The 144,179-nt window shown below is 39.1% G+C and overlaps 1 pseudogene; it reads left to right on the plus strand.

The window, feature by feature from the left end:
• The first annotated feature begins 68,839 nt into the window (after positions 1-68,839).
• LOC118834307 lies at positions 68,840-104,493 on the plus strand (annotated as a pseudogene).
• The last annotated feature ends 39,686 nt before the right edge of the window (positions 104,494-144,179 follow it).

The raw sequence follows: 144,179 nt of genomic DNA on the forward strand, positions 1-144,179 counted from the left end.
CAATGCAACAAGGCAACTTTTTTTACTACTCCTACTCCACTAACCCCAAAAGCTATTCTAAGCTTTCTCTTCTTGCTTCAAACCTCCCAAGGCACTCTCCCCAACCTACCCTATCAGCTGAGAACATTATCTACTGATCTACTGAAAAAAATCAAGACCATTCACTCTAAGTTTCTCTTCTCTCTGTCTCTTCATTGTACAACTCTTTGACATGGTTCCACTGTCTCCTCCTTTACTCCAGTCTATTATGAAGAGGCGGCCCTTCTTCTTGCCAAGACCAACCCTCCTACATGAATGAATGAAAGAAGGAATGAATCAACGAATCAGTGAAGCATTTATTAAGTGTGAAACACCGTAGTAAGCACCAGGGAGACAAATAGAAAAGTAAGCCAGCTATTGCTCTCAAGGAGCTCGTATTTTAATGGAGAAGATATTGGAGACATTTAATGGAGAAGACACATAGAAGAATTCAGCTGCAAGTCAGATGGAGAGGTCCCACAGTATTTACTGTATTGTGGCAAAGCAGATGTTAGTGCCTCTTCTTTGATATCATTCCTACTGATAAAATCATCATTGAACCATTTGACAATGCCAAAGACTTTGGTGACAAGGACCTTGGTAACAAGAATTTTCTTTTCTGGGTCTTTGGTAGCTGCAGCTATAGCAACAGTAGGAACAGTTGCCAGGCTACATCACCATAGAGATCACTTCCCAGGATGATGGCTGAAGGCACTGAACTAGAAGCATTGCTATTCCTGAATCTCTGGGGTTTGGGATCCTAGGCTGTCTCCAGCAGGTCTGAGGGGAGATAATGGTCACAGTGGTGGTGATGCTTTGATTTGCCTGGCATCTGCTGCTTTCTAGCTGGATTGTCTGCCCTGTGAGTGGCAATTGGTTGGAAGCTGGTGGGGATGTCCTGCCCCTTCTCCACAGCAGCCACCACACTGGATGGCAGCTGTGAGGACTGAGATGGAAGTAGGAATAGCAGTAATCCAGGTGTGAGGTGGGGGGTGTTGCTACTCTTGTGGTTCCCATCCTTTTGCTGGCAGGTGATCAGCAGTTTTGCCAGTAGTGATGACAAAGGTAAACCCCTTCTCCAAAATATGGCTAAAAGCCAATCTGATACCCTAGGGAATACTGTTATTCCCAAGGCTCTTGGGTTCAGGGTCCTAGATTATCTCTACCAGTGTCCAAGATGATTACGGTGTTGGTGGTGATTTGATTTGCCTGGTGATGATGCTTTCCCACTTCCCCTTGTTCCCATCTTCTCTCATCTTCTTCAGCAGGTTCACCCCCTCCCCTCCTTGCCCTGATCATACCCTCCCTCTCTATAATCTTCAATCTCTTCCTAACTGCTAGTCCTTTCCCTGCTACTCACAATCATTAGCAAATCTCTACCATCATTTTAAAACATGCCTTACCAGATCCAATGACCCCTGCTAGCCATTGTCCCATATCTCTCATCCCTTTCTCAGACTCCTCGAAAAATTTTTCTGCAGTTATTGCTTTCAGTTTCTTTCCTATTGTTTAGTTGTGTCTGATTCTTAGTAATTCCATTTGGAGTTTTCTTGGCAATGGTTTGCCATTTCCATCTCTCACTCATGTTACAGATCAGGAAGCTGAGACAAACAGGATTAAGTGATTTGTCCAAGGTCCCAGAGCAAGTAAGTGTCTGAGGCTGGATTTGGACTCAGGTCTTCCTGATCCCACTCCAATCTATCCTCCACAGAGCTGCCAAAGTTGTTTTCCTAATGTGCAGGTATGACTAAGTCATCCCTATTTCATTAGCTTCCTATTACCTATTACCGAACATCAAATATAAATAAACTCCTCTAGCATCTAAAGCTCTTCATCACGTGGCCCACATGACAAGTCATTTCTTTTTTTCCATACCTTTGAGGTGGACATCTATATCTGAAATGTATTATTTCCTAACCTCTGCCTCTGAGAATCCCTGCTGTGCTTCAAGGCTCAATTCAAGCACTACCCTCTGCACAGGACATTTCCAACTCCACCTCTCCGCAGCCTCAACACCCTCTAGTGCCTTTCATTCCAAGTTTATTTGTATTTGCTCTTTATATGTGTTGTGCACCTGCATGTGTTCATGTGGTCTCCATTATTAGATAGAAAGTCCCTTAAGTTCAAAGGCCATTTCAATTTTTGTCTTTGTACTGCTAGAACCTTGCACAGTGCCTTACACATAATAGATGCCTAATAAATGTTTGTTGATTCATTGACTGACTGATTCTGTTGGTTGCTGGATAAACTACAACATGTTCATACTGACTGTCACAATGTACAGAATTCTATTATCTCAGACCTGCAGGGGACCTCAGAGGTCATCTAGTCCAACCCCTGTAATAGTAAGACAATAATAACAATGCTGATGATAATTGTCAAAATGCCTATGTGGTTCTGTATCTCAAAGTATACGAGACTCTCCACGTAGAAAGGAGAAGTTCAGACACCAGAGAACCATATCCCATAAGCCATTTATCCAGTCTATCAGAGCAGTAAAACATTCAATACACAATATCACAACATGGAGCCTCGCCATCCCAAAACCTCTCCGACCCCCTGCTGGAGTCTTCCCCAAAACAAACACAGTACAGCTAAGTCAGCCTGTTCAGTTCTAACAATCAAGAGGACGGCCATTAGCAGCCATAACTGCTCTCTCACTCTCTCACCCTCTTTCAGCATTTCCTGTGACATAACTTCCTTTTCCTGCCAGGAAGCTCCTCCCACCACATGGGACTTAGGCTTCCTGCAATGTAAGCAGGTCATATGGCCCGTTAATGGGTGGGAAAGATCTTCAAATCTAAATTGCTATTACAACCCCCTACCTGAAACATGAATCTTCTCTAGAGCATCCCAGACCAGCCACTCTAGACCAGACTCTAGCCACTGTTTGCTGGTGACCCCTAAAATCCTTTCCTGTTCTAAATCCAATGATCCTCTCACCTCCACTGACTGAGGGGATTACAAGGTAGCCCATTACATCAATCACCGAAAACCCTAGTTCGTAAGATGATAGATTTAGACCTATAAAGAACTTGGAGGTCATGGGATCATAGACTAGAAGCAACTTTAGAAATCACCTAGTCCAAAGCTCTCATTTTACAGATGGGGAAACTGAGGCCCAGAGAACTTTATAGACTTTCTGAAAGTCACATGGAGCTGGGGATTTGAACTCAGGTCCCATGACTCCAAATCCTGTATTCTTTTCCCTTTACCAAGCAACCCAGAATCATAGAACATTAGATGCAGAGAGCAACTTAAAAGTCATCAAATCCATCCTCTTCATTTTATATACAAGGAAACTGAGGCCCTGAGAGGTAACTGGGACTTGCATCAATTCAAGCAACTTGTTGGTAGTATATGTGATAACAGAGCTGGTCAAGCTGATTCTTAAAGTATCATTTTAAAAATATCATTTTCCTTAACTTGCTACAATGACAGTATCTCATAGTTCAGAAGAAAATTTCATAATAACCAGAAAATTGCCTAGTGATTTTTTTTCTTGAATACAAATCTAAGTTTTCAGATTGTTGGCTTTGGGTTTTTTTAAAGGTTTTTCCTCTGTAGAGGAAGATTACAATAATAACACTTACATAATGCCTTTCATTTTCAAAGTAGTTTCCTGGCACAGTACTCTGAAAACTGGCTCTGTTTTGGTTCTTTTCAAAAATGTGAACACCTACCCTGGGCCCAGAATTGAACTAGATACTGTGCAGGGAGGAAGGTGAAAATTTAAGATTTAATGCTTGTCCTCAGGGAGCTGATAATCTAGTTTGGGAGACAAGGCTGAGTTGTGTGCAAAGACTAGCAGAAAAGATGAGGTTCAAATCTTAGGTCTTGTGACCTTTGGGAAAATCCCTGGACCTTGGTTTCCCCATCTAGAAGTTGGACTAGACCACATCTGAATTCCCTTCCTTGCCCTCTCTGAAGGACCAGGGCAGATATCTGCTTCTTCTCCACGCTTTCTACACTGATCTCTCTCTCTCTTCTTGAGTCTTTCATTGCAATCCCTTTGGATGTCTCCTTTTTGTTTTTCATAGCATAACTTGCATGGTAGTTATTTATGTACAGTTATCCCTCCCACATTGTGAGGGTCAGGGGGTACAGCACCCCACCCCCACCACCTGCACATACATGCACACACACACACACTCCCACCCCCATGATGTGGAAAATCCACATAAAATTTTCAGCCGTCCCTTCATACCAGAGAAGTCTGATGTTTTTTTTCTTTTTTCTTTTATAGGGTGCTTACAGCACCTCATTATAAAATTTGGGTTAAGTATTTGGTCATAGACTCTTTGTCTTCTACTGGCCTTCACTTATCATCTACAGTTTCTGCAAAACTTAAAAAAAAATTCCCATTTGCTTTCTTATGCCAACCCACAATATCATAAAAGCATCAAAACCACAATGGGGAAAGTTTTGATGTGGAAGGGATAACTGTAATTATCTTACCCTACTACAAGATTATAAGCTCTTTGAGGGCAGGAACTATGTCTTATTTCACCTTTATATCTCAGTGCACAATGCCTTTCTATATAAAGCCTTTCTTGATTCCTTCTGCCATGATAAATATTTGAAGTCTCCAAGTATATATATATATATATATATATATATATAAAGAGAGAGAGACAGAGAGAAAAACAGAGAGAGAAAGAGACAGAGAGAGACAGAAACAGAGACAGAGAGAGACAGACAGACAGAGACAGAGGGAGAGAGAGACATAGAGACAGAGAGAGAAAGAGCTTAGGAAGATAGATGCCCTTAGACATAAGCCTTGAGCTGATTTAATTAGACAAGGTTTCCTGGGTGGTATAGGATTCTAGAAGGACCTTGAAGAACATGGAAAATCCAAAAGGAATGAGGAAGATATTCTAGGAAAGAGACAGATAAGAATGACATACTGTAATTTCGATCAGCATATTTTTTCCACTCCTTGCTATCCCTCTGCCAAATGATGAGGCAGCCTTGCTGCTTAGTCTATTAGTACATCTTTATGAAGGGTTTGTCACTGCAGTTACAGAATTCAGAGGTGACTTTCAGCTCTGTTTCCCTGATCACAATCATTCACTGTGGGTCAAATTTCCCACATGTAGACTGGTATATAATCTCATGTGTCTTTAGAAATGGCCACAAGTCAGGGCTGACAGCAAAGCAAAAAACAATTATTCACAGAATCACAGAATCCTAGAATTAAAAGGTGTCTTAGAGGACATGTAGTTTGATACCTACTGAAGAGAAATCTCCTCTGTGACATCTCCAGTGAGTGATCATATGACTAATGCTTGAAGACATGGAGGGAGGGAGTTCACAATCAGCATGAATGAATTATGGGCTTATTGAGTGCCAGGCACTGTGCTGGGCACTGGAGATACAAAAACAAACATGAAATAATAGTCCTTGCCCTCCAGAATTTATATTCTCTGGAGGGAGAGGAGCATAAGTAATAATAACTACATTTACATGGCACTTTCTCCTTTCTGAGCCTCAGTTTCTCCTTCTGTAAAACAAGGATAATATTAATTGTACAGCATGGCTCACAGAATTGTTTTAAATCAAGTATAACAAGAAGTAAGCCCTTTTTTGTATTGCCTGTAGACCCAGCATGATGCTGAGAGCCTAATGGAGGCTCCATAATCATTTTGCTCCTCAATGGAATGGAATAGAACACTACGCCTAGAATCAGGAAGCGCTGAGTTCCAATCTCACCTCCAATACTTTCAATCAATCGATAAACATTCAAGCGTCTGCTATGTGGCTCACAGTGCTAAGTGCTAGACACTTACTAGTTGTAGGATACTAAAGCAAGACACTTAACCACCATAGGCCTCAATTTCCTCATGCGTAAAATGGAAATAATGATAAAACCCATCTCACAGGGCTGTCTTGAAAATAAAATGAGTTAATACTTGTAAAGCACTTTGCAGACCTTAGAGGCAATATAAACGCTAACTGTCATCATTATTATCATTAATATTATTATTAAAACAACAACTCCTTAAGGTCAATGATTATTTTGTGGTTTCCTCTTTGTCTCCCCAGACACGGGCACAATGTTTTGCATGGAGTAGGCAATAAGTCAGTCAAGTATTTATTAAAAGTCTACCATGTGCCATACGATGTGCTAAGGGCAGGGAATACCAAGAAAAGCAAAAGACAGCCCCTGCTTTCAAGAACCTCCGGTCTAGGGGAAGGCAACTTGAAAACCACTACATAAAAACAAGCTTATATGTAATTTATGTAGATAGATATACACACATACATATACATACATACACATACATATATACATATATATGTGAATATATACATGTATATACATATATATTTGTGTGTGTGTGTGTACATATAATCAAAGACACTAGAATTATGACATTTTAAATGACTGGGCTTTCCTGGAGAAGGCAGTCTGGGTTCTGCTACAGATTGCCTACATGACCTTGGATAAGTTACTTTTCTCCTTTGGATCTCATTTTTCTTTTTCTGTAAAATGAAGAGGTCCGCCTGGATCGTCTCTAAAAACCCTTCCAGCTCTAGTTATCATAATTAATGGGATGGAATGGAATTTGTACCTACCCAGGTTAAACACCACAATAGGAAAATGGGCAAATGAGGAGGAAGGGAAAAATTGGGGGCGGTGGGGGGAGCAGCCTGAGATGGAATTCTGAGGGGTTAGAGGGAAGCCCCAAAAAGTGAGGTAAGGGAAGCATGTATTGCAGTTATATCGATTACTGAGCTCTCTTCAGGGGTTTTATTCACACAGGGGCTTCAGTGACACCTAGCCTGAGCATTGGCTGGATTTTATTGTGGTGCTGTGCTAGGCCTGCCCTCCCACAAAGCTTGCCCTAAGGCTTTACAACTGCCCACAGACCTATTCTATTGTATTACAATCCACTGGAGTAGAAGGACTCCCAGCTAGCTAAATGAGAATACCAAAGGGCAGCTTCTTTCCAGCTAAAATGGGGGTTTGGAGATAATTTATGTGCAAATGTTTTGGAATTTCTAAGTGAATAGAAATCTAGGCCTCCATAAAGAGTCCAGCCTTTAACGGAAATGCAAACTCTGATTTATTGATTTAACATATCTCATTCAACAAGTCCCACCCCAGTCCTCCCCACCCCCACCCCCACCCCAAAGGCACAGCTTTTAACTTGTTGACAAGAAAGGGGAGGAAGGATTCTTCTGCCAGTGCTCATTTCTTTTTAACACCAATATTCTCCTGGGGTTGCTATAGGGGTGTGGATTTTGGAAGAATCAAAGGGCAGTGGAGAGATATATCGAAGGAGGGAGGTGAGGGTGAAGTAGGCACAATGTGTTTCAATCACGATTGGCACCTGAGAAGTAGTATTTAAGACATAGCCTAGGATAGAGTTTCTTTATTTGGCATCTCTGATTTTTTTTAATGTATCTTAATAATCCCTATGTGATTCTATGTGTTTTATTTTATGTTCTGACCAGGAGACCTCCAGAGCTAACACCACAAAGGGATTCAATTAAGATCTGAAAGGGATATTATCCTGAGAAGGGGTGCATGGGCTTTATCAGACTGCCAAAGGGGTCCGTAACAAAAACAGAGTTAAAGATTGACACATTTGGACACATTTGACTTTACATCTGTCATACTTTGAAAGAGATGACGGACAGCTGAAGGGGTACATTGATGCCCCTGAAGAATTAAAAGAACCAGAGAAAAACCAAAGGGCATTGGGTAGGAGGATATCTACTATAGCTAGCCTTTATATAGCCCTTTAGGGTTCCAAACCTCTTCATAAATATTACCTCATTTTCTCCTCAAAGGAGGGCTTATGGCTAAGCAAGGACTAGAATCATGTAGGAAGGAACAGTACCTATGGAAGCTTGGTTCCATCAAAGCACTGAAGTAAGCTGACTGCATTGAGGGAGTCATTGAGAATTTGCTTGGTAGAGACAGATACTACAGGGACAATCCTAGTTTGGTTTTTTGTCCCTGATAAAAATTAACCATTGTTCCTTCTGCCTCAGTGACCCCAAATCTGGAAGGACTGAGAGATTTAGGGGGCAATGCAATGTGATTCTTACCCTACCCTACTCTAAACTAGCTCTCTGACCTTGTATGGTTGTCACTTACCTTCAATAAGTCTCATTGTCTCTAACTTGTAAAGCCAGAGAGTCAGATTAATTAACTCAGTACCTTTCAGCTCTTAAATGAACCCCTATGCGGTGCTAGCTCTTGAGGTCTCCTGGTCAGAATGTTAACCTTAACATTGTCCTTATCTGTTTCAATTATATCAACCAAACCCTATAAAAAGGTTGGAGGAGAGCGGAAGCTCTTAATTCTTTCCCTGCTAAGGACATACATGGTCCCCTTCCACGTCTTGGGGAATTTGGGAGAGGTCATGACCTGTCATTAATAGCTTCACTACTTATTTCAATATGACAGGATGTGGAGGGGTGGAGGTGAAGCCTAGACAAAGAGCACTATAAATGTTAGAGTTCTTGGTACAACTCTGAGTTCCTGGTAACTGGTGGGTGATCCTTGCACAGTAACTATTTGGGGTAGATTGCAAAAAAAAAGACAAAAGAAAACATCTGTCAGTAAATACGGCAGGTGAGGCATGATGCGTGGCAACAAGTTCATTCAGGACAAAAATGACCCAAAAAATCAATTGTGGTTTCAGAGCAGCTAAGACAAAAGAAGGAGAAAACAAAACCAAAATCTGTGGTCTGAGGAAACTGAGCCCACTGTTCACTTCCAAAAAAGGAAATAAGGAGAGTACCCCAAAAAAAGGAAGTAGTCCTTTAAAACAAAATTCTAGTGCAGTAGTTTAAAATTGGTGAACTTTTTTTTCAAGAACTCTTTCTCTTGCCTCCTCTTTACCCCTCTAGAAAGGTCAACTCACCTCCCATCTCTCACTCTGCCTTCTTCACTTCCTTCTCCCTTCTTGGGGAAAGCCCTTAGTCAGACAGGTGCTGTTACTCAGACCTTGGACAGTCCCAGCTGCGTAGCGTGATATTGACTCATGAGGAAACCTCTGTTAGTGGCCAAGACTTTAGCAGTTAAACTGAACTTTGGGGGTCCTGAGGGGCACTGGAATGCTAGAATAAAAATGGCCAAGAGAATCTAGTTTAAAAAGAAAGAGAAGGCTCATACAGTTTATCTGCTTAGGTAACCACACTTTGTATTTGCTGCTGTTAAAATACTGGTTTATCTGGTTGGGTGAACTTGACGGAAATCTTGAGCCCATCCAGCATTGGACTTTTGTATCTGCCCACTGCCTAACAGGCATCCTAACAGGTATATGGGTGTTGCCTTAATCACACTGAGACCTGGGAAAGACCTTAGCTTAAAAAGGCCAAGTTCTTGCATTGCATCCAGGGCCCTCTGCAGTCGTCTTGATCTATATCTTGCCACTAGACCTAGGTGGCTCCAGAGGAGAGAGTGAAGCTGGTGACTTTGCACAGCCCTCCCTCACTTAAATCCAATTCACTTTCAAGTTATGGCATCACTTTCCTGATGCCATGGTCCTCTTCAAGAATAAAGGACAAACAATAACAACACTAGGGACAGCCAGATGGCTAAGTAGATAAAGTGTTGGGCCTGGAGTCAGGAAGACCTGAGTTCAAACCCAGCCTCAGACATTTCTGGCTGTGTAACCCAGGGTAAGTCACTTATCCTCAGTTTTCTCATCTGTAAAAGGGGGATAACAATAGCACCTGTGTCTCAGGGTTATTGTGAGAATTAAATAGTTGTAAAGTGCCTAACATAGGGCTTGGCACTTGGGAGGTACTATAAAAATATTAGCTAGTTATTTGGATAATACAGTGGAATTAGTACTGGATTTGGAGTTGGGGGGGGGGGTGAGATCTATATCCTGGCACTACTACTTGTTATCTGCGCAACCTTGGGAGTAAAATATCTCTGGGCCTCAATCTATTCATCTATATCATAAAGGGGTTGGACTAGATGACTTATAAGGTCCCTTTTAGGATATAAATCTATATTAGTATAGTGGAAAGTTATTTCAAGTCTACGAAGTAGTGCGAGAGGCAGTATGGTAACCTGCATCATTGGATGCCCATGTCTCTTATATCCCAGATGAGTACAAGAGACTTTGTTAAAGCTGCTCAAAATCTAGGTCAACTCTATCTTTAGCATTCCGCGGATCTTCCAGACTAGTAATTGTCAAAAAAAAAAAAGGGTAGTCTGGTTTGACTTGAGGAAGTCATATTGTCTCCTAGTGACCATTGCTTGCTTTTCTAAATATTCATTAATTATTCCTTTCATAATACATTCTAAAAATTTTGCCTATGTCATGAGACTCGAAGAGGAGGTAGGTTGATCATGTAGCATGAGCATAGGCTAACAGATGGATAGCTTATGTGCTTCTTTGGCGCCCATGAAATGTCAGGACTAAATGAAGCCCCACATTATATTTGGTAGGCTTCTATAGGGGATTTCTAGAAGCACCCTTATAAAGCATTACCAGGATAAAAAGAAAATATGACAACAAAGTTCCTAGGATTCTGAACTCATGCTGGCATGGTGCCCATAATTGACCATACTAGATGCAAGGGTGTAAGCAATGGGAATAGAGAAAAGGAAAGGATTAGATGCAAAAGATGTTATAGACTTAGAAATAACAATATTTAGCAATTGGTTGGATATATTGAGTTAGAGTGAGGAGTCAAGGATAATATTATTCACACCCTTTCATTTATGCTCCATAGAGGATCCACTCTACATGAAAGAAACCTTCCTTTTTTTGTATTTAGTAGATACCAGTATAATTTTCTGTACTTAAGTCCTACAGTGACACTTCCTTGTGGCATGGTGATGACTTTGAGTTCTTGAAGACTGTGCCTTCAAGTTGATAGGTCCTATCAAGCTTTAAAGATTTCGAACATAATACTGGTCATAGCCTCATCCTAGGACCAACTGGACTAAGCTCTAGTCTGGCAAATGCTCAGATCAAGCCTATATGACCATTACAGCACACAGTCCTGAGGTTGGATTTCAGGACTAGCCTACTTAAGCTCTAGCTCATCACTAGATCAGCCACCAAGTGATGGTCAAGAACTTTCCCCTAATCTGCAAAGGGCTTTCAGTGTCGGTAGATGGAATACCTCCACTAACAAAAGCAAGGATCCTGAGAGCATTGAATTGAGTATCAGTGTAAAACTTGGAATGTCCATTGGTTGTTCCTCACTCTCCTAGTCATGCACATTCTTGATGAAGTCTGTTACCTTTTTTTGTACAAAAGTTACTATTGATATTACATTGCTGTTTAAAAATGTAAAAGGAGTTCATCATTGGGTTCAGCTTGCTATATAACTAAGGGCAACTCCTCATTGGCTAACAACACTTCTTTCATTTCCCTCAAGTTCCCTACTCACTCCCTTGGCTCAACATTGCATATTCTAGCATTATGATTATATTAATTATATCATTAATTTAGACCTGAAAGGGACCTTAGAGGTCAAAGAGGACAAATCCTTTATTTCATAGATGTGGAAACTGAGTCCTAGAGAGAGAATATTGTCTCAAAGAGTATGGTGCAGTCAATCACTTTTTCATGGTTGTTTTGCCTATGCAAAGAAACCAAAAACAGTAGATCTTGCCAGGGAGACAGAAAGAGGGGGCTTGACAATGGAGTATTAACACTTGTTATATAGGTGATTGACTTATACTGGCTCTGGAGTCAAAGGACCTGGGTTCAAATTTCACTTCTGAAACTTACTATCTGTGTGACCTTGGGCAAGTCTTCAGGCTAGTCAATGTCTTCATCTGGAAAATGAGGAAGGTGGATTGGAAGGCTTCTGGAGTCCCTTCCAGGTTGAAATCTATGATGCTATCATTATTGGAAGATAAATAGCAGACAAAGTCACCTAGCCTGCTCTGGCCATAACACCTCTTTCCTCCCCCCTCACCCCCAGGATGTTCTAAGTCATGGCCTAGCCACTTCCAAGAAAACACTAGGCTCAGCATGGAAAGGATTTGCATTTTGGTGTGACATAGGAAACTCTGGGTGGTCCCTTAGTCATTTGTGGTCTTCGTTTTCCTCATCTAGAAAATTAAAGTTTTGAATTAGATAACCTTGAGGTTTCTCCTACTTATATATCTCTGATCCTGTGATCCACAGGCATCCCACTTAGCCCTGCCTAGATTCTCTTCTGTCATCTATATAACAAAGATAATGTAGAGTTATCCTTCTTACTTCACATGATTATGGTGAAGAAAAATTGTTGTAAACCAGAAAGGCCAAGAGACATACAAATTGCTAACCTCATTTCAGGGCAAACTGGAAAAGATATTTCTAGTCATATATCACTCACCTTTCATAGACTCTATCTTATATAAAGGGAACTACTGGTATCCCAAACTCGAACTTGTAGGTCCCACCCTTTTGCAGTGAAATTAGCCATTCTCAATGCCTAGAACCTACTCTTTCATCTCTATCTATCTTTTTCTTCCCTTTAAAACTGAGCTCATGTCAACTCCTCTGCTTAGCCTTCCCTGGTTCACCTAGTTTGTAATGTTCTCTTCATTTGCAGTTTACATTGTGCTAGAGCTCAATAGAATATAAGCTCCTTGAGGGCAAGAATGGTTTCATTTTTGTCCTTGCATCTCTAATACATAGCATGATGCCTGGCACACAATAGGCTCTTAATAAATGTGGTTTAATTGAACAACCCAATAGAGAAACAAATTTCAAAGTTCTTGGTGAGAGTCTGGAATGTCCAGATTCCTGAGGTTCTTGGGCACTCCTTTGCACTTGACCTTCAGGATTGGTCATGAGGGTCCCTCTTTGACTAATGAAAAATCTTCTCTGCCCACTAGGTTTTGATGATTCAGTTCCAAAATTACAGGTAAATGAAACCTCCTGGCAGGTGGTCTGGGAACCTCAGTGGGCCTTTTCCCAAGCCTGGTTTGCTTCTGTTTTCACTCTTTTTGAAACCAAATTTGTATGTGTGCTTGGGGAATGGGTACAGAAAGTTAGTCTTTATTCATTATTAAATTAAAACATCTACTTTTTTTACTCACCACTAGCTGGGGTTAATGCCAGTGTTGTTCTTTAGTGAGAAACTTCATTCACTGCAATTTCATTCACTTCAACAAGCATTCATTAACAATCTATTATGTCAAAACTAGAATAAAAAGAATAATCAAGATCTATTATGCAGTTATATGCTAAAAAAACACACACACAAAAGAAATATAGGAATTCCTTAAAAAATAAAAAATACCCAAGCTAACAGAAGAATAAAAAGATTAAAAAGAGATCATAAATAACCCAATCTTGAAAAAAAAAGAAATAAAATTAGCTGTAAAGAAACTACAAAAATAAAAAAAAAAAGAATCTCCTGGTCCTGAAGTTTCATGGGAAAATTCTACCAAACTTTTAAAAAATGATTAATACCCATATTATACAAATTACTTTTTTCAGAATTTGAGAAAGGAAACACTCTACCAGATTCCTTTTATGAGACAAATACATGCCTAATTACTAAATCAGAAAAGGATAAAGCACAAGAGAACTATAGACCAATATTATTAATGAATATTGATTATAAAATTTTAAATAAGATTCTGTCAAACTGACTACAGCAATTTATCTTAGAAATTATTTATTATGACCAAGTTGTATTTATACTATGAATGCAAGGATGGTTCAATATTAGGGAAACAATCAACATATTAAGAATAAAAACATCATAAACTGCATGATATTCTCAATAGATGAGGGGAAAGCCTTTGACAAAGTGCAACATTCATTTATGCTAAAAATCCTACAAAGTATAGGCATAGAGGGATTGTCTTTAATATCATAACAAAGTATCTATCTAAAATCAAAAGCAAGCATGCAATGGGGATACACATATAACTCCAACAAATATGGGAGTTCAGCAAGGATACTCACTCTCACTACTGTTATTTGATATAGATCTGGAAATGCTAGCAATAGCAATAAGAAAAGAGAAGGGAGCTAAGGTAATAAATATAAGGAAAGAGTAGATAAAACTATCCCTATTTGTTGATGATATGATGATTTATTTGGAAAATAATGGAGAATCAGCAAATATACTAATAAAGATAATAGGTGATCAAAATTTCAAACTATAGAATAAACCATCAAAAATCAACTACATTCTTATTAATAATAATAAAATCCAAAAAGAAAAAAAAAGAAAGGGAAATCCTATTTCAAATAACTACAACATACACAAAATGTTGGGAACTGATCTACCAAAACACCCAAAAGACTAATATAGATTCAGTTGCAAAGTGCTCTTTAAAGAAATTAAAAAAAAAAAAAAAACCTTGAACAGTTCAGGTTTATGACTGGGTCATGCCAATATAAAAAACTGAGAAGACTATTTCACTTGATTTATATTTTTAATGCTATGTCAAACAAATTATCAAAGTAATACACTATAGAACTTGATAAAAATGATAACAAAATTAATTAAAAAACCAAAAACAATGTACAATATCAAGGAAAATTATAAAAAGAAGTAGAGATGAAGGGGGAATAGCACTTCCAGACCTCAAACTGTATTATAAAGCATCAGTCATTCAAAATTATCTTGTATCAGTTAAAAATATATATAATGGTAGTTCAGTGAGACAGACCAGACAAGAAGAATGGGCGGGGGGTGGGGAGAGAAATGGAGTAGTAAATTACTTAGGAGAGAATTCCCTACTTGATAAAAACTATTGGGAAAATTAGAAAGCTGTGTGGCAGAAATTAGGTTGAAATCAATACTTCATACCATATCCTATAGTACCTACTAAAAGGATATACTAAATATATATATATATATATATATATATATATAGTACATACTAAATATATATATATATATACATATATATAGTACATACTAAAAGGATATGTGACCTAAATATTAGAGAGTATACTATAAAAAAATTAGAAGATAAACAGATCATATGCTTCTCATTGCTGTAGGTAGGAGAAGCATTCTTAACCAAATAAGAGAAGAAATTACATAATATAAAACATTTGATTATGTGAAATTAAAAATTTTTTTCACAGATAAAATTAATGCACCCAGGACAAGAAAGGAAGCAGTCAAATGGGAAAATCTATAAATCAAAGTTCTCTCATGAGAGTTTGGTATCCAAAACATGTATATATTGGGCAGCAAGGTGGCACAGTGTATAGTGCTGGGCCTGGAATCAGGAAGACTCATCCTTCTGAGTTCAAATCTAGCCTCAGACACTTACTAGCTGTGTGACCCTGGGCAAGTCACTTAATGCCACCTATATATTCATGTTATAGGCTTTCCCAGATCAGGGGTGGGAATGCCTACCTATCGCGTAACCCTCAGCAAGTCACTTAACCTTGTTTGTCTCAGTTTTCTCATCTGGAAAATGAGCTAGAGAAGGAAAATGCAAACCACTCTTCACTAAGAAAACCCCAAATGAGATCATGGAGATCTGGACTGAAAACAAATGAGCAATATCCAAAGTATAGAAACAACTAAGTAATATGTGTGTCTCATATGTATATATGTGTGTATTTACATTTGTAAAAGCCATTTTCTAGTAGTTAAATGGTCAAAGGATATGAACAAAAATTTCTCAAGAGAAGAATTACAAACTATTAACAATCAGATGGAAAAATGCTCCAAATCACTATGAAAGAAACAAATCAAAACCTCCCCAAGGTTTTACCTCATACCCCGCAGACTGGCAAAGATGACAAAAGATGGGAAAAGACAATGTTGGAGGGGTTGTGGGAAGATAGGCACACTGGTTCATTGTTGGTGGAATTATGAACCAGTACAACCATTTTGGAAAGCAATTTGGAAATGTGCAAATAAAGTGACTAAAATGTCCACAATATTACTGTGCTGTAAGAAACAATGTATGTGGTGAATACAGAGGAACATGGAAAGATCTACATGGGCTTATACATAGCAAAGTAAGCAGTCAAGAAAACAATATACACAGTAACTACAACAATATAAATGAAAAGATTAACCACATAACAAAAAATCAAAAGTGAATGTTGCAAAATTATAAAGAGCAAAAATGGCTTTAAAAAAGAGATACGAAGAGATGCTCTCCCTTCCTCCTCTTTGTATTAAAAGGGAGAAGTACACAAACATTACACCTGGTGCATATTTTCAATCTTTTTCAGTGTGTTGGTCAGTTGTGCTGATTTCTTTTTCCTTTCTTACTTTTGTCTCTATAAAATACTATTTGTTATATGGGATGACTTTCCGGGAGGATTAGGGGGAGAAATACCAGGGGGAACTATGGTAATGTTAAAAAAAACTTATTAAAAAAAATCCACAACCTACTATGCATCAAGAACTATCCTGAATGCTGGGGATACAAAAACCAAAACTGCCCAAATCCTTGACCTTAAGGAGTTTGTGTTCCAATGGGGGAACATGAGTGGGGAGGGGAGAGAATGTAATATGTATACAGATAAAAGACACAGATTCTTATTCTTTCTCTTGTGGTCCAAGATGAATGATACAGACAGCCTAAACTGACTACTAGACATTGCATTTCAAACTGAATGTCATGTAGGCATTTCAGATTCAATGTATCTAAACCTAGCTCATTACCCACCTGCCCCCCAACCCTCCCTTTTCCCAACTTCCCCTTTTCTAGTTATGGAGCTGATTTTTCTCCAGTCACTGAGGATCAGAACCTTGAAGTCATCCTCAGCATCACACTCTCCCTCACTCCACTTATACGATCAGGGGCCAAGACTTGTCAATTCTGCCTCCACCACGTCTCTTTCATCTGTCCTCTTCTCTCCTTAAATGGGCCCCCACCTTATTCAGGCTTCCATCACTTCTTGCCTAGACATATTGTGGTTGTCTCCTTATGACTTTCTCTACTTTTACTCCCTAATTTCTTCATACCTTCCAAAGTTCTAAGCATAGACGAGATCATGTTATTTCCCTGCCCAATTAAAGTCCAGTGGCTCCTCACTATCTACGAAGATTCTACCTACTCCCTATTACTACAGAAATCAAATATAAATTCTTCTATTTGGTATTAAAAACATTGCCATTTGACTCCAACCTATCTTTCCGGGTTTATCACACAAAGGCCTCCTTCACATGCTCTTTGGTGAAACCAAACTGGCCTTTTTGTGCTTCCTCCTGTACAACCTTCTATTTCTCTTCTCCATGCCCATGAATAGACTATCTTTAATTCCTGGAAAACATTCCTTCACCACCACCTTGTAAGATCTCCAGTTACCTTCAAAGGTCAGTTCAAATACTACCAGTTACATGAGGCCTTTCTTTATTCTTCTAGCTGCTACTGTCCCCTGTCCCAAATAACCTTATTTTTAGTTTATATGTGTTTATGTGGGTGTGTTTTGCATATATTTTTATGTACACATGTTGTTTTTGACCAATAGACTGCATCCTCCTTGAAAGCAGAGCCTTTTTTTCATTTTTATATTTGTCTTCCTAGTGCCTATCACCATGTCCGGTGCATTGAAGGAGTCTAACAAACGATAAGTAAATACAAGTAGTTTCAAGTGAAAGCACCAAGTATTAGAAGAATCAGGAAAGACCTCATAGAAGAAATGGCACCTGAGTTGGGCCTTGCAAGAAACATGAGATTCCAAGGGATAGGATTGGGGAGGGAAATCATTCCATTCATGGGGAAAATCTATGCAAAGGCATGGAGGCAGGAGATCAATCAATAAATAAACACTTATTAAGTGCCTACTACATGCTATGGACCATACTAAAAAAGTTAGCCTCTTTCTTCAAGGATCTCAAAAACAAATATATACAAAAATAAAGGATAAATAGGAAATCATTACAAGAAGGGATTCACTAGATTTGAGAGGGGTTGGGAAAAGCTTCCTGCAGAAGACAGGTTTTTGGTTGTGAATTAAAGGAAGCCAGGGAAGCCAGTAGGCAGAGATGATGAAGGAGAGCATTCCAGGGATGGGGCAACCAGAAAAAAGTGCCTGGAATGGAGAGATGGAATGCCTTGGTTTCGGAACAGCCTTAAGGCCAGTGTTACTGGATAAAAGAGTATGTGTCGAGGAGAAAAATTTAAGAAGACTGGAAACTTTAGAGAAGGCTAGGGTTTTGTATTTGATTCAGGAGGCTATAGGAAGACACTGGAGTTTATTGAGTAAGAAGGGGGAGGATGACATGATCAGACCTGCACTTTAAGAAAATCATTTTGGTGGCTAAGTGGAGGGTAAACTAGAGTGGGGAGAGACTTGAGACAGGCAGACCCACCAGCAGGCTATTGTAATAATCAAGGCATGAGGTGATGGGGGCCTGCACTAGGGTAATGGAAGAGGAGAGAAGGGGGAACATTCAAGAGGTGTTATAAATGTAAAATCAGCAGGCCTTGGCAACTGCTTGAGTATGGGGGAGGGGAATAGAGGGTGGAGATAGAAGTCAAGGATAACTCCTAGACTGTGAACTTGTGGAACTGGGAGGATCATGTAGGCCTCTACAGTTTTTGTACAGTCTTGAGTATTTTAAGACTTTGAAATCAAGGACGTGGTATTTACAGTTGGTCTCTGAATGATTCACAGAAAGGTAACCTGCAGCTCCATCATTTGTAAAGGGGTTTATTTTGAGGGACCAAGGATCAGATGTTGAAAGTTTAGACAAACTCATAAAAACCAAAAACATACCTGAAGCACACTAGGATGCATGCAGCTTTGCAGAAGGCTTTCTAAAAGTGGAAGCATTCACACACACGCACACACACACACACACACACACACACACACAATTCCTTAAGATGAACATGTTTATTCCTCCTTGTTCTCCTGATATTTGATATTTATGGACTAGTCCAAGGCCTGTTTTTGTATGGCCTAACAAAGGTTTTTACATTTTTTAATAAACTAAAACTTTATTTAAAAATATAAAAACCTTTTCTGGCTCATGGACCATTCAAAAACAGGCAGCAAACCAAATCTGGCCCAGATGCTGTAGTTTGTTGACCCCTGATTCAGAACCAAAGGTTTTGAGCTCATTCTGTTCCTGAAAGATGCTGGCAACTCCTCTCCATGTACTTGCTTACTTGTTAGATTCTGTAACTCAATGAGCATTGCCTTAGTCCCCCTTTTTTATAATAGTCATATTTTCTTTGAGCAAGAAAGGACTTAGAACATCTCTTCCAACCCCCACCCCTATTTTATACAGGAGAAAACTGAGGGAAGTAACTTTCCAAATTAGCAATAGTCAGGTCTACAACAATATCTGGCTCCTATCAGCTGACCCAGGTTTGAATTCTTTCCTACCTCAATTTCCTCATCAGTAAAATGAGACAGTTATAGTAGACTAGGTACCCTCTGAGGTCCTCTCCTACTCTAGATCTCTTATCCAAAACAATTTTTGGCCAACAGTTTCCATTCCAGTTTATTGCACAATTTATTGTGTTGAAACAGCTTTCTTAAGTAGAATATAGGCTCTTCCAATTATAATATAGGTTCCACTGGGGCAAAGATGATGTTTTTGCCTTTGTTTGTATGCCCAGAGTTTATCAGTGTCTGGAATACAGTAAGTGTTTAATAAATGCTTGTTGGCTGACAGGTGGATCTTATCACTGATCTTTGGACGTTTATTGTTCCATGGAAGTATCACTAGTTAAGATACTATTAGTAGAGATAGTGTAGTGGAAAGAGCCTTAGAGCCTTAGAATCCAGGTTCACTTAGTTCTTGGATCAGACACTTACTAAGTGCATGAAGACAAGCAAGTCATTGAACCTCTCTGAACCAGTATCTCATCTTTAAAATAAGGATAATGATACCTGTACCTTACAGGATTGTTGGAAGGAAAGCAGAGCCAAAAACCTTAAAGCACTGTAGAAATGTGAATTTTTATTATAACATGGTCTTTTAAAATGTGCTCTCTCTACAATATTAAAAGCCAGTGTATCCTGGAACACCATGATCTCAGAAGAATTAAAATGACAAAGAATAATTCCAAGGGCAATGGAATATCATGGTGGGCGTAAGCAGGCAGCAGCATGTTATCAACAAAGACTTGAGCTCAAGAAGTGGCATGGGAGAAAATAACCACTTAACCCAGTGTTTTTGCACGTAATTGTAAGTGCTAAATAATTCTGTTTGTTGAATAGAATCTAATTCTTTATGAACAAGATGTATGACCTGAAAAGGAGGTGGGCCTGTCATGCAGTGAATACAATAGATAGACAATCTGGGTGGAATATTGGCAAGCCAGAGTGATTAGAACAAGAGAAAGCCCTCTTCACCATTAGAAACAGCCCTGATGAAGAATAGATGGGAAAATATGGACAAGTACCACAATGGGGGGATGGGAAGCAAGGGGAGAGGAATGATTTGATTTAACTAAGTATGAAAGAAAATATATCTACTTTTTAATGAAATTTAATAAGAAATTAGATTTATTTTATAATCAGCTTCACTATCTAAAACAATATATAAGCATGATCTGTCTCTCTCCCAAAGCCAGAGAAAATCCATTTCCCCTTAGAGTTTTAGGATACTCTGAAGGGCTTATGGTTGACTTTTTGCTCTAGTGCCATCAACTTGAGCCCCCATGAGTTGTGTTCTCTTCATTGTTAGGGCCCTGTGACTAGCTCCCTCCAAATTCTGTTTACATCTCTTAATATCAACTATCTTTTACACGGACATGTTTCCTTCAAAGAAATAGCAAGAACAACCATAAAACCACACACAGGTGTACACCTCAGAGGATACTCTCCCTTATACTAACTCAGTCTCTAGAGGAGTAACATGAAACTTAGCTCAGTTTCTACCAGCCTTATTCCCACCACATTCATGTTGAGATACACCACAAGTGTTGGATAAGATCACATCTCAGCTATTACTGGGCTGGGGTCCTGAAGGCCACTCCCAAAGGTCATTCCTTGCTCCTCAAGACATCAATGCTGAGCTGGCTATGAAACTCAGCCTGACTCTGGGATTCTTGCGGCCCAATACCTTGACCTTTCAAAACTCCCAAACCAGCATGATGGAATGTGAGCTAAAGAGTCCCCAAATGAAGCAAAAGAGAATGAGACAAAAGTGAGCTAGCCAGAGCTAGAAGGCCCTTCTGAAGACCTCCACCAACAATCTCTTCAATATGTGACTAGTTGACTGACATGAGTTAGAGAACGTCTTTGCATGTGCCGCAGTGTGTCTAAGTCATGTCCATTCAACTTGATTTTCTTGGAAGTATGTGAAGAAACATCATCCCAGGTGCTCTGTGCCTGCAGCACATCGCCACTACAAAGAGTTATGGGACTTAAGATCATGCCACTCTTATCCTAAATTCTATGAGATCATCCCAAGCAGCATCACAAAGTGGACAGAGAATTGACTTTGAAATGGGAAAACCTAAATGCACATCCTGCCTTTGACACAAAACTGTGCAACCATGGGCAAGATATAAATCTCTGTTCCAGGCAACACTCCAAGACTACAATCTACAGACACTTGAGATTCTCTTGTTATAAATCTACTCTATCTTGTTAGTCAAGCAACAAGCATTTATTAGTCACTGTGCTACATGCTAGTAATACAAAGAAAGACAAAAACATGGTGCCTACTTTCAAGGAGCTCACTTTCTAAAGGGGGAGCCAGTATGCAAATGACCGTACACATACAAAATATATACACCGTAAATGCAACATAATGTCAGAGAGAAAGTACTTGGGGGGGGAAGGGGGGACGGAGGTCTGTAAGGTATAACAGTAAAAAAGTAGATATAGATAAGCCTGATAAAGGTCTCCTCTCTAAGCTAGGATTTGAGTTGAGTCTTGAAAGAAGCCAGGGAGGCTAGGACTCAGAGGTTAAGAGGGAGAGCTTTCCATTCCAGGTGTGGAGTCAGGAGATGGGATGTTGTATATGAGGAACAGCAAGTAGGCTCTAAGACAAACAAGGCTTTGAGTAATCAGGTAGAAAAGAGACCAGGAACTAGGAAGGAAAATTCCATGGAAGAGTTAAATTTTGGGTTGAGTCTTGAAAAAGGAGTAAGATTGAGGTATGGACAGAAAAGGGCAAAGGACTTTTCAAATAGTGTGGGAGTGGGGAAGCATGAAGACAACTGTGTAGGTTGGAAATGTGCGTGCTGAACCTCTGGAACAATGAACAATGTCCCTGCCTCAAAATTTTCTATAGTATGAATCTCTCTTTTGTCTTTATCAATCTTAAATATTACACAAATCATATTCATATGTGTACATGTTACATGATGCACACACTATAACCTCTGTGAGGGTAAGGATTGGTCACTTTCTCTCTTCCCTCTGTTCTATGCTTTTAATCCCCAAAGCTAAGCACAGTGCCTTCAGTTCAACAGTTATTAAATGCCCTTTTTTAAGTAAGGGGCTGTGTTAGGAACTCTGTGTTAGGGCCCAGAGACAAAATAGAAATCAGACAGTCCTGCCCTCAAGGAGCTAATGTCCTTCATTGAGAGTGTTGTTCAGTTGTTTCAATTATGTCTGACTCTTCGTGACCTCATTTGGGGTTTTCTTGGAAAAGATGCTAGTTTGCCATTTCCTTCCCCATCTCATCTTACAGATGAAGAACTAAGGCAAACAAGGTTAAGTGACTTGCTTAGGGTCATACAGCTAACAAGTGTCTGAGATGGGATTTGAACTCAGGAAGATGAGTCTTCCTTGTTCCAAACCCAGGGTTCTACCCTCTGTGCCACCTAGGTGCAATGGAGTGGCATAGGTGCTTAGTAGGGAATTCTCAGCCTTCTATAGATTATACAGGGGGCAGATGGGGAGACTGAGGCCCAGAAAAAGGAGGCAACTTGCCCGAAGGTCCAATAGTAAGACATAGCAGAGGCAGGATTTCAGACCATGCCTTTTATCTCCAAGTCCAGATTTCTTTCCGTATCATCCCCCTAGGCCTCAATTTCCTCAATAGAAAAACTGGGATAGTAACAATTGAACAACCTATTTCACAAAGCTTCTGTAAAGACAATGGTTTGCTGATTCAGGTTATAAAATGTTCTGTAAATGCAAGCTATTATCATAGCAGACATTCAATAAGTCTTCTGAAAATTGAATTAACTCTATATTCCATAGCAAATAGAGTTTCATAACTAACACTGCCAAACAGATTCCTTTTTTGGCAAGATGCATCTTCCACACAGGCTCATCCAGGTCATTTGTTATGGTTGAAAAGTCTAGTAGTAATGACTACCAAATGACCTTCTCTGGAATTTATCAAGTGTCACCCAAGTGAACTAAAAAAGTTAGTCACTGTTGCCAAGTGGTGGGGAAAGGGAGTCAATTGAGTCACATGAAAAGAAAAAAACTGGTTTGGGTGAGAAGTTTAGCACAATAATGTTTGCTGAATGACATTTGTGATTGGTCCTCCGTTAAGGAGTAAGTGGTTTTAGTAACCCAACGAACAGGAAGACCCATCCTCTGAAGGGAAATGGTCCCAGTTGCTATTAGGTTAACACCCACACATCAGTTCAGATTCATTGAACTCAGGAGGCCACAATGCGAGAAAATGGAAAATCAAAATCATTTTTGCTCCGTACCCCATCCCGCAAGAAACCTTAATACAGTACTTGCCATTAGAATTGCCATTCATTTTTTTATTTTATTTTTTTACCAAAACTGTAATATCATTGGCGTAAGGAATTCCTAGGAAGGATACTTCTGCAATTTATAATTTTAGAGAGTTACCTGACATGTAGAGATGAAGTGACTTGTCCAGGGTCTTTGAGGTAGGGGATGAGAATATGCGAAGCACTTTACAAATATAATCCTATTTCACTCTCATAACAACTCCAGAAGACAGGGGCTGTTATTACCTCTGTTTTATACATAAGAAACTGAGTCTAAGAAAGGTTAAATGACTTGTTCAGGATCACACTTCTAGTAAGTGTCTGAGGCTGTATTAGAACTCAGGTCTTCCAGCACTCTAGCCCCTTTTCATCATAGGTGGACATCTATCCACTGTAGCAGCAATGCCAATAAGGATTTATTCTTATAACATTCTATATCTATATATTCTACCCTTAAAATCAATGGATCATTGATTCATCAATAAATCATTCTGTTTGGGAATATTGCATAGCCAAATCAGGGGTTTGCCAGTGGTCAGAAATAGTTTACTTTTTAATTATTAAAATGGCAGCCACTGGAATAGAACTGTTGAAATGGAACAAGGGGAGGAGGGTGATAAATGTGCGAAGGGGCTTGGTAACATGACTAATAGATATTTTGGATACATTCAAATGAATGAGTGAGGCAGACATCTGTCGGTGCTAAGTGTTACAATGTAATGGTGTCAGACTCAAATAGAAACAAATACCTGCAGGCCATATATTGATGGAGAAAACCATAAATTAACATTATCTATGTCATATGGTATTTTATTTGTTTATTTAAGCATTTCCCAATTACTTCTTAATCTGGCTCATTCCAGTCCAGAGTTATGCATGTGATAGTCTGACACCTCCAGAATGGATAGTCAGTAAATGGTCATTTATTAAGCACCCACTATATGACAGGCCTTGTATCAAGCACTGAGGACACAATGAAAGGTAAAAGACAATCCCTGCCCTTGAAGAGCTCACAATCGAAGGGATGGAACACTGGAATTGGCATCAGGTAGAACTGAGTTCAAATTCTGTCTTAGACTAGCTTTTTCAGACTAAGTTTCCTCATGTATAAAATAGGGCTGATAATAACATCTACCTCACAAAGTTGTTGTGAGTCAAATAAGAAATCATATATAAAGCATAAAACTATATAAATTCTATCTATTATGAATGGTTGTTTACTCAGCCCAAAATATGACAGGCACCATCAGTGTAGTATGGTTAAAAAAAAAAGAAGCACTGGTTCTATAGTCAGACGAACTGGATTCAAATGCCACTTCTGATACTTTCAAAGACACTTGTGTATGCTTGGTCAAAACACTTAAATTCCCTCAGCCTCAGTTTTCTTATCTAAAAAATAAGGGAGTGGTTCTTGGTAGTTCCTTCCAGTTCTAGATTTATGACCCTACATAACTTGCTTTTACTTGAAGAAGGGGGAAATCCACAATATCTAACGATAGTTTATTCCACTTAATTTCACTCATTTTTAGAAAGATTTTTCCTTTCATGAAAGCTAACAAGCACTCTCTTAATTACTCTTAATTCCGCCTTCACAGGCCAAGCTGAAAAAGCTTTACTCCTATTCCATATCACAGACCTTCAACTACACAATTAGTGCTGTCATAGAACCCCAAAGCCTTCTCCTCTCTATCTTGCTCACTCTCAGTTCCTTCAGTAGATTCTCATATGGCATGATCTCAAGTCCTTCACCAACCATTCCGATCACCTCCCCCATCTTTGGACACTTTCCAAATTATAAACCTCTTTTCCTAGAATGAAGTATCTAGAATTGAGCACGATACTATAGATGTGGTCTGACCAGGGGGTAGTAGAGCAGAAGTATCGCTTTTCAAGAACCAGACATTGGGCTTTTTTCTGCAGCCCAAGAATGCTTTTTTTTTTCAGGAAGCCATATCATATCATAAGGACTCATCTCATCAAGATTGCAATCCACTAAAAACCCCCACTGGCAAACCCCTGATTTGGCTATGCAATATTCCCAAACAGAATGATTTATTGATGAATCAATGATCCATTGATTTTAAGGGTAGAATATATAGATATAGAATGTTATAAGAATAAATCCTTATTGGCATTGCTGCTACAGTGGATAGATGTCCACCTATGATGAAAAGGGGCTAGAGTGCTGGAAGACCTGAGTTCTAATACAGCCTCAGACACTTACTAGAAGTGTGATAATTCAGATGAATTATTACCTAACCATGCGTTCTCCATCTTGTATTTATAAATTTGATTTTTTAACTTAATGTAAGACTTAACATTTATCTCCATTACATTATCTCCATCAAATTTCATCTTACTACATTTGGCCCAATGTTCTATCTAGCCTGTTGAGACCTTTTGGGAACTTGTCTCCGTATGCTAACTTGTTAGCTATCCTTCCTAGTCATTGATCCATGGACTTTCATCCTATACTTTTATCTAAGTAATTGATAAAATATTAAATATTGCAGGACTAAGGACAAGTCCCTGGGACACTCATTTAGAAACTTCCCCTCACATGGAAATTTGAACCATCAGTGACTACTCTTTGAATCCAATCATTCAACCAGTTCCAAAACCACCTGTCTCTACTACTTCCTAGCCCATATCTCACTATCTTGTCCATATTACTAGCATGAACCACTTTGTCGTAAGGAAGATCACAAAGAGACCTACCACCATGGAGATTGCAAATCCTCCATGCCGTAGCAAATTGTTTCATGAGTTATAATGGCTGAAAAGTATTCTTTGGTGATATGTGGGTGATGAATTTCTTCATTTTTAACAAGGTTTGTCTTCGAGTGATAGAAAAACAGATGAGGAAACTGAAGCTAGGAGAGGTTGTTACCTGCTCAAAGTCACATAAATGGTAAATGGCAGAGGTGGGACTCAAATCCACATTTATATGTGTATATGTGTGGGCCTGTATGTATACATACATATGTGTATGTAAGTATGTATGTATGTGTGTGTATGAATATATACACTTCTTTGATTGTGCCACTTCCTTGCAGTATGACCTTGGACATATCTCTTTTCTCTGGACCTCTTTTGTTATCTGTAAAGTAAGGAGTTGGACAAGATAATTTCTAGCATTCTAAGATTTGGGGGATGTCATTGGGTCATGTTGACCTCTGAAACTAAAGCTAATATGAACCAAAATAGATGAAGTAGATTAGTCAGCTACTGGAAGACATGGTAGTTAAATGGATTGCTACTAACATGAGGGTATCTTTTAAAAAATTAATATTTTCTCTCTCTCTTCCATCCCACCTATGGGGGGAAAATTGTCACAAAGAAAGAGACAGCCTGGAGCAGGCTATGGAGAAGAAGGTATTTGAGTTTGGCCTTGAAGGATGGATAAGTGGAGAAAAACGGGTACAGAGTTCCAGAAAGTATAAAAGCCAGGGAGCAGGAATGATAGTAATAACTCACATTTCAAAAATGCTTTAAAATTTTCAAGGCAATTTTCACAAAATAGCCCTGAGGACTAACAAGTGCTATTATCATTATCCCCATTTTGTAGAGTAGAAAACTGAGTTTGGGGGAGTTAAATAAGGAATGTTTGGTCACACAGCTAGAAAGTAGCAAAGCTAGGACTCCCTTTTGTAAAAAGAAGGAAAAAAAGACACCCTTTTGTGGATAATAGTCCATTTAAAAACCATGTCATCGGGCAGCTGCCTAATCTGGCTGCAGGTTCAGTGCTTTTCCCACTGTACTAAGTATATTGCCTCCTCTCAAGTGAGGAGAAGCCTGGGAAGAGAGAATTATGTTCAGTAATATGCAAGGCTCTGTTTCTTAACCTCAGAGACCCTCTTGTCCTTGAAAAACAACATATGACAGACAGGTGCACACACTTCAGTTTTCAATGCTTTGTGCCTGTTGGCTTTTGTTTGTGTCAGTTGTACTTAGGTGTAAATGACATCTCAGATCTGGAGAAAACCAGTTTTGCTTTTGGTCTGGACTTTTTAACAAAAATGTGTTATTCCTTTGTTCTTAAATCCCACCAAAACAGCGAATGCTGAAAAATATTCTCTCTGGGCTTGAGGGCAAAGCTCTGGGCATATTCATGTTCTCTCCCAAATCCATCTGGTCCAAATCTCTGTGGCCCCTTTAGGTGTTTTCTTGGCAAAGATAATGAAGTGGCTTGCCATTTTCATCTCCAGCTCATTTAACAAATGAGGAACCGAGACAAAAAAAGGGTTAAGTGACTTGTTCAGGATCATTCAGCTAGTAAGTATCTGAGTCTGGATTTGATTAGGAAGAGGAGTCTCCCTGACTTCAGGTTCTGAGCTCTATTTATTGCACCACCTAGTGTCAAATAGAAGGCTGGACTTGGAGTTAAGAAGACCAGGGTTCGAGTCTCATGTCTGAAACATCTGGAAAGGACACAACCTCTCATCGCTCCAAACAACTTTCTGAGACTATAAGTTATATAGCAAGGGTTAGACCCTGGAAGTGGAAAGACAGATAATGAAAGAGTCTTTGCCTTTATGGAGCTATTGCAGGCTAAGGTAGAAATGGAGATCTGACATGTTCCCAGACAATTTTAATATGTTAAGGCTAAACAAGGCAAAGCCTAGCTTCCCCCCAAAAAATTGCTCTGTGGACCAAAAAAGGTTTCATAAAAGAGGAGGTATAAGATCTGAGCATTGAAGGAAGATAAGAAATCTGAAAGACATCGATGCAAAAGAACATTCTAGACCTGGAGGAAAGCCAGTCTGAATGAAGAGGGAAAGGCAAAGGGACATTGAATTTGAAGAATAATGAGCCAGTTTGACTGGAATAAAAACTGCATGAAGAAGGGTAACATGAAAAAAGGATGGAAAGAGAGATTGGATCCATATTGTAGAAGGGCTTAAATGCTGGCCTAAGAAGGTTTATTTTATCATGAAGGCAATAGGGAGCCATTGAGGTTTTCAGACAGGGGAATGACATATGCTTAGAGATATTATGTTGATTGCTGTTAGGAGAGATTGGAGAGAGAAGAGACTGGAAGCAGGGAGATCAGTAAGGAAGCTATTACCATGGGCCAGGTAAGTAAGAATAAAGGCTAAAGTAGAGTGGTAGCAAAATGAGTGAAGCACAGAAAGAGAAGAGAATGAATGTAAGAGATATTATGGAGACAGAGCCAATAACATTTGAGACCTGACTGAGGGTATGAAGGTGGAGGGAAGAGTCAAAGATGAGGAAGTCCAAGGTGAGGAATGTGCCTTCCTTGGAGGATGGTGGTATACTTGACATCAACAGGAAAGTCTGGCAGATGGATAGGTTTGTAAGGAAAGATGAGTTCAATTTTAGACATGATGACTTTGAGGTGCTGGCAGAAAGCCAGAAGAGATGTCCAGCAGATATTGGGAGAGAGAGGATTAAGCTTCTGTGGAGAGATTAGTGCTGAATACATAAACTTCAGTGTCATTTGTATCATACTGATTATTGGATCATTGGGAGTGGCTGAGGTCCCCAATGGAGTAGAGAATCACAGAGAGCCAAGAACAGTGCCATATAGGCAAGTTTAGGGAATAGGAGATGGATGAGTGTGCAGTGAAAGACACAGGATTAGGTAGCAAGTTAACAGAAAAGAGCAGCATCTTTCTCAGAAGGTCAGGAAAGAGGAAGCATCTAGTAGGATAATCAACAGGGTCAAGAGCAACTGAGAGGCCAAAGGTGAAGGTGATTTAGAGTAAGCCACTGCCTGTGAAAATGAGGGACTAATTGGACGTGGGGATTGGGAGTGTGGGGAAAGTCCTGAGTGACTCAGAGATTTGAACACGGACTAGATAATGGGGGCTGCCGCATCACAGAATCATTAAGTTTCAGCTCTAGAAAGGACCTCAGAGGAAACCAGGGCCCAAAGTGATGAAGTGATTTGCCTAAAGTCACATAGTTAGTGAAGTGGCAAAATCCAGGTCTCCTGATTTCCAGTTCTATACTCTTCCCACTGCAGTATGCTGCCAAATCAGAACCCACAGCTGCAAATCAATCCAGTTAACTACAACCAGAACAGTGGCATCAGAAACACTACTGTATGTAATAGCCAATAATAGCTAACATTTACATAACACTTAGTATGTCCCAGGCACTGTGCTTTACAATTAGCATCTCATTTGATCCTCACAATAACCTGCAAGGTAGGAGCTATTGTCATCCCATTTTAACAGATGAAGAAACTGAGGTAAACAGAAGTTGGGGACTTGCCCAAGGTCACACAGCTATTAAGGGTATGAGACCAGATTTGAACTCAGGTCTTCTTGACTCCAGGTTGAGCACTCTAACCATTGACCCATAAATATATGCGCATGTATGGCCAAATACTCTGTAACACAAGTCTCCAGGGGTAAAACACCAGAATACTAAGGAATCAGAATGGTCAGTTATCCCTAGTGGTGGTTCTGGAAACATTAATGGTGGCACACAATTCCAGTGATCGGAGATAGAATGGAAGTTTGAGTAGGAGACTAGAGACTGTGAGCCAAGTTTCAGAAGTATATGTAATTGACACACCTCTGGGAGCTGAGCACTGGGGAGCAGGAGTCCATGGGACCTCTACAGGTTGGAGACCTGGGCCCTACAGCTGCCTTCACTTTCAGTGGCCAGAGAACCTTTGCCTGAATCCAACCTTGTCATTAGCCCAGAAGCAATGTGACTTACAATAACAGTGATCCACTCTTATTGAAGGATGTCTGTTCTATCGTATCTTGGACCCTAAGTAGAAACTAGAAGGACCAATCAATGGTGTAGGGTTTTGTTTTGGCTTTGTTTGTGTGTCAGACTTCCAAAATCTTCTTCAATTTTTCACCTTGGTGTATGCATCTTCATACCTGACTGGCTTTCTCTTCTGGCTTCTTAATTAGTTTTTTGGGAGGTGGGGAAAGGAGGGGAGGAGCTCTAATTCATGGTTTTCCATTTTCTATTTCAAAAGTTTCTGAGTAAACCAGTGACTAGCAAGACAATATTAATAGCTATGAATGTGTCTGTACTGAAATAGATTCACAATCAGACTGGTGACTGATTTTTCAAGGTAAGTCGGTATATAGTGCATTGTAGTCGAGAGAGGGAGAGAGAGAGAGGGAGAGAGAGAGAGAGAGAGAGAGAGAGAGAGGAGGGAGAGAGAGAGAGAGAGAGAGAGAGAGAGAGAGAGAGAGAGAGAGAGGAGAGAGGAGAGAGAGGGAGAGAGGAAAGAGAGAGAGAGAGGAGGGAGACAGAGAGAGAGAGAGAGAGAGAGAGAGAGAGAGAGAGAAACTTCCATTTGAAATAGTTGGGAAGGAAAAGAGCTGTTCAGAGTTCTACTGTCAGCTCTAAGCAAGCTTATGGGCTTAGTTAGCATCTGCAGTTGAGGACTGTAAGAACCAGAGGAAGGATAGAAACCATCCAAAATGACAGCTCTTCATTCCCCTCTAGGGTGTACTCTGACTCTCTGGACTTCATCATGTCACAAAAATCTCTTCTCCCTGGAATTTCATTCTATTCTTGGACTTCTCACATTAGAAATACCCTCTGCTCCTATGGCTTCTTTCTCTGATCGCCTGGTTCCTTCCAGAAACTTCTATTTTAAGAATGCCCACAATAGTCATGCCTTCATTCTCTAGGATGTACTCTTGAGTCTCCAGACTTTCTCTACCATGGCTTAGATCAGTTATCTTTCCTCTCCCCTCTCTCATTTTCCTTTTCACCCCTCTTCATGACTCAATTTCCCACCCTCACTTTTCAGCTTCCTTTTATGTGTCTCTTTCCCCATTAAAATATAAGCTGTCTGAGGGCAGGGACTATCTTTCTTTCTGTTCATATTTGTATTCCTAGTGCTTAGCACAGTGTCTGGCACAAAGTGCTTAACAAATACTTACTGACCTCACTGGACAGAGTCCAGAAACTATGGGTTGTCACAGTCCCATGGTCTCTGCCATAGGCATACCAGAAAGAACATGGGGCAGGATTCAGAAAGTGTTAGCAGATAAGCAGCCATCTTCCCAGATACAATGTAAGCTTCCTATGGTTAAGGACTTTGAGTTTTGTCTTCATGTCCCTAGTATGGTGCCTGTGCACAATAAATACCTAATTAATGCTTGTAGATTGATTGACACTGTTACACATTCATTACTAGTCAGTTCTTTGCTATATTCACAGATCACAGAAAGTCATGTGTTAGCTAACCTCTGCGGCCATCTCAAGTCCAACCTGTAGCTAAGAAAAATTCTCCTCAATCATATTAACAGCAGTCTTCTGGCTTCTACTTAGAGCAGTGAAGAGGTATCTACCACCTCCTGAGGCAGCCCATCCCACCCTGGTATAGCTCTGATTGTCAAGAAATCATCTTCTTCACGTTGTTGAGCTGGTCTGCCTCAGCAACTTCTATTGAATTTCTTTTCTACATCAGTTGTTTTCAGTCATGTCTGAATCTTCATGACCTCATTTGGTACTTTCTTGGCAAAGATACTGGAGTAGTTTGCCATTTCCTTCTCATTTTACAGATGAGAAAACTGAGGCAAACAGGGTTAAGTGACTTGCCCAGGTCACATAGCTAATAAGTATATGAAGCCAGATTTGAACTCCCAAAGATGGGTCTTCCTGACTCTAGGCGTGGTACTCTATCCATTGAACCACCTAGCCGCCCTTCCCGAACATATAGTAAGCAATTAATAAATGGCTAATCTATTCATCCATTTATCTTTATCTATTTTTCTGGGCAGCTAGGTGGTATAGAGTACTAGATAGAGTACTAGGTCTGGAGTCGGGAACACCTGAGTTCAAAAACAACAACAAATCTATTTTTCTGTCTACATGCCTCTTTATCTTAAATCTATCTATATAAGCAGTGACTAAATCAACAAATATTCATTGAGTGCCTTCTCTGGGCAAAGCACTGTGCTGAGTCAACAGATGAAAGCTCATGTTCATTAGGCTTGGATTGGGAAGACTTGGTTTGTAGCCTTAGTTCTGCTACTTATTATCTGTGTGACCTTGGTCAAGTCACTTCAACCTAGTTTTCTCATCTATAAAATGTGGATACAACCATTCATATGTTCTTTCTCATAGGGTTGATATGACTGCAAATGTCAAATACTACTTTTATAATAATATACTCATTCCAATGTGTTAGACTTGTTTCTTCAAGTCAGTCATGAGGTCTATGATTGATTCACCTCTTTCATAACCTTTTTTTAAAAAAAATCTAGTTCAGAGCTATTGAAAGTAGGTGCTTAATAATGACCATCTATTTGAAATTTAAAAATAAGCTTTATAAGTAAAAGGTGTGTGTGTGCATGTACATACATATGTGGAAGGGGGCTTTAAATGGAATGCAAGCTCAATAATCAGTGTAACCTGGCAAGAACATGAATGAAGGCTTTCAGAGCAACAACTAGAGAAATTAGCATCCAGAACCAGGGAGGTAATAGTCACATAGGACTCTGCCTTGGCCAGATAATTAATTTTTATTCACTTGTTTTTCTGTCATGTCTGACTCTTCATGACCCCATTTGGGGTTTTCTTGGCAAAGATACTGGTTTGCTATTTTCTTTGCCAACTTATTTTACGGATGAGAATACTTAGGCAAACAGGGTTAAGTGACTTACCCAATGTCACACCCAATGTCACACAGTTAAAAACAGATTTTAACTCAGGAAGAGGAGTTTTCCTGACTCTAGGTCTAGCCCTCTATCCACTGTGTTACCTAGCTATCCTTTTCTGCATCACAGCCTTCAAATACTAGAAGACTACTATGCTATCCCCCTAAGCTTTCTCTTCTCCAAGTTCCATGAACCTTTATTTCAACTGATTCAAGTGATCCTCATATAGAATTGTCTCCATTCCCTTCAGAATCCTGATCACCCTCCTTAGGACACTTTTCAACTTGTCATTGTTCTTCATAAGGAGCGGTGGACATAACACTCCAAGTGTGGCCTGACCTAGGCAGTAGCTCTCAAAGGGTATCCAGGAGCACATTGGTATGCTGCACATTTTCTAAGGGAGCCATAAATTGCATGGAACTTACACTTACCATCACAAGCATGTGTGTTACCAACTTAAATGCGTGATTCCTCACAGCAAATAATAATATTCCAGGAGCCACAAAAGCTTTGGAACTACTGGATCAAAAGAACAGATCTTACCTCTTTCCTTCTGGACTCTATGCTCCTTGAAATACAGCCTAAAATTACATGAGTTTTTTGGATTCCCATGTAACACTGTTGATTCAATTTGACTTTGAACCACACTAAGACCTCCAGATCTTTTTCATGTGAACTGTTGCCTGGTCACACCTCCTTCATCTTACATACGTACAGTTAATTTTATTTTTTTTGGAGTCTCTGACCCCTAGCATCTTTCTATGCAGCCCAAAACACAAGACTTTTCCATGGACAAATAGCACTGGGATTTGAACCCAGGTCTTTTCTAACTCTAACTCTAAGTTCACTGTTCTTTCTTTATAATCCCTATCCTCAGGGAGTTTACAATCTAGTTAGGGAAATAAGACATATATTTGAAAGTTTCGGAAATAGAACAAAGTGGCAGGCATGTAAGTGTTAAGTGGATTATCAAGACAATTAAGGAATGTTATATATATCAAGAGAAAGGAAAGATGAGTATGCACGAGCTAAGCAGAAAGAAAGTCTAATGAAGAAAGTGGGCCTTGAGCTGCATTTTGATCCCTTTTTAGGGGTTTGTATAAGGAAAGGGGAAATCAGAAACAATTGAAGTTGGGGAAGAAAAGAATGAATAAAAGCTTGGAATGAGGAATGATATGAGTATACTTGGCACAGCCTGGTCTAGGTTGAAAGGGACCACAAAGATAATAAAGTCATAGAACCCTGGGATCTAGAGATGGAAAATACCTAAGATCATATAGGTAAAGGGCTCCTAACTTTTATTGTATCATAGACCTGAAAAATTAAAAGTCACAACAGTGGACTTTTAAAGTCTGCCCTAAATCCTCTGATCTAAGCATTTCATACATTCATAGATTGATTGACAGTTCTACAGGAATAACCTGATAGAACACCTTGAGACTGAAGGGTTTAGAATTCCCCCTCTTCCCCCCCCCCCCACACACACAGCCATTTCAACTCGATACATTTTAGACCCAATTGGGACATGGGCATATTACTATAGACAGAGCAGCGAAGGACTTAAAGATGATCCAGCCCAAACCCCTCATTTTACAAATAAAGAAACTGAAGCCCAGAAAAGGGAAATAACTTGCCCAAGTAGTAGTAGAATCAGGATTTGAAGTTAGGTCCTCTTTCCACTGCACCAGGTTGTCCTGTGCTTGGTGCCAATTGTACTCAATAAAGCATCTACATATTGGGCAACACGGAAAAAACCTGGCCCAACAGCAAGTTAGGCCCAAATTTGGATTTTAAGCAAAGAATTTTTTTGAAAAAAGAGAGTATGTCTGGACCCCAAATCCACTATCTCAACAAGTCACTGGAAACACTATTTATAATGAAGCCGTCCCCAAATAAAGGAGAGCTATTTATGAGTGAGAGGAAAAGTACACAACTGAGTAGAATCAAGAGTGAAAGTGATCTGAATAAATGTGTCATGGACAAAATGGTCCCCTATGCAAAGGAGCTACAGCTAAGTGGAAGAAATGCACATTCTTGGAATTTTTTTCAAAGGTCTTCCCAAATGAAGATGGAGAAGAGCATCCTGCTCCAGGAAAATGCCAAGTAGTGGCACAACAGACAGCTACTACCAATAGAATGCACACTCCTTGAAGGCAAGGCCTATGGTGTTGAGTTTGCATCTGTAATACCTAGCATAGTGCTTTGCATAGACCAGCTGCTTATTAAATATTTGTTTAATTGAATTTAATGGAGAATATAATCTACTTGAGGGCAGAGACCAATTTTTTTTTCTTTAGATCCCCAGTGTTTAGAAGAGCATCTGTCAGATAAATGAATGTTGAATTCATTAAATTCAATTCTATTCTCTAGTAGAATATACACTCTTTGAAGACAAGACCTGTTTCACTTCTGTCTCCAGTGCCAAGCACAATGCCTCACATCCAGTAGACGCTTTTGAAAAAAGGTCCTTGTTAAATTGGATTGAATCACTATCCTGGTCTGTTTATTTGCTTCTATGAAGGTAAGTGAATTTCCATAATTCTCATTTCCACAGCTCATTATAGTGATGTCCTCACAACAACACTAGAAATTAGATTTGTACTCTGGGGTTTGTTGTTGTCATCTTTTTGAGTGTAGGTTTTATCTATTTTTGTGGAGACCTGTCATTTGATCAGTTTAGGGAAATCCCTGAGAGGAAATTCCTTTCATCTGTGAAGACCAGATACTTGTCTATGACTTGTACACTTAGAAAATACACACAGGGGTACTGAGAGGTCCAGTAACTTGTCCAGGGTCATACAATGAAAATGGGTCACAGGTAGAACCTGAATTGAGTCCTGACTTCAAGACCAGTCCTCCATCCACTATGCTACCCGGCCTCTCAGTAAAGTATTATCAATCCCACTGTACAGAAGATAAAACTAAGTGAAATGACTAACACACAGTCATAGAGTTTGTAAATAACAAAGCTAAGATTCAGAGATCTGCAGCCATCGAGAAAGAATGTTCTCTCCACTACCCCATGCAAAGATCCTCCATCTACCATCAGATACTCTTCCAAATTGTATGCATGTGTCCAATACCTCTGTCTTAGTAGACAGAGATGGTAGATTATCTTATCTAAGACTCCAAAAAAGCCTGTCACAAGGTCTTTATAGGAATTCCATCTGAGAACTCACCCAGTCATACATAGGGTAAGATGTCAAGCTTACAGATAGAACAAGCCCTATAATGATAGCACAGGGTGGTAGAAAGACCCCTGCTAGGGCTTGGGGTTGGAATTCAATCATTTTCCAATCAGCAAATTTAATTCAATTTGACAAATGTTCTTCTCTATGGTCAGCATTGTACTAGGCATGAGAGCTACAAGGACAAAAATGAAATAATCTCTGCCTTCAAGGAGCTTACATTCTATGCTAACCAATGTCTATTAAGGATCTCCTATGTGCAAAGCATTGTCGCAAATGATAATAGGTTCAGCTGCTTGCTAGGCCTGTGAGGTTGGCAAGTCCAATGATCTTTCCACTGTTATTATCCCTTTTATTACCTTTCCCAGACTATGTGCATAGGCCCAAATATATGATTAGGTACTTATATGACAACTGACCAATGGGGAAAGGGAGTAAGCATTTATATAGTGCCCACTATGTGTCGGCATGGCACTAAGCACATTTTACGAATATTCTCTCCTTTGAACAACCCAGCAAGGTAGATGCTGCCTACTATTATCACTATTTTTACATTTGAGGAGACTGAGGCAAAAAGGTTAAGTAACTTGCCCAAAGTCACACAGCTAGTAGATCTGGGGCCAGATTTGAACTCAACTCGTCCTGACTCCAGACCCAGTGCTCTATCCACTGAGCCAACAGCTGCCTCCTACACATGGAAGAAGAAAACAAAGTAAAATCAAAAGGTTTCCAGATGTATATTATGGCAAATCACTTCCCCTTCCAGGGTCTCAGTTCCCTTACCAAGTTGTAAGAGTGAGAGTCCACTCAAACCTCATCAAACATAGGAGTAACAGACTTCTCTATTCAATCAATCAATGAACCAAAAATGAAAACAAGTCTTAATAACTTTGGGAGGAGTCAAGTGCCTTGTTCATTGGATGAAAGCAGGTGACGCCACATAAGAAATATTTATGATTAGTTGAAGAAAATCAGACACACCTTTATGTTTTATTGGATAAAACAGCAAGCCAGTTCTGGAATTGAAGCAGTCCATCTGCAAGGTGGTCAAGTTCTAGAAGAGCAAGATAACCTTGAAGAGAAAAGACCTTTGTAAACAGTTTCTACCTCGGGGGCAGCAAGGGGGAAGGGAAGAATGTGAGTGAACCCAGAGGGAGTGTTACATTCACCCCTCCCATTGACCAGGTGACAACACCTGTGAATTTCAAAAGATCTGAAGATCTGGAGTTCCCATCAATGTGGGTAACAGTACCCATAGGAGATAGTAGCAGGATCTCCAGAGCACCAGGAGCCAATGGCATCATCTGCATTGGCAGTTGAGAGAAACTCCAAAGACAACACTAAAAAAAGGCAGCTTCAGTACTCTACAAGAGCCCTGACCTTTAAAATCCAGCAGAGAGTCAGATTTAAAGGGAACTTCGTGGGGACTCTAAGAGACAAAAAGACTTCCAGATACCGGTAATTATGAATTGACCCTTTAACTATATACCCTCTCCACATGAGAGCCTACTCTTCCCAGAAACCCTATATGTACAAGGGGACAGTGTACCCCCAGTTTGAGGAGATATTTCGTGCAAATTGTTATTATGCCACATCAGTAAATATCCTTTCTAATTGTTAAATAAGCCTAGCTGGCTGGTAATCGATGGAGAGTGTATTGGATGGGGTGGGGCGGGGAGCTCATCAATGGTGATTAGAAACCCCAGTTCTTTAGGTTTACTCCTAAATCTCTGATGGGAAAGGTAGTCATTGGTCTTCTGGGGCTCCTGTTCACTGGTGCAAATGGGAGTAAGGGAAATAGCCCTAAAGTCAAGTGAAGTCAACATGCATCTGCTTAGCAGGTATTACATGCCAGGAATCACTCTGTGCTAAGTACTGGAAGGGATGCTACACATGGAATATGAAGGTGCTGCTAGACAGTCTCTAAGGTCCTTCCCTCCAGCTCTAAATTATCTTAAGGTTCAGATATACCACAAACTTAAAAGAAACGCTTTTTCCCTTATTGCTGTGGAGTCATTTTTCAGTCATGTCCTACTTTTGGTGATCCTGTATGGAATTTTTCTTGGCAAAAACACTAGAGTGGTTTGCCGTTTCCTTCTCCAGCTCATTTCACAGGTGAGGGAACTGAGATAAACAGGTGTTAAGTGACTTGTCAGGGTCACACAGCTAAATAAGACTCTGAGTCTGGATTTGAACTTGGGAAAAAGAGTCTTCCTAACTCCAGGCCAGGTGGTCTATCCACTGTATCACTTAATTGCTTCTTCTTTTGTATAAGTGCTGCAAAGAGTTAAGAAGCATCATAAAAGATGAACAATGTTTCTCTATCTCTCCCAATGTCACCAGTCATCGTACTCTAGACCTCTCTCATCTAACCTGCTTCCTACTCCTCTGACTCAATGCCCATCGGCTTATTACTATTGCTCTGCATTTATCTTCCTATTGAATGTACCATCTGCTGCTGGTGGGCACTTAAGTCAAAATCAACACCCTTCCACACCCAATTGCCATTTTTCTCATTACCCTACCAATCTCCAAATAGACATCATCTGCAAACAACGCCATGTTGTTTCTGGTTTGACTCATCAAAGCTAATCAAATATATTTTTTAAAGCGAAAGGTACTGCCTAATTCAATGGCATTTTCAGGAACGATATGTAGAGGGCCAAGCTTTCCCTGCCTGGAATCCTGACTCAGGTTCTTAATGGGCAATCTCCTTCTCTTTTCAAATCTACCACTTGCCTTTTAGTCTCTGTACTTGATGCCAATTTTCTATTTCTCTTAGACATGCATTGTCTTCCAACTTCTCTAAATGTAGAAGGCATGGGGGAGAGCTGGGGGCAGAGACAACATAATCTCTGTCAATGAATATTTGAAAGGCTGTGGTAAGAAATGCTTCCTCTTCTCACCTCTCCCTCTTGAAATCCTTCCCTTTTCCCTATTCCTTTCCCAGGCTCAATTTAGGTACCATCTGCAAGAGGACTTCCCTAGTCACCCAGGTGCTAATAATCTCTCTGGCCCCCAGAAAGGTCTTTATACATATGAATTTTACTTTCTATATGCTTTGAATATGCTTTTGTATTTGCTCTGTACATTCCCCAAGTAAAATGTTAGCTCCAAGAAGGCAAGGACTCTTTTGTCTTTGTCGTTGTATTTCTAGCATCTAACCAGAGTGCATGATACATAATAGGTAGTTAATAAATACTTATTTGAATCGAATACCCATCTAATATTTTAAGATTAGCAAGGCTCTTTCCTCATCACACCTCCTGGGGGGGGGTAGGTGGGATGTGCCTCTAATAAATGGGGGAAGTATTTTTGTCTCGTATTTATCTTGTCCAGAACTAGGCCTCCACACCACTTCCTAGCCATTTTCTGCTATCATTCTCATCTCTTCCTAATATCGACTTTGTATCTCATTCCTGGGTCTCCCATATTTGATAGGTGAGTTCTCACCTTGTCTTACCGAGAACCAGGCTGCCGCCATCACTTCCCAACCATCCCCTTGTCATGCTGCCTATACTCTAACCATCATTTTCATCTCCCTGAAACCACAAATTTGAACTGTATCCCCTGAGTCCCCCTGATAAGTGAACTTTTACTTTATCTTGTAGGAGCCAGGTCTCCATTACCAATTGCTACTTCTCTTTATACTTTGTCCTACTGCCCCTGGCTTCCTTCCAACTCTTCTTTATGTATTTTCTTCTCCTATTAGAATGTAAGTACCTTTAGGACACAGATTGTGTTTTCACTTGTATTTGTGTTCCCAGAATTTAGCATAGCATTTGGCACATAGTAAGCATTTAATAAATTCTTTATCTATGAATATGTCTACTTTGATATTCTCTTTAATGACTCATTGAATCATTTTCTCCAAGGAGAGGGCAGAGACCATATAGAGTCTTTTTTTTATTTCATAGCTCCATACATAGTGTATAGGACAGGTCTTCATATAGAGAAGTAACTCAATAAATGTGAGCTGCCTACCTAAGCCAAGTATTCTGCCATTTCAACTCCTGTCCAGAAGTATCCTGGACTCATAGTGTTAATTGAACAAGGCCAAATTCACCCTAGAGATATCACCTGGGGACTCCTGTCAGCATACATCATTCAGCAAACAGGATTGTGAACCATAGGTTGTAATTATTCAGTAAGAAATGCATGCCTGGGATAGCTAGGTGGTACAGTGAGTAGGGCACTGGCCCTGGAGGCAGGAGGACCTGAGTGCACTCACATTTTTCCCTTCCCCCTTACTGTCCCCTGAGGCAGAACCTGTTTACAAAGGGCCACTTGACACTGTGTGATCTTGGGCAAGTCACTTAACCCCAATTGCCTTGCCTTCCCTCCTCCAAAAAGAAAAAAAAAAGAAATGCATGCCTCACTTTCTCCTTTTTTTTTTTTTTTTCATTTTCAAAGGATTGGCTCAGAATAAGGACACTGTGCTTTATCTGAAGATATCAAAGTACCTCCTCAGTGTTGTCTGGGTCAAGTCTCAGTCTTCTTGTCCTTTGGGGTAAATGAAGACAGAGAGAGGGTAAATGAATTTGCTGAGGTCAAGTGGGTATTTTCTCAAGGACCTAGTGAGAGGATTATGAGGAAGTACAAAACAATATCTGCCCTCTCCCCTTCAGGGAACTTCTCACCAAATATAACAACTTTGAGAATTTCACTGATCCCTGGATATTGACCTCTCATCTTAAGCAAAATCTATACCTCTTGAAATGAATGCATCCAGGAATATTATTTAGGTCCCGACAAAATGCTTAAAGCATTTGGAGGATATGGGGAAATGTTGAGAAGAGGTCTGAGATTATTTAAGTAAAGACTGGGGAGTCACCTACTTGTCTCTGCATCAATGAAGAGCCTACTAATGAACCAACTACCTTCTGAGGTCTTTAAGGATAGGTTAGGTCCCCATTTCTCTGGAAAATGATGATCTTCCCAAGGCTCTATGTGTGGATAATTTACTTTTCTTTTTAAATATTTAATATTAGAATAAATGGATATATGTAAGTAATAAAAAATAAGTATACAAATCATTTGATAATATTGTAAATTCGACAGTAACTTTCAAAGTTGTCCTGTTTGCCTATATTTCTTTCTGGCCTTGCTGCTGTACATTTTTTAAATAACCCTCTTTTATTTCTTTTTTTTATTACAACCCTTTTACTAAATCTCCTCTTGCCTCTAATCACTCCCTAAAATTTTTTTAAAAGAAAATCAAAATACACAGTCAAGTAAAACAGATTCGGACATTGTCCATGTCCAAAAATGTCCAATTCATTCTGCACCTTAAGTCCATCACCTCTCTTTCTCTCCCTCTCTCTCTCTCTCTCTCTCTCTCTCTCTCTCTCTCTCTCTCTCCCTCTCCCTCTCTCTCTCCTTCTCTCTCCCTGTCTCTCTTAGGAAGGAAATACAATGCTTTATCATTGGCTCTCTGTAATTGTGATTGGTTGTTGAGTTCTTAAATCTTTCAAAGTAATTTTTTTTGCAATACTGTTGTCATTGTATAAATTAGTCTCCAGGTTCCGTTCACTTCACTCTATACAACCTCACAAGTATTTTCAGGTTTCTATGAAATCATCTTCTTCATTTCTTAAAAGTGTAATAAAATTCCCTTACATTCATATACAATAATTTGTGGAGCGATTCCTCAATTGACAGGGACTCTCTTGGCTTCTAATTCTTTGCTCTAACAAACAGAGCTGTTGGAAATATCTTTGTACACACGGTGATGTGTCCTTTTTCTTTGATCTCTTTGGGGAATGGGACTGACAATGGTATTGCTGTTATAGCTTAGTGACTTTAGGGGTATAGTTACAAATTGCTTTCCAGAATGGCTAAACCAGTTCATAGGTCCACCAAAGTGCCTTGGTGTGCCTCTATTCCTAAAGCATCTACAGCTGTCATTTTTCATTTTTTTGTCATCTTAGCCTGCCATCTCTCTCACTTTGTAAGTAAGAAAGCTGAGGGCCAAGTATGGCATATGGGTGGGGTGAGGTGGATCTTTGAGGGAAGGAAGGAAAATTACTTTGCTGAGGAATTAGTGCCTGGATAGGACTAGAACTCCTGTCTACCAAGCCCACCAGGTTTTCTATCAAACTACATTAACTCTTTCTGAATTAATAAAAAGGCACAGTATGCTAGAACTCCTATCTCCCTAGAATTTCAATTAATTTAGGTTTTACTTGTAGATAATAGATTTAAAATCTGGAAAGAACTTTCAATGCTTTGTAATCCAACTCCAATCTATTTTGCAGAAAAAGAAACTGAAGCCCAAAGAAGTTGAATAATTTCTCCAGAGTCACCCAAGTAGTAAGTAACAGAGCCAGAGTTCAAATCCTCTTCCTCAGCATTCATAGATCATGGGTCAGGTCTCTTGGTACATCCTGATTGAGCCTTCCCATTGGACTCTTCCCTCCTTCTCAAGGCAGCTGGCACTCTCAGCCCTTGAACTCTGTGAAAGCTTATGGCCAGAATTTGAACTCAGGTCTTCTGATTCCATTCTTTCTACCATTCACTGGAACTAATAATAGCAATTGTGTACTAAAATCCTACCATTACACCTCCTGTTAACATAGAGGTGATGTGAGACTCCTGACACACGCTATGTAATTGACCATAGGATTTGGAAATATCTTACTGACCCAAGACCTTTCCCAAACTGCTGCTACCCTGTCTTCCATGCTTACTTCCTATTGATCTCTATTAGATACTCTGTGATTCAGCCAATCTAGGCAGCTTTCTGACCTCTTCTGCCCCATCCCACCCCCAAACTGCACATCTGTTATCCAATTAGCTAAGCTCTGATGGGAGATTTTTTTTTGTCAACCACAACTATTGAAGATATCTACCGGGGCTCAGAGGAGATCTGCATCAATGGAGTGAGGTGACCACACCACTGAAGTCATAGGACCTTGACATGATGAGCCATTCACAGTGAAAACGATACCGTTTTTAGGATATTAATTCCTATTTTACTTTCACTTCATCACAGTTCAAAGTGATCATTAGTCATATAAAAAAGAAAAGCTTCAAATACTCATTTCCTATGCTTTATGGCTTATTGACTGCGGTTGGTAATAATTAATAATAATAACAATAATAAACATTAAAATAGTGCCTACTATGTGCCAGGCACTGCACGCTTTGCAATTGTTGTGTCATTTGATCCTCACAACAACCCTGGGAGGTAGGTGCTATTATTATCCCTATTCTGCAGATGAGGAAACTGAGGCAAACAGGTTAAGACATTTGCCTAGGGTCATACAGCTAATAAGTATCTAAGGTCAGATATGAATTCAGGTCTTCCTGACTTCAGGTCCAGTAGTCTATCCATTGTACTGCCTAATGTAAGCCACTAAAAGATTATAGGGGATAGAGTACTGGACCTGGAGTCAGGAAGCCTGATTTCAAATCCTCAGGTACTCACTGTTGTTGGTGGTGGTGATGGTGATGGTGGTGGTGGTGGTGATGGTGGCGGGTGGTGGTGGTGGCAGGTGGTGGTGGTGGTGGTGGCGGCGGTTGGTGGTGGTGGCAGCGGTTGGTGGTGGTGGCAGCGGTTGGTGGTGGTGGTGGTGGTGGTGGTGGTGGTGGTGGTGGTGGTGGTGGTGGTGGTGGTGGTGTTTGTCCTTCATTCTCAAAGAGGACCAAGACATCAGGAAGATGATGCCATGACTTGCAAGTGAATTTGATTTAAGGCCTGTGCAAGGTCACCAACCTCACTTTATCCTTTGGAGCCAACCTTGAGCAAGTTACTTAACTTCTGTCTGCATCAGTTTCTTTAACTATAAGATGGACGTATTAATAGCATCTGCCTTACAGGATTGATGTGAAGACAAAAATGAGATTGTGATTTGTAAAGTGCTTAGCATAGTACCTGGTCCTTAGTAGGCACCTAAAAAATATTTATTTCCTTCCTTCCTTTAGCTCACAGCCTGTGTCATTTAGGTCTTGGTATGCCCACTTTGTCACATAGTAGACAATATTGTCACATCTTAGACAATAAGCTCTAGCTGAGCAGCCACTATTCTTTAACCCCTTTGGGTCTAACTGCTTGCAGTTTGAGAGGTAATGTAACACAGTGGATAGTGCTTAGAGTTAGAAAGACCTGGGTTCAAATCCTGATAACGATACTTCCTAGATGTGTGACCTTGGACAACTCACAACTTCTCTGAGCCCCAAGTTCCTCATCCCATAAAATGGGGATAAAGCACCTATCTCAGGTGGTCCCTGAGAAGATCCAATGAGAAAATGCATGAAAAGTTCTTTGCAAACCTTAGAGCAGCCCTTGTTTTTGCAAAAGGGGTGCTCTTTGTGAGCAACCTAAATAGGATTTAAAATAAATTTCAAACCCCCTTCAGTAACTGCGCTCTGTAAGAAAATATGGTTGTCTATAATTTTTTTTCTGAACACAAGGGAGAGGGGACCCCAGACCACAGGGAACTTAGGATTCATTTCAGGAAAAAATAATTGCCACTAGGTTTGAAATGAATTGTGCTGTACAAAGATTCAGAGACGGAAATGTGCTGGCAGGGAAGTAATGACCCAAATAGTACCAATACTGACTCATTTATTAAGTGCCTTTACATATGTCTGCAAAGTACTTTCCTATGGCATAGATCATGTAGGCACAATTGCCCCCATTTTGAAGATGAGGAAACTGAGGCTCTAAGAGAGAAAGTGGATTATCCATGCATTCATCACACAACTACTAAGTGTCAAAAGTAGAATGTGAATCCACATTTTATGACTCCGAGGGAATCCTACTTCTGGGCTGTTGTGAAATACAGATTTTTTTTCCCACTTAATAGCATTTCAAGTTTTCCAATTACATGTAAAAATAGTTTTTAACATTCACTCTTATAAGATTTTGAGTTCCAATTCTTGTTCTCTTTCCCTCCCTTCCTTCCCTCCCCCATCCCAAGATTGCAAGCAAACCTACATGAACAATGCACAATCATATTAAACATATTTTCACATTAGTCATGTTGTGAAAGAAGATTCAGAACAAAAAAGAAAAAACCATGGGAAAGAAAAAACAAAAAAAGAGCAAATAATCTGCTTTCATCTGCATTCAGACCCCAGAGTTCTTTCTCTGGATGTGGATAGCGTTTTCCACCATGAGTCTTTTGGAATTGTCTTTATCATTTTATTGCTGTGAAGAGTTAAGTCTATCAAAGTTAATCATCACACAATGTAACTGTTACTGTGCACAAGGTTCTCCTGATTCTGCTGCCCTCACCCAGCATCCGTTCATGTAAGTCTTTCCAGGTTTTTCTGAAATCTGCCTGCTCATCATTTCCTATAAGCACAATAGCATTCCATTACATTCATATACCATAACTTCTTCAGCCATTCCCCTTGATTCCTTCAGCTTCCAATTCTTTGCCAGCACAAAAAGAACTGCTATAAATATTTTTGTACATGTGGGCCCTTTTCCATTTTTATGATTTCTTTGGGACACAGAACTAGTAGTGGTGTTGTTAGATTAAAGCATATGCACAGTTTATAGTCCATTCGATATGGTTTCAAGTTGCTCTCCAAAATGATTGGATCCATTCACATGTATTAGTGTTCCAATTTTCCCACATCTTCCCCAACATTTATCATTTTCCTTTTTTTGTCATATTAGCCAATCTTAAGGTGTGAAATGGTACCTCAGAGTTGTTTTAATTTGTATTTCTCTAATCAATAGTGACTTAGAACATTTTTTCTTATGATTATAATTTTTTTATCTGAAAACTGCCTGTTCACATCCTTTGACCATTTATCAATTGGGGAATGACTCGTATTCTTATAAATTCAACTCAGTTCTCTATATATTTTATAAATGAAGCCTTTATCAGAAATATTGGCAGTAAAATTTATTTTCCAGTTTTCTGCTTCCCTTCTAATCTTGGTTGCATTGGCTTTGTTTGTGCAAAGACTTTTTTAATTTAATGTAACCAGAATTATCTATTTTGAATTTCATATTTTTCTATCTCTTGTTTAGGCATAAATTCTTCCCTTCTCCATAGATCTGACAGGTAAACTATTCCTTGCTCTCCTAATTTGCTTATGGTATCCCCCTTTATGTCTAAATCATGTACCCATTTTGACCTTATCTTGGTATATAGTGTAAGATGTTTGTCTATACCTAGTTCCTGCAATACTATTTTCCACTTTTCCCAGAAGTTTTTTGTCAGATAGTGAGTTCTTATCTCAGAAACTAGAGTCTTTGGGTTTGTCAAATAACAGATTACTATATTCATTGACTACTGTGTCTTGAGTACCTAACCTATTTCACTGATCCACCACTCTGTTTCTATAGTTTTGATTATGACTGCTTTACAATACGGTTTTAGATCTGATACGTTTAGGCCACCTTCTTTTTCATTTTTTTTTCATTAATCCCCTCGATATTCTTGACCTTTGGTTCTTCCAGATGAATTTTGTTATTATTTTTTCTAGCTCTATGAAAATAATTTTGATAGTTTGATTGGCATGGCCCTGAATAAGTAAATTAATTTGGGTAGAATTGTAATTTTTATTATATTAGCTCAGCCTATCCATGAGCAACTGATATTTTTCCAATTATTTAGATCTGACTTTATCTGTACGAAAAGTGTTTTGTAATTGTGTTCATATAGTTCCTGGATTTGTCTTGGCAGGTATATTCCCAAATATTTTATATTGTCTACAGTTATTTTAAATGGAATTTCTCTTTCTGTCTCTTGTTACTGGGTGTTGTTAGTAATATGTCAAAATGCCAATGATTTGTACGGGTTTTTTTTAATATCCTGCAACTTTGCTGAAATTGTTAATTATTTCAAGATCCCCCCTTCTAGTCTGTGAGGTCCCCAAGGACAAAGACTGTTGATTTTCATCTTTACAACCCTATCAGTGAGTAGTTTCTCACATTCAATAGGCTCTTAAATCCCAGTTGAACTATTAAATTTCTCTTATAAATTCAATTGTTCAAAAAGTTCAAAAAGTATTGAATGTATAAGTTCAATAAATTCAAATTTCTCCCCTTTGCCTACACGTCCTACTGAGGTTCCATCATTTCATTATTTAGGTAATGTGGTATGGTGTAAAGAGACAGGAGAAGACCTAGGTTCGAGTTTCAACTCTCTCACTATCGAGCCACATCTCAGAATCACTGTGTCTACCTAGAGCCAAGTCACTTCACCCTGAGGCCCAGTTTCCCCATCTTTAAAATGGGAGCAATAATATTTGTACTACTTTCCTCACAAGATGGGCATGAATAAATGTTTTGTTTAACCACAAAACATTATCAAAATGTAAGGTTTTTTTCTTCATTTGACTTGGACCATCCCCAGAGGCAGCATCATGTAGTGAAAAGAGAGTTGCACTCAGAGTCAAGAAAACATGAATTTCAATCCTTTTTGTTACTGTTCAGTCACTCCAGTCATATCTGACTCTTTGTGATCCCTCCCTTTTTGGGTTTTTTTTTTTTGGCAAAGACGTTGAAGTAGTTTGCCATTTCCTTCTCCAGCTCATTTTATGCATGAGGAAACTGAGGCAAACAGGGTAAAATAGCTTGCCCAGCGTCACACAGCTAGTAAGTGTCTGAGGATTCGAACTCAGAAAGATGAGTCTTCCTGACTCCAGGCTTGGTGTTTTATCCACCATACCACCTAGCTGTTAGGTACAATCCTACCTCATATTTATTGCTATGTAACCACAGGCAAGGGACTTAACCTCTTTGAACTCAGTTTCCTCATCTGTAAAATGGGGCTAAAAATATCCATCTTACCTAATTCACAGGGTTATTGTGAGGTTCAAATGAGATGACATCAATAAGACACTTCACAAGCTTTAAAGTACTCTGTTACTGATTCAACTGTATCAAAGGACCTGTGATTTCTTCCATCAATGTGGTACACCTTCCACAGATGCAGACCACCATCCCTCTATGTTTGTGTGAGTTGCTGAGGCTGGCAAATCTATTTCCTGTTGGCCAGCCTTCTGGGAAGAAGGAGCTGCTTCACTCTTAGCTAGGCAAGCCCTTAGAATTCACATATCCAGTACATTATGGGGACCATTCCAGGACAGTAGAACTTGTCATAACTTGTGTTCTACTGCCGTGGCTAGTGAGAGCGTATTCACTTCCCTGCCATAATCAGGCATCAGAGGCAGATTCTGGTGGAAGGCTGCTCCCTCAGAACAGTCATTTCAACTCTATGAGGCACTGGCTTTCTGCGTTGCACTTTCACAGCCAGCTTCACACTGAATAACTCTTTGGGAAGGTCTTGGTATCAATGACTGAGGATTATATACTGCAAGTTCCCAAAAAGAGAAGCACATTATGCAGTGACTAATGGCATGCTTCTGATGGTCTATGTGGTTCGGGATGATGATGGAAGTGACAATAAATTGAAAGCAATTCCTCCTCCTTTTCCTCCTCTGTTTCCTTCTTCTTTGCCTCTTCCCTCTCCTCTTCTTTTACCTTCTTCTTCCCCTCTTCCTTCTCTTTCTCCTTCCTCCTCCTCCTCCTGCTCCTTCTCCTCCTCCTCCTCCTCTTCTCCTCCTCCTCCTCCTCCTCCTTCTTCTTCTTCTTCTTCTTCTCCTTCTCCTTCTCCTTCTTCTTCTTCATTCTTCTTCTTCTTCATTCTTCTTCTTCTTCATCTTTCTTCTTCTTCTTCTTCCTCTTCTTTCTTCTTCGTCGTCTTCCTTCTTCTTCTTCGTCTTCCTTCTTCTTCTTCGTCTTCCTTCTTCTTCTTCTTCTTCTTCCTCTTCTTCTTCTCCTCCTCCTCCTCCTCCTCCTCTTCCTCCTCCTCCTCCTTTTTCTCCTTTTCCCTCCCTCCATCTCTCTCTCTCTCTCTCTCTCTCTCTCTCTCTCTCTCTCTCTCTCTCTATCTCTCTCTCCCCTCCACCCCATTGTCAGAGACAGAAGTTACCAGAATTTTCTTAGCCAACCTACTTTTTGCAAACAAGTATGTAGCTGTATTTTTGGTGTATTAAACCACAGGTCCTACGCTAACTTTTATGAGTAAAGTGTGGGTTTGCTTTCTCTTTCATAACTGACTGTGATGTACTACTCACCAGTCAATGCTGCCTTTTCCATTCTGGGAAAATAATGTTGTGTTGTTATTTTTTTCCTTCACTTCTGTATTTAATCACATTAACTGAAACCTTATCTTGAAATAACTGGTAATTGGACTCTGTCCTGCTGGCTTCAGTGATGCACTCCCAAGCTGCCAGTTTACTGAAGGTGGAACTCTTGACCTTCACCTGTCATCTCCAAAGTGCTTCCACGAGAATTGTTTAAATGTTATTCTAAACTTGAAAACCACGAAAGATTTCCACACACTCAGCAGATCACAAAAAGAGGATTGCATATGAAATCATAAATCTCCCCAATTCATAACACTTTTAAAAAATATAGTAAATGCTATATTTTACTTTCAAAGCTGTCCTGTTTGTATGGGCTTCCTTTGAAAATCCTTCTGCTTTCTTCTATGCTGATTTTTTTAAGTTGAAAAACAAGATTTGGAAACACAATGTTGGTTTATTTCTGTGAATAAACAAGAAAGTAGAAAAGTGATGGAACCTTTATATTTAATGAATTGTCAAATTACAAAAAGAGCGGAGGGGAGAAGGTCATAAAAATAATTTTGGTATATGCCAAAACGATTATCAAGTGTATATTTGGAGACAATTCCATTAAAAAGTTAGAGATGATACAAATTTCTAAGAACAGTGTCTCATTGGATATATATATCTAATGATGTTAAATCAGTTAGCATAGAAAGCATTCCAGAAGTACACTTTGCAATTCAATGAGACAACTGATGTTTGTCACCTAGCAATTTTAATTATACTTGTAAAATGTCTGTATGATGGTAAAATGGAAGATAATATACTATTTTTGTCATCAGTAAACAGAATGTAAAACTGGGGAAGATATTTTTAATCTAATAAATCCATACTTTGAAAGACAACAAAGATATCAGCCCTTATTGCAAAATTTGCACAATAATTTCATGACTGAAAAATTTGAGGGCCTTGTTTCACGTATTAAAAAAATTAATGGGTACATAGTACAGATGCCTTGTGGCACACACAAACAAGTTCTGGCAAAAAATTGAATACCATAACTTAGCAGTATGTTAAATGATTAATTCAAAATAATTAATTTTATAAAATTAAGACCCATTAACTCTTGATTGTTTACCATTTCATGCAGAGAAATAAGCAGCAAGTACATTCCACTTCTAACACAAATAGAAGCAAGTTGGCTTTCCTGTGGCAGAGTTATTATTTGTTTATTTGAATGGAGAGAAGAGTTAGTTGTATCCTTTACTGGTCATCCTTTTTACCTTAATGAGTGTAAAGTGATATGACACAGCTACAACAATCAGGATATTTAACACACACCTTTTCAAAATTAACAAACTCAGCACATCCTCACAAGATGCAAATACAAATAACTTTAATGTTGAAGAGAAAGCAAAAAGTATGATTAAAAAATTTGGAGCCATACAATTGAAAATAGTACTATGTGCTTTGTGACATTACAAAATTTTTTATTAGAAAATGAACTATCTTTAGATCAGGTTTGTCAGGAATGACATCAATAATCATCTGGAGTTTTTAGAAATGAACTTCAATGAATATTTTCCTGAAATTTCCAATAAATTAAATTGGATTCACAACTGATTTGTTAAGTCTTTTATGTCTCTGGCTGATGAATTGACAATGGATGAAAAAGAAAATTTAATTGATATGTCAATGGATTTTGGACTATGAACATTAACTCAAAAATGGAAGCCTTATACATTATTTAACTAAAAATTCTTAAATGAATATCTATCTCTAAGCAAGAGAGCTTATAAAAATTCCTTTGCCATTTTCTACCATATATTTGTATAAGCGAGCATTTCATTCTATCCTTATTTTAAATCAAAATACAAAAATAAACTCAATGTGGAGCCAAATTTAATACCATGTCTAGTGTTGGGACAAATATTGCAAGCTTTTATTCAAAATTAAGTTTATGTATGATTATTATGTTATGTTAAAAATCTTCCAAGTTGTGACATATTTCTTTAGATAATGTCACTTACATCCAATAAAATTTATAAAATCAATTTAATATTATGGTGATAGTACTAGCATTTGTATAGCGCTTTAAGGTTTGTAAAGTGCTTTATAAAAAATCTCAATTTATCCGCACAACAACCCTGGGAGATAGGTGCTATCATTATCCCTGTTTTATAGAAGAAGAAGCAGACAGAGATTAATTGATTTGCCCAGGGTCACACACCTAATAAGTTTGAGGCAAGATTGAAATTCAAGGTCCCATGTTCTATTCATTGTGCCTTATAGATAATAGTAAGCATGTGAGATTACTTCTTTTAATTCTTACAGAAAATGCTGCATAAAATATTTGTAATTATTCTCTTCTTTAGTTTATACTTTTATTTTTATTTTCCCCTTAATTATAGAAAGAATAAAATTTTATATTTAAATTATAATTCTACATTGCAAATTTTATTTTGCAGCTTTTGTAGGCAAAAGTTATCATTGTAGTTATAGTAAATAGTTCTTCAAAAAATCAATATTATAAGTAGGGTATTAAATTACCCTAAGGGTTCACAACACATTTTTATTATTGTTGCTGAAAGGAGTTTGAGAAACATAAAATGTGAGGAACCACATAATGATGATCCCTGCAGTCCTTTTCAGCTCTAAGATTCTCTCTTCCTATTCCAAACTCTTCCTGTTCAATTCACTTCAACAAACAGTTCTTAGTCAGTTACAATGTGTAGACCTGTCCTAAAGTCCTACTATAACTCTGTGACCTGGAAGTGAGCCAGCACTCACAAAACATCACAAAAGCATCGATAGAGTACAGACTCTAAAGGACATAATATGGTTAAGCTTCAAGTGCATTTCAGATAATAGAATATGTCTTTATGATAGGAGTACTAAGTGAACCAAGGTAAAAAAAAATTCCAAAAAAATCACAATCAGTATATTTAACACCCAGTGACAATAGATTTTCTCTGTTTGGGCCAAAACTACATATTAAAATATTCTATTAAAGCAATAGAGGATGGCTATGTGTGCTGATGGAAAGAATATTCATACTGATTTAAACATGGACCTTTAAAGTACATGAATATGCAAAAGAATTGTGAATTTCATCACATACTAGGCAACATGGATTTGAACTCAGAGAACATGGGTTCAAATCCAACTTTACCACTGCAACTTCTCTGCCACTGGTCATGTCACTTCACCTGATATGGGAATGTTCTCTACCAATGAAGATACATTCCACTGATGCCTTAGTAGACGAGTCCTGAGGAGCTGCCTGTGACATTGAGATGCTGCATGATTTGTCAGAGTCTCTGAATTAGTATCAGAAGCAAGATTTGAACCTAAGTCTTCTAACTTCACAGCTTAACCCACTATCCACTATGTCATGATGCTTTTAAAAGATGCCTTTAAATGCTTTTAAAAGATCCAAAAGAAACAAAGTACATAGGGCAGAGTACAAATTGCAAAGGCTAGTGTGCTATTCTGAAAGAGCTAGCAAGATAGATAATTATGGCTGGGTACCCTACTTAAAGAAGCTTATGGTATGATAAAGTCACTTAACCCTGTTTGCCTCAGTTTCCTCATCTATAAAATGAACTGGAGAAGGAAATGGCAAACTGCTCCAGTGCCTTTGCCAAGAAAAAGAGTCAGACACAACTGAATGACTGAACAACAACAACAGAAATCAGATCTGGGATTGTCTTTACAGGAATATAGGGTCCAGCATCATCCAAGGATGTTACAGACCAAAGGCAGATCACTTCTTTCCTCAGCTTTTAAAGTCCTGGTATAAATTACCCTCCAAGGAACTTCAAGGGCACCTTAAAAAGAGAAAGGAGGAGGAGGAGATGCCACCAAGCGTTATGGAAAAGCCAGGGAGATACATGAAGAGATGATGAAACAAGACCTCTTTTACATCTCAAAGAGAACGTTGCATGACGTCAGCAGCTTGCCCATCTTGATCTGCCCAAGCAATGTGGTTGCATCTTTCCTCTGTGCGTGCCAGGAGTATGTCAGGGCACGTTTAAATGTGGGTTGGGCAACTGCTTTCTCCATTTGCCTGCCCAACTGGAGAATTTGCCCAGCTAATGTTAGGTTTGAAGATACCATCCCCACAGTTAAGGTCATGGTTGCCTAATTTATAGCCACTTGCATACATCAGAAGCTCTTTTAACTGGAGGCCGTCTTCCTTTGTAGCCTAATAATGGGTGGAGAGAAGCATTGTTTCAAAACACAATAAATAATAATACCAAGCACTTAAATAACCTTGTCCATCTTCAAAGGAGTTTACAAACACAGGCAAATTAAAACCCACATCAACCACCTCCAGCCTTGGGAAAAAAGCCTGAGCCATAGAGAAGTAAAAGGGAGTCAATCATAGATTTGCCAGAGGCCAAAGTTCCTATGGAACTGGAAAGAGTACTGGATTTACAGTCAGAGAATCTGGATTCAAATTTCAGTTGTGCTATGTGTGACATATCTTGGTTTTCTCCTCTGGGTAATATGAAGGGTGAACAAGTTGATCTCTAAGGTTTATTCTAGCTCTAAAGGACTCAGCTTCTATGAGGTGGAACTTTCACACATACATAACAGGGCCACAGAAAGCTCCTGGTTGTTTTTGTTTGTTTGGTTGGTTGGTTTTGTTGTTTTTTAATGATTTGAACTGAAAGTTCCAATTGACTTCAGCCTTAGGCTCTGAGACTCATACCTAGACTTTCAGAGTTGGAAAGAGTCAGAGAGAACAACTTACTAGTTGAGGCACTGGTAACTGGCTGCTGACAGGACTCTAAGTGCAAGCCTGAGGCTCTTTTTAGCTAAAATAAACGAATGGGCCAGGACCTGTGAGTTGACTCATTAATGGGTTGCAACTGAACTACAGACAATGAGTCATTAGTTTTCCTGGTTCCCCCCTACTCCCAACCCTTCCAGGCACAGAGCCCCCATTGGGGCGCCTCTCCTGAGCAGTGTCTCTGTTTAGCAACAGTACATCAGCATCCCCTCTCTTTCCAGCAAGCTACACTCCTTCTCCTCCTCTTTTTTACTTCTATTCCTTCTATTCCCACATCTCATCCCCTCAGGGCCAGACTCTCCTTTGCTTGCTGGGGTGACAATTATATAACCACAGTACTAATATGCCGAAGGGAGAAGGCTATGACATCATTTAGGGTCCTCCTTCTGGTTCCCAGGCTTCACATGTGCATTATTAAGAGATACTTTCTAGAAACAATAAATACTATATAAAACTAATAGTCACTTGGTCTTTCTATTCCATTATATTGGAAGCAATAGGATGCAATGAAAAAGACATAGGACTTGAAGTATAGAGGATCTGGATTCAGCTCTCAGCTCTGCCATTTGTAACCCTGGTGGAAAATCATTTCACTTCTTATGTCATTTTCTTCATCTGAAAAATTAGAGTTGGACCAGGTTGACTAATAAGGTCCATTGCAGCTGTAAATCTATGATCCTATACACTTGTATATATTAAATAAAATGAAAAATGTGTAAATAACATAGATGAGGGACATAAAAGCTCTCTGACTTAAAATGAATATATGTGTGCATGTGTTTCTACATGTATGTATATCGTGTATATGTACATGTGTGTATGTATGTCTGTATATACACATATATGGGTGTGTCTAGATATATGTATGAATGTGTGTATATACACATATGTGTGTAGACAGATATACATGTATTTATGTATGTATGTACATGTATATATATAAATATATGTATGTATATATACATATATTTATATATATACCCAATTTAAAAGCAGGAGTTCCTAACCTTTTTGTGACCTAGAACCCCTTGACAGTCTGTTGAAACCTATCAACCCCTTCTCAGAATAATATTTTTAAACGTGCAAAATAAGACATGTGGGATTACAAAGGAAATAAATTATATTAAAGTACAGTTATCAAAAAATTAAAACCAAAAAACACAGTCCCCAGGTTAAGATTCCCCTGGTTTCAATAGTGAGGCTCTTCAAAAAACTATTTTCTTAGAGCAAGTCAAGATTCGACAAGTCACCAAGCATTCATTAAGTGCTTATTATGTGCCAGGCACTGTGTTAAGTGCTAGAAATATAAAAATAAGCAAAAAGAGAGCCCTTGAGGAGTTTTCATTCTAAAGGGCAAAGACAACATATAAAAGGAAGGAGAAAAAGAAGAGGAAGAAGAAGGTGGAAGGGGCTTGGATAGAGAAAGAAGTCCATAGCAGAGCCTGGAGAGGAATGAAAGAGTAAAAGTGGCTGGCCAGAGGGCTTACTTAACAAGGAGGTTCTGGGAAGAAGTCATCAGTCAAAAGAAGGGGCCACAAGAGCAGAGGGGTCTTTTGGGGAGAGAAGACTGCTGGAGAATAGTAGAGAAAGAAGTCTGGAGAGTCAGGGACAGAAAACAGTACTAAAGATGGTTTTGCCTCCCACCTCCATTCTCCCTCCACCAAAGCTGTTCTAGCCCTTGGTTTTTCATATGAAGAAACTGAGGATCCTCTGAAAGATGAGCTGATTTCCCCAAGGTAGTACAGCACATTAGTAAGGAAAGGTGGACGTTGAACCCTGGACTACAACCTTCCAAACCTGGGATCTCTCCAATAAATCTGTAAATTTGTGTTCCAATTTTTTATGCACAGTTCAAGCTGACTAAGCTAAGTCATAGAATCATACGGTTGCTGTCCTTCATGCTCAAAAAGGAACAAAATGACATCATTATAGCAGGGTCAAGGTACAGTGTGTTGGACTGTGGCTGATCAGATCAATACAGACTCAGAATGCTCTACCACAGGTCAGGCACAAATAGTTCATATGAACATTTGGAGTGGAGACGTCCCTAAATTTGTGCATCTCAAGTTTATTTTGAGCTACTGCAATTCTGACTCACTCATAGAGCACAGCACTTTCTTTAATGCAGGCACGCCATGCTGGGCAGTCCTTTGCCAGCATCTCCCATGTCATACGATCAATTCCAAAGTTTTAATTTAATGGTAGAAGGTCATCTAAGTCAATCCCTTCATTCTATTGAGGGACCTCTGGTTAAATGACACATCCAATACTATATAGGTAGTAATTAAATTAGAATTTGAATCTAGATCTTCTAACGTTATAATTATTCTTTTTCAGGTAGAGGTTAAACTAATGACTTTAAAAGGTGGTAGGCTCCCTCTCAAGTAGATACATACTTGTCAGATGTTTTATAGAGGAGATTTTTGTTCATATATGGGTTTAACTAGATGACCACTGTGGTCTCTTACAATTCTGAGATTCTGTAAATCTGTGATGTGACCCTCAGTTCTATCCTATGATCCTTTTGATTGGTGCACCATAGCTTTGGAAATGAATCCATAACTCCTCATGACCAACTTAGTGGTTCTGGATCTTCCTGATAGGGCATCATTGGACTGTAGTCCTTCCCTGCTCCCCAGTTTGTGAAGCATCAGATGACAACATGACGTCCCTAACACCAGCCTGGGGCAGTCTCCATCCCTGGCTGAAATCAACAGAATGTTTTACAGACACAATCTCCCTAGTCTCTTCTATATACTTCAGAAATCAGTATCACTCTAGATCAGTCAGATACAAGAGTATATTTCTGTAAATATGGCTTCAAGTCATTTAAACAAGATTTTAAGGTTGGTTATCCTCATTGTAGCCTAGGTAAACTGATCACCCCTCTCTTAAACTATCCCATTTTCTTTATACCAACTTCTAAGGTAACTAATTAATGAATAAACATTTTTAAGTACCTACTATATGTCAGGCACTGTGCTAAGCTATAATTAAAGACCATGTTCTGATATTTCCTTAATAAAATTGCAATATCATTTATTAACCAATTTGTTCTGAGTCTCCACTCTAGTTTATTAAATATAATTTTAAAATAAACTGAAGAAACCTGTTTTCCTCTGTTTATTCATCTCTCTATAGATGTAAATTTAGATGTAGAAATAGCTATAGATGTAGATTTAGACATGGATGTAGACATAGATAGACAAAGACAGAGATATAGATTAAAATGCAGATACAGATTTGTAATAGATTGGGTCCTCATCTCCTAGCCTTAGATAAACTTCAAGATTACAGACAATATGATTTATTAACATTGTGCGAAAAAATAGAGCAAAGAACAAAAACAGAAATAAGTATTTACAATGCATCAGCTGTGAGAAGGATCAGAGAGTAACCTTTAACCATTATTACTGCTTCTGCTGCCGACTTCTCCTCCCTTCTGGAAGCACAAACCCATCAGTCAGCTCTCTTAGGATGCTATTTAAATTCTCTCCTCAAGAAATTTCTTCATTTTAGTTCTTTGCAAAAGAAGAATTGGAACAGTTCCCTCAGGAAAGAAGTTATCTTAGTCATCTCTCTGTTTTCTCGTAGTCTCTCCCTCTCTCCAGACACCATAACTAAAATTCTCTAAAGAGCAACAGTTTAACTATCATTCCCTGAGTTTCCATTGACTCTTAGAAGTATACTAACAATATCCACAATCTCTTTGGGAGAGGCCATTGAAGCTGGTTAGTTTGAACCTCATTGATGCTACAAGTTTGGAGACCAGAAGAACATCCCTTTCAGCTAGAATGCTGGTTCCAAGGACTACAGTCTCTAATAGCACAACATAGGTGTGAAGATGCCAAAGGACCTGTACGTTTATAGAATCAAAAATATCCTGGCCTAGAGGGGAACTCAGAGACCACCTGGTACAACTCCTAGCTGATGTATTAGTCTCCTCTATGATATTTCTGAGAAGCAGTCTGCCAATCTGTGCTTAAAAGATCTCTAGTGCAAAGGGACTCTCTCTCTACTAATGCAAACCATTTCATTGTTCTCATTGTTACAAAGAACTTACTTATATTGAAGCGAAATCTCTTTCTCTGCAACTTCCACCCATTGCTTCTGGTGATTCCACCCTCCAGACCCACACAAAACAAGTCTTAACCCCTCTCTCACATGACAACTTTTTATGTTTTTAAATACAAGTACTGTGGCCTTGGGAAGTTTTCCCCTCTCCTTTTAGCAGAGAAGCATACAAGATGATCTTTGAGGGCTCATGAATAGTAGAGCTACCACAGCAGTGAAAATTCCAAAACAAAAGAAATGAGTATTTCAAAATATAGAATAGTCTTTGATGCTACTCCCAGAAAAATTCTAGCCCAGTCAAAATGGTTTCTGAGCATTTAGAAAGGAAAAAGTTGACCATAACAAAATAATATGGGTTTACCAAACATGGGTCACACTAGATTAACTTTATTTTCTTATTTGGATAGTTTGTTAAACTAGTAGAACAGAAACATACTATAGACATAAAATATCTGCATTTCAGGAGTAAATATTTGAATTTTTTTTTCCAAAATCTTCTTGTGTCAAATTAGAAAGACAAGTTAGAAGGAAAACCTCCACAACTTGATTAACGCCAGCTTCAAAAGTCTCTCCCAAAGAGACCCTAGTTACTGTTAGTATATCTTTAAAAGTTAATGGACTCTTTCTAGGACTGGATAACAGCTACAATTCTTTACATTTGGAAACTGTTTAGCTGACCAGGTTCAATAAGTGATGACTAATGAATCAATGTCAACCTAAGGGAAGATCTCAGTGGAGTTTAGCCAGGTTTTCTCTGTGGCCAAGTTCTATTCAATATTTTTAGCTATTTCAAGATTAAAGGTGTAGCTGACATGCTTACCAAATTTGCAAATGAAACGAATCTGGGACAAAGAGGTAAAATGATGGATGGAAAAGAGTCACAATGCAAAAAGATGTTGATGGGTTACAACGACGGGTAAAGTTTAATAATACAAAATGCAATCAAGATAATCAATTGACAAGCATTTCCAAGCTCTTCCTATGTGTCAGTCACTGTGCTAACTGTTGAGGATACAAGTAAATAAATAAAAAAATGAGTGAATGAATAAATAAATAAATAAATAATCCCTACCTTTAAGGACTTTGGATTCTAATAGGAAAGACAACATATACACAAATAAGTCTATACCAGATACATACAGGATAGATGGAGAATAGCTATAGAAGGGAAGGCAATAGCAGCTGGAGGGATGGGGAGAGCCTCCTGGTAGAAGGTAGAATTTGAGCAAAGTCTTGGAAGGAAACAAGCGGTTCTAAAAGGCAAGAATTATGGAGAGAGAACATTCCCAACATAGGGGACGATCAATATGAAGACATAGAGAAAAAAGATAGAACATTATTTTTGAGTAAGTGCAAGCGAGTTAATATGTCTGGACCGCAGATTATAGAGAGGAAAGTAACGTAAGAAACCTTCCCTCTGATATTACCCTCAATTTGCACGGCACGTATGTTGCACATATGTACAATTTGGGGCATGTTGTTTTCTCCATTAGAATGAGAAAGCAGGACCATTTAATATTCTCTATTCTCTACCTGAAAATCCCATTTAAAACATGTCCAAAATGAGAGGACCTGAATGGAAATCCTGGCTCTTTTAAGAGGGCTTTGGGCAAGTCAGATAGCCAGCACATAAACAAGCATCTATTAAGCACCTACTATGTACAAAACACTGTGCTAAGCATTGGGGAAATGAAGAAAGGCAAAAAACTTGTCCCTGCTTTCAAGAACTCAAAGTGCAATGGGAGAGACAACAACATTGCAACTATGTGCAAACAAGACATAGATGGGATAAATTGGGAATAGTTATAGAGGAGAGGCACCAAGATTAAGGAGGCATTGCAAAAGCTTTGGGGACTTTAGCTCAGAGTTGAAGGAACTCAGGGGAAGCCAAGAGGCAGAAAGGAGAAAGGGGAGACTTCCAGGCATGGGAGACAGCTAGTGAAAATACTAAGGGTTCTTAACCTTTTTTGTGTCATGGACCCCTTTGGCAATCAGATGGGCCTATGGCCCCTTCAGAATAATCTTTTCAAATGTATAAGATAAAATACATAGAATTATAAGTAACACTTTAATTGAAATATAATTATATCTATCTATCTATCTATCTATCTAATCAAGTGCAAGATCCCCAGGTTAAGAAGTCCTTGAGTATATGATTCCATCAGTTAGAGGCCTCAAAAAGTAAAATGGGCTATAGAGGGGATGGGTTCCCCAGGAATGGAAGTCTTTAAGCAAAATGTGGACACCTACTTCTAATTCTGGCACAGGTTGAATTAAATGTCCTATGATGATACGTCCATCTCTGAGATTCTATGATAAAATATGGTTGTAGGGAGTAATGTGTGCAAAGACCCATGTGGAAACTTTCTCCTTGGATTCTTGGGGAGAAAAATCACCAAGCGAATCATTATAGATTCTTAGAGAAATGGGATAGGGAAGATAGGGAAGAAAAAGAAGAGCTAAAGGATAGGTGGCTTGCTTTGCAGTAAGCTTGTGATGCACAGTTGTCAGCCCTTTGGGCTCAATGACTTCAAAACAGGCCTTCCGAATTCTTTTAAGACTATGCCCTAGACATTCCATAGGCATTCTGGAGATAACAAATATGAGCTCATTGTGACAATGACCACACATATATGTGAACAGCATTCTTGAAGTGACCAAGTCCCTTGTTACCCTCCTCTTCATACTTTTTCTATCCCTGGCACAGAATAAGAGCTATATGGATTTCAGCTGTTGTTATTGTCGCTGCTGCTGCTGCTGCTGCTGTTACATAGCAGAAACTGAGCACAACAGGGACCAGGGATCAGAACGTGATTTGGGTGGCATTACTCTGCAAAGCTACCCCCGCAAGATCTTGATATAAGCAATAAGATGAACTGGGTTAAAATCCTGCCTCTGGCACAGATGTGGTTGGCCTTGGGCAATTGGCTTTTAGCTCCTTGAGCTCCTGCTTCCTCTACAATGGCTGTAATGAAACCTATAGTACTTACTTCACAAGATTGTCCTGAGGATCAAAGGAGTTAGTAAATACTAAGTGTTTTGCAAACTCTAAAATGCTACATAATTATCAGTTATTATAATTATGAATAGTAGTAATATGATGAAGGAACCCAGAGGTAGACAGCTAGATTTGTTGTAAGGTTAAATAATCAATCCCCTTAGGCTTTATAGGGCATCTAGATGGTACAGTGGATAGAGTGCTGGGCTTGGAGTCAGGAAGACCTGAGTTCAAATATGGCCTCAGACAATTACTAGCTATGTGACCCTGAGTGAATCATTTAATCCAGTTTGCCTCAGTTCCTCGACTGTAAAATGAGCTGGAGAAGGAATAGTAAACCATTCCAGTATCTTTACTCCCTCAAAAAAAAAACATCTAGAGCAGGCGGACCTCAGAAAAACTTGGAAAGACATATGAACTGATACTGAGTGAGGGGAGCAGAAGCAGGAGAAAATTGTACACAGTTATAGCCACATTGTGGGATGACTAACTTTGATAGACTTGGCTCTTCTCAGCAACTCAAGGTTCTAAGACAACTCCAAAAGGCTCATGATGGAAAATGCTATTCACATCCAGAGAAAGAATTATGGAGTCTGAATGCAGATTGAGGCAAACTATTTGCTCTCTCTCTTTTGTTGTTTTGTTTTTACTTTCTTGTGGTTCATTCCGTTGGTTATAATTATTCTTTGCAACATAACTAATGTGAAAATGTGTTTAATATGAATGTAAAAAAATTAACATCTCTAAAAAAAATCTAAAGGGGGTCACAAAGAGTCAGACACAACTGAAACAACTCAACAACAAAAATAGAGCCAGACTTTGTAAGCTCTGTGCCTCTTTGTCATATTCCCCAGGACATCAGTCTGTACTTAGGAGATAGTTGTAGTCCTGGTCCCTTGCAATATCAATTATTTGGCAAAACACAGTGCCATTGTGGGTTCAAAGTGCTCCAAAATCTCTATGAAGATATTCTACCATGGTTAGGATAGGAAGATACCATATTGACCAGATGTGATTTTTAACTGGTTTTCTGTAAATGACTTCTCCATCTGATCTCAGAGAACCTTGTGAATACCTTATTTGCTCTAAATATTTCAATTAGATGTAGGAGTTCATCCATTTGAATACAACATATTTCTTGAAGAGATCTCTGAGAGCAGGAAGTAGGCTGGCCTCATACCTGGGTTCAGATCTTGGTTTAGGGGAAAGTCTCTTCACTTTTTTGAGACTTGATTTTCTCAGCTATAAAATGGGGACAAATAATCCTCCCACTATCTGTATTATAGGACAAGGTTGTTGTAGAGAAAGTACTCTGTAGGATGTAAGAGATAGAAGGAACATCAGAGGCCATCTAGAGCAGCAAGGACCAGCACAGGAATATCCCCAGCATCATTCCCAAATAATGGTGATTCAGTCTTCTTGGCAGACATCCAATGAGAGGAGACCCACTGCCTCCCAAAGCAGCCACTTCTGAATAGCTCTAATTATTATGACCAATAGGTCCTTATCCAATAAATATCTGATGACTGATAAATGTCAGTGGAGTAAAGATGAGGATGTAGCTACCAGATCTATGTTGTTTTCTATATTCTCACCATCTTCCTTATGATCAGAACCCCACCCTTCCATCCTGTTTATTTTGTTTTGTTATTCATTTCTTTATTTTGGACTTAAAAAACACCAAATCAACAAACATTTTCATATACATTGTAGAACAGAAGAGGATTGTATGTGAAACTCTGCATCTCTATTTGTAGAACTTACTTTTCTTTTTAAGTGCATAAAAATTAAACATGTAACTTTCAAAGCTGTCTTGCTTATCTATGATTCTTTCCAACCTTTCCACCATTTTCTCTTTTTTTCTGAGAATAGAGAGAGGAGTGAGACCACTATCCCTTTCCCTTTTTTCTTCCCCGACCTGGAAAAAGTTTTCAAAAAAACCTTCTTTAGCCAATATATGTGGTCAAAAAATATAAAGTCTCCCATTGGCCACATCCAAAAACAAAAATCTCTTTCTGTATCTTTAATCCATCACCTCTCTGTGAGGAGATAAGTGGGCTCTCATTATTGGTAATCCAAAGTCCATGAGCTCCAAGACACTTCTAGAATTGTTTGGAGGTCATAAGTAAAATGATTTTATAACACTTCATTTTGTACCTCTTCTAATGCATTTACCATGTAATTTTGTGTATTATAGTCATCTCTGTTTGTATCTTATTTCCTTGCTAGATTGTGGTCACTATAAGGGCTGGGGCCATCTCCTGTCTAAATTTTGTACCTTTGCTTGTATTATAAATAATGGGTGCTTAATAAATGTTGATTGGATGAATGAATGAATTGGGTGCAAATGTTGCCTATGGTCGTTAACAAAACTCTCAGTTTCCCTTTCTGGAAAAAAAATGAATTATGCTTCAACTCACTTACCAAAGCACTTAGCTGCTTTTGTATATTTTAATCTCCCAAGGTTTATAAATCCATTTGAAGAGAGACAAATGCTTACTATTGTTATTAAAATTATGATGTCTCAAATAATCTTTTTCCACAAAGTAGTCAAGGAATAAATCATTAAGGGCCAACACATTAAAGAACTTTCTGATGTGGATGTGCCTGCAAATGAGGTGATGTTCCTTATTCTGGCCAGCCCTGGGAGAGACTGGCACATGCATCAAATGGTGGAATGGGGAAGTCTCACAAAATCTGGGAAAGGCAAAAGAGAAGGTCCTCTTCCACACTGCCAATTATTTTGTTTGACCTGCATCTTCTTTCTTCAGCTAAGTTGCTTTACCAAAGCTTAGAGGAGGCGAGCCTAGAGAAGAGAAGTGCGGAGACATGTTACGTTTCTAGGGCCATCATATGGAGAAAGGATGAAACATTCTGTTTGTCCCCAGAGGACAGAAGTAGAAACAATAAATTGTTGTTGTTGTTCAGTCATTTCATTCATGTATGATTCGTTGTGACCCCGTTTGGGGTTTTCTTGGAAAAAATGCTTTAGGTGTTTGCTGCCTAGCTCAGATGATGAAACTGAGGCAAACAGGGTTAAGTGACTTGACCAGGGTCACACAGCTAGTCACACATTTGTAAAATGAGGACATTAGACTCAATGACCTTTAAGACCCCTTGCAAACAAGGTTAAGTGACTTGCCCAGATTCACGTGGCTAGTAAGTATCTGAGTCCAGATTTAAACTCAGGAAGATGAATTTTCCTGATTCCAAGCCCAGTTCTCTAACCACTCCACCACCTAGCTGCCCCATAAGTAAATATTTTACTTCAACACACTTAGGAAGATGTATGTTTTTATTTGATTGGAAACAAACAAATATGTTAATATTTAAGATCATCCTCTGTTGTCTCCAGATTTTATCAGGGAATAAGGGTTCCAATTCCATTTTTCCCATTGACTAGTTATGCAGTCTTAGATCAGTTAAATCTCTGAACTTCAGTTTCCTAATCAGGAAAATGGAATAACAGTACCTATTCTGCTTCCCATATGTGTCAGAGCACCCCCTATTTCGAGTTAGAAGGGACCTTAGAGACCATCCCCTCATTGTCCAGATTAGGAAACTGAGTCCTGGGAGGCTAAGTGGTAGGATTATAGGATCATAGATCTGGAGCTAACAAGGACCTCTGAGGGAACCAAATAAGATAATGCTTCTAAAGTGGAACACTATGTAAATGAACACTACAAAATGAGCTATTATTGTTTTGTTTAATAAGAATAGTTAATAATGGGAATAGTTAGATCTTGTCCTAGTCTAAAAGGTAGAGGATAAAAGAATGGTTATAATGTACTTTAAATAGCGATGGACTCTCATTCATTTCTTTTCTTTTTATTTAAAACCAAGAAACTTCTCATTTATTGGTGTCTAAGGTGTTAATAAGAGGGTTTGGCTTCCTGGAAAGGGGTTGGCTCATTTTTCCTGTCGCTTACAGTGTTGAAGACCACGTTTGTGATTACCAAGAATAGCTTTAAGAGCATTAAAGAGTTGGGGTGTTAGGTATCTCATAGTCCTTTCCTGAAAGAGGCAAAGCTTGTTTTTCTGCAGCCCAGGGAGTGGGGGGTGGAAGTAGACTGGCTGCTTCAAAACGAAGCATCTTTGGAAAGCCTTACTTGGAAAATCCAGGGAAGAGGATCACAATTCAGCTTGGGCTCTTTGATCTCAAGGAAAGTCAACCTTTGCCCGCTGCTTTAACTCTCCAATCGCTTTTTATTGTGAGAGGAATCAATCAGAACAGGTCGTGTTTAAGCTCACAGTTGCTCTAAAGTCTGGTGTGATAAACTCTTGCCACTCCAAAAAATAAACACACACACACACACACACACACACACACACACACACATACACACGGTGGAGGGTCCCTAGAAGGAGTGGATGGTATCACTCAAACAAGGTCTTAATTCCCAGCTGGTGATTTAAAAAAAAAAAAAGACCCCGAGGTCTGAGTCTCCTGACTGGTCTCTTTCTTAAGGCTACAATCTCCCAGCACCAGATGTCAGCTTCCCTTGAAGTAAGGAAGAAGTAAATAAAACAATCACCATATGAGTGTCCCATTATGCAAATTGGAAGCAGTAGGAGAAATGCCAATTGCATAAGGGCCCAGAGAACCTGAGCTCATTATTAGCACTGGGCTAGGGGGTGGAGATTGGGGGTGGGGGAGGAGGCTGAAGAGAGGGTGTGAGGGGACAGAGGGAGTCACGCTGCGATGCATTGTCTCTAGGACTCAGGCACCCAGCCAACAGGCGGGAGAGCTGATGCTGACAGCCAGGGCTAGGTCTATCCTGGCCAGTCCAGGCCCGGGCAGACTCCATGAGACCCCAGGCCTGCAGCAGCACACTTCTCTCACAGCTGCAGTACCCCTGTGTGATTGCATCAACTTTCAGGTGACAAGAGGTCTGCAGCAAATGTGACTTCAAAGCAAAACTATGTCTCCCAACTTCCTGCCACTCTGGGGCTTTCGGGTAAAGTTCAAGGAAAGATAAAATTAGAAGTCTGGGTTCCTTCTTCCTTCTTCACATGCTATTGGACCCCTGCAAATACTGGTCTGTTGATTGAGGTGTGCAATGAATACCGGAAATAGCACTGGGGTGGTAGCCAGAAGCTCTAGGTTCAAAACCTGCCTTTGCCACTAACCAGCTATGTGACATTGGGTGAGTCCCTTCATCTTCCTGGGTCTCACCTGTAAAAGAAGGGGCTTAGATTACATTGTATCTGGGGTCCCTTCCAGCTTTAATGTTCAATGTGTCTATGAGTCAAGGGTATCAGGTCAGGGCCAGACTTAGACAGACTTAGCTCTGTCTTTGGTGCCAAATTCCCGCCTCCCTTTTTTATACATTTGCTTCCACCCTCACTTCTCCCAGTATCCTTATGCTCTGCCTACCTCCTTGCTTCTTTTCCAACCTCCATCCATATGAGATTTCAGGAAAGGTCCTAATAGACTCAAGAAATAATAATTCTCCATGAAAACCATCCTACTCTGATGCTTCCTGTTCACAGAATTATACCAGTCAGAGCTGGAAGGGACCTTAGAGAGCACAGAATCCAACCCTCTCATTTTACAGAGGAAGAAACAGAGGCACAGAATGGTGACCTCATTCGCTCAAGGTCATTCCAGCAATGAAACGTTAGAGACTGGAACTGACATCTCTCTGATTCCAAATCCTAGGTACTTTCCAGTGGAACACCAAAACTATAGTGAAGGAACCGATAGAAATAAATACATTAATATTCGGATTCTGTAAAAGGATATACTAGGGAGAATGATATCCAACAGGCCTTTATTAAGTACCTATAATGTGGAAGGTTCTATGCTGGAAACAGCAAAAACAACAAGAGGAAAAAAAATCCCTACCTTTAAAATACAGAATCTAACTAATAGAAACATAGAGCTGAAAAAGAAAGAAGAAACCAAGTCCAACCCAATTATTTTATCAATGGGGAAATGGAGGTCCGTACAGATGAAGTGATTTGCTTAATATCACATCTCAAGTTAAGGGCAGTCAGAACTAATCATAGACAATAGGAACTCAAAATTAAGAAGCCATAGTTCCAGACTCTCCTCCAGAGCATCCCCAGAAATTGTCATCCAGCTTTCCGTTGAGGTTGTCCAGTGAAGGGGAATTTGCTTCCAGTCCAAATGGCTCATTCCACTTGTGGATAGCTCCCATTAATAGGAAATTTTTTCTACCTCTCTGAAATTTCTACCCCTTGTTCCTGGTTCTCCTTTCTCAGGTAAAATAGTATAAATGTAATTCTAGTTCCATGTCAGTCCCTCCAATATGAGGTAGCTAGGTGGTAAAGTCAATAGAGTGTTGGATTTGGGGGCAGGAAGACCTTAGTTCCTCAGATTCTTACTTGCTGTGTGATCCTTGGAAAGTGACTCAACCTCTGTGCCTCAGTTTTTAAATCTGTAAACTAAGGATAATAATAGCACTTACCTCATAGGGTTGTTGTGAGGATAAAATGAGACATTTGTAAAATACTTTGCAAAAATTAAAGTGCTGCCATAAATGCTAGCTGCCGCTGCCGCTGCACTGCTGCTGCTGCTGCTTCTTATTGCTCTTACTGTTGTTATTCTTGGAGATAGCTATCCTATTTCTCCTAAGCATTCTCTTGGGATATACAAATATTCAGGGAAGACTAGTACATCTGGAGTGAGGGCTGCCAAGCATTTTTCGGAGCTCTTTTCTGCCTTTGGTGTCCCCCTTGCCACCAAGCTCTCACCTGAAGCTCTAAGAAGCTATAGCTCTCACAGTGACCACACCCTGGTAAGCCATTTTTGCAGATGGACTAAACCAGGCTGAGGGCAACTGACAGGCCTCAAACCCATTGGTGAGTTGGGGGGGGGGTGTCTACTCCAAGCACATGAAGACTTCCCTGCCTGAATAGGTGGACGTGAAGCACTTAGAGCTTGGTTAGACATCACAGAAGCCAAGGTCATCCACTATATCCTGAACCATCACCTGTCATCTTGATTTTTGTTATTCTAATGGACTTTGACGACTCTAGGAGTAAGGCTGGTGGCTTCGGCAACTCTGCCTTACTTAGATACAATTTATGCTTGAGTCATCATCCATGCCATTTTACCTACCTTGAAGTCCTGAGGCAGCAGATAAAGATACACTGGGAACTGTACTCACAACCCTCCATACAGGGGACCCAGGGTAGAGGGTCATCTTTTCACTAGACTGAAACAGCAGGAGGATTTGGTAGCCCCCTGGGTATCTCAGCAGCATTTTTGAAGGGCCTCACTGCTCACCTCCTGGCACGAAGAAGGGGCTAGAAAGGTGCCCTAAAAATTGTCTATTTCACCTAATTTAACCTGGCCTGCTCACAACAGCAAGAAGAGGTCCTATTCTGTAGTCAAAAGACAAAAAAAGTACAAAAATTTTTGAAGATGATTCCACCCACCAATGATGCATGGAATGTGCGCACATTATGGACAACACAAAATCTGATAGACCTGAAAGAGAGAGAGAGAGAGCTCAACAGGTATCACATCCAAATAGCAGGCCTGAGTTGATGATGAAGGCCAGCTTACCAAAGTCAGAGCTGAATACAAATTTTCCTGGAATGATTACCATGAAGAGGAGCACTGTGAAGGTAGTATAGATTTCACAATCAAATCTAATCGAGTCAATAAGCCTGTATGCCTCCCAAAGGAAGGTAATGACAGACTCATGACAATGAGACTGCTACTTGCAGGGAAGTGCCTTGCCACCATCATCAATGTGCGTATGTTCCCACCATCATGAACCCTGATGAGGTCAAAGAAAAATTTTATGAAGATCTGGAGACCCTCATCATCAATGTGACAAAAGAGGACAAGCTTATATTTCTGGGTGACTTTAATGCCAGAGTATGCACAGGCTATCAGAAATGGCAAGGAGTCCTTGGGAGGAATGGAGTCAGACACAGTAATAATAATGGTTACTTCCTACTGAAGACTTGTGTGTCTCAGGAACTCCTCATCACCAACACTGTCTTCCATCTACCTAAACATAATAAAACTTTGTGGATGCACCCTTGCAGGAAACATTGGCATTTAGTGGACCACATCATTATAAGAAGAAACAGGATGTAAGAGTGATGAAGGCTATATGGTGCAGAGTGCTGGACTGATCATAGATTGGCTCTCTCTGAGCTAAACATTAGCATTCAACAAAAGCAGGAACCCCAAAGCAAAATGACTACCAGAAGACTTAATGTCAACAAATTAGAGTACTTCTTCATGGGTGAACAATTTGTCACTAACTTGGAAGAAAAGCTGAGCCAATACATAGTTGGCAATAGTAGGGGAGTAAAGGAGTGGGCAACTTTCAGAGATTTGGTATACAGCACTGTATTTGCTCTAGGCCAGAACACTCACAAACATCAAGCTTGGTTTGACGAAAATAATGGGGAAATTCAGAAGTTTCTAAATGAAAAAACGAGCACTCCACAGGATTTACCAGCAGGATAGTTCATCTGTCTCTAAGAAGACAGCATTTAACTCTTTAAAAAAGTAACATATGTATGAAGCTTAGAGAGATACAGGATTCTTGGCTCAGTAAGAAGGCAGGTGAAATTCAGTTTTATGCTAACAGTAACAATGCAAAGTGCTTTTATGACACCCCAAAGGCTATGGGCCAAAGACCTATGGTGCAACTCAGCTACTTAGTGCTAATGGAGCCATATTGGTTAGTGATAAGGACATGTTCCTGGGCTAAACACCTCCATAGTATTTTCAACAGATCATCATCATCCAAAGCTGAAGCCATTGACCATGTACCTCAGGTTGAAGTCAATTCCTCTCTAGCCAAAATTCTAATGGAAGGAGAGATTTTTGAATACCATTAGGCTCTTGTCATATGGTAAAGCCCTTGGTGCTGATTCCATCCCAGCTGAGATTTACAAGGCAGGGGACCCAATGTTCATACAAAAGCTGACAGAAATCTTCCATGTTATATGGAAAGAATAGGTTATCCCCCAGGAATTCAAGGATACCTCCATTGTCCATCTCTATAAAAGAAAAGGAAATAGGTTGCCCTGTGACAATCACAGGAGAGTCTCTCTCATAGTCACATTGTCACATTGTCACTCCTATTTAGTAGACTTTGATAGGCTTATCCTTCACTTGGAACATAGTCATATAATCAAGAGCCAGTGTGGCTTCAGAGAGGGCCAAGGAATGGTCGATATGGTGTTTGCTACCTGACGACTCCAGGAGAAATGCCAGGAACAGAACAGAGCAATACACAGTGTTCATCAATCTGACCAAAGCTTTTGATACTGTCAGTCAAGAGGGCTTGTACAAGATCATAGTAAAATTTGTGGACCTGGAGAAGTTCATCAGTATTACACACCAATTTCATAATGGCATGTTTGCATGGGTTCTGGGTAATGGAGGATGTTCTCGCACTTTCCCCATTACCAATAGAGTGAAGCAGGGCAGTGTGCTTGGTCCTATGCTTTTTAACATTATGTTTTCAGTGATGTCATAGGATACCTTCAACAAGGATGAAAATGGCATCACAGTTAGCTACTACACTGACGGTAAATTATTTAACTTGAAGTTTCTGCAAGCTAAGACTAAAGTAGAGGAGAGTTGGTGCTCAACTCTTGGTTCACAGATGATTGTGCATTCATTGAAGTTTCTGAGGCTGAGAGACAGAGTATGGATCAATTCTCTGCTGCTTATGCTCCTTTTGGCCTGACAATTAACACCAAGAAAACAAAGATTCTCTACCAGACAGCACTGCACCATCCATGTATGAAACCATTGGTTACAGCAAATGAAGAAATGTTTAACGCTGTGGATAAGTTCCTTATCTTGGCAGTATAGTTTCCAAGGATGTTCACATAGATGATGAGGTTGGTGTAAACATTACCAGAGCTAGCTCAGTGCTTGGGAGGTGCCAAAGGAAAGTGTGGGAGAGACGTGGTATTAAGCTACCTACAAAACTGAAAGTCTACAGAGCTGTTGTGCTGACCTCATTGTTGCATGCCTATGAAATCTGAACAGTCTACCAACACCATGTCAGGAACTCAATTGCTTCCATTTGAATTGTCTTGGAAAGATTGTGAAAATCACCTGGCAAGATAAAATACAAGTGTCAAACATTCAAACTCTACTGTAGAGAGCACAACTCTGATGGGCTGGCCACATTGTTTGAATGTCAAATGCACATTTGCCTAAAAGACTATTTTATGAAGAACTCACTCAAGGCAAACACTCACACAGAAGTCAGAAGAAGCAATACAAGGAAACTTTCGATGTTTCTCTGAAGAACGTTGGAATTGACTGTGAGTGATGGGAGATATTGGTGCGGGACTGTGAATACTTCCTCCATAAATTCAGATTCCCATCCCTCCATGTCTTCACAAATGGTTTTCATGAGTTGCTGTGACCAACATGATGTGAGTTTCTTTGGACTCAGCTAGGCTGATCCTAAGTCCAAAGACACATGGACCACCACTAAACCCTTCCCCATGCCTTCTGAATTCATTTCAACAGACATTTATTAATCACCGACTGTTCAAAGCACTAGGAATACGAAGACAAAAATGGAATAGTCCCTACCCTCAAAGAGCTTTCATCCTACTTGAGGGGGGGAATTAACATGTACACAGATACATAAATACAAAATACATACAAAAAGAATCATATCTTTAGAGCTAGAAGAAAAATTAGATTGAATCTAATTCTATCATTTTTCATATAATGAAACAGTCCCAGAGAGGTAAATTTACCCAGAGTCAGAAAATAATAACAATAATTATTATTATTAATAATAACTATACATAGTGCTTTAATGTTTGTAATTATTTTATTTGATCCTCACAATAACCCTATATAATAAGTTCTATGATTTTCTATGTTTTATAGATGAAAACGAGACTGAAAGAGGTTAAGTGACCCACTCAGGTTTACACAGCTAATGTCTGAGGGAGGTCTTCCTAACCCCAAATCTACAAAAGTAAGTGGTAATAAGTAGCCAAGTAAATAAAAAGTAATGGGAGAGGGAGAGATCAGCAAAATTAGTTTAAAAGTGAGTTGGGGGAGAGAGATCAGCAAAGTAAATGAGTTAATACGAGGGGAAGGAAGAGATATCAACAAAGTAAATACAAAGTAAAGGGAGAAGAGAGATGGGCAAAGTAAATAAAAAGTGATGGTGGGGAGGGAGAGAAGAGAGATTAGCAAAGTAAGTAAGAATTAAGCAGGTGGGGCAGAGAGATCACTAAAGTGTTTATGCCTCACTGGTACCCCTTTAAGGATGCATTGGTACCTGCAATCTATGATGAAGCATGAGAAGAGTACTTTAATAAAATGAATTATTCTTATTTACACCAACTCAAAGAAGCATAGTTCCAGCAATGGATTGTATGTGTGTTGCCTGAGCACTAGCTTAGGTAAATTTAGAGTAACTTGTCACCAAGTTGACTGCAGGGTGAGGGATTTTTTGGACTATCCAGATCTCAAATATCCATTTTATAGAAAGGTTGCAACCTTGTCTGTGGGGGAGTACTCAAGCTGATAAAAATCATAGATTCTTGCTATCCTGAAGTATTGACATTGGAATGAATGAATGAATGACCGACATGTTGTCCTGAAAGCAGGGTTTTAGTGCCCTTGGTGAGAAAGCAGACAAGTAGTGAAAGACTAATGGTATTGGAAGACTTAAGGGCAAGTTGAAGGAATCAAAGACAAACTTCATGATTCAATTATGAAGACACAAATCCAAATGATTCTGCTTAAGAAGAAAGGATGGAAAAGATTTCCAAATAGAATAATGTGACTACAAAGTGAATTCTTCGATTAGCATAGCAAAAAAAAAGAAGAATGAGAAAAAAAAAGCTTGTTTAGAAGGTGAAAACAAGGGCAGGCAACTGAGAATGAATACAAAAGCATGCCATGGCCCTTTTAGAATAATGTTAGGAGAGCCAAAGCTAAGAATGACTGAGGTTTTCCATCAATGCTAAGGACAACAAAAGCTATTTTTTCTAGCTATGTTGGTTAGGACAATAGAAAGATCAAAGAAAGGATAGAATGAATTAATGATAATGGATGATAGAGACAAGACATTGCTATCTATCTCTTATTTAGCTGCTATTTTTTTTTACCAAGGAGAATGATCTACAGAAAAAAAAATGCCTAAACTTGGAAATAAAACCCAAAGCAAGTGAAGAAACGGTAAAAAGAGCACCCATCTTCTCTCAATGACTTCAGATAACCCAGAAAACTCAAAGAACTGATCTATATGAATACTGCCCTATTGTTGGTGATTTTTGAAAAGTCATGGTAAATAGAAGAGGTAAGTCCTCACACTTCTTGACCTCTTTGGAGTCTCGGACCCTGTCAACTACGTTCTTCTGGATACTCTCTCCTCTCTCCTGCTTCTCCCCATCTGTATAATTGCTCCTTCTCAGACTCCTTTGTGAATCTTTATCTAGGTCAGTTCTGTTAAGATCAACATCAATTTTCAACAAGCATTTATTAAGCACCTTCTATGTACCAAACACTGTACTAGATGCTGGTTATAGAGACATAAAAGAGTCACTGCCCTTGAGGAGCTTACATCCTATTTTATTATATGAAACAATATATGACAGTGATCTGTAACTATAAGGTATCAAAAACATTATTATTATTATTATTATTATTATTATTGTTATAGTTTTCGTATCACTCATATTTCTTTTACAATTCATTCTCTGTCTCCTTAACGAGGTTTCCCTCTTCTGTTCATCTATTTAAGGTTGGTTCTCTTCTCTTTGTTCTCCACTTTTCTCCCTTTATTCTCACTCCTTTGGGGAGCTTTCCTATTCACATAGTTTTAGTTCTTACTTCTATTGAGGTCACCTCCACTATCTCCATAAGGACAGATTGACCTCCAGTGTTTCTATATGGGGAACTTTGCAATTCTGCACTTCTTTGGTTCTGCTACTATATATCTTTCTGGCTTCAGACTGGCTCCCCAACATTTGATATTAAACATGTCTAAAGCAGAGCTCATGACTTTCCTCCAAAACCCCACTATTGTCAATAGCACCACTGTTTGCCCAATTGCCCAGGTTAACATTTTGGAATCATCTTCAAATATAGTCCCAAATGGCCATGACAATGTCTGTTCCTCCTCAGAACTCATTGAACACTCCATTCTCTGTTGGTATGCATTAAATGTCGACTGGCTGGCAATGTAATTGAAAATCATACATTTGCTAATCCTCTCATTATACCTAAAGCCTATTCTATGTCATTTACTTTTATTAAGAGGAGAAACTAAGATGCATGGGTTGAATACAGTGGCAGCCATTGATGTTTTTAAGAGCTAGTTCATTTTCATATTGTTTGGCATTAGTTTAGATTATGATGATATTGAAAGCCCCTAACTCCAAATAATTAAAAAATATAAAACATGGTAGATTGAGGGAACAGCTCCTGTTGCACAGAATTAAGGGTCTCAGAGTTGGAAGGGACCTCAGAGATCATTTAATCCAATCTGCACCTGGAAATCCTCAACATTGGTCATATAACATTGAATTAAAGACATCTGTTAATGGGAAACATAACTTTGGGATAAAGTCCATTTCACTTTTGGGAAACTCCAGATGAACAACCCAATTTTCAGCTCTGCAACATGTAGTATATGTCATTATTCAGAAAAAAAAATGTGATTAAGAGTCAGGAGATCTGAAATAAAAATTAAAAAACAAAATAATAATAGCATTTATATAGTGCTTTAAGCTTCTTGAAGCATTTCACAAATATTTAACTTTTTTCCTCACAAAATGCTGGGAGATAATGGTATGATTATAAGGAAACTGAGGCAGGAAAAGTTTAAGAACCTTGCTCAGTATCATACTGCTAGTGTCTAAAGAAAGCAAGTGTCTAAAGTAGTGTCTAAAACAGACTTTGAACCCAGGTCTTCCTGACTTCAGGTCCAGTGCTCTATTCATTGGGCCACTTAGCTGCCATAGACAAATATAGAATATTATTATTATCATTATTATTATTATTTAAAGTCAATATATCTCAATAATCAAAGATCCATTATTTTACCTGATACTTTCTCCTTGACTTAAAACATCGCCATCCTGTAACTTAAAGCGTCTTTGAAGATTTCTGTGAGCAAAAAATCTAACACACATTGTAGCCAATCTACAGACGAACCTTTCCAAATCTAAGTAGGCTAGGCCCTGAATAACATGCATAGCACAGCAACAGCTTGTGTTAGAAACCTTATTAGCCTTTTAGGAACTTCCAGAGTTTACATTCATTGATATAGCCTTGGTTACCCTAGAGTTACTTCTACACCATGATGAGGAAACAGAGGACTTTAATAGAGAAAGATTAAGCCAAATCTAATATAAATATAAAGTAGTACAGAAGGGCTCAAAAAATCAACTTCATGAATATAAAATAAGGGAAGCTTAAGGGTTTTAGTGGAATATTAAAGTCCAGTATGAGTAAATAGTCTACATAGCAACTGAGAACAACAATGAAATCTTGGTCCATGCTGAGGGAGGTATAGTTTATAGGACTAGCAAAGTGATATGTCTGCTATGCTCTGGCAGAACACAACTGGACCACTGAGTCCCTTTCTGGGAGCCACATTTTAGAAAAGATAATTGATAAGCTGGTGCTCTGGCCTCATTTTCCCAGGGAAGGCCACCTAGGTACTGTTTCCTCATGTTAAGGTTTTAAGGCTAATTGTGAGGGATTTGATATTAAGTAATCAATATAAATCAATAAAAATTTATTAAGCATCTACATGCCCAACTGTGATAAGTGTTAGAGAGACAAAAAGACAAAATACAGCACCTGCCCTCAAGTAGCTTACAATCTAATGGGGGAGTCAACATGCAAACAAATATATACAAAGCAGGCTATATACAAGCATGCATTTCTCTAAAGTCATTGGCTTAAACCCCAGTTTCAATTTGTTGCTCTCACTGTCAGCAACCAGTAGCTTATAAACCCAGTTCCATTTAATCAATTAACTTCATTTGGCTTTTACAAAGGCACATTTTCTTCACAGACATAACAAAAATAGAAGTATAAATGTTTCCTCTCAACACCTGGGGCATGTATTCTCCTTTATGTCATCTTAACCTCTGGAGAGAATAGGATCATACTTAACACAGCTTACTTTTAATATTGGTCCCACTGAGCTCTCACTGAAATGTGGCATCACTGCTGGATGAACCTATGTCTCGGCAACTGCTGGGCTGAGCCCCCAGAGGTCACTATTCAGGGTAATGATGCTAGATTGGCCAGTCACTAAACCCAGCATGAGTTCTGCTCCTGGACCTCAGATGACTTGCTCTCCTAACTTTTTGAAACTTATAAGTTCCAATCTCCTTAACCTAGAAACAAGAAAGAACTGGGAAAAACAGAAACAGAAGCAACAGTAAGGTCATGCACTGTTGGCTTCATGCCAGCTCTAGGTGAGAAAGAGTTGAGGTCCCTTACCTACCAGGAGGCTTTCAGCAACTTATATGCCTCCAATGCTTACAATCTGGGAAAAAACGCCACCCCAATAGAAATGGCACTGGCTGACCAGTGCCTTTTTGAATGTACTCCAGTTCTGGCTCCACAGCCAATCAATGAGGCTCCTCTTTGCCATATGGTTAGCAGACTGGAACCAATTATAGAATGTCTGTCCATGCTCCAAATCTCTCCAAGGCAATTCAATTAAATGTTATTATGGCTTTCCAGAAGTAAGCTCCCCAGCCTCTACCACATGGAGGATTGCATCAACATCACCGTTACAATGGAAAGTGTCCAAAAACAGTTGCCAAGATGAAGAAGGCTCTGAGGAATATGACATATGGAGGTTGGTCCAAAGGACTGGGTATGATTGGCCTGAAGAAGACTTAGGAGGGACATAATAACTGTCTTTAAGTTTTTTAACGATTGTCCTGTGGAATGTTGATGAGTCTTCTTCAGCTTGATCTCAGAAGGCAGACCAAAGGGCAGTAAGTGAAAGTTACTGAGAGGAATATTTAGGCTTGATGTGACAAAAAACTACCTGTCAATTAGACATGTCCAAAAATGGAATGGGCTGCCTTGGGGAGTAGAGGGTTATCACTTCTTGGAGCTCTTCAGGCAAAAGCTGAGCATTTGTTGGGTATAGTGTAGAAAAGATGCTTGTTCAAATACAGGTTGGATAAGATGACTACTCTAAGGTCTCTTTCAATACTGAAATCATGTGATTCTGAGAGTCTCTGGTGGTTATTATTATCTCATAGGATGCTTGGGAGGATAATTTGAGAATGGAGCATTGTATGGTCCACCTAACACTGGTGGCTAAGCAGCAAAAGGCTCAGGAACCCAATGTTGTGAAGCACCCTCTTCTAGGTAGCAGCATCACTGCTCTTGTCTTAATGTCTTTCCCTAGCACAACATAAAAGACATTAGTCTCTTTAGGTCTGTTGTCATTCCCTGCTGACAAGTCAAGTACCCAAGCTTCTGATGGCCATCATTCTCATATATGTTGAAGATCTTTATATCAATAAAACCTCAAGAGGTTCCATTGAGTACCCCATTCCAAATAAACCATATATACTCATGATCCTTCTTAAGAATTCTGTAACACTAGGCTTGGGAACAACAAAGAAAACAAAAATATTTCCTAAGTGTCAGAAAAATTATGCTTTGCATCATCCACTCATAAATTAGGAGGCAGATCTGCCTTATTCTTTGTCACTTCAGAGGGCAGGACTGGGACTGACTGATGGAAGGAAAAGAGATGTAGATGTCAACTCAGTATAAGCATAAAACTTAACAATCAGAACGTGAGGAGATTATGGGTGTGGTAACGGGAAAGAACACAAGTACTCAAAAGATCACAGGTCAAGCAGTTTATCATTCACAGACATGAAAGTGTATCATTCCCCAGTTCTTCAGTTTCATGGACAAATATAGGTGGCACCAGCACAGATGTAAGTTAGGATACATACCCAGATGGAGAGCCCAGAGCTCTGGATTTTTTCCCTTGTTTCTGATTGTTGCTGGTCAGATGTGTAGGAACTGAGAGCTAGGGGAACTTTAGAGGCAGTGAGTGGCCTGGACTGTGGACCCCACCCCCACTCCCTTATTGATCATGGGATTAGGAAGGTTTGTGAACCTTTCATACATGGATCAGATGTAGTTTGTTAAATTGATTATGATCAGGAGAATCTTGCATTCTTTGCCTAAGTGGAGCCGACTAAACCAGTTACTGGGTACACAGAAACTTCCCTGTACATATAGGGATCAATTAGTGGTCAGAAATAGGGTAACTTCTAACAGCTAGGATGTAGCAATAGCCAGTCCTCACACAGAGCTTCTTTGAGGTATCATAGAATTCAATCAAATGTAGAGTGGCAAACTGACAAGGACATTGTAGATAGGATTCATGCTGTCCTCTGACTTTCTTTCCAATTCTAGCATTCTGTGATTCTATTCTAGTCAATCAGCAAGCACCAGCCAAGTGCTTACTGTCTGCCAGGAACTGTTAGGCACCAGGGATCTACATGTAAAGAATGAAACAATCCCTGCTCCCAAGGAGCTGACTTCAGTGGTGATGGTGATGGTGATGATGATGGTGATGATGACCATGATGACCACGATGACAATAAAAGCTCGCATATAGCTTGTAAAACACATTACATTCATGATCTTATTTGGCTCACAGCAACCCGTGAGGTGGGTGCTACACATATTAATATCCACATTTCCCAGATGAGGAAAATGAGGTTCAGTCATTGTCCGACAACTAGTCAATGTCTAAGGCAGGATTGGAACCCTCTAAGTCCTCCTAGACAACTTTGTGAGCAAAGTAGTTACTTATGCACATTAATGGAGGGGATTTTCTCAACTGAGAGTTCTCACATGGATTAAATATTCTCCCCCTCCCAAAAAAGTCTCCAGCCTAGCACAGTGCCTATTAGCACATTTTTGTTCCATTGTTTCAGTTGTGTCTGACTCTTCATGACCACATTTTGGGTTTTCTTGGCAAATATACTGGGTTGATTTGTTGTTTCCTTTTCCTGCTCATTTTATAGATGAGGAAACTGAGGCAGATAGGGTTAGGTGACTTGCCCAGCATCACTAGTAAGTCTCTAAGACCAGATTTGAATGCAGGAAGAATGAGTATTCCTGATTCCAGCCCAGACACTCTATCCACTGTGCCACCTAGCTGCCCTCCACTAGCACATAGTAAATATTAAATAAATTCTGTTGATTATTTGGTTGATTGAGTGAAAATCAAAGTGACTAGCAAAAGAAATCTAATACTTCCTACCATTGTGAAGTATAGTCAGGCACCCTTTAACCAAACTAATATTCTGGTTAACTTTTATCCACTATACCATGTGCTATTGTGATTATAATTATTACTACCACTCCATCTAGAAGGTTGACTGTACCATAAAAGCCCCATCCTTTTCCAGAGGTCTCTCTATTCCAAGTCTGTCTTCTCCCAACCCACTAGGCAGCTAGGTAATGCAATGGATAAAACTCTGGACTGGAGTCAGGGAGGACTGGGTTCAAATCCACCATCAGGTACTTATTAGCAAGGTGGCCTTGAGCAAGTCACAACCTCTGGTTTCCTTATGTGTAAAATGGGGACAATAACAGCACCTACCTCCCAGGGTTGTGGTGAGGATCAGATGAGTTATTTATAAAGTATATAGTACAATGGCTAGCAGATAATAAGAGCTTAGTACAGTACCTGGCATATAGCAAGAACTTCATAAATGCTTGTTTTCTTCCTTCCTTCCGCCATGCACCATGGAGCCCTTGCCTGCAGTATTACCACCCCTACCCCCCATCTTCTTGTGGGTTCCCTAGCGCAACCAGGCAAGAAGGCTTCCCTGCCCCATCTCTTCAATGTTTACCTGCCTCATCATTCTTGGCTCCATCCCTTCCATGGTGTGTAACAATAAATGACTTAGCTCATACATGTGGGGCTAGAAGGGCTCTCAGAAGTTATCTGGTCCAACCTTCTCATTTTAGAAGTATGAAAAATAAGACCCAGACAGGCTTGCCTAGAGTCATAATAGAATGATAAGATCATAGACCTGGAGCTGGAAAAAACCTTAGAGGTCACATAGTCTGCCCCCCTTATTTTACAGATGAGGAAACAGGCTCAGGATGGCCACATGGCTTGCCCAACATTGTACAGGTACTAATTAGTAGCGGCAGGATTTGAATTCAAGTTCATTAAACCCAAACCAGTGCTCTTATTACTGTTCACCTTTGTGGAAAGGAACAAGCTGAAAGCGATGATATGAAATGGAAAATTATGAAGAAAACATGATTAAAAGGTGGAATGGAAAAGGGACATTGCCCACCAAGGAGGCCCATCACCACTGTACCAGTGCCTGCAGGTGAATGACTTGTTCCAAAGCAAAGTTGAAACTGCATATGGTAGAATGAGTCATGTCAGCACTCCACCCCCCTGGAAGTCTGGCCACTGGCCTGGACCTACTTTAAGGATTTAACCAACCCCACATGGAATAACAAAAGCCTCTGTCCTCCCTCAGGCCCCACAGAGCTTAATTGAGTAATGTCTGAAATTGTTTTGAGGTCATTGAATGAAAAGTGCTATTTATAACTTAGCCACTGCTACTGTCTCTCAAATGTCTTAAGTCACTTAGAGCCCAATAGAGGACCCTCTTGGATTGCTTCTTATTTTCCTTTTCTTTTTTAATATAAAGTCTGTGACATTGACCAAAAAAAGGATAGAACTTAAGAGCACATCTTATATCTTTTAATACAGTCTAATATAAAACAATATTCACAATTTTTACACAATAGTAAATGGAAGAAACCAGAAGGAAAGAAGGAAAGAAGGGAGGAAGGAAGGAAGGAAAGAAGGAAGGAAGGAAAGAAGGAAGGAAAGAAGGAAGGAAGGAAGGAAGGAAGGAAGAGGGGAGGGAAACTGAATGTTGTATATTTATAATGGCCAATTTAATTGGGCAATCAATGATTAACCCTAGATAAGAGATGAGAAATTGCAAGTCCTTCCCTTCTTTGCAAAGGTGGGGATCTACAGATGTGGCATATTGCATATGATAACTGAACTGCTTTTTTTCTTTTTCTTTTTTATTCCTTGTCTCAAGTTATAGCTCACTGGGTACAAGAGTGTAGAGGGATATATTCAGAAATGAAGGTGATATCAAAATAAAATACATAAATGAAAAAAATTTAATAGGGTTTCCTGGACTTATGTAGACTCTTGTTCAAGCGGGATCTATATGGGTCCAAGCTCACACAATGTCCTACTTTGACTTTCTTTGGGTGGGGGGAGCCAGAAAGATCCATGTGTGTAAGCCCTGCTTACTTCTCACTGTAACTGTCTAAATGTCTTGGTTTCTCTGGTGTGGGTAAGACCTACACTAACACAGATTTGTTTGAGTCCCTGGTATATGAGCATCCATCAGTTGAAAGGACTGGGCATGTTTAGTCTGGAAAACAAAAAGACTTGGGGAATAGGTGCTGACTTCAAGCATTTGAAAGGTTATCATATAGAAAAGGAATTAGACCTGTTCAGTTTGGCTCTAGAGGGTGGAAGCAGAAGCAATGGAAAGAAGTTTCTAAAGGGGCAAATTGATGCTTGATGTCTGAAAAAATTAAAAATTAAAGCCGTTCCAAAAGCGGAATAGCATGGCTCAAGAGTTGGTACATCTCCCCTCCTTGGAGGTCTTCAGGCAGATGTTATACGATGACTTGTCAGATATATTATAGTGGGGATCCTTCTCATTTGTGGGTTAGACTATGTGACGGCTGAGGTCCCTTCTAATTCTCCAATTCTATGATCCTGCAATGCTGTGGCTCTAAATCTAACTTTTTATTGATCCCTATTAAATTTCATCTTATTAGATTTAATGAATGGATGAATGAATCATGAATACTGTAACTAAAGAAATGGGGAGAAAGAGTTATAATTCAGCTGAACTCTCAGCACTTGGATGGCAACTATAAATCCTACATTAATAAAGGTAACCACAACTATTAGCTAAGATGGCATGTTCTAACTTTTTCCAATCACTAACACACTGGTGGAAATACTGAGCATGAGTCCAGATTAATTTCAATACAGAAGCAACTCAGCACTTAATAGAACTTGTTTCTGTTGAGATTGTTTCTGTTCAGGAAACCTAAAAGCTAATTCATATTTTTCTTTACATGTGTAAACATCACCCCGTAACATTTTAAAAAGACATTCATGGATGTGGAGATCACATCACTCTCTCCATCTGCAAAACTTCAGGATCTGTACAAATATATGTGTGTGTGTATGTATATCTCAAACTATTTATTTTCAAGGGTTTTTTTAAGTAAAGCTTTAATTTCCATTTAATCTCTGAGTGTTTCAAATACTCTTAGATTTCCTGATATAATAGCATGAGTCCTAGATCTGTTCCTGCACCACTGAGCTTCTTACTATAGGGAATTCCCACATGCATGTGTCTTTCTCTTGTAATAAATTCAGTTGCAGGAGGGGCAGAGCCAAGATGGCAGCTGGAAAACAGGGATTTCTGTGAGCTCCCCCCCCAGGTCCCTCCAAAAACCTATAAAAATGGCTCTGAACAAATTCTAGAGCTGCAGAACCCACAGAATAGCAGAGAGAAGCAGGGCTCCAGCCCAGGACAGCCTGGATGGTCACAGGGTAAGGTCTATCCCACAGAGCAGGGAGTGGAGGGGAGCAGAGCCCAGCATGGGCTACGCCTGGGCAAACCAGACCTGGAACCAGGAGGAACAGGCCCTAGAGCCCTGAATCAGTGACCTGTAGCAGTTACCAGACTTCTCAACCCACAAACACCAAAGACAACAGAGAAGGTTAGTGGGAAAAGCAGTGGGGACAGGGTGTAAGGAATTTAAGGTTATGCCACCACCCCAGGGACAGCAGAGGTGGTGCAGCTCTGAGGCTGCTTACAGAGCTACAGTTGCAGTTACTTCCGGCCCCAGGCCCACCTGGTGGGAGGAATTAAGTGGCAGATCAGAGCAGGAGTGCAGAGCCTGCTTAAGATTTGCATCAGGTCTGGGTTGGCGGTTCTTGAGGAAGGAGAAGTGCTGGTGTGGCAGAGCTGGCTGTGTAGAAATAGCTCTGAAAACAATAGCGCATCCCCTCAAGCTTGGGACAAAGTACTCTATACTCTACAAGCAGTCATACCCCAACAAAAAACTCAGGGGTCAAGTAGTTGGCTGGGAACATGGCCAGGCAGTGAAAATGGACTCAGATTCAGACTCAGACTTTGGAATCTTTCTTTGGTGACAAAGAGGACCAAAACATATGACCAGAAGAAGTCAACAAAGTCAAAGAACCTACATCAAAAGCCTCCAAGAGAAATATGAACTGCTCTCAGGCCATGGAAGAGCTCAAAAAGGATTTGGAAAAGCAACTTAGAGAAGTAGAGGAAAAATTGGGAAAAGAAATGAGAATGATTTGAGAAAACCATGAAAAACAAGTCAATGATTTGCTAAAGGAGACACAAAAAAAATACTGAAGAAAACAACACCTTAAAAAATAGACTAATTCAAATGGCAAAAGAGCTCCAAAAAGCCAATGAGGAGAAGAATGCCTTGAAAGGCAGAATTAGCCAAATGGAAAAGGAGGTCCAAAAGACCACTGAAGAAAATGCTACCTTAAAAATTAGATTGGAGCAAGTGGAAGCTAGTGACTTTATGAGAAATCAAAATATTATAAAACAGAACCAAAGGAATGAAAAAATGGAAGACAATGTGAACTGTCTCATTGGAAAAATCACTGACCTGGAAAATAGATACAGAAGAGATAATTTAAAAATTATTGGACTACCTGAAAGTCATGATTAAAAAAGAGCCTAGATATCATCTTTCAAGAAATTATCAAGGAGAACTCCCCTGATATTCTACAGCCAGAGGGTAAAACAGAAATTGAAAGAATCCACAGATCGCCTCCTCAAAAAGATCCCAAAAAAAAAAAAAAACTCTTAGGAACATTGTTGCCAAATTCCAGAGCTCCCAGATCAAGGAGAAAATACTGCAAGCAGCCAGAAAGAAACAATTTGAGTATTGTGGGAACACAATCAGAATAACCCAAGATCTAGCAGCTTCTACATTAAGGGATCGAAGGGTTTGGAATATGATGTTCCGGAGGTCAAAAGAGTTAGGATTAAAACCAAGAATCACCTACCCAGCAAAACTGAGTATCATGCTCCAAGGCAAAATATGGATTTTCAATAAAATAGAGGACTTTCAAGCTTTCTCAGTGAAAAGTCCAGAGCTGAATAGAAAATTTGACTTTCAAACACCAGAATCAAGAGAAGCATGAAAAGGTAATCAAGAAAGAGAAATCATAAGGGACTTACTAAAGTTGAACTGTTTTGTTTACATTCCTACATGGAAAGATGATGTGTGTAATTCATGAGACCTCAGTATTAGGGTAGCTGAAGGGAATATATATATATATATATATATATATGTGTATATATATGTATATATATATGCGTATATATATATATATATATATATATATATATATATATATATATATATATATATATATGGACAGAGGGTATAGGGTGAGTTGAATATGAAGGGATGATATCTAAAAAACAATAAAATTAAGAGATGAGAGAGGAATATATTGAGAGGGGGAGAAAGGGAGAGATAGAATGGGGTAAATTATCTCACATAAAAGTGGCAAGAAAAAGCAGTTCTGTTGGGAGGGAAGAGGGGGCAGGTGAGGGAGAATGAGTGAATCTTGCTCTTGTCGGATTTGACCTGAGGAGGGAATAACATACACACTCAATTGGGTATCTTACCCCACAGGAAAGAAGGAAGAAGGGGATTAAAAAAGGGGGGATGATAGAAGGGAGGGCAGATGGGGGAGGAGGTAATCAAAAGCAAACACTTTTGAAAACGGACAGGGTCAAGGGAGAAAATTGGATAAAGGGGGTTATAGGATAGGAAGGAGCAAAATATAGTTAGTCTTTCACAACATGAGTAGTGTGGAAGGGTTTTGCATATTGATACACATGTGGCCTATGTTGAATTGCTTGCCTTCTTAGGGAGGGTGGGTGGGGAGGGAAGAGGGGAGAGAATTTGGAACTCAAAATTTTAAAAGCAGATGTTCAAAAAAAAGTTTTTGCATGCATCTAGTAAGTAAGGTATACAGGCATAGAAATCTATCTTGCCCTACAAGAAAGTGGGGGAAGAGGTGATGGAGGGAGTGGGGTGACAGAGGGGAGGGTTGACTGGGGAATGGGGCAATCAGAATATATGCCATCTTGGAGTGGAGGAGGGTGGATATGGGGAGAAATTTGTAATTCAAACTCTTGTGAAAATTAATGCTGAAAACTAAAAATATTAAATAAATAAATAACAGGAAAAAACAAAGAAATAAATTCAGTTGCAATGCATGTCTTGTGGACTTGTGCTGTTCGTTTTGGGTAACAGTAGTTAAACAATATGGGTTCCATCCTCTCTCTGTTACTTAATATTAGTGTTACCTGGGGCAAGGCAAGTAACTTCACCTTTCTAGACCTCTTCTGTAAAATGAGAGGATTAGAATACATGATCTCCAAGGTCTCTTTCATTCTCACACCCAAGAACAGGGAATGGCTCCCATTTGTCAAGGTGGTCTCTCTCATGAACTTTATGATCCTCTTTCCTCATGTACAGCTGGTCTTTGGGCTTCAGACTTGCAGGTGGATATAGCAACTCCTGGAACTGGACTTGGCTACAGGTAGAAAGTCCTCAGAAGTAAAGAAAAATATTGGAGAAGTCTTACAGGCAGTGGAGAAAACTCAGGACAGCGTAAAATTATCCATCTTCATGAAGTAGCACTCACTGAAGTGAAAAGGAAACTAGCATTTATTAAGTGCTTATTACGTGCTAGGCAGTATACTAAGTGATTTACAAAAATTGTCTCATTTGATCCCTGCAAAACCCAGGACGGTAAATCATGTAATTACCTCCTTTTCACCATTTAAAAAACTGAGGCAATCAGAGGTTAAGTGACTTTCCCAGGGTCACACAGTTAATAAAAAGTCAGAGGTTGAATGTACTCAGGTAGAGGTGGATAGAGCAGTCAAAGGAAAAAACAAGTTTGAATCTGGTCCTAGATGTTTTGTAGCTCTTTTACCCTGGGCAGGTCACTTAAATCAATTTCCTCTTCTTTAAGATGGGAATGATAATAGCACCTATCTGCAAAGACTCTGTAAATGTTAAAACAACATATGTTAGCCATGTTATGAGAGCCATGCCAATTAGTCAAAACATTTAAGTCTAGGACTTAAAGTGGCTCTAGAAGAAAACAGGAGAAGCACACATAAAACCTTGTTAAAAATGGAAAACTTTAACCACAGAACAACTCCCATGCTCCTTCAAGCTCTCTCACTGTCAGACATAACCTTGTTTTGACCTTGGCAAGTATGGGTGTGGCTGATGGAATGAATCTCTGGGCCTATCTACAAGGCTGTTCAAATGTATGATGCCTTGCCTATCGATGTAACGGCTGCCTCCTTACTCTTGCTCTGTCCTGAGCACCTAACCCCTTAGTACTGTTTTTATGGCAGTAACTGAAGCCTGAGTTATCAAGGAGAGAACAATTGATAAGACGACAATCTCTAGCTCCATAGAATTCTTCAGACAAGCTCTAGCTTTGCACATCACAATGAAGATAATGACATATGAGTTCTAAGTCAGAAATGATTAGAAGAGTGGTCAGATGATATTTTTACTGAGTACTAATGACTATAAATTCCATAGATAGGGAGCTAGATACTTTCCAATGGAGAATGTTGAGAGGCCCTCTAAACCACAGTGGGGAGGAGACCCTTGTATAGAATCGAAGACACTCACTCTCTCACTTGAATTCTAATGGTGTCTGAATAGAAATTCCAGAAGAGTTCAACTAACCAAGTTACTTCAGATAGAATTAGACTAAGCCTTAGGACCAAGCGATGTCCTATCAGGCAGAAGGGCAAGATAATTTTAAAATATAATTTTAACTCCAGTCTTACAGTAGCTTGGTGATCTTATGTAAGTCACTCAATTGGTCTGAGCCTCCATTTTCTTCTCAGGAAAGGGACAATAATATCCTCTCTGCTCAACTTAGAAAGCTATAAAAATTAAAAGATGCTTTTGATTGATATGCACTAATAATGGGCTTTTTTGGCTTTTTCTTTATTATTTAATTGATTGCTTACTTTTACAAAGGGATATGTATTAAGAGGATATTACAAGAACAGAAGTGCCAAGTATCCCCCTATACCACCTCCCTGAGGGCCTCAAACTTAGTTTGGTTGCTACAAAGCCCTCAAACCACCAAGTTCACTTGCAAAAGCTGGACCAGGAGCTTGCCTTGCTGGGTTGGATCCTCCTCCTTGTTACTATGCTGACACTTCACCCAGCTTGGTCTGTAGTAAACTCTGGCATAGATTCCTATCCTTGGACTCCTGTTCTTCTGACTTTTCAAAGCTCACAAGGCTGTAGCCATCTCTAAGATTCCTTCACCTAGAAGCAGGAAGTAACAAGGAGGCAAAGGACAGAGGCACCATGTGTTAAGGGCCATCCATCAGCCTGAGTGGGAAGCACTCAAAGCCACTCTCCCTACCCAAAGGCTTAAAGGACTCACAGATGGTCATTGTCATTCTTGTTGTTCATCCTTCATTCTCAGAGAAGACCAATGACATCAGGAGGGTGATGTCCTGACTTGCAAGTGAATTGGATTTAAGTGAGGCAGTGTTGCACAAAGTCGTCAGCCTCCCCCTCTCTTCCAGAGTCATTGAAGTCCAGTAGCAGGACAAAAGTCAAGATAAACATCAATGGCCCAGGATGCATTGGATGACCTTGACATCTCTGACATCTGGCCAGCCTCTAAGCACTTCACAGCCTCCACCTTCATGGCTATTGGAATAAATTGGTCCCATCTGCCCATTCCACTGTGCATGCTATAGCTTGGAGCCACAGGTGAGATTGGGTGAAAGGCAGACACAAAAGATAAATGAGCCACCCTGAAAAGGCTGAGCAAGTCCTCATACCAGAGGGGCTAGCCCTCCCTGAACTTTATACATATTATCCCACTGGAGTTTTACAACAACCTTACAAGTAGTTACTATTTCCATCCACACTTTATTGATGAAGAAACTGAGGCTTGGAGAGATTAAGTGACTAACCCACCGCTAATAAATATCAAAGGTAAGGTCTGAACCCAAATCTTTCTGATTCCAAGTACAGAGCACTAGCTCTAACCCCAAACCCTTCATTTTACAGAGAGGAACACAAGCTTGAACATGAAGTCATTTTCCCAAATGACTTGCATAGTAAGTGGCAAAGCTGAGACTAGAATCCCCATCTCCTGTCCCTTCCTCCTTCCCCCTCCACCACCTCCAAAGCTACTGAAACTATGCAAAAATGTCTAAGGTTCCTGGAAGCTTGTGTTTCCTACTAGCTGAGAAGAGAGGCTAGCTCTCCATTGATTCTCATGTTTGTTTGGTACTTTAAGGTTTGTGAATCACTTTCCTCACCACAGCCTTGCTAATTACCAAGTACAAGTAATTATTTTATGTTTATTTTCCAGATTAGAAAGGTGAAGTTTTAAGAGGCAAAGTGATTTGTTCATATTCACGCAGCCACTGAGGCAGGATTTGAACCCACATTTCTTGACTCCTGTTTCAGCACACCATCCCAATTTGCCATGATGACTCTCATCCCTTTGTTTCTCCACTGAATTCTCAGCAACCAATTCTTACAGCTATATGCACTGCTGCCCTTAATAAGCTGTATCTTCTCCCATTCTTAAGGATGGGAGAACTTGAGGGCCCTTCTCAAAGACTGACTGCTAGTTGTAGCTGCTACAGCTGCCTTGGACGTACAAGATAGCAGTAGTTCAGAATGATCCTGATTCAGATACTAATATGAGCCATGCCCTTATTCCATCTGAAATCCATCAATGTAAGGGAGTATTAAGGAAGGTCACATGGCCAACCAGCAGTCAAAAGTAGGTCTGGCTGTTGTTTTAGAGCTATGGTAGTGTTCCTTCCACTGCAATATGCTGTCCCTATAGATGATGAAGTAAAGCAGCTACAGGCAATGAGGAAATACTACATAAAACCAGTCTGAGACTTGATAAAGTTAATATAGCTTGTCATTCCAATAAAGTTGCTGAAATTGATTAAATGGTCCAAATGACTAGTTCATAATTTAATGCATGCTGTCAGCTAAAGGAAAGAAATCAGTATATGCTCCTAATCCAGGTAATTAATAAAGGAAACTCAGAATTATGAGTTCTTAATTCTATCAAGGAAGCCTGACCATGACAGGTATTCAGAAAGCAAATCTTATATGAGGACCAGAAGTCATTACCTAAAACAGACCTTCAGATTATATATACTCTGCTGCCTGAATTCTGATAGGGACCAGTACAAGGTGCTCCAGAGAAAACCAGAAAGACTGAACATCAAAAGGGGAAGGGCTTCTGAGTTATCTTATCAGAGGAGGGTTTGGAAAGGAAAGGGGGAAAATCAATCAATCAACTGATAAGCATTATTAAGTGACTAGTTCTTGTAGAATATGTGTGCCCATGAAAGATATGTATGTCCACATGGGTTGCCTAAACGTATAGATATGCCATGGGTGGCATAGATAGGCTTCTGTAATCTAAGCTCACAGCTCTTGAAGGGAGATAGCAATATCTGTCTTCAGGAGGAACAGAGGAAGGGTGCTCCCTCCTTCCCTTGCCTATTTCTAGAGGGGTATCAGGTTAGATTTATATCTATCTGTCCTTCACCTCAAATCCTGTTAGTCTAGGGACACAAAGTTTAGAAGTTCAGAACAAAAGTAATTTCTATGATTGCTCTTATGGGGGAGGGTAGCATTTAGTTTATACCAACCAATGTAGTCCCTTTCCCACTAGACACTGATTACAGAAGAGACCATCACAAATAATGAAGAGCAAGCAAACCCAGTTAGCAGAGAAAAACATCAAATAAAAACTGGAGAAATATGCAAAAGTGAGTGAGTTCTGCTGGGAGAGATAAAACCTTAACTCAAATAACAGAAAAGACCCACCTGATATCCCAAAGAAATTCTTTCTCTGAACTCTCTAGGGAACTAAGTTGGAAATCAGAGAAATGTTGAGGAGCCGTCTTCCCCTTCACCTCCATAGCTTCCAAGGCCTTTCTTTCTCTATGTGCATCTTTCTTGAAGAATCTCTTGAACCACCAGTATCTTCCTAAGAAGCACTGGAACAAATTCTGCCCTTATGCCGGTCACCTCAATGTCCCTCCACCAATCTGGGGTCATATCTCCATCTCAAAATGCAGCAGCATAAAAAATGCCCCAAGCTTGGTTGGAAGCCTGGTCACATTTGTACTGAACACTGGAAGGCAATTAGAGCAAAGATCGTTCTTACTTCTCCTCCTGGCCCAGTAAGTCAGGATAAACAAGGTATTAAACAGAAGGAGCACCAAACACTAGAGAGGGTGCCCAGTGATGTAACATATTCCTGAAGAAAGATAGGTTTCTGTGAGTGGAAAAAAATCAAAAAGGTGTGAAAGGAAGAGGTCTAGCAATGAGGAGAACTTATGAATGAATAAATGGAGTTTCAGAATGAATAAATGGAGTTCCAGAGGGAAGGGAAGAGCAGGGGAGAACAGGTACTGTGGAGGGGTAGGTCTGAGCTGAATGGGGATAAAAGAATAAGGGGAAGCAGCAGAGGAGTGGGGCTTTGAATCACAAAACTTAGGCTGCAACACTACATGAGGGCTAGGCAGGACATAGTTTGGGGCACACTCTACTCTATCATTCTTCTCAGATTTCATAAATATCAGCCTTGGGGAATTATTTAACTCTATAATACAGATGAGGAAACTGAGCCACAGAGAGATTGAAATTATAGAAAATCATACAACTTTTACTGAGCCCGGAAGTACACCTAGATATTATAATTCTAAGTTTAACCAGGCTGCCTCTTATATACAATGTCCTATATATTCTAGGTATTGAGAAGACACACAGCTAATTAATATACAGTACCCTTGCCCTTAAGGAGATTACAAAAGAGTAGGAGGAAGAACATAGAAGAAATTGAATAAATATTGAAGTGTAATTGAATTGAAATTTAATATTCCTGGTATAAAAGGTCAAAGAGAGATAAGATACCACCATGTTGGCCTAGGATCATAGATTTAGTCAGTCAGCTAACAGTCAATAAGCATTTATTAAGTGCTTAATACAAGCACTAGGTTCCAGACACCATGTACAAAAAAGAACATCAAAGCCCACATAGAGGACATGGGAGTGAGAGTCAATTTCTCATCATTGACTCATTGCTAAGGTATTAGTTTAAGAGATGTGTACTTTCTGCCTCTCTCTAACGGTTATTACCTAATAAGATGCCATTACTCAGTTTGGGTTTAAGTCACAGATAAAATAAAGTACACTAGCATTAATTTCAAGATTTCAGAGGTTCATGCTTTTCCCAGAAGTATGTTTAGGGGTATTGGTATTTCTTGTGTTTATTTGCATTATGATCTTATTTTTTGTGGGTGGGAAGGGAAGGGAATAAGCCTTTTTTTAAGCATTCACTGTGTGCCAGGCACTATGCTAAACACTTTATAAATGTTACCTTACCTGATAGGGAAGAAAATCAATCCCAAATGTACATGTTTTGTTAAATCTGATCATGACATTCTTCTGCTCAAAAATCTTCAGGGGACCCTCTCAGCACCCATAATCTGGCCCTATCTACCCTTTCAGCCTTATCAGATACAACTACCCTGCAAATAATCGATATTTTCATCAAATTAGACTACTCTCTGTCTCCAGGACATTCCCTACAGTCTCTTGCCTCCATGTCTTTGCTTATGCTATTTCTTTTGGAATGGACTTCCTCCTCTCTCACCATTACCTTCTGAAATCCTATTTATCCCAACTTAAATGCCACCTTATAAAGCCTTCTGTGATCCTCCAGGTCAGACTTGCCATAGATTTTTGTTTTGTACCTCACTAATGTATTTCAATATGTAATGTTTGAAACTACAGTTCTCTGTGTTTGCATCTTTTCCCTTAGTGAGGCCTGCAAGATCTGGCTAATAACTGAAATTGGTACCTCCCCTAGCCTGGCACATAGTACTCTGCACACAAAATGTACTTAAAAATAGACTTGCTGAAAGAATGAATTATTCTAATGTAAGATTCTATAATTCTAAGTCTATGAGTGTGTATGTCCAAACTGGCTAGCTCAGTTGGATATAACATGATACTTAGGAAGTCAAGGCAGTGGGTTCAATCCCTATAAGGACCTAGGATCTAAACCTTGCAAAACACTTTATACTTGTTTTCTCATTTGGTCTTTAAAATAACCCTGGAAGGTAGTTGCTACTATCATCCACATTTTATAATAGCTAGTATTTACAAAGAGTTTTAAGGTTCATAACATACTTGACATATGTTATCTTACTTGAACCTCTCAATAATCCCCTGAGGTAGGTGCTATTATCATCCCCATTTTATAGATCGGGAAACTAATGTTAGTGTCTAAGGAAAGATGCCAACTCAGATCCTCCAGAACCAATGTTCCAAGTCCAATGTTCTACCCACTTTGACCCCTTGCTCACTTTCTGGAATCTCATTCATGTGGGTATTCCTTCCAAAGGTGATATCATAATCCATCCTGTGTGGCTCTTATCCATGTCTGTCTGTAAATCCACAACAAGGAGTCTATACCTCAGAGTAGGCACTTTCTTCCAGCTCTCTTGATGTTAACATGGACACCAATAGAACATCTTTCCATTAACCACTGCTCTCAAAACATGAAAGGCTCACCTTTTGTCCCAGTCATATCCTTTTCTTTGATGGTCTCTTTTACACCTATGCTCCACCATGTTACTTGTAATATATTTTAGCCGACTTATGGCCACCAAGTACCCTTCCAATATTTGGTGTGACTGGCAACTTTGATTCTTCAGAGACTATGACATTCTATAGCTCACATTCACATGTCAACAAAGATTACTAATTTTTTAAATGGGCCATTGTTTCAGAGAGAAGCTTGACATAGCTAAAAGCACTGAATAAAGGATATTTTCTTCTTCCTGTCTACTTCTGGGACCAGGTCGTTGTCTAAATATGACATATTTAAGCTAATGAACCTGCTCTGCCTCTTGGTTGTACATCCAACTGCATGGCATAGTCTGGGCAATAGGAATGCTTTATCCACTTGCTTTTTCCTGTGTGAATAGTTAAACCAAGCTCTTTTGAGTAATTATCTATCTCATTTTTAGGAGGCTCTGCAATTTTCTAGGATTTGATGTAATCAGCCCAATCTGGAAGGCCTTACCATCTATGGGGAACTGTCCTTCTGTTGGCATTCTAGAATAAATATCCTTTATGAAAATAGAGTATTTTTTCTCTCCGTGTAGCAGGGCTATATAATAGCTCTGCTCTATACCTAGCCTCAGCCACATTTCACAGATTCGTGATGTTAATCCCAAGAGGACCAGATAATCATCATAAGCCTCTCTCTGTTACTGGAAAAACAGCAACAACTAACTATGAGCCAGTAACATCTGCATCATCTGAGACCTTGTTGGGAAGGCTTCTATTTTCATCTATTGGCATTGTACTTGTCGTGCACAGATAGAGATGGCTTTAGGGTCACTGCCAGGCTTCCACTATTGTCTATTTGCCTAGAGGTATGGAGAGGATGATAGCCTGTCCTGTTACATAGTGACAGAGCAGCCACCCTATCTCCTCGTCCTTGAGTAGGTCAAACAGAAAACAATAGGAAAAGGTGCACTGTGGAAGGGAGGGGGTGTTGGAACTTTCAGTAGAGTAAAAGCCCATTGACTTGTGGAAAAGCTAGAACATTACCATCAAATTCAGGATGTCAGCATCTCTTCCATCCACCAGCAGAGCCTCTCGTTCCAGCTTGGGTCCTTTCCTACCTTTAGAAGAAAGCTTTAGGAAGTCACCCTGGCCCCTCTCCATCCCTTGTATTTTTCTTTTGTTGACAACTTAATATGTTTCCACACTTCCTTTTATGGGGAAAGATAAGGATCCTGATGGCAATCAGTTGTGCTGGGTAGGAAATGCCACATTCTTTAGTGTAAATATTTGACTAACCTTTCTCTGAGCTATATATCATTTGACAGAGGCACTAGAAAGGCTGCAGGCCCTTAGATTCTCAGGTGAGATATCCAGGTAATAAATTATGAGAAGTTTTTTCTTTGTATTTTTTTACGTCTAGAAGGCACACATGCACCCCTGCTCTACGTGACTAAACTGTATTAGATGGATGTTAAGGGTGGGGAAGGTCCTTAGCTGTGGTTTAGTGAGTATCCCTTTGGTAATATATTAATTGAGGAAGGGTGATCATTGAGATGTTACCAAAAAAAAATGAATGAATGCCTCCAAAGCTGAGGACCTTGGAGGATAAACAATAGCCTAGCCAATAGATTTAGCTAAGCTCTTTCATCTTCCCCAATCTAGGGTTTTAAACAGACAGGCTCATTCCACACCTTAAATGAGGTTCTTAAGCTCATGTTGATTGGCAGCCTTTCTGAAAGGGGGGTTTATAACCAAGCATGAGAGCCCAGAAGAAAAAGTCCCTTCATGTTCAGATTAAATGGTGAGATGTCCTGGTTGAGGGTGTGGGGGGACAGCCATTGTGATTCTCAGAAGCATGCATAGCCTCAGGAAAAACATGAAGCTTCCATAGCCTGGTGTGGTCTGGGACCCCTCTATCCTCTGCCAAACAAACCAGCCTGTGTTCATTCATAGGCTGGTGCAAGCTGAAAGACACCCAGGAAGTGGGAGGTTATCTGGTACAATGGGGATGTTGTCAAATGTCCTTCTAAGGCTTAGTCCTAGGGAGAGGGGAAAGAAAAGGTAAGAATGATAGAAATGAAGGGATGGGGGTGGAAAGGGAAGGTCATTCTCTTCTAGTGTTTCTTGGTTACCTTAAATGGCACTTACAATACTTTACATTTATTTAAAACCCCCCTCCCAGAATCTTCAGTCCATGAGATTTCATCACATCCTAAGACATCTATTTATCTTAAATGTTTAAAGCACTTTGGAAAGAGCTCAAGTTAAGCTGATATATTGGATAGCCAGCTGGACTTGGAATCAGGAAGATCTGCTTCCAAGTTCCAAGTCAAAAACTTACTGAGTGATCCTGGGCAAGGGCCTTGACTTCTCTGAGTCTGTTTCTTCACCTAAAAAATGGGAAGTGTCAGGTATAACAATTATTTTTCAAGGTTCCATTGCATATCAGATAAGATAATGTATAAAAATGCCTTGCAAATTTGAAAATACTACATAAATATATATAAATATATAATGCCTATAGTATATTAAAATATATAAATATTAGTTATTATTGTCTGAGTTCTTAATGAATCAAAAAACATTAATTTAGTCTGACTTATGACATGCCAGAGACTCTTCTAGGTGCAAAAAATACAAAGACAAACATTAAACAAAAAAGCTCTCTGAGCCCTGTCTAGTAAAAGTCAAGCCAGTGAGTCACAAACATGAATACTCAGAGAAGAGGTTGGGCTTAAATTCCACATCTATGAAGTCTATGGGAGCCCAAAATCTGGCAAAACAAAATTATAGCAGAATAACAACCCTTATGTTGATAAGACTAAACTCTATTTTCATGGAAGATATCTAGTGTAGAATGCCAAGGGAAGAGGAATTACCAGTAGATGGTAAGGCCCTCCAGATTGGGGAGCACAGTGAAAGACATTCACCAAATAGACATTATATTTGCTGTTATTCAGTCCTGTTCAATTCTTTGTGACTCCATTTGGAGTTTTCTTGGAAAGATACTGGAGTGATTTGCCATTTCCTTCTCTAGCTCATCTTACAGATGAGGAAACTGAGATAAAGAGGGTTACATGACTTGCCCAGGGTCACACAGCTAGTGTTTGAGGCCAGATTTGAATTTAGGAAGATGAGTCTTCCTGACTCCAGACTGGTCACTCTATCCACTGTGACACCTAACTGGCTGAAGACAACATAGAGCACTTTGTGTACCTTATTTATCTGATCCTCCCAACAACTCTGTCAGAATCAAATGAGAATATGTACGTAAAGCACTACATATGTAATCTATTATATTTATTTGTTGAATAGCTTTTTCTTCATGACCTTGGGATGTGAATTCAGCTTTACCAAGACACCAGTTAGCATGTTAGATACTACTACTCATCTTCCTGAGTTCAAATCTGGCCTCAGACATTTACTAGCAGTGTGACCCTGGGTAAGTCATTTAATCCTGTTTGCCTCGGTTTCCTCATCTGTAAAATGAGCTGGAGAAGGAAACGGCAACCACTCCAGTATCTTTGCCAAAAAAACCTCAAATGCGGTCACAAAGAGTCGGCCATGACTGAAACAACCGATCAACAACAAAAGCTTTAATTCTGTTATGTAGAAAGATATCCGTCAGAGAATGGAGAGATTTTCATTTCACTCAGTCTTGGACCCCTCATTTAGGATCATAGATTTAGATATCATCCAGTCAAACCCCCTTCATTTTATAGATGAGAAAACTGAGGCCCAGAGAAGTTAAATGACTTGCTTAAGTTCACACAGAGTAACAAAGGCAGGATTTGGACATGGGTCCTCTAACTTCAAAGCTACTGCCCTTTTCATTTTCATACTGCCTCTATTCATTTGGAGGGAGGTCCACAGCACCTGATACAACCCCTGTCCCAAGTGGTGCTTCAAGAAAAGTTATACCAGGATCAGGGCAAACTGTGGTCCTGTATCTACCAAAAAAAAAAACCCATAGCTCATGAGGCCCCATCAATGTGTTGACTTTGAGTCATCAAACATGGAACATAATCCAAAGCAAAGGCAATTGATTAAATAGGATAGTAAGAATTAAAATTTTACCCCATAAACCAAGGATACACTGCCCCACGAGTACCATTACTGGGAAGAGTCGATTCAAACATGTATATAACAAGGTAACACATACTAAAGGGCACACACAGCGAGAGTACATGTGGCCAAGGGAGAATGTGTAGAAGACTTTTAATGTCTCCTGTTGATGTCATCGAGATTCATCTCCTGGACCTGCAATCTATTTACATTGTATGTCATACAGTCTTTACCAGGCTTACAGATGTACTACATAGTCTCTGCCAGGAGTTGTTCCATCCTCTTCTCTTGTGGCCACTGCTTGATGATTCTTCTCTACTGCTACCATCACTGTTTGCCACTAATAGGCAAGGCTCCATTGACTACAGGGTTGTGGAGCTTCTCTCTGCTTCCAGCTTCTGCCTACAGCTAGAACACTCAGCTGACACACTATCTTTTCCTCATAAGAGGAAGAGCAGGCTCTGTAATGTCCATGGAATAGGAAAATTTTCCCCATTCACTAATAGGCCTATGTGACCACATGTGTTCCATCACAGCTGTGATACCTCCTGAGTCACATAAAGCCATGTAGGTGGTTGTATTACCTTGTTCAGACAGCTGGAGCCCTGTCTGCTGGTCTTTGTGCTAATTTCTCTGCTTGTATTTTCTCTGCTTGTTTTCTCCACGTTCAGGGTGCTGACCTTTCCCCTGAACTAGTAAATGTAGTTAAAGTAAGATTGTTGACCCCTTAAAAGTTGCTTTCCTTTAAGAAAAGCAGATCAAAGAACCTGTTCTAGCAGACCACCCTGGATGTGCCAGGGTGCTTGCTGTTACAGGCTCTTACCACATCTCTTTTGGTTTAGAACACATAGGCCCAACTATTAACCTTTTAGGGAGTCAGGTCCACATACTCTATTTCAACACATCTTAATTTATAGAAGTCAGTGGGCTGTTAGAGCTGAAAGGAACTTTAGGGATCATGTACTTGATATCCTGGTTTTATAGAGGAGACAGTTCAGGCACAGTGAAGCTAACTCAGCCAGGGTCACAACTGATAAGTGATGGAGCTAAGATATGAACCTAGATTTTCTAACTCCAAAGCCCATGCTCTTTACACTGCCCTGTCAATCTAATTTTTTGTCATGGATTTTATCTGCATTCCCTGACCTAGAGGGAAGGGATAGGGAAGGGGAAAGGGGGACCAGGAAGGAAGGCATAGATTCAACCTATCACAACCACTAAAAGAACAAAGCAATACTCTACTTCTACTGGGGTCTCCAAAATCTCCTGCACAGAAATCCCAGTTGAATGCATTCATTGCTTCCATGAAAAGGGTTAGGCACAGGGAATTGATAGAACCATCTCCAAAAGGCTGGGAAGACTTGTTGTTCAGTCATTTCAGTCATATCTGACTCTTTGTGACCCCATTTGGGGTTTTCTTGGCAAAGATACCAGGTTAGTTTGCCATTTCCTTCTCCAGCTCATCTTACAGAAGAGGAAGCTAAGGCAAATAGAGTTAAGTGTCTTTCCCAGAGTCACACAGCTAATAAGTGTCTAAGGACAGATTTGAACTCAGGAAGATGAGTTTTCCCGACTCCAGGCCCAGCACTCTACTCACTGGGCCACCTAGTTGACCTGTTGGGAAGACAACGACCTTTAAATTTTCAGCCTCACACTGGAATCTATAGTTGGAAATCAACAAACCTACAAATAAGGGCTTGATTTATTGTTTTGTTGATTGTCTAGATTTAAGAAACTGACAGAGAAAATATTAATAATGCAGACTAAATTTGAAGGTGTGTCCTGTATGTGGTGGTGGTGGTGGTGGTGGTGGTGTTGGTGTTCTTGTTCCCCTTCTTCTTCTGTCTGGAAAGCCACTTGTTAAACATTTACTACCATGTTTACCAGTACAATGTTAAGGGAAATTATATGGAGCAGTTTGTTCCGTAGAAACAATATTATAAATTTTATAAATTGCCAACTGGCTGAAGAATTTTTCATCTGGGTTTCACAATGTTAGAAGGGCTGCCATATATGAGGGATTTGGCCTGTTCTGCCTGGCTCCAGAGGGCAAATTTGGTAGGAGCAATGAAGAAAGATGCAAAGAAGTAGACAAGATAGCACAGTGCTCTGCACATGATAAATATATAACAAATATTTGTTGAATTGAATTATTCACAGACTCCAGTTCACAATTTGTCCCCATTTTAATGTTCTCCTTTCCATTGTCCTGATTTTATTATTCATCCAAAGTCATAAACACCAAAAACATAGCTTTTTCCTTTTAGAGACTGGCTCCTGTTTCCCTAGGGCTGGGTAAAAATGTCTGTTAATCAGAATTGGTTGTAACCAAGTTGGCAAAACATCCGTACATTAAGCCATCTGGCATGACATGGCAAACTCAGTATATTGGACATGGCATAATCAGGGCATTCATTAGAATGGATCTGGGCTCACTTTCTCCAATTTCCCCTCAGCTACTTTTGCACAGGGCAAATACCCCAAGCTCCTGGTGTTCGATCAACCAATCACCAAACTCTTCTAGGATTTGAACCCAGGTTTTCTAACTCCAAAGCCTGTGCTCATTACATTTCTACATTACTGCCCTTCATAAATTTAAAACGGCAGAAATTATATATTTTCAGATCGCAGTGGAATAAAGCTAAAAGTGAATAGCAAAACTACATGCAAACAAAGAGAACTCTGTTAAAGAGCAATAGGAATGGGAAAAAACCAGAAAACGAAAATCAGAATATTTCAAAGATAATAGCATTATATATTTGGTTCTACATCAATTCATAGAAGTCTTCCAATTTTTCTCTTAGATCTCCATATTAATCATATCCTATGAAACAATAGCATTCCATTATATCCAGAAACTACAGTATGTTGTACCCAATCAGTGAGGGACCCATTTTATTCCCAGTGTTCACTAACGTAAATAATAATAACGTAATAATATAACGTATATAATAATAACGTAATAACTATAATAATGTAAATAAGCCAATATCAAATGCTGCCTTCTTCAAATTAATGGTAATGACCAAATTGGGTCAGAGAAAAGAAAAAGAAATGTGTCTTCCTCTTCTCAGGGAGTAAGAGGACTGTAAGTGCAGAGTATTATAAATACAGACGTGAGCCCTTTTATTGCTCAAAATTTTCTCTGTCAAAATGAAGAATTCAATGGTATTGAGGAAAGATATATTGGGAAATTATTTGGATTTAAACAAAGGTGCAAAATCAATTAATTGGGGGGGGGGGGAAATGAGGGTAGTAATATCACTTCAGAGGTAACATAACGTAACATAGGAAGCCTGCTATTTGAAAGTCAGGAAGACTTGAATTCAAGCCGCTTCTCCAACATAAACTGGCTTTGTGACCCTGGGCAAAATGATTAACCTTTTAATGCCTCCAAAGAATTCTCTAACACTATAAATTTCAGAGAAAATGCTCATCTGAAATGGTACAGGAAATTTCCTTAGGAGGTTCCCTATGCCAATTCCTAGGCCAGTTCCAAACAAAAATCTTTGAATTACAGACAAAACTGTTCTTAAAGGCAAATTTAGATCATTGAGTGCCTCCATTAAAGAAAAACAAAAGTAGAAATAAATTAATTAAACATAAATTAAAGGATACTAGAAAAATATCCAATCAATACTCCAAAGAAAAGTTTTTAACAGTATTTTATTTTTTCTAATTATATGTAAAGGTAACTTTTAACATTCATTTTTATAAGATTTTGAATTCCAAATTTTTATCCCTCCCTCCCTTCCTTCACTCCTCTCCAATACAGCAAGCAATGAGATATTGGTTATATATCTACAATCACATTAAACATATTTCCACATTTACAATTCTGTGAAAGAAAAATCAGAACAAAAAGGAAAAACCTCGAGAAAGAAAAAGCAAAAAAGTGATAATAGTATGCTGCAGTGTGAACTCAGATGCCGTAGTTCTTTCTCTGAATGTGGATATCATTTTTCATCATGAGTCTTTCGGAATTGTCTCAGATCATAGTATCACTGAGAAGAGTTAAGTCTATCATAGTTGTTCATCTCACAATGTTGCTGTTACTGTGTACAATGTTCTCCTGGTTTTGTTCATCACTTCACTCAGGATGAGTTTATGTAAGTCTTTCCAGTTTTTTCTGGAGTCCTCCTGCTCATCATTTCTTATAGGACAATAGCATTCCATTCCATTCATATACACAACTTGTTCAGCAATTCCCCAATTGATGAGCATTCCTTCAATTTCCAATTCTTTGCCATCACAAAAAGAATTATTATAAATATTTTTACATGTGGGGCCTTTTCCCTTTTTTATGATCTCTTTCAGATACAGACCTAGTAGTGGTATTTCTGGATCAAATGGATCAAAGGATCATATTTTTATAGCCCCCAAAGAAAAGTTTCAAACAAAAGATTATAAAGTTAGTTAGGGACAAAAATCAATAGAAAATAAAAGAACAATTGATCGATGAACTTAAGATATTTTTAAAAGACATAAAATTGGTGAACCTTGAAGAGGTAATCAAACTAAAGGAGAGAAGACACAACAGAGAAAAATCAGCAAATTTGTAAACATTGTATAATAGAAATGAGAGGAAATGGAGGGCAACAAAATTGGAAGACCTGAGATCATCTGAAAAATTGAAGAAAGAGATCATTGAAAAGAAATCTCATTTGCAATCTTTGGAAATTAGCCTATCTAGAAATACATGTAGCCTAAAATGGGAGCCCTAAATGCCAAAGAGACATTTCCTAAAGCACAGGTTTAACTATGTCACTTCCATACTCAATCAACTGCAGTTGCTTCTAATTGCCTTTAGAGTGAAGTATCAGGTCTTTTGTTTAGTATTTAAAACCTTGCCAATCTGGCTTAGAATTAATGCAGTCCATTGTTCTTTACTCATGCTATGAGCCATTTTTTTTTTACTTTTTTTTCCTTACATTTGAAATCCCATCTTCCATGTCTTTACTTCTTCACAAGCTGGCCCTATATTTAAATTCCCTCCTCACCTATGCTTAGAATCCACAGATCAAATGCTACCTCTTTCTCAATTCCTCCTCCCAATCACTAGTGCTTTACTCCATTCTGCCCCTCTCCCAAATACCTCATACTTATGTTGCATGCACTTTGTATTTAATTATATATATATATATATATGTGTTTCCTTGCCTTCCCTGAGGCTGGTCGAAAATTCACTAATGGAGAAATAAAAAATAGGCTTTGTTGAAGACAGAAACTGTTTCTTTTGTTTTTGCCTTTTAAAACTCTAACACCAAGCACAGAGCCAAGTACCTAGTTGGTCCTTAAATGTTTGTTGAGTTAAAAAAAATTATAATGATTGGAATTAAAGAAAATCTAAATAATTGGAAGGACATTCAGTGTTCAAGGATGGGTTAGATTAATATAGTAAGAAATGGTAATACTCACCAAATAATTTACAAATCAGTTCCCATACCAATCAAAATTTTAAAGTGTTTCTTCGTAGAGCTGAATAAAATAAATTTATGTGGAAAAATAAACAGCAAGACTATACAGGAATAAGCAGAGGTGGAGCGGGGGTGGGGGGGTGCAGAAAGCTAACAAAGGTGGTTTTGTGCTTAGAATATATTACAAAATGGTTATTTTCAGAACTAGTTCATACTGAGTAAAAGATAGAGAAATAAATTAATGGAACAGAAAAGGAATACTAGACAACACACCAAATGCATATTAAAAATTAATATCTGATAAAGGTATAGAAAATAAAAACCAAGGAAAGTTCATTATTTTACAAAAGTATTTGGGAAAATTGGTTAGTGATGCAGAGGGAAATTCATTTAGACTCATATCTCTTGTTATGTACCTCAGTCAATTTCAGCTGGGTGATAGAAATCAACAAAAAAGAATTATAAAAATATGAGAAAGATGAAATAATATATTTATCTCAGTTGTACAGGTGAGATGACTTTTTTCTATTTAATAAATAGGAGATTTTTCTTCATAGCCACACCAAAGTCAACTATTGAGCCACCACCACTGACTGAACAGGATGATGCTGAGCTCCAAAGGTGGAGAAAGCTTTGTGGTATAGTTTGAGGACTTACCCTAGCCCTGCTCAGCTGACGAAATCTAACACTTCTCAGAATGCAAAATGCAAAATGGGGCATCAGGCATTCATTTTTCATCTATACTCGAGAAGGCAGACCAAGTGAAGAAGCATTTATTGAACTTGAATCAGAACATGAAGGCAAAATGGCACTGAAAAAAAGAGACGGAAAATATGGGACACAAATATGTTGAAGTATTCAAGTCAAACAACATTGAAATGGATTGGGTGTTGAAGCATACTGGTCCAAATAGTCCTGACACTGCCAATAATGGCTTTGTGAACCTTAGAGGATTCCTACTTGGCTGTAGCAAAGAAAGAATTGTTCAGTTTTTTTTCGGGGTTGGAAATCATGCCAAATGGGATAACACTGCCGGTGTACATCCGGGGGAGGAGTTCAGGGGAGGCTTTGACGCAGTTTGCTTCACAGGAAATAGCTGAAAAGCCTCTAAAGAAATACAAGGAAAGAGTAGGGCACAGGTACACTGAACGCTTCAAGAGCAGCTGGATATAAGTTAGTAGTCATTATGATCATCCTCAAAAGCTAACACCTATGCAGGGGCCAGGTCCTTATGACAGGCCTAGGGCTGGCAAAGGCTATAATAGCATTGGTGGAAGAGCTGGGTTTGAAAGAATAAGGTGAGGTGTCTTTGGTGGAGAGTATGGAGGCTTTCATGACCACAATGGATATAATGATGGATATGGCTTTCGGTTGGATAGATTGGGAAGAGATCTCAATTACTGTTTTTCAGGAATGTCTGATCATATAGATATGGAGATGGTAGGTCCACTTTCCAGAGTACATTGTATGCACATGAGATTACCTTACAGAGCTACTGAAAATGATCTTTACATTTTTTTCTCACCACTCAACCCTATTCAAGTACACATTGAAATTGGACCTGTTTGGCAGAGTGACTGGAGAAGCAGATGTTGAATTGGCTACTCATGAAGATGCTGTGGCAGCTATGGCAAAAGACAGAGCAAATGTGCAGCACAGATGTGTAGAAGGCATCTTGAATTCTACAGCAGAAGCAAGTTGTGGTGCTTATGGTAGTCAAATAATAGGAGATATGGGCCTGTCAAACCAGTCTAGCTAGTGAGCCACTGAGTGGAACTTACAGAGGAGGCTATGATGGTCAAAGCAGCATGAGCAGATATGACCAAGTTTTACAGGAAAACTCCAATGATTTTCAACCAAACATTGCATCAGGAGCAATGAACAGCAGCTACTACACTAGCGGGAGCCATGTATCTATGGGAGTAAATGGAATGGGAGGGATGTCTGGCATGTCCAGTATGTGAGTGGGGGATAAGGAATATAATCCTGATCACTGACACTTAGTCAACTTTTTTTAACAAAAAAAGTGAAATTTCACAGTTTTTCAACACAAGCTTGTGACTTATGCTTACTGCAAGTGAAATCATGATTGTTTTTAAAATTTTCGGGTTCAGTATTTTTGAACACAGAAAAACATTCATCTAGTCTGTAATAACCAAGTTGAGTAAATACTAAAACTCTTAAACAACTTCACCTTTTCTCAAGATAGTTATGTTGTAGGAACATATTTAAGAAGCAAGCATATTTAGGTTAAAGCAATTTCAACTATGTTAAATGTGGCTCTTATATCACATTACATGGAACATTGAGATGTATGTTGGGACACATGCTTTTTTGTAAAACAAATATAGGAGCTGTGTCTATGTAAGACATTTTGCATGTTTGTTCTAGTTTATTTCATTTACTACCCTGTAAGGCACATATATTTAAGCTTTTTTTAAGTTAATGGAGACAATTTTTAAAAACTATATATATATATATATATATATATATATATATATATATATATATATATATATATATACACACACTTTAGTATTTGGTCCTGGTATTTGCATTAAATTCTAAGGCTTTGATTTAAATCTTTCATTGTATTGTGATGTCCTTTTAAGTGAATTGCACTAAGTAAAACTTGTTAAATAAATCTTCCTTTCAAAGTAAATGAACGAATAAATTAAAAATAGAAGGAATTTTTAAATACCAGATAAATTAGTTGATTTCATTAAAATTAGATATTTCCACATACCAAAATGTAAATCATCAAAATAAAATATGGCAAATATGAAATATAAAACTTTAGATCTAAAATATATAATGAATTGTTAATGATTCACAGAAATTAACTCCTGGTTTACATAGGATAAATGGTCAAAGGATATGAAGAAACAATTTTCAAAAAACACAAATGTTTAATAATTACTTGAAACGATGTTCAACTTCACTAATAATGGAAGATACAAATTAAAACAACCTTGAGGTACCACCTCACAGCCATAATACTGGTTGAATAAAAATAGAAAAAGTCATAAAACTCAGCACTGGTAAGGTTGTAGAGAAAGAGGTGCATTCACTCATTTGTTCATTTCTCATATAATTACAAACTTGTGGAATCTTTTTAGAGATCGAGCTGAAAATTTGCAGAAAAGATTACCAAAATAATTATACCCCTTAACCCTGTAGTTCCATTGTTGAGAATATACCCTAAGAGTATTATAAATACACACACACACGTTGTCTTTTCAAAGATTTCTATTGCAGTGGTATTTGTAAAACCAAAAGACTGGAAGAAACCTAAGCATACAATAACAGGGAAATGGTTAACTAAATTGTGGTACATTAATGTAATGAAATTCTAAAATTCAATTAAGATGGGAAGATACAAGAAATAGAAGGAAATATGGAGGGGGGAAAACCTTTAAAAAATAATCCAAAGCAGAAAAAAAAAGCAGAAACAGAAGAGAGCACACACTAACGAATATCATGTAAGACAAAATATGGTTGGGAATGACAATAGAAAAAATAGTATCTTGATGGAGGTGTTGAGGACTTGTCTAAAATATTATGCCATTTTATGCATTGGAATTCACTCACTAGGATGTCACAAAACTACAAAGAACAAACATAGCCTCAAAGAAGAGAGATGAAAAAACCCCTCCCCCTACTAGTTGGCAGAGGTGAGTGGTCCACTGGTATGGAATACTGCATATATTTCAGATTTTTCAATGTATTGATCTGTTTGACTGGAGTTTTTTCTCTCCTTCCTCTTTTTCTTTTTAAAATAATTCTTTGTTACATGGCATGACTCTCTGGGAGTGGGGGACAAGAAGGGATACAGGGAGACATTTAGGCAATATAAAAATTATTTTAAAAAAGAAATTAATTCATTTAAATTTAAATAATTACAAAATAAGTATAATTGGGTAAATTGATGCTTAATGCTGTTTATAAAAATCAATTACCCATTATTTAATGAGTGCTGTATTCAACTCACTATAAGGAATACAAAGTATAAAATGTGATTCCCTGCCTTCTGGAAGCTTCCAGTCCAGTTGGGGGAGGCAATATATTCACACAGGCACAAGGTAACGAAAAGAGTACTGGGCTGGAAGTCACAGGACGCTACTAGAATCCTGGCTATGTGTGTGACCTTGAGCAAGACATATCATCTTTCTTAGACTTTTTTTTTCCTTCCCTGTAAAATGAAAATGGAACTATATGATCTCTTATTTCCTTTTCAGCTCTAAATCAATGAGGCTTCATCTCTGATCCCTAACCCAATACAGTATAAACTTATTGAAGGCAGGGGCTGGCCGTTTGTTTTGCATTTTATCTTTGTGTCTCAGGCAACTAACATAGTGCCTTATCCATAACAGACATCTAGCAAATACTTGGTGGATTTATCTGGATCCTACAAGCCAAAGAAAAGATGACTGATAATATAAATCCATAGATGATTCATACTAAATAAAAGTACAGGAGTTCAGAGTCCTGGGTTCAGTGGGGAAGTGAAGAGTTCATGAAAAATCTGAAATTTGATCTGGCTCTTGAGAGATGGAAAAAATTCAGAGTAATGTGACTGAGGGATTCTGGGTGCTAGGGGGAAATGTCCAGTTAGCATAATGTAACAGAATAAACAATGAATGTGAAGACTTGGGCCTGACTTCTGGCTCCAATTATGTGACCATGGGCCTCAATTTTGTCATCTGTAAAATAGGGTTAACAACACTAGCGCAACCTACCCTGTGGAGTTGTTGTGAGGAAAAGGTTTAAATCTCACAGTGTTATAGAAATTATTACTAAAAGAAGCAGAGGTGAGAAAGCTCAAATTGTGTGTGGGATGCTCTGATTGGAGTAGAGGGTTCCATGCAGAGAAACAGGGGGCAGTAAGGCTGGAAATGTGATTCACATCTCTTTTCACCTATTAAAAGTAATCTCTCACCAGGATATTCATCATCACTAGAGGACATAGAGTCGGGATTCTGAACTTTCATACTGAAGTTATACTCCTTTCCATGGTAGAATTCCTAGGGTCTGGAAATGAGGTTAGGGAATAGGGAGAAGAGAAAGTAAAGTTTCTTAGCTGTTTCATCAGGAAGAGGTCAGGGCTCACTCTATACATTTTTTCCTACCTAGAGTGAAGGTGAAAAGCAGAATGATAACGAATTTTAGGGCTGCTAGAAGAATGACTTTATCACTCTCATGGTTGTCACCATATCATCTTTGTTTTCTTTTAACAAATCCTTTCTATGCTGCATGAAATTTATGGTGATCCGACCTCCAAGAAACTGAGGCACAATTATGGAAGTCAAACATCAGAAAAATGGTTGAGTAAGATTAAACAAGCAGAGCAAGTGCATAGGGACAATGGGAAACTCTATGAGCCTGCAACTTGGTTCACATGGAGGATAACCTCTAAGGGAAAGAATAAGGCTAATTACTTAAACTCAAAACACACTACATCCGAAGCGGTTAACCCTGTGATATTGTAATGACTCATGCCTTCGCTACTGCTACTTTCGGTCCTCATTAATGATCTGTTATCTGTTTGGTTATCTCTGATCTACCCAGTGTCACTATGGGTCTTTAACAATTACTCTGGGCTTTCACAACAGGGTTCATTGATATTTTTTTTCATCGACCAATCAAGAGTTTTTATTTAACACTTACTAGGCACCAGGCATAAGCCCTAGGGAATACAAAGAAAAAGAAAAAAAAAAGCAGTTCCTGCCAACAAGTAGCTTACATTCTAATGGAAGAGCCGATATATGCCTACATCAATACATAGAATATAAAGACAGAGTATATGGAAACCTTGGAGGGAAGAGTAGAAGCTAAGATGTGAATAGAGAGGGACAGAAAGGGCCTCAGGAAGGGAAGGCAACTTGAACTGAACCTTATAGGAAGCCAGGGATTCTAAGAGGCAGAAGTAAGGAAGGAAAGCATTTTAAGTGTGGAAAATGGTAAAAATGAAGGCATAAAGGCAGGTGATTGAGTATTAATGTCCTATGCAACCACATGGCACAGTCAAAAGAACACTGGCTCTAGAGTTAGAGAAGCTGGGTTCAAATCTTACCTTTGATATTTCCTGCCTGAATGACCTTAGTTGGGCAAGTCACTGACTCTCCTTAGGCTTCAGTTTCCTTACCTATACAATAAGGAGGCAGATGGGGTGGTCTTTGAGGTCTATGATATAAAATGGATTTGTTCATTTTGGTTTGGTTTTTTTTTTAATCATCTCAAAATCCTTTAACAGCCATTGCACCTAAATGGCATAGTGGATAGAAGGCTAGACTTGGGTTCACTCATGTATCACACATTACTAGCAGCATGACCCTAGACAAACCATTTTAACCTCTCTTAGCCTCAGGTTCCTTATTTATAAAATACAACGTTACAACTCTAGCACTCAACTCACAGGGTTGTCATCAGGCTCAAAAGATAGGATATGTATATACACTTTGCAGACCTCATTTATGTGGCTGGTCATTTTTCAGTTGTGCCCAACTCTTCATGACCCCATTTGCATTTTTCTTGGCAAAGATACTGGAGTGATTTGCCATCTCCTTCTCATAGCTAATGAGTGTCTGAGGCTAGATTTGAACTCAAGAAGATGAGTCTTCCTGATTCCAAGCCTGGAACTCTAGCCACTGTGCCAGCTAGCTGCCCTCCAAACCTTAAACTTTAAAGCAAGCCTTAAAGCATTATATACATATCAGTAGTTGTATTATCTCATTTGATCCTCAAAGAAAACCTAAAAGTTAGGCAAGGACAGTGTTACTGTCTCTAATTCATGCATGACGCTCCTGAGGCAAGGTGTTTTAGTGACTAACATTTCACCAAATCAGGCCATTTGAAGAATTTCCAGCTTAGCAAAAGGCAGATCAGTAAATTAATAACTTTTTAATTCCTAGTCTTTTGTAGTAGTACTAAGCCAGAAGTAGCTACTAGCCAGAAGTGACCTACTATTGTGTGTTTTTTTCAGAAGTGAAAACCGAAAAGGAAATTTTCCCTCGTTTCTTATTTTTAAATTCTGAAAGAAAAATAGAAATGGGTTTTTCTTCCTCCATATTTTCAGGTGTCTTAAGTACTAAGAACATGAGAATCAGAGATGTATTTTCTAATCCTTAGTATGGCATCAACTCTTTCTGTGACCTCAAGCAAAACACTTCAATTTCTTTCACTGTAGAATAAAGAGACCGAACTACAGGAGTTTTGCAGTCTCTTTCACTTCTAACATTCTATCTTAGGTTTCCCTCCAACTCTTACATCCTACGATTATATGATGCAATATATGTCTAACTTTAAAAATAGCAATGCTGGAGGGGCTGTAGAAAGATAGGCATGCTGACATTCTATTGTAAATTGGTCCAATCATTCTAGAAAGTAATTTGGAATTAATCTTTAAAAAAACTTAAGGTAGTAGGGCATGATGATGCATAACACTACCAAGGAAGCTGAGGCTGGCAGATATCTTGAGTTTAGGATTTCTGAGCTGCAGTTGGCTAAGCAGATCAGGTAGGTGTCCAAACTAAGTCTGATATCAATATGGTGAACCTGTTAGATGCTAAGGGAGTACCAGGTTGCCTGTGTTGGGGCAAGCCAGCCTGGGTCAGAAACAGAGGAGGTCAAAGTTTTCAAGACAATCAGTAGTGGTACTAGGCATGTGAGTAGCCTGAGAAATACTTCTAGCCTGAGAAAGATAGGGAGATGTAGCCTTTACAAACAACAAACAAAACCCAGTAACTAGAATGTCCATATCTTTCTTACTCAAAGATCTCATTGCTAGGCATATACTTCAAGGAGGTCAAAGGCAGAGAGAAATGTTCACTAGAATAGGCATAGTTGAACTTTTTGTGGTAGCAGAGAACCAAAAACAAAATATATGGCCATTGATTTGGGAATGGCTAAAGAAATTATGGTATATGAAAGAAACTATGAATATGAAGAATTCAAAGAAACATGGGATGACATATGAAAAGATAAAGTAATAATTAGAACCAGTAATATATATATATATATATATACATACACATATACATATATACACAATTACTACAACATGGCAAATGATAAAAAAGAAGAAGAAGAAAACTACATCCTGCATAACTATAATAACCAAGCTTGGCCTCTGAGAAAAGTCGAGAAATTGTTCTCCTTTCTCTTCCTTGAAGAGTTTGGGGGATATGGACACAGAATATTGCATGCATTCTCAGACATAATCACTGTATTGGCTAGTTTTGCTCAACTCCTCTTTTTTCCTACTAGTTTTTAGTCCTTGATATAGAATATGGCTCTTTTGGAAGACATAGGGAGGGGTATGTTTGAAAATGAATGTTACATAAAAACAAAATGTAGTAATAAAAATAAAATAGAATTTAACAACAACAAAGAAAATAGCAATGTGCCAAGAGACTAAAGATGAGCATCAAATTGGCCCTACCAACTCCTGAAGGAATGCATGGGAGTCAACAAACACTATTATAACTCTTTCATCTCTAAGTTTACACTCTCAGCCTCCCCCTAGAGCATGGGTTCTTAACCTTGTCTGCATCTTGGACCCCTTTGGCAGTCTGGTGATGCCTAAGGATCCCCTTCTTAAAATATTTTAAATGAATATAATAAAAAACATAGGCTTGCAAAGGAAGTCAATTCTATTAAAATAGTTATCAAAATATTTTTTTAAATACAAGTACCTGAGGTTAAGAACTTCTGCTCTAAACCTGGTACCCTCAACCTCTTTGTAATTTACTAAACACTTCCCCATTTGACTGGTTTGACTCATTCTTCAGAACCTAGGCATTACACACACACACACACACACACACACACACACACACACACACATACACACACAATTCCTGGCATTCTAAAGAACCCTGCAATATATAGGTATTCCAGACAATATGTTCCCATGTTAAGTGAAATTCACAACAGCCCTGCAAAAACCCAAGGCTACCACTGAGTCTAATGTCCCCTTTCCTCATCATTCTCCCTTCTCTCCAACTAAATTTCACATATCCCACAATCATCTTGCATGACCAGATCACGGCCCTTCTTCATATTCAGGGCTTTAAATTGAAAGGCCCATCCATTGTTCTGTCCCCTCTTCTTTCTCCTTGACCATGAGCAATGAGAAAGAACAGGAAGCTCTGCTAAAGGGGACTTGGTTTACTTTTTTTTGAGTCCCTACTAAACTCTCCCCAATTCCCAAAGGCAGTCTTTCCCTAAAAAGTCCAAAGGAAAATTCTAGAAAACATAAGTGAAGCTGTTTCATTGCATACAGCTTGCTCTCCAACCCAGGCTGCTTGAGAAGTCACAGAGCAGGAAAGAGAAGGAAAAGAATGTTCAGGTTGGCTTCTTTCTTTCTTCTTCTTTTTATTAAAGCAAATCTACTTCACAGCAGTTTTCAAACTGCAAGTTTAGTTTTCACTCAGCCTCCCCCCACCCAAAAAAAAGTCAGACATGCATCTCTGACAGGTGGCCCCCAACACCCTAATAACTTCCCCTGGGTTGATTGTATGGAAAGCCCTATTACTCACGAATCAGTCATGCAGCATCTAAGGCAAACTCCCCTTTATGTGCCTACCACCCCACTAACCCCATCAGAAGTATTATAATCTTTTCTTGACCCTGGGGCAAGATCACTCAACTTTACTACCAGGTTCAAAAATGGATGAAGAAAGGGCTTCATACTTTTCTAAACCTTAAAATATTGCATAAACGTAGTTATTGTGAATCGTATTGTGATAAACTTGGAAGAGATCTAATTAATATAGAACATCAGGTGTAGATGGGAACTAAAAATAGAAAATATTAGCATATAGATTTTAAATATAGAACAGTAGAGCACAGAACTATATAATTTAAAAGCTCTATGAGACCTTAGAGTACTGAATTTTGAAAAGTAGAGTATTAGAACGGGAAGAGGCCTTAAAACATGGAATACCAAGGATGGCAGCGGTTAGAGGGTGGGGCTTCAGCAGATGACAGCTATGGAGTTGGGGTGCTGGAGTGGCCTAAGTAAAAGTTGATGGCTGGAGAAAATGGTGTGACTTCCAGAGCTTACTTCCATTCCTTGATGCAATAAAATAAGAAGTGACTCAACAATGACGATAACAAAAATTCCAAAATGTTTGCTAAGTGTCTGGATAATAGAAGAAACATATAAGATGAGGTCTCTGTGTTCGAGGAACAGTCTTATTCTTCTTTCTACAGGAGGCCTTGCCTGATCTTACCATTTGTTAGTTCTCACCCAGCCCCCAATAAATTGCTTTGTATTTTCTCTGAATACATTCGATTGATACTTCTTTGTTTATGTGTCATTTTCTCCCCTGCAGAAAGTAAGCTTCTTGAGAGTTAGGATTATCGAATTTTTGTCTTTAGAGCTATCTAGTATACATAGTAGCACATAGTAGGTGTTGTTGAATTTAATTGAATTCCAGAGACACTCATGGAAGAATTAGAGCATAGAACAAGAAAGCATAAGTTGCAAAAATAGGCTGTGAAATGTGGCAAACATGACTTCTGAAAAAAAAAAAACAAAAAAAAAAACATAACTTCTGATGAAAACCTTATAGTAATTTGTTCAAGTTTTGACAGGTGATTTTAGAGATGTTATTGGTGTTGTTCAATCACATCAGACTCTTTCTGACCCATTATGGGGTTTTCTTGGCAAAGATGCAAAGATACTGACATTTCCCTTTCCAGAGGATTAAGGCAAGCAAAAATTAAGTGACTCTCCCAAAGTCACAAAACTAGTGGGCCTCTGAAGCCAGATCTGAACTCAGGTCTTCTTGACTGCAGGCCCAGTGCTTGATAAAGCCATGTAGCTGCCTCTATTAAAGATGAAACTAATTTCAAAAGCCAGGCAGAAAAATTATTCACATTACTTTATAGACATGCCTTCTATGCCTCTGTTGCTTGACTTCAGCCTAGGTATTTGCTATTTAGTTCTTGAGTAAAATAAAGCAATTTACCAAGCTGATCTAGAAACTCCACTTCCCAGATGACCTGTAGATTGTTTATGCCTTTAGCTTTCCTTTTGTTTTTTGCTTTTCAGAAGAAATAATATTTTATTGTTATATATGCTTTACTCCCTGTCTTCCAGAAGAATTTAATCTAGCTAGTTGGGAAGACCCAGGTAAGACACATAAAACCAGAGTAATATAATATAGTATATAGTTAAACATTAAAGTATGTAGTATAGACTGTGATGCACTGGAAAGCAATACCATTGCAGTCTTGGAGTGATAATGTCCCGTTCAATGTGGCCCAGGGCTGGTCAACGCAATTTATGGAAAGAGCAATGGAATTAAAGGACTGAGCTCAAATTCTAGCTCTGATATTTGAGTAACTGACCTTGGGCAAATGACTAACTAGTCTATTTATTCAGAAAGTAATTGGGAAACAACCAAGTATTTCAAGCAGATGAGTGTTTTGTGAGGAAATGGAGACCAAGAAAGGCAATGAGATTGATTCAGGTTATTCACATTCAGGTAATTAGTAACAGAGCTGAGTTTTCTCCTAGAATGGAATAAGTCCTATATTTAGAGTCAGGATACCAGGGATTGAATTTGGTGTCTACCATTTATGACTCTGTACAAGTCACTTCCCCCTCCCTGGGTGGGCCTTGGTTCCGTCAGGAAATGGCAAAGAGGAGGGAGGTGGTTGGCCTAAGTGATCTCTAATGTCTCACCCACCTCCAAATCCAATTGCTGTGAGAGTTCGAAGGAGAGGATGACCAGCAATGGCTGGAGTGATTGGAGAAGTCATGGAAGATCTAGGCCTTGATGAATAGGGAAGATCTGGATTAGTGGAGAAGAGTAGGAAATCAATGTCAACCAAAGAGAATAGCTGAGTCCCAGAAGTGGAGCTCAGCATAACAGGTTTGGGGGATAGAAAGGCAACTGGCTTTCTCAGAACTCAAGGTTTCTGCTGAAGAGGTAAAGGAAATAAGTCTGGTAAAATAAAGTGAGCTCTGTTTACAGAGGGCTTTGAAAAACAAGAAGAATTTAAATGAAACAGCTAGTAAAAGTCAATGGAAGACATTTGAATAAAGCAGGAACGTGACAAAAGAAAAGCATAGTTATAGATGAATCTTTTATCATATGTCTCTTTTAGAGGAAGTGTAGTCAAAAGACAAGATCAGTAAGTGGGTAGTCAATATTCCTGAAATCCAATCCTACATATTATTCCCCTCTAAATCCTCTGGTTTTTAAAACCTTTCATAACATTATCCTTTTCTCCCTTTCTATTCCAATATATGATTCCCCTCTGCATAGTCTACAACCCAGTGGTTCTGGCCTCCTTTCCATTCTTTGTACAAGACACTCCATCTTCCAACTTTCTGCATTGTCATTGGCTGTCCCCCTTGCCTGGAACACTATCTCTCTTCATCTCTGCTTCCTGGTTTCCCTGGCTTCCATCATAACCCAGATAAACTCTCATTTCAATCAAAAGTCTATCCCAGTTCCCCTTAATGCTAGTGAATTATCTCCAGCTTACCCTGTTTGTATAGAGTTTTCTTGTTGTTTCCCCCATTTGACTGTGAGATCCTTGAGAGGAGACTGTTTTCCCCTTCTCTTTGTATCCCCAGTGCTTAACATGGTGTCTGCCTCATAGTAATGAATATTTGTTCTCTTGACTTTCCTTAAACTTAAACTGCTTAAACTATCTATTCTGCATATACTTAAATCTGTACAATGTGCAAAAACTGGTACCGAGAACCGAGAATACCAAGATGAACTCAGACCACACCCCTTTTAAAGGAGTTTGCAATATAGTTGGGGAGATAATACAGGGATACTGTTCACCATAATACTAATCTAAATATAATAAGGGCAAGGAAAGGCCCATACAAAGTATTCTGAGGTGTTCAATGAGATAGAGATTACTGTTCATCATACCATAATATACTCATGGTGAATGCAAATCAAATGAAAAAAAAATCTTAGTCACTATGCTAAGAATTTCCTGCAGCCCTTAAGTAAAGAGTATTAGAAGTCAACTCTATTGAAGTTGCTGAAGTACCAAAGCATTCTGAGGAGGGGAAAGGAAGGAGTATATACCAGGTAAGTCAAACCATCATCTCAAGAACCACATTCCCTTCTACCCCAATGAAGATAGCTTAGAAACTTGGGAATAGCCTTCATCCCAGCCAGTCCCCCACAGCCAGCATCAAAGGTGACAACCCCTGTGGAAAATGAGACTATTAGCCTTACCACTTGCCATTACCAATAGTTGACCAACTACCATTTTCTTTTTTTTAATTCATTTTATTTTTAATTTATGGAACAAAACAAAAAGTTCCATATTATAGTACAATTTTTAAAAAGGTATGATGGTACATGAAACTCTAAATTTATTATGTACAACTTACTATTCCTTTTAAATATACAACAATTATCATGTAAATTTCTTTTTTTTTCTTTTCCTTTTTTTCCCTCCCTCCCCACACCCTAGAGAAGGCCACCATTAGAAACAAATAGGTGTGTGTGTGTGTGTGTAAAATTATTCTGTACATACTTCTATTTATCAGTTCTTTCTCTGGATGCAGTTAGTGATTTTCTTTATATGTCCTTTATAGTTAATTTGGGTATTTATAATAGTCAAAATTACTTATTTTCTCAAACTCATTCTTAAAGCAATATTGTTGTTACTGTATACAATGTCTTCTTGGTTCTGCTCATTTTCCTCTTCACTATTTTCTGCAGATCTTCCCATATTTTTCTAAAATCACTGAGCTCATCATTTCTTATAGCACAATAATATTCCAATACAATCATATACCACAACTTCTTCAGCCATCCCCTAATTGATGGGCAATTTCAAGCAGGTAAACCCAAGAGCCCTGGAAATAGCAGTGCCTCCCAGACCACCAACCCTGTATACAGCCCAGACCAGCCCCATAAGCATTGTCCAAGAGAGCAAGCACAGTAAAGAACGTGTAAGCCATCCCCACCATCTGCCAACTAAATGCCACCAACAGGGCAAGAAAGTCAGCCTAACTTAAGCAGCATGGTGCCCTGAGGCAGTGGCAGGAAGCAATATAGACCAGGTAAGTCAAACAGCAGTGCTTCACACTTCCAACCCCACTCCACCTTCCTAGCTTCCAGCCCAGGCCTCAAAGAGATCATTGGGGAAAGCAATCCTATCCCTTATAGGTACAAAGGTCTTGACTCCTCGGTAGTTACAGCCACTGGAACCTGGCAGAGAAAGTTCTCAAATCAAGCCAAGTCGTCAAGTATTTATAAAGGACCTATTTGTGCTAAGTACTGGAGAAACAAAGGGAGGGGGCAGAATGTCCCTTCCCTCAAGGAGTTCACAGGCTAATGGGAGAGACAATACACAAACTAATATGTACAAACAAGATATAGACAGGGTAAATGGGAAAGGGATCTCCTAAAGAAAGCACTAGCTTAAGGAGAACCAAAAAGGACCTTGCAGAAGGTAGTATTTTGGCTGAGATTTGAAAGAAGATGGAGATAAGGAGGAAGAGCTTTGTAGGTATAGAAGTTATCCAGTAAAAAAAAAAAAATGCATGGACTCAGAAGATAGATTGTCCTATGTGAGGAACAGCCAGGAGTCCAAAGACACCAAATTGTACAGCGTGTGGGGAGAAATAACGTGTAAGAAGATTAGAAATGTAAGAAGGTTCTAGGTTATAATGGGATTTAAAAGAAAAACAGAGGATTTTATATTTGATCCAGGAGGCAATAGGGAGCCATTGAAGTTTGTTGAATAGGGGAGTGACAGGTTCAGACTTTTAGGAAAATTGCTTTGATAGCTAAGTGAAGGATGGTCTGGAACATGGAGAGACTTGAGGTAGAGAAACCAACCAATGGTCTAGCTGTGAGATAATAAGGGCATTCAACAGGACAGTGGCAGGATCAGAGGAGAGAAGGGATTATATAAGAGAGATATTGCAAAGGTCCAATCAACAGAACTTGGGAATAGATGAGATATGGGGATGAGGGAGAGGAAGGAGTCCAGGGTGACTAGAAGGATGTTGGTTCCCTCCATTGGAATAGGGAAGTTAGGAAAGAAAGGAGAGTTTTGAGCGGAAAGATAATGAGTTCAATTTTGAACATGTTGAGTTTTAGATGTCTATGATACATGTAGTTCAAGTTATCCAAAAAGCACTTGGAGATTAAAGACTGGAGGTCAGGAGAGAAGATAGGGCTGGATAAACGGATTGGAGAAGAACCTGTATAAAGATGACGATTGAACAAAAGGGAGCTGATGAGAGCATAAAACATAACTGTATAGAAGAAAAAGAGCAGGACAGGAGGGAGAACCCCCTACAGTTAGCAGGAGTGGTCTAGATGAAGATCCAATAAAGGAAACTGAAAAGGAATAGTTAGGCAAGTCAAAAGAGAACCAAGAGAGAGCAGAATTTTCACCATCTGTGCTCTTGACGTTGTTCTTAAAGCAGCTAGATAGCACTGGGCCTGAAGTCAAGAACACCTGAATTCAAATCTAACCTTAGATACTTACTTAGCTGTGTGACCCTAGGCATGTCACTTGACTTCTGTTTGCCTCAGTTTCATCAACAGCAAAATGGCAATAATAATAGAACCCACCTCCCGGGGTTGTTTGTTGTGAAAAATCAAATGAGAGAATAATTGTAATAGTTATTGCAAATAATTATTATCCATAAAACATAAATATAAATCAATAATTTGTTGGCATTAAAATTAATAAAATAATTATTGTAATGTTGTAAAAATTATAATTGCAAAAGGTACTTACTTAGCACGGTGCCTGGCATGTAGGTACTTAATAACTGTTTGCTTCCTCCTTCCTTTCTTTCTTCCTTCCTTCCTTCCTTCCTATTAAATGGTTCAACATCAGACCATCAACAAAATGTTCTTACTTATGAAAATTATGTTAAAGAAGAGGTATTACCATTCGCTTTGCTGCTGCACCCTAAGGACTATGGGATCTTTCCATAAAACTTGCACTCGAAATCTCCTCTATGTGTTATCTCCTCCTCCCACCCCTCCTGCCCCCATTAGATGCTGAGCTACTCAGAGAAGGGGCTGAGTTGTTTTTTCGTTTGTATCTCCACTGTTTAGCACAAAGGTAAGTCTTAATAAATGTTTCTTAATGCACTTATTAACAAATATTCACTCCACACCTATGCACCTTCTATGTGCTAGACACTCAGTTGGTTCCTAGGTATACAAAGACAACAAAGAAAGAACCCCTGCCCTCAGAGAGTCTACACTCTGTTGGGGAACTCCAGCATGAATGAAATTACGGTCTGGACTTCTAAGTTCATCTCTCAGTGCAGGAAACTCCCAGTAGGGAAATTCCCTCTATCAGTTCAGATTAGCAACTATTCTGAAACATAGTCTTTGAGAATTACTTTAGACACTGAGAGGATCACAAAGCCAGGACTGTGTCAGAGGCAGAACAAAATTTACGCAAAGCCATTTCAAAAGGGAAAGAGCATTGACAATTTCAGGAAAGGGAGGAGAAAATCAGGAATGGCCTGGGGAGGAGAGGGCACCGGAGCCCTGCTTAAAAGAGTGGAACTTGGTGCTCTCCATGACTTGCCCTCTCTGGAGCAGGTAGGTGGTGTAGCGGATGGAATGCTGGGCCTGGAGTCAGCAAGACTCATCTTCCTGCGTTCAAATCTGGTCTCACACATTTCTGAGCTGTGTGACCCTGGACAAGTCACTTCATCCTGTTTGCCTCAGTTTCCTCATCTGTAAAATGAACTGGAGAAGGAAATGACAAACCACTCCAGTATCTTTGCCAAGAAAACCCCAGATGGGGTCATGAAGAGTCATACATGACTGGAAAACAACTGACATCCTCCCCATATCGTCTCCTCCAAGAAGAATATTTTCAACGAACCATTAGTTTATGTTGCAAACATTTGTTCTTAAATGCACTCATTCGTTCTCTCAGAGGTGATTAAGGATGATGGGTGTATAAATATCCAAGTACATAAATGACAAGCCAAACTATCTACATATGGTAATTTAATTTTGAGATGAGTGCCATGTTTATGCACTTGTACCAAGGCTCTTCCTTTTGATAAATGGGCAATTTGCTGTCTACCATTATGTCACTAACAGTGTCTAAGCGAATATCTTAAGTCTAGGCTTAGAGACAGTTGCATCAGCCACCCAGATGCTTTAGGGTTGGGGGGCGGGGTAGTGTGGGCAGAAAGGAAACAAGATCTTTGTCTTGATCTCTGGGTCTGATACTAGACCCTGGGTTGGATGTTCTGCCATGAGAAGGGAAGGGGCAGGGGGTGGCCACTTCATAAATCCTCTCTGTGGTAATGCCATTGTCTAAAACGACAGGAATCCTGAATGAGAATCCTGGACCAAGGAAGGAGTCCATGTCATTTTAATCATTCCCTGTGGTCCTGGGATGAATAACATAGAGTCTGTTTCTACAGCTTTCTTCCATAAAGCAGGTAACACAATTGAATGGACCTGGCTGGGACCCGAGAGGATTGCTAGGAGCCATCCGTCATTAATCAGCATCTAAGCCCAGGATCAATAGTTTACTGGCTGCTGCAAGCAGTAAGATATCTACAATCCATACCAGTGTGTAGACCAGCTCTATTCACCTCACCTTGTGGGATTTATAGGAACAAAATCTGATGGGCACTGGTAATGTCTGGAAGCTTTACAATATAGCCCTTTCTCACAGAAAGGGGGAAGGGAAGAGATTTTTAAGAGATGTTCATTTAAAATTAATACGCCATTTGGGGGTGATTCATTATCAGTGTTCAGGAGGAAGTGTGTGCGTGCGTGTGTGTGTGTGTGTGTGTGTGTGTGTGTGTGTGTGTGTGTGTAGACAGTTCATTTCATCAAAAGTGAATTAATATTCTACTCCAGTCTCCTCCATGAGGCATAGGGAAGGTATAAGTCTTACAGACTCAGGCTGTGTCTCACATGATGCCATGAATCCAAATGAGAAACCAAAATCTCAGTTCAAAGCCCAGATATTTCCAGATCTATAGCCAAAGCATCTGAGTGGCTGATTTTTTTTCCAATTATTATCTAGATGTCAGCAATTCAGAAAAGGGTCTTATAGATCCACGGGGAACCAACAAATACTTGGGATTGAATTACTTTCTCTTTTCAGATTTTATTGTATGTGTTTTTCTGTATAAATGTATTCTCCTAGTAAAATGTTAGATCCTTGAAGGCAAGGACTGGTTTTATTTTTTTTTGTCCTTTTATCCCTAGTGCCAAGCATAGTGCCCTGCACGTAGTAGGTATTTAAAAAATTATTATTAATAGAGGCAGCTAGATACTGCAGGGGATAGAGTGGTGGGCCTGGAGTAGTTCAAATCTGGCCTCAGATACTTAGGAGTTGTGTGACCCTGGGCAAGTCACTTAACCCTATTTGACTCAGTTTCCTTATCTGTAAAATGGAAATAATGACAGAACGTAAATCCCAGAGTTGTCATGAAGATTAAACAAGATATTTGCAAAGCTCTTAGCCCAGTGTCTGGCTCATAGCAGGTGCTTAATAAATGTTTGATTTTTTTTCCTTCTTTTTAAATTGGTTGCCCTTCCCTGCACCCACATTTTAAACAAGAATACCTAACCTTTTAGAAATGGGGTCATTTCTGAAGTTGTTTCATACTGTAGATAAATAAAATCATAGGATCACAGTATTTAGAACTAGAAGAAACTTCAAAATCACCCAGTCCAAACCCTCAGTTTACAAATAAGAAGGCTGAAGCCCAGAGGAGGGAAATAACTTGACCAAAGAAATACAGGTAGTAAGTATTAAAGACAGAATTCAAACAAAGTTCTTTGGTTTCACAACTCCTTTCTTTAAAAAAAAGTGTTGGGTTTTGTTGTTTGTTTGTTTGTTTGTTTTTCAATCAGAAGCCATCTGCTTTTTCTCCTCCCATGTACTCCTCACCGTCTGGGTATGGATCTGATCATGTCACCTGCTCACTGAATAAAACCCCAGTGCCATTACAATCAAACATAAAACACTTTTGTTTGGAATTTAAAGCTCATCACAACCAGACCCCTCCCTCCCTTTCCAGTCTTCTTAGACATCACTCCTCTTTTCCCCCTTTCCCTCTGTTCACATAGGGGATCATACCTTTACCTGTGAGTGCTCTTCCTAAAGGAATATAAATATTGATCACTGAAACTTTGCAAGATATCTTGGGGTTTATGTGCTAGATTTCTGTTTTAAAGGACTATGTCTTAAACACAAATCACTCTGGCTTTCATTGATTGGCCAACAATAAGTGCCAGCCCACTTGGTCATTGTTTGGGCCCTGATGGCTCAGATTGATTTCTTTTCTTTTCTTTTAACTAGGTAAAAGAGGTCATTCTTTGCCTCGTTTCTTACCTAGACTAAATCACTGAATCGGCATTGCCTCAGTCAGACTGAGACCCGGGAAAGACTTTAACTTAAAAAGGTCAAGGTCTCCCATTGCATCTAGGGCCATCTCTAGTCTTCCTGATCTACATTCTTCCACTGGACCCAGATGGCTTTGGAGGAGAGAATGAGGCTGGTGGATCCGCACAATCCTCCCTCACTTAAATCCAATTCACCTAAAAGTCACGGCATCACCTTCCAGTGGTCGTGGTCCTCTTCAACATCGAAGGACAAACAACAATAACCCTCTGAGAAAGAAAGAAAAACAAAACACTTTAAGCATGTATGATCAAGCAAAAGAAATTCCTTGCATTAGCCATGTCCCAAAAATATGTATTCCTCAATCTATACCCTGAGTCTATCTTTTCTCTAACAGGAAGTGGGTAACATATTTCACCATTGGTCCTTTGGGACTGCGGTTGGTCATTGTGTTGTTCAGAGCTACTGAAGCTTTCAAAGCTATGTCTTTACAATTGTCACTGTGTCAACCATTTTCTTAGTTCTATTCACATCATGCTGCTTTACTTCATACAAATCTTCCTCAGTTTCTCTGAAACTATTCCCTTCATCATCTATTACAACACAATTGTATTCCATCATATTTATATCGCATGATTTGTTCAAGTATTTCCCAATTGGCAGGCACCACCTCAGTTTCCAATTCTTTATAACTGAAAAAAGAGCTACTATAAATATTTTTGTATATCCCTAGAGTTTGTTTTGGTAAGGATTTATCCTTTTAATCTATTCTCCCTCTTATTCCTCCATCACCATTCTCTCCTTTCTCTCAGGTTTCCATCCTGTGTGAAACGTATTTTTACACCTAACTCTGTGTGTGTGTTTTTTTCCTTCCTTTAACCAGTTCATATAAGAATGAAATTCAAGTAGCCCCACTCTCCCTACCTCTTTGTTCTTGTTTATAAAGACTCCTATTAGATTTTTTTTAATTTATTTCTTTTTAGTTTTCAACATTCACTTCCAGAAGTTTTAAGTTTTCTCCACCTCCCTCTCCTCTTCCCTCCCCAAGATGGCATGCAATCCAATATAGGCTCTACATATACATTCTTATTAAGTACATTTTCACATTACTCATGTTGTATAGAAGAATTAGAATGAATGGGAGGAACAATGAGAAAGGAAAAACAAAACAGAACAAAACAAAAAACAAGGCAAATAGTACCCTTCAGTCTGGATTCAGACTCCGTATTTCTTTCTCTGGATGTAGATGGCATTTTCCATCATGAGTCTTTTGGAAAGACTCCTATTTGTGCAACTCAATTGTATGAGATAATTTTTCCCATCTTCCTTCTCCCTTCCTCACCCCCAGTATATCCCTTTTCCTTTTCCTTTTCCATTCTTCTTACTCTCAGGCCATCTGTCTAATTGGATTCCCCTTTTGACATTGGATGATGATAATGTTCTGAGGGAATACATATATCATCTCCTGATATTAGAATGTAAACAGTTTATCTTTGTTTAAGTGCCTTATGATTATTCTCTCATATTAAACATTTTGTGTTTCTCTTAACTCTTATATTTGCACTTCAAAGATACTATGCAGCTCTGGGCTTTGCATCAGGAATGCTTGGGATTTTTCTCTTTCATTAAAGATCTATTTTTTTTCCTCCTTTAGGATTATACTCAGCTTTGCTGGCTAAGTTGTTCTTGGTTGTCAGCCTATATCCTTTGCCTTCTGGAATATTATATTCTAAGCTGTCCACTACTTTAGAGTACCAGCTGTCACATTATATAAGATCCTGACTATGGGTCCTAGGTACCTAAAGTCTTTCTTTCTAGCTGCTTACAGCATTTTTTCTTTGACATAGAGGCTCTAAATTTTGACTGTTGGGTTTCTGGGAATTTTTATTTTAATGTTTTTTTTTTTTTTCAGGAAGTGACTGGTGCATTCTTTTTTTTTTTAATTTGGCCCTCTGATTCTAAGAGATCTGAAGAATTTTCTTTTGTGATTTCTTGAAATACATCTAGGCTCTTCTTTTGATAATGGTTTCCAGTGGTCCAGTGATTCTGAAATTCTGTCTCCTCATTTTGTTTTCCGAGTCAATTGTTTTTACTGTGAGATATTTTACATTTTCTTCAATTTTTTTAGTGTTTTGATTGTTTAAATACTTGTTTCATGGAGTCATTATCTTCTATTTGGTCCTTCCTAATTTTCAGTGAGTTTATTGCTTGAGTAATGGGTGGGACTTCTTAAATTAAATTTGTATTGATATGTTTTGTTCTTATATCACCATGGTTTCCCCAATATCTTTTCTCTTCCTCTTCTCCTCACAGAGAGCCATATCATATAACAAATATTATTTTAAAACCAAAAAAAAGAAGAAAAATACATTGAAAAAATCTGAAAATGTGTACAATGTGCAAAATTTGTGGAGCTTCCACATCTGCAAAAGGATGAGGTTCTACTGTATCTCTTCTTTTGAAACATGCCTCATCTTTATAATTTTACAACAATCACTTTTGATTTGTGCATGTATGTGTGAATATGGTTCTTTCCATTTACATTGTTGTAGTCATTATGTCTATTGTTTACTTTGCATCATTTCATGTGGATCTTCCTATGCTTCTCTGTATTCAACACACTGATCATTTCTTACAGCTCAGCAATATTATATTGTATTTGTGTACCATAATTTATCTAGCCATTCCTCACTGAATGTGCATCTACTTTGTTTCTAATTCTTTAATCCCACGTAAAGTGCTGCTGTAAATATGTTGGTGTTCTTCTTATCAATGGCCTCCTTGGGATACAAGATCAGTAATAGAATCTCTGAGTGAAAGGGGATGGATAATTTAGTTACTTTATTAGAATTATTTCAAAATGCTTTCCCAAATGGTTCTACCAATTCATAGTTCCATCAACAATGTACCAGTGAGCCTATCTTCTCACAACCTCTCCAATATTGACTAGTGCTACCTTTGTCATCTTTGCCAGTTTTCGGGGTATAACATGAAACCTCACCACCCTGTGCTATGTGACAGGACATTGCTCTGATACAAATGGAATCAAGATGACAGTTCATAAAAGATCCAGGGGGTAGAGGGAAGGTGTTTGCACTCTTCAAAGTGTGAGCTACAACTGAGCTGTTGCACAGCTGTGGGTTTTGCAAAATAAGGCACTAAATTCTGCAACAAATCTGTTCCCTGACCATGTTGCACACCCCACCTTCACCCTCTTGACAGCTCACTGGGGTCTTGGGTTTATGTGTCAAAACAAGACTAAAAATTAACCACAAACCACTTCCAACATCATCTCCACCCAAATGCCCCTCTCTGCTAATAAGACCCCACCTTTTCATTCAGTTCTGTTAGACAAGTGGATTTGGTACTATATGTACTATATATACTCACCTTTGACTCAGGCTCCATGAGGGACGTAAAAGAAGGCATAGTCCCTGACTATGTTTATATAGTCTTTCAAGAGAGACTCAACATACATACATGTAACAGATCATAATAATAGCTAGTATTTATATAGAGCTTTTAGGTTTACAAGGAGCTGTCCATATGTTACCTCGTTGGAGCGTCACAATAATCCTTTGGGGTAGATACTGTTAATATCCTCATTTTACAAAAAAAAAGCAAACTGATGCTGAGAGGTCAAGTGACTTGTCCAGGATCACAAAGCAAGCAATTGTCTGAGGCAGGATTTGAAACAAGGTCTTCCTGTCTCCAAATCTAACCTTCTACCCACTGTATGACTTAGCTGCCACTAAGATAACACAAAACTATATATACTCAGGTGTTAAAATGTTTGTCAGATGGTAAGCTTCTTGTGAGTAGAGACAGTCATTTTTCAACTGTATCCCTAGTGTTTAGCACAATGTATTGTACATTATTTTATTATTTTGGGTTGGGTGTTTTTTTGATCTAGACCTATGATTTCATCATTTTAGAGAACTCCTCTGGAAGAAACTCCCCTACTGATGCAGATGGACTACTGCTATAAATATATGGCCAAGTCCTATCCAGAGCAGAGCAGTAAAAAAAAAAAGACCCAAATCTAGTGACTTGAATGGTCATCGAACCTGAGCCCAAGGAGCCCTTGTAAGGGAAAACCCCCTAAACCTCCCCAAATCCTCCCCAAAACAGCCCACTCAAGTTTTTCACATAAGAAGATTTTTGGTTTTCTTTTTATGTGACATTAAGCCTACTACTGCTGGTTCTTCCCTGCGGGGCCTAATAGAACAAGTCTAATCCATCTTCCAGGTGACAGGTCGTCACATACTTAAACACAGCTATCATCCCCCCTTCCTCTAACCAATAGTCATAGGACCTGAATTTAAAGTCCTTCTTCATCCCCAGTGGCCTTTTCTGGACACTCATCAGCTAATCAATGTCCTTTGTAAAATATGGTGCCCCGAATTGAACATAATACTTACTTGCACTGACTCAGGAAGACCCGAGATCAAATCCTGCCTCAGTGACTTACCAGCTGTGTGACTCGGGACAACTTACTCAACTCTTTCAGTTTCTTCATCCATAAAATGGGGCTGATAATAATATCAACTATGTCACAGAGTTGTAAGAATCAAATAAGATAACTGCAAAGTGCTTTGAAAACTTTAGAGCACTCTATAGACACCAGCTATTTTTCTATCATGTTCACAAGACAATTTCCAAGTGTGATAAAAGCAGCAGTGGAAAATTTGCAAGTCATTCCTCATGATCTCCCCTGGAAGCACATGGATAGATTTTAGCTAAAAAAGAGGCAGTGACCCTTAGCAAACTGCCCTTTCAAAAACATAGACCTGTTGAAGAGAATTCTGGGGTAGGAATGAGAAGGCCGTGTGGTTTCTTCATTGCCCTCAGCCCTACTGAGCCACACCTTGAGGTAGCAGCAGGTTCTGAAGTCATGGGATCTTGGGGCCATAGAGCAAGAGATAGAAAGGACCTCAGAGGCCAAGTCCAACCCCCTCACTTACAAGTGAGGAAACTGAGCCCCAGGGATCAGACTATGATCATTTCTCATCCTTTTGGCCAAGATGAAGTATATTAGAGCCTCTTGTACATCCTTTTATAAAAAAAAATCTTTCTAGAGAACTTTTCATTATTTTAAAAATACTATACTGTGCTGCCTCAGCACCTACAACTTAAGTGACGTATCTAAGGCAACAGAAGTATTAAATGTGAAAGACAGGATTTGAACCCACTGCCTCTGATTCCAAAGTCATTGCTTGCCTCTGATATTTGCTACCTGTGTGACTTTGGGTAAGTCACATCATTTCTCTGTGCCTCAGGTTCCTCAAATATAAAATAATGGGGTAAGACTTTTTGGCCTCTGAAGTCCCTTCCAGACATAATTCTGTAATTCTATAATGATGGTAGCCAGAATACACCTTAATACAAGACGGGGCAGACTCGGTGCCCCCAAAGTTCCCAAAACTTTGGGAGGAACCAAGAGGCAAAAATAGGAGTCTAAGAGGCCCAGCTCTACTGGTTTCCACCTGTTCAGTAGTGAACACAGTAAGTCTTCAGTTTCTTCATGTACGAGGAAAACGCTTTGTAAAACTTTAAACAAGTTATGAATATGACCTCTTATTATTATCCTTCCATTAGAGTTTCACTCTCATACCTCATCATTCTAGCCAGTCTGACCAAGCTATAAACTCTTCCAATATAGACACTCCAATGGTATGAGCGCCCATCATAGAAGAAGCAGCTGAGCTAAGGGGATAGAACAGGAAAGTGGAACAATTTTTTGTGGCATAGATCCCTTTTGTAGGCTGTGAGCTGCTGTATTAGCAAGCATCCTAGCACACCCAGGATGGCCTGCTAGCACTGGTACTTTGATCTGCTTTTATAAGGGAAAGACAGCTTTAAAGGGGTTAACAATCTTACTTTAATTAAATAATACAGACTTTATTCTATCTAACCTTCTCACAAGGGTTGCTGAGCACCAACTCCTACAGCATTCCCTAATCATCCTTCTCTCAGGGGCCAGCGAGAAGGGGGTGGGGGGGACAAATCCCCCTACTTCTCCGTGAGGCCAATCAAGACAGGCACAACTTGTGCATCCCCCTAAATCCCCTCAAGCCTCAATGTGGGCCAGTTGAGGCAAACACAAATTCCCCCCAAGCCTTGTTGGGGGGGATGCACAATGTCCTAACTTGTGTATTTCAGCCCTAAAGGTTCCCAACTCACTGACCCGTGCCCACCTGCTTTATACTTATACTCCACCCCTCCAGGATCCTGACCTTTACAATTTAAACAAGTGATACCTGGCCCTTGCAATTTACATGGTCGTGATGGAGATATTTTGAACCATAGAACTCATATCTAACACCTGGGGACAAGAGACTGTTATGGCCATGGATCATGGAAAACAAAACTCCAAAAAATACTAACAAAGAGTCCACTTTGCTTATGCTTACAGTTACTTGAGAGCAAGGACTGTTTTTTGCCTTTCTTTATATCCCCAGCACTTAGCCCAGTGCCTGGCACATAGTAGGTGCTTAATGAATATCTATTAAAGCAATATTATAAAAATAATCACCTGTTAACAACTAATCAATACAATGATCCAAGACAATTCCAAAGGACTCATGGTGAAAAACACTGTCCAACTCCAGAGAAAGAATTGATGAACTGTGAGTCCAGATCGAAGCATTGGGTTTTTTATTTACTTTCTTCTTACTTTTAATTTTTTTTTTTTTTTTGCTGCATGGCCAATATGGAAATATGTTTAAAATGACTTTATATGTACAACTGATGTATTGCTTACCTTTCTCAATGGGTGGGGGAGAGTGGAGAGAGGGAGAAAATTTGAACCTCAAAATTTTAGAAAATGAATGTTAAAATAAATAAAATATAACTTTAATAAATAAATAAATGTCTATTGATTGAGTGACTGACTAGTGAAACCTATGGACTCTTCCTCAGAATAGTGTTTTTAAATGCATAATGTGTGTGTGTGTGTGTGTGTGTGTAGGATTATAAATGAAAACAATTAAGATTCAATCACTAAATTTGCCAATTGAATGCTTCTCTCACTGGTCTTTCTGATCTATCAAGTATTCTTTCCTTGCTAAGTATCCTACTTATAGTTGTCAAAACATAAAAAAAAAAACAAGTTTGAAGACACCGTGTTAAACCCCCCTGCCATTTAGAGAATCATCACTGGTGCCTTGGTCACCAGCTGATGAGTTTCTGTCCACAGCAATTCACAAAAATCATTCCCCTACCAAGTCATGGAAAGGCTCCAACTCTGTATCAGTGAAGGGAAGTCCCATGACAATGAAATTATGTATCTTGGAAGCATTAAAGGATAATTATTAACTCTAACACTATCTCCTACATAGGGCTCTTCCTGCCACTTCCAGTGCATTGAAATTACCTCATTTTTATCTTGTGTTTATTTTGCATATATTAGTGTGTGTGCATGTAGTTTTACCTGATAGAATGTGTGCTACTCAAGAGTAAGGACTGTAACATTTCTGCCGATGCATCTCTAGCACTTGGCACAGTACCTGGAGTGTATGAGGCACTTGATAAAGGTTTGCTGGTTGATTGATTGGTTGGTTGGTTGGTTGGTTAATGGTGATGATGTTAATGGTGATGGTGATTGCTCATTTCAGTTAGCAAGACGGTACTTAGAAAAATGTTCAAATCACCGGATCTTGGTCTTCTCTTTTGTTCCTGTTCTGCACTGGATAAGATTTTGCCATGTAGCTGGATTTATTGGGTGGTAATTACCCATATTTCTTTTTCTCCTTCTTAAAAATCGCTACCATTTTGTACTTATCATCTGTGACTGTTCAAAATCAATTGCTCGGCTCATTAAGTTTATTAGGTAGTTCTTGTGCACCTTGAGACATAAACACTAAATTTTCCAACTGAATGCTTCTGGGAGCTTTTTGCTTGTCTTTTCTGATCTGCCAAATATTCCTTCCTCACTCACTGAATATTCTACTTACTTCCTAACTGAATATCCAATTTAAGACTCAACAGAAATTATACCATCCTAGAAGTCAGAAGACCTGGGTTCAAATCTAGCTCCAAGATTCATTAGCTCTGTGACTGTGGGCAAATCAATTCATGTCTTTGATCTTCAATGTGAGGACATTTGTTGAAAAAGAATAATTCTTGCCCTGCCTGCCTCACAAGATTGTTCAATAAGTCAATAGACATGAATTTATTAAGTGGCTACTATGTTTCAGATACTGTAATTGACAGTAGGATACAAAGACAAAAATTAAATAGTACTGCCCTCAAGAAGCTTATATTCTAGTAGGGAAACTACATGCACACATACAAATATATGCAAAATACTTATAATCTATGAAGGGACACCATGCATAAAAGCAATGATATGTAGATTATATGTAAAATAAATACAAGATAATTTTGGGCATTGGGGAAAAGAAAGTACTAGCAGCTGGAGAAATCAGAAAAGGACTCAGGCAAAAAATGCTGCATGAGCTGAGCTTTGAACGAAGCAATGGATTCTAAGGGGTGGGTGGGCAAGAAAGAAACGCATTCCAGGTATGGGAATCAACCCATGTGAAGATATGGCAATAGAGAGATGGAATCCCATATTTGAGAAACAGCAAGAAAGTCAGTCTGAATGGACTACAGAGTGTCTCAAAGGGAGTCATGTATACTAAGTCTGGAAAGGTAGGCTAAAGCCAGACTATAAAAGACAAGTGCCTAACAGAGGTGTTTGTATTTGATCCTAAAAGCAATAAGGAAGTACTGGTGTTTATTGAGCCCGTGAGAGACATGATAAGGCCTTTGTTTTTAGGAATATCACTTTGACAGTTCTGTGGAGGATGGAATGGAGAAGACTTGAGGCAGGGAGACAGGAAATAAGATGTGGGTTCTAGCCTCAGTTCAAGGACTGAGTAACTAAGTGACTTTGAGCAAGTTGTGCAATCTCTAGTGAGGTGCGGTTTCCTCGTCTACAAAATGTGGATAATAACACTTGCACTACAAGCCTCTTATGGTTGTTGTGAGAAAAAAAAATTACTCTATAAATTTTAAAGTACTGTGGAGATATGAATTATATTTATCTTGAGAAGCCAGGGCTCCTGATTCTCATTCCCATGACTTTCTCCTTCTACCATAGCAAGCATTATCAGTTACCCCAACCTACATCCCATCTGCATATGACACCTGAAACTTATCATGTATAAAACAGCTCATTATTTTCCATCCCAAACCTGTCCTGCCTCCTTACTTCTCCAACACTTTTAATGGCACCACCACCCTCCTAGTTACCAAGGCTTGTAACCTTGGAATCATTTACTATTGCCTCTTTCTTAGCCCTCCTGTCCAGTTGCCAAATCCTATAGTTTCTACTTCCTCTCCAAGCTCTCTACAACAACCCTACTTCAGGCTCCCATTAGCTCTCATGTCAACTAATATGCTCTTAGCTGATGTTATTGCCTTCAATCTCTCCCCTCTGCAATGCATTGTCTGTACTGCTACTCAAGGAATCCTTAATGCCATTATTACTGTGCCACTCCCATACTCAAAAAACCTTCAGTGGCTCCTTGTTGCCTACTAAATAAAGGGTAACAAACTCTCAACCGTGTTATTCAAGGTTTTCCACAATATGACTCCAACCTATCTTTTCCAGTTGTATCACAGTGTCTCATATACCACCCCACCCCACCCCAAATCCATCTGTTCAAATCCCTTCCTTCTTTCAAGGCTCAAATCAGGTGCTCCCTCCTCCATGAAATCTTCCATTTCACACCCTGATGAAAGCTCTCTTTTGCTCCTCGGCTTTCCCATAGTACTTTGCCTTGATCTCTCCTCTACATTTATTTCATCTGTTCCATAATTATTTGTGTTCTTGTCCTGTAAGTAGATTGCAAGCTTTTTGAAAGCAAGTCTTGTGCTAAATTTTACTTTGTATCCCTAGAGTCTTGCACAGAAAAAGTACAAGTAAATGCTATTTTAATTGAGTGGCATGAATATATTTGTTAATTTTTTTTAAACTGAAGGGATCTTTTAATTGGGAACTGGGGCAGGGAGAAAGCAAGAATGCACCAGGTGCCTTAAAAGGGGAGGATGTGGGGCAGCTAGATGGTGCAGCAAGTAGAGCACTGGCCCTGGAGTCAAGAGGACCTGAGTTCAAATCCAGCCTCAGATACTTGACACACTTTCTAGCTGTGTGACCTTGGGCAAATCACTTAACCCCTACTGCCCTGCCCTCCCCCTGCAAAAAAAAAAAGGGGGGGGGGGAGGAGGATGAGAAGCACTATTATTTCAAGATAAAAAACAAAAGGGAAGGCTAGGATCCCAGAGCCCAACCCTACCTCCTTTACGTGAATTTGGCTGGATTGATCTTTTTTTTTTTTAAATTTGTGGGATAAAACGAGCATTTCCATCACATCATATAATAACAAAAAATAAAAGATTGTATATGAAGCTGCAAATCTGTTATGTACAACTTGCTATTCCATTTAAATATATAATGAAGTTATCATGTAAATTTCTTTTTTTTCTTTTTTTCCTCTTTCTTCTTCCTTCCTCTCCCCCACCCATTTTTCAATTTAATCTCTGATATCATTGACCTAGAGAACTCTCAGTAAGGACATTACATCTTCCAAAGCAGATTGGCACCTGCCAGCAACTTAGTCTTAAGAAGTTGTATAGGACATTGGTCTCAAACTCAAATAGAAATGGGGGCCACCAATCAGGACATAAGGATTCCTAGAGACTGAGTATTGACTTAATTTTAAAATGTAATACTTTTTTATTTATTGTAGTTTTATTTATTTCATAAAACTTTCTCTCTTGCCTCTGGTCTGGGGTACTTAGAAATTTAGTAATTTGCCTAATCTTACACAGCCAATATGTGCCAGAAGTGGCACTTACACTACGGTCTTCCTGACTAAGGCCAGCTCTTGATCCATTGTGCCATGCTAAATATTCCTTACCTAGACCCCATCTCCAAGAACTATTTATCTGAAAAAGAAATGAGAACTTTAAGACTAACTGAAAAGCTGATGTTCATCAGAGAAGCAAAGTCCTTTCGAATTTAAGCATCAAAGTATAGCAATGAGGGTCTTAGAAGAACAACTGGGGTAGGCAGGTTGCAAAGCAGGGCTGGGGTAAAGGAGACGGTGGAATCAAATTTATCCTGTAGGGTCCTAGCCCAGAAATCAGAGAGGAGGAGTTGACATAGAAAAGAATGAAGAGTTCCCAACTCTGCTGAGGAAGCTACAAAAAAGAAAGACATGTTCTTTAGAGATATTTGAGGAGATAGAAGAGAAGGTAATAGAAGACGTTGCATGTTTACTGAGACACGAAGGCAACGAAACGCAGATCACCTATCCCTCCCAAAGGCTTGAGAAATGTGGCAAATTATAGGTTTTTGAGGTAATGGGCAACTCCAGGAATGGCTGAGCTGACCATAGGTTTTTATCATAGTCTATCCCCAGGAAATGACATGGGTCATGAGTGAGAGTATGAGTGTGTGTGTGTGTGTGTGTGTGTGTAAGAGTATGCATGTGTGTACATTACACAGAATGACCTCCACAAAGGTTCTAGAATTACAGTTAGCATTACTATAAACCAGAGGTGTCAAGCATATGATTCAGGAGACACCACTCCCAAGTATAGCCCAGAATAGATTAAAATTTAATTGGGAGATATTGAACAAACTATATAGAAATACAATAAAGCATAGATAATATTAGATTTTAAACCTAGGTCAAATGAGGCCTACGGGGATCCTCAGGTAGAGATTAACGACCCAGGTTTCTGTTTGAGTTTGACACCACTCCTCTAAATGTCCCCTTTCTGTTTCTATTGTTTCAAATAGGTGTAGCCTGGCTCCCCAGGAAGATAATCAGTTCCTACAAGGCAGGGGCTAGAACCACTGATCTAGGATTCTCCACACCTAGAACAGGGCTGTCCCAGTAGTGGGGACTCAATAAATGCTTGTTAATTTGCTGACTTGTTGGCTTAGGGTCAGCAGCTTGTAATGGATCAGGGTTATAAACCAGACAAGAGAGCTGCTGCTGGTGGTGTGGACAAATCCACCATTTCCTAGGGTTTCTGGAGCCTGTAAAGAAAGGTCTCCCCCATCTACAAAGTGATCTTGCTCTTCCTGTGGCATCCCAGAGAAGTGTCAGTGAGTAATGCATTCATCATCACCCTTTATTTTCTTAACAATTTCGGATAATACCTTATTTTTAAATAGTGCTTTACAGTTACAAAAAACTTCCCCATAGGGCTTCAAGTATTTGAAAGGCTGTCCTGCATCAGGGGAAGTACCTTACTCTGTTTAGTCCCAGTGGATGGAACCAGGAGTAACAGGTGGAAGTTAAAAAGATGCAGTTTTCAGTGTAAGACTGTGTGAAAATTGAATGAGCTGCTTGGGGGAGAGGAGGGGAGGGAGGAGTTCCCTCATCACTGGAAGTCTTCAATCTAATTTACCACTGATCAGTGATATTATAGACAAGATTTGTATTTCCATTCAGTTCAACAAGCACTTATTAAGCAGATGGGGGTCAAAAGAAATAACCTGTGGGGTCCCTTCCTTTTCTCCATATGTATATGTATCATTTTCCCTGTTGTATGTACCTGGAAACTTCCATCCAATTCACTCATTCATTTATGCATCTATTGATTAAACAACTATGCATTATACCCCTATGATGACCATAATAACGTGTCACTCATAAGGCAGTGTTATGTAGCTGATAAACAGCTGGCCTCAGAGTCAGAAAGACCTAGGCCCATGTCTTACTTCTGATACATACTGCTTGTGTGGTCCTGGGTGAGTCACTTAGTCTTTCAATACCGCTAAGAGTGGAAGTTGCAGAGAGAATACTGATATGCATTGGTAAGGGAAGTTCCTAAACAGGAGCTCTCCATATGACAAAATTGCACATCTGCTTCCAGAACGAAAAAGGCACAAGATAGATGTAAAAGATATCATCCCTGACCTCATGTAATTTGCATAGTTCTGTCATTCATTTTTCATGTCACCTCTGTCTCTTCACACAGCAATCACCATAGTTCAGGACTGTCACCAACTACTCAAACTATTATAATATTCTCTCTACCCACTTATTCTCTCTACCACTAATCTCTTCCCTCTCCAATCTTTCCTTCACTGAGCTGCCATATAAGATCTCCCTAAAGAACTGTTTGTCTTTTTAACTAAGTAACTCTCCTACTCAAAAAATCATTAGTGGCTCCCTATTACCTCCAGGATAAAACATAACTCTCTAGTCTGACATTTAAATCCTTTAACAATCTGGCTCCCACCTTCAGTTCAAATTGCATTTCTCAATGTTCCCCCTAATGCACTTTGTGTGGCTGCCTATCATTCTCACGATGAAGGTTCATTCTACACTGATACCTCACTTAAAAGATCATGCACACCTTTTTATTATATGCTTAATGGATTGCACACAATCCTCTATGCAACAGCAAACATTCATTTACAAAATACAAAAAGAGTCTTAAAGAGTTCTGTTGCAAAAAAAAAAATACTTGATATTCACAACATCCATCCTCTAACAAGAAGTCAGAGTGTCTCCTATGTGACCAGGACTGTATCAGGTGCTGTCAGGAATACAAACAAACACATCATAGGAATACTCATCTCATGGAACTGAGAGTCAAGTCATATCTCCAAGTCACCGTCTGGGGCCAAGCGGAGCAAGTTTTAATATTCTTTCCAGATGGGAGTCCTAATATCTAAGGACAGTTACTATGTTCCCAAGTGACAGCCTTTTAGATACTTAAAGCTAGCCATCATCCCCACATCTTTCACTCCCAAGAGGTTACTTTTCACAGTGATGAATGGGAAGGGAGAGTTTTTCACCAAACAAGAGGTAGAAGTGTTCATAGCAGATAAAATGGACCAATTTGATTACATGAAACTAAAAATCTTTTGCATCAACAAAATCAATGCAGTTAGAATTAGAAAGGAAACAGTGAACTGGGGAAATCTCTTTGCATCAAGCTTCTCTGATAAAAGTCTCACATATAAGGTATATAGGTATATTCCCCAACAGACAGTTCAGGGATATGAACAGGCAGTTCCAAAAAGAAGAAATGCAAGCTCTGAACAAACATATGAAATAATGCTCCAAATCACTAGTAATAAGTTGATTGCAAATTAAAACTCAGGTTCCACATCATGCTCACCAGATTGGTAAAGGCAAAAAAGGAAATGACAGTTTTTTGGAGGGACAGTGGAAGCCTTTTGGATGGTCTCCCTGTCTCAGATCTCTCTCCACTCTAACTCACCCTTCACTGAGCTGCAAAGTGAATTTCTTAAAACACAGATCTCAGTGTGTCACTCCTCTCCCCCTCCCCAATAACTCCCAGTGGCTCCCTATTACCTCCAGGATTAAACCCAAAATTATCTTTCTATAGTTTAAAACCCTTCACAACCTGGAGCTAGGATGCTAGCTTTCCATTCATTTTATTTTTATAATTTATGTCTTTATTGTTGTTATTCAGTCATGTCTGACTCTCCATGACCCCATCTGGGATTTTCTTGGCAAAGGTGCTAGAGTGGTTTGCCATTTCTTTGCCAGTTCATTTTACTGATGAGGAAACTGAGGCCAATAGGGTTAAGTGACTTGCCCAGGGTCACACAGCAAGTGAGCCAAATTTGAACTCAAGAAGATGAGTCTTCCTGACTCTCTATCCCAGCTCTCTATCCACTGTGCCAGCTAGCTGCTCTGGATTTTTATCTATTTGTATTTTAAATGACTGTTTACCACCCAAAGACAGAGATTAATAATAAAGGCTCGTGTTTGTAAGGCACTTTACATACAGTATCTTATTTGATTCTCTCAACAATTCTGTAAGGCAGATTCTATTAATTATCCTTCTTTGTCACTAAAGAATCTCGGGCTCACAAAGGTTAAGCAACTTGCCCAGGGCCACAAGATTAGTGACTGAGGAGCAATTTGAACCTACATCTTTCTGATTCCAAGTCCAATATTCTTTTTATTACTTCATGCTAGAGATATGCGTACATTAATGGGAGTGTGAGGCAGCTTCTTAATAAAAGGGTATTTTTAAATCAAAAGTTCAAAGGGTGTTTTTTCCCCGTATTTTCTTAGCAAGTAACTACTGAGGTTTTGGTTACCAGGAGGCAAAATCTGATTCAACATTGTCCTCTGATGAGTAGTGTTGCTCTGAGTAAAGTAGACAGCTGGTACTACCAGAAGAAGGAAAATCAATCTATCTCAGTTCTGTTTTTCTTCTGTTTTGGGTAGTCATGCTTCCTCTGAAAACAATTTAGAGTACCCGAAAATAACATGTAAAGAATCCTGAGCCTCGAGGAGAAGAGTGAGGAAAGGTAATGCCTGAGATTTCATTCCTTTTACTGTTGCTTTTGTTCCAGGAGGCAGTGAGGTGTGGTAGGCAATATTTGGAACCCTCAAGACCTGGGTTCAAATCCCACCTTGGTCATTTGCTAGCCACAAGTTCATTTGCAAGTTTTTTAACCTCTTAAATGTTCAGATGTGTTAAGTACATGTCAGTTACTATGACTGCAGCCTTGAGGGCCCATCCAATATACAGTTGTGGTGCTGAGTTAAGAGACTTCTATTTGGCATCAGAAAATAGAGTCTCCGGTGGTCTGCAGCTTCTGCAAAACTCCTGAAAAATCCCATTTAATTTCTAATGCTGACCCACAATATATTGAAACTGCAATGAGGAAAGTCATGATATGGAAGGGATAACTATAAAGTGATTTGCAAACCTTAAAGTGCTTTAAAACATTAGCTATTATCACAGTTATTAGTTTCACTACTGAACAAATAAGTAGTTGTTAAAAGCTGAACCAATATTTGTATTGGTTAGAAGAAAATGAGCACGCAGAAGACAGACTCATGCCCCACCTTCAGTTTACTAGTTGTGTGATCTTGGGCAAGTCACCTGATTCCCTGAGTCTATTTTTTTCTTCTGTGAAATGGATACAGCAATACTCATATCACCCTCTTCACAGGGTGCTCTGAAGAAATTGCTTTGAAACTGTAAGTCCTGTGTAAATGGGAGCTAGAATCAATTGTGGAGCAGGGATAGTATTTCCTTTTGCACACGTATCATGGTATAGTGGGTAGAGAGCCATCCTTGGTATTAGGAAGACTTGGGGTCAGGTCCTCACTCTGACACATACTGACTGCGTGTCCGTGGATAACTCTAACTCCTCATCACCCCAGGACATTGTCTAAGAATGTTTATTGCAGAATAACTACTGACCTGCACTAAGAGATGGAGTTTCCTCATCAGGAATGAAATCACAAATCTGGACAGCCGTCCTAAAACAAACAGACAAACACTTTCTGCCTATTGATCACATGACTGCTCATAGAAATTACTTCTGATCTTGCATAGGGGTCAGGGATGTAGTAAGTGATCTTTTTCTGGCTTGTCTTTTAAAAAATAAGGAAGAAAAATATGAAATGGAGCCAAAGAAATAAATCAACAACTAGGTGAACAGCCAAGTCAGAAAGCCCCAAGTTTCCACACCAACTCAGGGCTTACTCTAGAAATCTTGGCATGCCATTCCATCCTCAGCCTCAGTTTTTTTCCTCTGTATAATGGGAATAAGAGTAGTCCCTACCTTACAGAGTTGTTGTAAGGAGCAAGTAAGATAACAAATGGAAAGTGCTTCACAAATCTGAAAGCACTAGACAGCATAAATGCTATTATTATTATTATTATTATTATTAATTTATTACTAAATCCTCAGTCATTGAGAAGGTGATATAAGAAAAGTTCACTGGGTCTATTTACATAGATTTTTTTTTTAAATGTCAAATAGGGAATTCCCTGGCTCAGGGTGGAGTTTTCTGCATGGTTGAGTTAATCAAAACACAGAGAGGAAGTGAAAGTCCGAGAGAGCTGAACATTGGCCTGGGATGCAAAATTTTATGCTGTTGCAATTTTTCTGGGGTCTCATGTGTAAGGACTTAAATCTGACCCCTATAAGGTCAGAATTATAGTACTTTAGAACTGGAAGAGACTTTTAAAACCATTTAGCCCAACCCACTCTTTTTATAGATGAAGAAACAAACTCAAAGAGGGTAGGGATTTGTCCCAATTCACAAAGCAAATTAGTGTCAGAGCCAATCTTGTCTACACTACAACAAAATCACCAGTCATTTTAGTCAAGTCAATAAATCAAAGGACCCACCCAGAGATTTTTTTTCAAGTATAACCTTTTGTTTCCGTTACATTTTTATGTAGAGAATGGGGGTGGGGAGAGGGAGTAGAAATGATTCTAACAGAGTTGCCCCTTCCATACTCTACATGATTTGAAAAAGAGCTCTCCTCTAAGCTTCACTCCTTAATATGCATATTATTAATAATAAAAAGTAATAATAATAAACGTACATTGTGATGATGATACCAAGAAGAAGGTTCCCTGTATTTCCACGGTACAACAAGAACCTTGGGTTTGTTGAGCAAGTGGTATAATTCCAATTTTACTAATAGATGCATTGACATAGAGGTCACACTGGAAATGCATTATTTCATTCAGAAAAAATTTAGCATTGTGCTCATTGCTGGATCAGAAACAAAGGCAAAAACATTCAAGAAAGTCTACGTTAATACGCAAAATGGTGCAATGGAAAGAGTTTGAGAAATATGGAGTACGACGTAGGTCTTACTCCTAGATGTAAGTCCTTTAAACTTTGTGGGCCTCACTCCCTCATCTATAAGATGGGGACAAAAATGGGATCTAGCCCACAAGGCTATTGTGAAGATCAAATGAGGTGAGCCAGTATACATAAAGTTCTCAACCAAGCTTAAAGAACTTTTTAAAGGTTAGGTACTCTGAGTTCTTCAAAGATCATGTTCCATGATTGACAATCACACATCGTCGCTGCAAGAATGCTGCAGTTAAAGAGGAACAGCCTGGAGATCACAAATGTTCCAAATGAAATCCCTCCCCCTGTACTCAAATACGAGTCCAGTTTGGTATTCATCAAATACATTATATACATACATATATGTGTTTATGTATAGATATATAGAGATATATATCATATATTGTATATGTAATATATTGTAGGGAGAGAGGGAGAGAGAGAGAGAAAGAGAGAGGGAGAGAGAGAGTTGTTCTTTAGTTGTGTTTCAGTCGTATTTGACTCTTCATGACTCCTTTGGAGTTTTATTGGCAAAGATACTAGAGAAGTTTGCCATTTTTTTCTCCAGCTCATTTTACAGATGAGGAAACTGAGAGTGACTTACCTAGGGTCACACAGCTAGTAACTGTCTAAGGCTACATTCGAACTCATGAAAAGGAATCTTCCTGACTCAAAATCTGGCCTCAAATACCCTGTTTGCCTCAGTTCCTCGTCTGTAAGATGAGGTGAAAAAGGAAATGGCAAACAACTCTAGTATCTTTGTCAAAAAAAAAAAAACCAAATGGGATAACAAAGAATCAAACATGAATGAAACAACTGAACGACAATGACTATATGTTCATATATACATATTTACATGTGTATATGTGTGCCTAGGCATATATTCATGTGTAGGTATGTCTGTTTACACAAATATACATGTGTGGGCATGTATGTAAGCACATATATACATGTGTAGGCATATACGTATGTGCGTGCAGATAGACATACTCAATGTCCTGGTTGTCATCTAGCTGTGTGGTACTGTCATGATTATTATTGTTTTGGTATCACATTTGAAAGACTATGTCAATACAGAAATCCATTTTGACTGACTTATCAAGTCAGTTTTGCAGGAATGCCAATCAATTTAGTGAAACAGTTAATTGATTGGGGATTTTTTTCCCCTGTTGCATAGATTGGTCAAGTCAGTTAAAATAGTCTACGCAGGAGATGCACAAGCAACATTAAATCAGACTATGAGAAAATCACTGGATATTTTTTCTAAAAAAAATCTGTTCTCTTTTTTCCAAAAATAAATGCCTGTGAAATAATGGCAAAGGCTTTAGAGAAACTTTAGAAGGCAAAGGAGAGATCCAGGCCAAGTGCTCTAAGAAAATCTGAGGATCAGTGGAAAGAAGGCAAATCTTGTCTCAAAATAAGCAAGAATTTCTTACTAACTAGGACTGCCTTATCCAGTCACTGCAGTTCTTCAGGCACACATTACATCATTTTTGTGTGACTGTTATAGCAGGAATTCATCCTGTAGGTATGGGTTAGACTGATATTGAATAAAAATTGTTCTCTGGGGTGGGGGGATGGGGTGGAGGCAAGATGGTGGCTGGAAAGCAGGGACTTGCTTAAGGTCTCCCCCAAATCCCTCCAAACACCTGTAAAAAATGGCTCTGAACAAATTCTAGAGCTGCAGAACCCACGAAATAGCAGAGGGAAGCAGGTTGCCAGCCCAGGGCAGCCTGGATGGTCACTGGAAATGGTCTATCACAAGGTGCTGGAAGTGGAGCGCAGCCCATGCCATGGGCCATGCCAGAACAGACCAGACCGGGAGTCACGCTGGAGCAGGCCTTATGGCCATGAATCATTGAGCTGTGGCAGTTACCAGAGTTCTCAACCCACAAACACCAAAGACCACAGAGCAGGTTAGTGGGAAAATGGCTAGATCAGGTTAGAAAACTGTCCAGCCCCAGCCCTGGGGGTGGCAGAGATGGTGTGCAGCGGGGATAGCAGCAGCAGAAAGCTCCTGTAGCTGCTTCCAGAACTCCAGCATCAGCTGCTCCCAGAGTCCCTGGCTCACACAATAGGAGGAATCAAGTGGCAGACCAGAGTGGGAGTGCAGGGCTTGCTTTGCCCTGCTTAGATCTGGGTCGCAATCCTGCTTGGTGGTTCTTGGGGTAGGAGGAGCACTGCTGTGGCAGAGCTTGTGGTGACAGTGGAGCAGAAGTAACTCTGAAAACAACAGCGCAGCCGCTAAAGCTTGGGGCAAAGCACTCTCTACTCTACGAGCAGTCATACCCTGACAAAAAGCTCAAAGGTCAAGTAGTTGGCTGGAAACATGAACAGGCAGCAAAAATGAACTCAGACTCAAACTCAGACCCTAGAATCTTTTTTTGGTGACAAAGAAGAGCAAAACATATAGCCAGAAGAAGTCAACAAAGTCAAAGGGCCTACATGAAAAGCCTACAAGAAAAATATGAATTGGTCTCAGGCCATGGAAGAACTCAAAAAGGATTTGGAAATGCAAAAGAAGTAGAGGAAAAATTGGGAAGAGAAATGAGAGTGATACAAGAAAATCATGAAAAACAAGTCAATGAATTGCTAAAGGAGACACAAAAAATACTGAAGAAAATAGCACCCTAAAAAATAGACTAACCCAAATGGAAAAAGAGCTCCAAAAAGCCAATGAGGAGAAGAATGCCTTGAAAGGCAGAATAAGACAAACGGAAAAGGAGGTCCAAAAGACCACTGAAGAAAATACCACCTTAAAAATTAGATTGGAGCAAGTGGAAGCTAGTAACTTGATGAGAAATCAAGATATTATAAAACGCAACCAAAGGAATGAAAAAATGGAAGACAATGTGAAATATCTCATTGGAAAAACCACTGACCTGGAGAACAGATCCAGGAGAGAGAATTTAAAAATTATTGGACTACCTGAAAGCCATGATCAAAAAAAGAACCTAGACATCCATCTTTCAAGAAATTATGAAGGAAAACTGCCCTGATATTCTAGAGCCAGAGGGTAAAATAGATATTGAAAGAATCCACCGATTGCCTCCTCACAAAGATCCCAAAAAGAAAACTCCTAGGAATATTGTCGCCAAATTCAAGAGTTTCCAGGTCAAGAATAAAATATTGCAAGTAGCCAGAAAGAAACAATTTGAGTATTGTGGAAACACAATCAGGATAATACAAGATCTAGCAGCTTCTACATTAAGGGATTGAAGGGATTAGAATATGATATTCCAGAGGTCAATGGAGCTAGGATTAAAACCAAGAATCACCTACTCAGCAAAACTGAGTATCATGCTCCAAGGCAAAATATGGATTTTTTAATAAAATAGAATACTTTCAAGCTTTCTCAGTGAAAATACCAGAGCTGAATAGAAAATTTGACTTTCAAACACCAGAATCAAGAGAAGCATGAAAAGGTAAACAAGAAAGAGGAATCATAAGGGACTTAGTAAAGTTGAGCTGTTTTGTCTACATTCCTCCATGAAAAGATGATGTGTGTACTTCATGAGGCCTTTCTCAGTATTAGGGTAGTTGAAGGAAATATACATATAGATAGTTAGATATACACACAGACGGCTGTGTGTTGAATGGTGAGTTGAATGCGAAGTGATGATATCTAAAAAAATAAAATCAAATTAAGGGATGAGAGAAGAATACATTGAGAGAGGGAGAAAGGGAGAGATAGAATGGGGTAAATTATCTCACATAAAAGTGGCAAGAAAAAGCAGTTCTGTAGGAAGGGAAGACGGGGCAGGTGAGGGGGAGTGAGTGAATCTTGCTCTCATCAGATTTGACCTGAGGAGGGAATACCATACACACTGAATTGGGTATCTTACCCCACAGGAAAGTAGGGTGAAGGGGATGAAAAAGGGGGGATGATAGAAGGGAGGGCAGATAGGGGGAGGAGGTAATCAAAAGCAAATGCTTTTGAAAGGGGACAGGATAGGATGGAGGGAAATATAGTTAGTCTTTCACAACACGAATATTGTGGAAGTGTTTTACATACTGATACGTGTGTGGCCTATGTGGAATTGCTTGCCATCTAGGGAGGGTGGGTGGGAAGGGAAGAAGGGGGAGAATTTGGAACTCGAAGTGTTAAAATCAGATGCTCAAAAGAAAAAGTTGTTTTTGCATGCAACTGAGAAATAAGATATATAGGGAATAGGGCATAGAAATCTATCCTGCCCTACAAGAAAGTAAGGGGAGAGGGGATGTGGGGGAGTGGGGTGACAGAAGGGAGGGCTGACTGGGAAACAGAGAAATCAGAATATATGCCATATTGGAGTGGGGTGGGTAGAAATGGGCAGAAAATTTGTAACAAAATCTTGTGGAAATCAATGTTGAAAATTAAAATATTAAATAAATAATAAAATAAATTAAAATTTAAAAAATTATTCTCTGGGGAAACAAACGAAAAAACCTCATGGCTAGTATTTGGAATCTTCTTTAAGTAAATGAAAAAGGGGAAAAAGTCAAATGATATCTAAGGTCATTTCCAACTAACTCTGAATGAGTTAAAACACTCAGTCATAGACTATTTTAAAAGGAATGCAATTGTCCTACTTTCAAATGAGTACTGTAGTTCAAACTAGGCAAACAGATATTTAGTAATAGTGTTTTGGTCACCTGTTTTAGTAAAGAACAAGAATGATTAAATAAGC

Source organism: Trichosurus vulpecula, chromosome 1, assembly GCF_011100635.1.
Source record: "Trichosurus vulpecula isolate mTriVul1 chromosome 1, mTriVul1.pri, whole genome shotgun sequence".
Taxonomy (NCBI): Eukaryota; Metazoa; Chordata; class Mammalia; order Diprotodontia; family Phalangeridae; genus Trichosurus; species Trichosurus vulpecula.